The 133,571-nt window shown below is 42.1% G+C and overlaps 1 protein-coding gene and 1 non-coding gene across 2 annotated transcripts; one reads left to right on the top strand and one right to left on the bottom strand.

The window, feature by feature from the left end:
- The first annotated feature begins 4,502 nt into the window (after window positions 1–4,502).
- On the top strand, window positions 4,503–4,577 carry Trnas-cga (transfer RNA serine (anticodon CGA)). The gene has a single exon. It is a non-coding gene; the product is annotated as a tRNA-Ser (tRNA).
- Window positions 4,578–36,994: 32,417 nt separating this feature from the next.
- LOC126147147 (esterase FE4-like) lies at window positions 36,995–129,681 on the bottom strand. The gene is made up of 11 exons (XM_049915671.1): window positions 129,584–129,681; window positions 120,274–120,411; window positions 104,076–104,207; window positions 103,778–103,928; window positions 103,378–103,563; window positions 88,651–88,850; window positions 85,339–85,504; window positions 72,909–73,090; window positions 65,736–65,868; window positions 51,597–51,720; window positions 36,995–37,641 (listed from the first exon to the last, which is right to left on the bottom strand). Exons 1-11 carry the CDS (start codon window positions 129,650–129,652, stop codon window positions 37,485–37,487), a joined length of 1,638 nt encoding a protein of 545 aa, XP_049771628.1. The 5' UTR covers window positions 129,653–129,681; the 3' UTR covers window positions 36,995–37,484.
- Between the last annotated feature and the right edge of the window lie 3,890 nt (window positions 129,682–133,571).

Genomic DNA, 133,571 nt, shown 5'->3' with positions numbered 1-133,571 from the left:
AGTTTGAATCTAACGATTATTTATGTGAAAGCGGGATTCAGCATTGACAGTAGCGCATGACTTGGGTCTAAGTTACGACAAAACCGATTGGAGAACGTCGCAGTGCTTTGCTGAGAATGCTAAAGAAGTCGTTCTCGAAATTTTTAACTTAATTTGGGAAATTGTACCCTTATAGTCCACCATAAGGGAATTTGGATTGGCACAGGAGCTTTAGAAAGAGCCCTATTCCCGGGGTGTGGACCTAGGTTGGCAGGACACGTGTTCACGTCAGGAACTATTTAAGATGCGATAGACATAAAAATATATTCCATACCCGAGAATCCTGCATACCATGGTACTGGTTGCCCATGTGTTGCTTCATAGATGAGAAATGTTTCCATCTTCCAGTTACCTAACTCAATCTTATTTTCTGTGTAATTATATTCGTAAATAAACCGCTTCATTAACGGCAGACGGAAGAAATAGTGCAAAAAACCACCTATAGATGCAGTAGAAACTAGAACACCGGAATGAGGATCCCAGGGTATGAAGTTTCATTGTCCATTATTCAAAATAAGTTTATTTTTAAATGCATATTTATTAGTAATTTCATCTAAATTTGCAACTCACGTATTTCATACAAAATACTATGTAAAAGAGAAATGATCTATCTTAAGTACTGCTATGTATTCTTTATCAGTCGAGCATGTGAGTTGATCATTAAAGTCAGAAACAAACAAGCAAGATCATCAGTAGGACATTTTGGCGTGACATAGGAATATTAACAAGTGCTTTGCGTTTCCATTCCTGACGCCCACTGCTTACATCTTGTAAGAGGTCCATGAATAAGGAATTTGTTGCTAGCGCACACGAGAAGACGTAATTTCGATGGATTGCTCACTCGCTGCCTGCGATATGTAAGCTATAAGAGAATCTCAGACCAGAGAGCAGTGTTGACTGCAGTAGGAACTGTGTAGCAGTAGGAGTGAGTAGTAGCTGGCAGTCGTGTGTGGAGTTGGCTGGGCCGGTCGTGGGGAGCGATGGCAGAGCCTGAGCGTTGTAGTATAAGGTAAAAGCAGCCTCGCGCATATGTAGTATTGTTACGTCAAGGCCCATGTGAATGTTTTTAAAAATCTCTTAATAATAGTCGTTCTTATAAAAAATTAACTTTTGATAATCATTCATCTCAATTTAAAGAATTTACTAATTTCTCCAATCCATGGTCATCACGATTATTGTAAATAAAAATCAGTTGTTTCCTTTTATACGTTACAAATCTATCGGCCAGCATTGCACTGGGCTGTGCCAGAAAAATTTCTTATAGGAGCTGATACATATGCGTTATCCGGCGACCTTATTGAGGTAAGAATCTTCAATTTATTCAGTATGATCTTTCAGGGCCATGACGCAGCACTGCTGACGTCCAAAAAGTACCAGTTTAACTTCACAGTCAATTATTGAAAGGTTATAAGTGAACCACAACTTTATTGAGAGATTAGTCACATCGTATTATTGGTAGGCTACGGAATTTATCTGTTGGGCAGTTACACTAAATGTGAATTATATAATTATATTTTCTAATGTTGGGAGGTTATTATAAATGATATTTATCTGTGGGGAGGTTACTCTAAATGTGAATGTTGTATTTATTTTATTTAAATGTTGGAAGGTTACACTGAATGTGGTTATTATACTTATATATTTTATCTGTTGGGAGGTTACACTTGTCGACAACCGGCCAGGATCGTATTTTTTGTGAATTTCTGAGAAGTAATCAGTTACATATCTGCTCTTATTTACTTAATGTTAAATGTAGTTTGCATCTGGCGCAACGCATTTACTAGTTTGTCACTCTTTCCTTCACAGATCATCGGCAATTTATTGCTCTTTGTTGTTATTGTATTTGTTCCATTTTTGCTTTGTCTTTGTTTGATTTTTTGCTTACCTTTGGCTAGTGAAAATGCCGCGAAAAACTGCTAGCAGTACATCGCGATGCGCAATGAGTGAAAAAGCCGACTCGAATAATTTGACCGATAATACTAGCGACACTCAGTGTCACAGTGATAATCCTCTAATTACAGATAATTAGTGCGTGCTGATCACTAGTAATGATTTTATTCCAAATGATGAACAAACAAATTCAGTTATGTCGACATTAAATTTAACGACAATTGATGACGCGGCACATTCCATTACAATGAACGCTGCCCAGTTTGACACACCTGACTTGCAAAATTTACACAGTGAACAGATAATGTTTCTCACGAACATGAACAATGTAGTGAAAATATGTCAGATTTATTTAATTCCGATGTAGTGACCAACAGTGCACATCCAATTGGCAAACCTTTTCAAGAATCAGAGAATGGCCAAATGGTTACACAAAACGTGACAAATGCAGATACACCATCACACAGCACAGAGAATAGAGTAGCTAATTTTGTCATGGATCAAGTTATGGCAGTATTGTTACAACTTAATGAATCGTACAAACAACTTAATGAAAATCTCAAACAGTCGAATGAAAAACACAACAATTTCAAACAACTTAATGAAAAACAAGACAACAATTATAAACGACTTAGTGAAAGTTTCAATCAGTCGAATGAAAACCACGACAGGTCGTTCAAACAAATTAATGAAAAACTTGGCACCTCTGTTGAACGGCTTACTGAACAGATTACAGCCGTTGCCGTGCAATGTCATTATACTAAAGAACAATTACGTGAGGAAATTGAGGCTTGTACTAGGAACAGTAGTGAAGAAATTAGATCTGTTGCACAAGAATTAAGTAATACACATGCGGCCACAACGAAATTACTTAGAGATCAAATTAGTGCAGTCGCTAAACAATGTTCTGAAAACGCAACACAGTTACGCGACGAGTTTAAATTAATGTCAGCAGAACTTTATCACGCACACTGGATGCGAAAGTCGACAAGAAATTTGAACAACAAAACAGCCAAATTGACGAACGTTTTAATCACCACCTACAAAACAGTGAAACGCGTTACCGTAAATTTATACAGGAACAAAACAAAGTAAAGAAACAAGTCATAGAAACAATTACTGTACAGAGACAGGAAGATAAGCGTAAGTTATTTATGAAAGCAAAAACATACGAAGACAACAACGCTGCTACAGTATCAGACGAAATCAATACTATCAAACAACTGAACACTGAACTGCGTGGTGAAATATCCGATCTAAAAACAAAAACAGATACTAATAGTCAGACTTTGGAAAATAAATATACAGTAGATTTTCAGACAATGGCCAACAGACTTGAATAATTAGAATTAATACAGGATCCTGAAGGCCTTCAAAGCAGACGTTAAGAAATTGAACAAAACCACACGTAAAATGCAAAAACAAATTAATGCTTGTGACACTATGAACGACGATCGGGTAAAAGCACTGACTGAACAATTTGATGAATTGGCCAGTGTATTGACGTTATCGAAAATAACAATGACACCAAATCAAACGATGCGCCACCAGTTTCGTTTAATTAAACACCCGAATTACGAAATTTACAGAAGACAGTCAGTGAGATAGATTGGTCCAACAACACATTGCGTAGAAAATTGTCATCTTTACAGCTAGAACTGACAAAAATGAAAAATTTTCAGCCTCTAACACCGCACCGTATATGCCACATTCTGAACATTTGTCACACTTACAAAGCCAGTATAACTTAGGTAATTTACAGAGAGTACGTGACTTAGATTCCGAACAGTCACAGACAAACAGATTATCATACAATCCTGAACCTGTTCAGACATTCAGAGACGATAATTTTGATTACAAGCACTTTCTATCCGTTACAAAATTTAAGGTATTTAAAAATGACAGAACACAGATTCACCCTCTGGATCGGATACAACAATTTAGTTTTGAATTTCCACCAACTTGGCCTGTAGCACATAAACTTGAATTCATTTGCAGTTTTTTGGAAGGCGAACCGGCAACTCGTATAAGACCGATCGCGAGACAATGTTATTCGGCACAAGAATTTCAGAATGCTTTTCTGTCAGCGTGTTGGTCGAAGACGACACATCGCGGAATCAAGGATCAGTTAATTAGCTTACCGAATTATGAGAACTCAAATTTTCCCAGTGTGGCGCAATTTTTTGAACACATGGTACAACAAACCCAATATTTATGTGAGCCATACAGTGAGTCAGCACCTATTCAATTATGTATTTCAAAATTACCACGATTGTTAGAGTGTCACTTTTAACTGGACAGCAGAAAGAAAATATTTCGGCATTTAGAGATCTACTACAGCTTTTGGAAGTTCAGGAATCAGACTATTCCTTCGTAAACAAAAAATTTTCACGACATAACCAAGGCCAACAAACATACAGTAATTACGATCAGCCACGTTATTTCAATAGGAAAGGTGATAGACGCTCCAGGAATGACAACCACCAGAGTTTTAATAACAGACAAAATTTTAATTGAAACGTAGGAGACGAGGTACTGGCAGAAGTGAAGCTGTGAGAACGGGGCGTGAGTCGTGCTTGGGTAGCTCAGTTGGTAGAGCAGTTGCCCCCGAAAGGCAAAGGTCCTGAGTTCGAGTCTCGGTCCGGCACACAGTCTTAATCTGCCAGGAAGTTTCATATCAGCGCACACTCCGCTGTAGAGTAAAAACTTCATTCTAAAGATTTTAATTATCAGTATCATCAAAATTTTCAGCAACAGCATTTTGGTAACAATAGAAGCATTTCCCTACAACAGCAACAAAACCATCCGGTTAGCATACCAAACCAAAAATGTAGTCTGCAAGGTCAACCAAGCTTTAATGTTTCGATGCCTACACGTATAGCGTCGGCTCCACCAAACAGTAACGCACTGCAACAAGGAAATCACTACGTACAGAAAACACACCATTTCAACTCCTATCACAACGCGCCGTATAGTAACGACTATCATGACAAACGTAAAAGTAATGAGCACAGATTTCAGCGTACATTTAATAACAGTAGGTCTTACCAGCAACAGAATCATCCGCAACAACAGATTATCATGAATGAACCAGACAGTCGTATCATCCCGAACCTGATGCGTCAGGACGAAATAGCAGAACAGTGCAAATAGTTGAAATGACACAGCATCCTCCCGCAAATAACAGCACGTCAGAAAGAATTTGACTAGATACAGTACCGGTTGAATCTTCAAACAACGTAAGCACTACTTTTGACACGCAGAATGTTGTTCAGGAAAATGTTATTACTTTTGACGACATCCAAGACACACTTTTGCATGTAAAACCAGTTATTCAAAAAAACCATTTCCCACCCTGTCATTGAAGTAAAGATTGGATCATCCACATTTTCAGCAGTAATCGATTCTGGATCACCTGTGTCAGCTATAAATGAAGAAACTTTAAATGAATGTAACAAAGAGAACACCTATCCTACGTTACCATTAGGCAAAACTAAAGTAAATGGGCTAGTTTCTGGTAAAGGAGTAGATGTAAAATTACAGACACACTTATCATTTTGTATGGCAGATCATACGTTCCACTCAAATTTTTGGTTTCTTCCCTTATTGACAACAGACATTATTTTAGGTACGAGTTGTTTGGTGCAACAGGACGCAGTTATTGACTTTCCAAATTCGTATTTAATGTTAAAGGATGAAAATGTACAACTGGCATTAGAATTTCAGCACGCTTTATCTGCAGAAGAACAAGCAATTAATCGAACAGAGGTCATTCCGACATCGCGTAACAGGCTGTCATTCCACATTGTTCACAGATACGTAGGTACACAACTACAATACACCAGACGAAGCTGAGTAGGACGTTATGCAAACGATTTCTGATAAAGTAAAACAGACCAACGTAAATACACTCCTGGAAATTGAAATAAGAACACCGTGAATTCATTGTGCCAGGAAGGGGAAACTTTATTGACACATTCCTGGGGTCAGATACATCACATGATCACACTGACAGAACCACAGGCACATAGACACAGGCAACAGAGCATGCACAATGTCGGCACTAGTACAGTGTATATCCACCTTTCGCAGCAATGCAGGCTGCTATTCTCCCATGGAGACGATCGTAGAGATGCTGGATGTAGTCCTGTGGAACGGCTTGCCATGCCATTTCCACCTGGCGCCTCAGTTGGACCAGCGTTCGTGCTGGACGTGCAGACCGCGTGAGACGACGCTTCATCCAGTCCCAAATATGCTCAATGGGGGACAGATCCGGCGATCTTGCTGGCCAGGGTAGTTGACTTACACCTTCTAGAGCACGTTGGGTGGCACGGGATACATGCGGACGTGCATTGTCCTGTTGGAACAGCAAGTTCCCTTGCCGGTCTAGGAATGGTAGAACGATGGGTTCGATGACGGTTTGGATGTACCGTGCACTATTCAGTGTCCCCTCGACGATCACCAGTGGTGTACGGCCAGTGTAGGAGATCGCTCCCCACACCATGATGCCGGGTGTTGGCCCTGTGTGCCTCGGTCGTATGCAGTCCTGATTGTGGCGCTCACCTGCACGGCGCCAAACACGCATACGACCATCATTGGCACCAAGGCAGAAGCGACTCTCATCGCTGAAGACGACACGTCTCCATTCGTCCCTCCATTCACGCCTGTCGCGACACCACTGGAGGCGGGCTGCACGATGTTGGGGCGTGAGCGGAAGACGGCCTAACGGTGTGCGGGACCGTAGCCCAACTTCATGGAGACGGTTGCGAATGGTCCTCGCCGATAGCCCAGGAGCAACAGTGTCCCTAATTTGCTGGGAAGTGGCGGTGCGGTCCCCTACGGCACTGCGTAGGATCCTACGGTCTTGGCGTGCATCCGTGCGTCGCTGCGGTCCGGTCCCAGGTCGACGGGCACGTGCACCTTCCGCCGACCACTGGCGACAACATCTATGTACTGTGGAGACCTCACGCCCCACGTGTTGAGCAATTCGGCGGTACCTCCACCCGGCCTCCCGCATGCCCACTATACGCCCTCGCTCGAAGTCCGTCAACTGCACATACGGTTCACGTCCACGCTGTCGCGGCATGCTACCAGTGTTAAAGACTGCGATGGAGCTCCGTATGCCACGGCAAACTGGCTGACACTGACGGCGGCGGTGCACAAATGCTGCGCAGCTAGCGCCATTCGACGGCCAACACCGCGGTTCCTGGTGTGTCCGCTGTGCCGTGCGTGTGATCATTGCTTGTACAGCCCTCTCGCAGTGTCCGGAGCAAGTATGGTGGGTCTGACACACCGGTGTCAATGTGTTCTTTTTTCCATTTCCAGGAGTGTATGTATGACGAACGTACTGAACTACGCAAATTTCTTTTACAGCACGCTCCAGTTTTTGACAACTTCGTCGTTATTACGAGACATAGCACAAGAGCAGAGCAAAGACAACGTATGGAAAGAAATTAAACACCTTTGGCAATATAGGGGTAACGTTACCATTAGAAACCATTATATTGTACGCAAGAACAGTCTGTTTCGCCGCTCGCACCCTGACAGCAACAATTCGTTATTATGCATTCCAGACGAACTTGTTAACAAATTAATTTTGTATACTCATTTAAGTTACGCACATTATGGAGCCAGAAAATGTGTTCTTATACTGAGACAGAACTGTTATTTTGCCAACATGGAGAAACGTATTCGACGAGTTTTAGCGTCATGTAAAATCTGCCAGAAAGTTAAATCAGATGTGACTTCACATATTCCTCCGTTACATCCCATTGTACCCGTTAAATTGAGACATATGGCCGCTGTAGTCATTTTTGTCCGATTCCCAGATCTGATAGAGGTTTTTGTTACATCGTTGTCGCTGTTGAACTCACTTCGAAATTTGTTACCTTCACTCCGTTACGCAAAGCTACTGCTAAATATATTTCGAATGCATTTGTAAAACATTTTTTATTTCATGTAGGGCATGTGTTGAAATAATTTCCGACAATGGACCACAATTTCTATCTGCGATATGGACACGTATGTTACGTGCTAGAAACATTTCTCCGATCTATATATCCAGGTATCACGCTCCTTCGAACCCTTGTGAGCGCGTGATGAAAGAAATTGGTAAACTATGTAGAATATACTGCCATGAAAGACATATTGAATGGGATACACACACACTCTCATTCCAGAATGTAATTAACTCCATACCAAATGAATCTACTATGCTATATCCTACTGTTATAAGGAAAAATGTTGAACTACCCAACAAAATTAAAGAATTAGTATCTTTTCCTACATCTCGTCGACTACGCCACCATGAAATAATTGACATTGCGCTCAACAACATCAAACGCGCCGCAGAGCGCCGGAGAAGACAGCAAAAACACGCCGTGACTTTCACTTTGGACAGAAGATATTAATACACACACACTATTTATCCAACAGATGAAAAAGTAGATGCAGTAAATTTGAGCTCCTATACGTAGGTCCATATAGAATTCGCAGCATTCCTCACCTCAATGTAGTACATATCGAAACTTTGAGAACCAGAAAAAGCAAGGGCAGTCACCATATTTCCAATATTAAACCCGTTATTGAATGAACATACTTTATGATTTATGACACTGTAATGCCATTTACAGATATTTATATGACCACTTCCTGATGATGATTATATTTTTTCTTGGCAAGTGCCCGGCAAGGTAAGGTTAGCAGGCCGCTTTTGTTGTCGTTATATATCAGACCGTGCACATTTTCCATTTTTTTGTGTATGTATGATTGTTTTCCTATTGAAAGTAGAATTTTTCTCTGTAGGCACTATGATATCTTTAAGATGTAACAAACAAGATGACTTTGACATTTTTGCCTTATGATATCTCAATATCTTGACTATTCTACAGTTTTTGCTACTACATTATGATACTGTGTCTACATTTTTTGCACTGAAAACTGTCTATGTTTTTGACATAATACTTTTTCTGTCATGCTATGCTGTATGCCTAGTTATATCACTAGAAAAAAGTTTTTATTTAATGAGTATATGATTTAAATGCAAGATATTAATCCATATTCATCGTTTTCCGAAAGCAATACCGTGTAAAAGAAATAAATTAAACAGACCACAGTGGTTTACTATGAAATGGAAAATACTACCACCAGATAGAAAGAAAGAAAACGACATACATTGTCATGAAGAGTAAATGGATCAGAATTAACAAGCATTAACAAGAATATACTATACACACTGTATAGCAGCAGTCTTAACTAATTATTTTTCTTTCAGAATACGAGGCGATTGATGCAAGCTGTCAGACAGAACTACACATGTTAGTTTTAGTGATGACGTTTGTTAGAGGTAAGAAACTCTGTAATATATGAAGTAATGAATGATAATGAATAATTGTAAGAGGTAAATGGTAATATGAATATGAATAATGAAGTGCCTATTTTTTGCAGATGATAATAAATGATGATTAATAGTTATATGAAGAATATGGTAACATGAATAATGAAGTTTTCTTTGCAGATGATGATAATGATAAAGTTATGCTAATATGAATAATCAAGTTTTTCTTTGCAGATGAAGATAATGATGAGGTTTATATATTTTGTATTAGTTAGGAGATGCTATGTAGTTATTTAACTATTTGTTGCAGTTCCTTTTGACAGTATGTCTTATGTCACATAGTATAATGACTGAATGTTTTGGGAAAGACAGCTAGAGTACATACATACTGAGTACACGTTTCATTACCTGTTAATTCGAAGTTTACTACTTTTCAGCATAATATACATGTTTTTTCTTTCATATCAATAACCCATTTTGTATTTTTTCCAGAAGAAGCTTTTCATGATATTAATATGCTATAAGCAGTTAGTTATTAAACCTGTTCCAATACTTGCATTTTTTTACCCAGTTGTGTCTATCATTTATGAATGTGATCACATATACTCTACTGGTTTCATAACCTTGCTACAGCTGACTCATGACAAATGACATTATTAATCCTTATTTCCAGCAATAAGTCAAAAGCAAATATTTTCATGCCCCAGCAGTTGACTATCGATCCCAACACAATGCACTGCTAGCACAAAAAAAAAAAATTATTACCAGTCCCAGCTATTACCAGTATACAACTAAATAGTGCTACCAGTTTAAGATATTTCTAGTCTAAAATACAGTGCAAATTTATCTGATGTATTGAATCCATAATATCTATGTATTATTGGACTACAGACCTTGAGTAACAGTTACAATGTGTTACATTTTAAATTTGTCTTATGTCACTTGCATGATATCATACATAAACACTAACAGCTAGATGCTACACGCAATAACTCTTGTTTTGAATGATGACTTCTGAGTAATACTGAAAGACGTTTTGTAATAATGCATAAATGCTATGCCAATAATTACTGTAATTATATGACTTATGAATAATGTTCTGTAATAATTACTGTAATTAGATGACTTATGCATAAATGCTATGCCAATAATTTCTTTAAATAATATTTTGTTATACTCTATAAGTGGTATGCCAATGATTACTGTAATGAGATGACTTATGCATAAATGCTGTGCCAATAATTACTGTAATGAGATGACTTATAGATAACTGAATGCCAAAGTTTACTGTAATGAGATGACCTATGCATAAATGCTATGCCAATAATTACTACAATGAGATGAGTTATGAATAGTGTTTTGTGATACTCAATACTTACTACATATTTAGTAACTGGCCAATGAATGCCAATGATTACTATAATGAGATGACTTATGCATAAATGCTATACCAATAATTACTGCAATGAGATGACTTACTGATAATGTTCTGTTAAATTCCATAAATACTATGCCAATGATTACTGTAATGAGATGACTTATGCATAAATGCTATGACAATAATTTCTGTAAATAATATTTTGTTATACTCTATAAATGCTATGCCAATAATTACTGTAATCAGATGACTTATGAATAATGTTTTGTAATACTCCATACATAGCACATAAATGTTTAGTAACTAGCCAATGAGTGCCAATAATTATTCAAATCGCTTGATACAATAGTGTAATTCTGAATGATGACTAGCATAAGACTTAATGCCCTACACCTTCTGACCTAATTACCAGCAATTACTGCAATATATGTAAGTCCTGTCCATCCTCATGATCATGGAGCACTATATTTGGTTTTTGCACTAATTCTACGTTGATGTAAGAGTATGGATTCTACCAGAATATGGTGTTGACGTATCAAGCTGTTCACCACCTTGAACGATGGAGATGTCATTATGGAGCTACTGTTTGGTGTATCTAATGTACTACCAAAATGATAACATAGAATATTAATACAACATTTCAGTGTCTTGGGTACACTGACAAATACTTTAGGAAGAGAACTTCAGATTGTCTCACTTGGTGTTGTGCTTCTGTAGAAAGATATGGAGTTTCAGCACAGCTACGTGCAACTCACTCTGTTACAACCATGATGCTATCCTTCCCATTCCTTTCCTAGCTCTTGTAAAATGGTAAAGACTTATACAGTGCATTTAAATTCTTGTAAGATGATAAAGACATATACAGTGTGTATGCACTTTATTTCATTTCTCAATATGTTTAAATTCTTGTAAAATGGTAAAGACATATACAGTGCGTATGCACTATATTTCATTTCTCAATATGTTTCAATTCTTGTAAAATGGTAAAGACTTATACAGTGTGTGTGCACTTTATGTCATTTGTCAATTTATTTTGTACTCATTGTGTATACATTTTGTCCCTTCTTAATATGTTCTGAACTAGTGCATGTGCACTCTATTTCATTTTTCATTATATTCTGCACTTATCAGTAATGTTATATATATATATATATATATATATATATATATATATATATATATATATATATACTCTGTGACTGTAGTTTTAGTTGACTAAATAGATTATAGAAAAATTTGTTCTTCATGGCAAGTCCAATTGACTCACCAACGCTGCCAAATTTTAGCCCCCTCCAGTGGAAGGTTATGTAAGAGCTCCATGACTAAGGAATCTGTTGCTAACAGACTCGAGAAAATGTAATTTTGATGGATTGCTCACGCGCTGCCTGTGATATGTAAGCTATAAGAGAATTTCAGACCAGAGAGCAGTGTTGACTGCAGTAGGAACTGTGTAGCAGTAGGAGTGAGTAGTAGCTGGCAGTCGTGTGTGGAGTTGGCTGGGCCGGTCGTGGCAGAGCCTGAGCGTTGTAGTATAAGGTAAAAGCAGCCTCGCGCATATGTAGTATTGTTATGTCAAGCCCCATGTAAATGTTTTCAAAAATCACTTAATAATAATCTTTCTTATAAAAAATTAACTTTTGATAATCATTCATCTCAATTTAAGGAATTTACTAATTTCTCCAATCCATGGTCATCACGATTATTGTAAATACAAATCAGTTGTTTCCTTTTATACATGACAAATCTATCGGCCAGCATTGCACTGGGCTGTGCCAGAAAAATTTCTTATAGGAGCTGATACATATGCGTTATCGGGCGACCTTATTGAGGTAATAATCTTCAATTTATTCACTATGATCTTTCAGGGCCATGACGCAGCACTGCTGACGTCCAAAATGTACCAGTTTAACTTCACACTCAATTATTAAAGATTATAAGTGAGCCACAATTTTATTGAGAGATTAGTCACATTGTACACTCCTGGAAATGGAAAAAAGAACACATTGACACCGGTGTGTCAGACCCACCATACTTGCTCCGGACACTGCGAGAGGGCTGTACAAGCAATGATCACACGCACGGCACAGCGGACACACCAGGAACCGCGGTGTTGGCCGTCGAATGGCGCTAGCTGCGCAGCATTTGTGCACCGCCGCCGTCAGTGTCAGCCAGTTTGCCGTGGCATACGGAGCTCCATCGCAGTCTTTAACACTGGTAGCATGCCGCGACAGCGTGGACGTGAACCGTATGTGCAGTTGACGGACTTTGAGCGAGGGCGTATAGTGGGCATGCGGGAGGCCGGGTGGACGTACCGCCGAATTGCTCAACACGTGGGGCGTGAGGTCTCCACAGTACATAGATGTTGTCGCCAGTGGTCGGCGGAAGGTGCACGTGCCCGTCGACCTGGGACCGGACCGCAGCGACGCACGGATGCACGCCAAGACCGTAGGATCCTACGCAGTGCCGTAGGGGACCGCACCGCCACTTCCCAGCAAATTAGGGACACTGTTGCTCCTGGGCTATCGGCGAGGACCATTCGCAACCGTCTCCATGAAGCTGGGCTACGGTCCCGCACACCGTTAGGCCGTCTTCCGCTCACGCCCCAACATCGTGCAGCCCGCCTCCAGTGGTGTCGCGACAGGCGTGAATGGAGGGACGAATGGAGACGTGTCGTCTTCAGCGATGAGAGTCGCTTCTGCCTTGGTGCCAATGATGGTCGTATGCGTGTTTGGCGCCGTGCAGGTGAGCGCCACAATCAGGACTGCATACGACCGAGGCACACAGGGCCAACACCCGGCATCATGGTGTGGGGAGCGATCTCCTACACTGGCCGTACACCACTGGTGATCGTCGAGGGGACACTGAATAGTGCACGGTACATCCAAACCGTCATCGAACCCATCGTTCTACCATTCCTAGACCGGCAAGGGAACTTGCTGTTCCAACAGGACAATGCACGTCCGCATGTATCCCGTGCCACCCAACGTGCTCTAGAAGGTATAAGTCAACTACCCTGGCCAGCAAGATCGCCGGATCTGTTCCCCATTGAGCATGTTTGGGACTGGATGAAGCGTCGTCTCACGCGGTCTGCACGTCCAGCACGAACGCTGGTCCAACTGAGGCGCCAGGTGGAAATGGCATGGCAAGCCGTTCCACAGGACTACATCCAGCATCTCTACGATCGTCTCCATGGGAGAATAGCAGCCTGCATTGCTGCGAAAGGTGGATATACACTGTACTAGTGCCGACATTGTGCATGCTCTGTTGCCTGTGTCTATGTGCCTGTGGTTCTGTCTGTGTGATCATGTGATGTATCTGACCCCAGGAATGTGTCAATAAAGTTTCCCCTTCCTGGGACAATGAATTCACGGTGTTCTTATTTCAATTTCCAGGAGTGTATTATTGGTAGGTTACGGAATTTATCTGTTGGGCAATTACACTGAATGTGAATTATATAATTATATTCTTTTACTCTTGGGAGGTTATTATATATTTATCTGTTGGGGGGGTTACAATCTTACTGCTATTGTAGGTGCTGCCGTCCAACATACCATCCAGTATCTGAAATTTCTTCCTCTGTCGCATCCTCTTTCCTCTAAGGTTGTTTTTGTAGTTTTTGTAAGCTCCTCCTCCTTTCTTAACGTATTCCCAGTCCAGTTTCGTTTCCTTCTTTCCAACTTATTCTTTCCATCATTCACCAGGTCGATATTTCAAAAGCCTCCATCCTTGTTCTATCTTTCTTCCTCACTGTCCGCGTTTGAGCACCAGACAGGAGGACACGATACACAAAATATTTTACTAGCGTTTTCCTCAAATCTTTGTACACAATGCTGCAGGAAATTGTCCTTTTCTTATAAAATGCATCTTTCGCCATCAGCAGTCTGGTTTTAATTTCTATGTTAATCTCTTTGCATATGTTGTAGTACTGCTTCACACAGAATTATCTTTACCTTCTTGCTCCCTCCTAGTGCCATTACTTTTGTTTTCTTCGCATTGACTTTCATTCCACATATCTTTCCTTAGCATGAGTGGTATCTACTACATGCTGTAGTTCTTTTTCAGCAGTTGCTATGAGGTCCATATTGTCTGAAAACCTCAAACACCATATTATACTTTCTCCAATTTTTATTCCCCTTGTCAATTAGTTGACTATGGTCAGTCATGTTTTCTAAATATACAGGCTTAGTCACTAACTATTACCACCAAGAGTAACACCGAAATTATGATAGTAGCTGAACAAGGAACAGAATGTGTTATCAACACGATGGGCGTCCGGCACATTTTTCGCTGATGGCTATAAATAGGTTGCAGAGACAATTCCCAAATCGTTGGACTGGACGCGGAGAAGATGCGTCCTAGCCGGCCCGTTCGCCAGACTTGACCCCTCTCGGATTTTTCTTGTGGGGATTCGTAAAGACATTGGTTATAAAGACATTCCATCTACACCTGAAGATATGAGAGAGAGAATTGTCAGAGCATGTGCTTCGATAAATGCCGATGAGATAATCCATGATAAGAAGATTTCAGCACTGCATTGATACCAATGGTCATCACTTCGAACACCTTCCGTAAATAGACGTTCATGCCACCTTTTTGACCCTCGCTGACCTTCAAAGACCTTACTGTTAAACATCACTGGATTCGTCTCGATAGCCACTATCAGAAAATAAGTACGAAAGTATAGCATCCATTACGTTTTCCAGCCTTATATTAATGACTGTAATATAACTTTGACTGCATGAAAAATGAAGCTTATTGTCCAGTGTTCACATCATTTCTTCGTTCGTTGTTTCCTTGGTTCTGGAATCACTACTGCTGTCAGGAAGCCCTGTGATCACTCACCAATGTCATATATTTCGTTACATAACCTCAATATTTCTCTTACTCCTTCTCGTGTCAAACATTTTAGTATTTATCCTGGTGTTGTGTCTGTACCTATTGCTTTCTCATTCTCAGTTACTGCTCTTGTTCTCTTTACTTCTTCCATTATGACTGTTAGTCCTTTCCGTCCTTATTTACATTGACGTGGTTAGCTGTAAAAAAACTGTTCAGCAATGCGAAAGTACAAAAACTGTTGAGAGTGAACTCTCAATCAGTGTCTTATAATATGAACTACAATCAACACGAGATATGAATAAGTTCCGGATATTTATGCATCTGCTCATAACAGACGTGTGCATTAAAAGCAATAGTGCAATGTTTTTAGTACTGAGCCCTGACCCCTTGGCATCAGGATACTTGGAAAAACAAGCTAAAGGCAACTGAGGTTCCGTTGTCACCGTTAAGCCAGTGCCGCATTTAAAACTTTGTGCGATATGAAGGCTGCCCAAAGATATGTGGAAAAGAGCAGAGAGGGAAATATAATTCGTAAAAATTTAGTTGTTCAAATTTCTCGTGATGACAACCAAGAGCCACAAACTGGAGAATATACATTTATGTCCTACACTGTTAATGAGCGGGACAAATCATCGTAAAGGAAAGAGACTGATTGGAGGTTTCACTGAACTTCACCTCACATCTTTTTATAGCAAACAGAAAATCAAGCCACATTCGATCATCGACACTTGTCGAGTCACACCACCAGCTAACCACGTAGAAGGATGACTTCTCGAAACTACGACCCTCCTTAGGTTCACGGGTATTTTGCAACCAGCGAGTTTCATTTAGGCCACGCAGCTTCATCATTAAACATCTTATGAATGGTTAGTTTTGTGTTGTGTCGACCTGTATTTTGAGAGATACAGAAAATTAGAAATACACTCCTGGAAATGGAAAAAAGAACACATTGACACCGGTGTGTCAGACCCACCATACTTGCTCCGGACACTGCGAGAGGGCTGTACAAGCAATGATCACACGCACGGCACAGCGGACACACCAGGAACCGCGGTGTTGGCCGTCGAATGGCGCTAGCTGCGCAGCATTTGTGCACCGCCGCCGTCAGTGTCAGCCAGTTTGCCGTGGCATACGGAGCTCCATCGCAGTCTTTAACACTGGTAGCATGCCGCGACAGCGTGGACGTGAACCGTATGTGCAGTTGACGGACTTTGAGCGAGGGCGTATAGTGGGCATGCGGGAGGCCGGGTGGAGGTACCGCCGAATTGCTCAACACGTGGGGCGTGAGGTCTCCACAGTACATCGATGTTGTCGCCAGTGGTCGGCGGAAGGTGCACGTGCCCGTCGACCTGGGACCGGACCGCAGCGACGCACGGATGCACGCCAAGACCGTAGGATCCTACGCAGTGCCGTAGGGGACCGCACCGCCACTTCCCAGCAAATTAGGGACACTGTTGCTCCTGGGTTATCGGCGAGGACCATTCGCAACCGTCTCCATGAAGCTGGGCTACGGTCCTGCACACCGTTAGGCCGTCTTCCGCTCACGCCCCAACATCGTGCAGCCCGCCTCCAGTGGTGTCGCGACAGGCGTGAATGGAGGGACGAATGGAGACGTGTCGTCTTCAGCGATGAGAGTCGCTTCTGCCTTGGTGCCAATGATGGTCGTATGCGTGTTTGGCGCCGTGCAGGTGAGCGCCACAATCAGGACTGCATACGACCGAGGCACACAGGGCCAACACCCGGCATCATGGTGTGGGGAGCGATCTCCTACACTGGCCGTACACCACTGGTGATCGTCGAGGGGACACTGAATAGTGCACGGTACATCCAAACCGTCATCGAACCCATCGTTCTACCATTCCTAGACCGGCAAGGGAACTTGCTGTTCCAACAGGACAATCAATGCACGTCCGCATGTATCCCGTGCCACCCAACGTGCTCTAGAAGGTGTAAGTCAACTACCCTGGCCAGCAAGATCTCCGGATCTGTCCCCCATTGAGCATGTTTGGGACTGGATGAAGCGTCGTCTCACGCGGTCTGCACGTCCAGCACGAACGCTGGTTCACCTGAGGCGCCAGGTGGAAATGGCATGGCAAGCCGTTCCACAGGACTACATCCAGCATCTCTACGATCGTCTCCATGGGAGAATAGCAGCCTGCATTGCTGCGAAAGGTGGATATACACTGTACTAGTGCCGACATTGTGCATGCTCTGTTGCCTGTGTCTATGTGCCTGTGGTTCTGTCAGTGTGATCATGTGATGTATCTGACCCCAGGAATGTGTCAATAAAGTTTCCCCTTCCTGGGACAATGAATTCACGGTGTTCTTATTTCAATTTCCAGGAGTGTAGGTCTGTAATACTGGTTTCAAATAAAAATCGTATATCACTTTGACAATCGGTTCGGTGCAGTGTTTGATATTACTTGTATATTATGTATTCTCCGTTCGTTGTTTCATACGGACGTGCCCCCACACATATACAAGGTATCTCTCATGGGAGACGTCAGACGTATTTTCTTTGGGGTCTCAGCAAACATCTGCAGTTTCGTTTTAGCATTGTGTAGTTGGAGTCAGCCCAAACGGTTATGGTTCGTCAAGTTTTTCATGTGACGCCCTGTGTCCCGCTACAAACAAGACTGTTTTAAAATCAGAATTTAGCGTGACCATTCGAAAGAACGGTCCCAGATTACTGTAGTGCGACATTTGTTTTATCGATATGAATTACGAGTAACAGGGACAGCAAAACAGGAATAAACAGCTATCCAGTTGGGAATCAGTAGCGCAGCATTCTTTTGGATAGCGGTCAGTGTTGGCCAGGGTACTACAGTCGCTGCTGGAGTACTGGTTAGTCTTAGAGTTTTACTGTGCCTGTTAATACATATCGATGAAACAGGTATGTCATTAGAATAATATGGGACTACCCTATCGAATGGGTACGTTGAATTCCGATTTAAAAATAATTTTGTATCCAACGGGAAACAAATAGTCGCTTTCCATCGACAACGGGCGTTGTATGAAAGACGTGATGAATACTATTTGTTTGGGCTAACCCCAGCTACACGATGCAGAAATGAATTCGAGATATCTGCTGCAACCTCAAAGAAAATGAACCTGACGACTGTCGGGAGAGACATCCTGTCTATGTGGAATCTTCGCTACGGATTCTGTGGTGGCTCATGAGGTGACGCCTTTCCGGCGCCTCGAGTGTCTTTTGGGCATGCACGCAGCTCAGACTGAGGTCTGTCTGGGGATTAACTACGGTGGAAAGAGCCTTGCTGCACCGCGGGCGGTGCCTAATAGCCGTAGACGTCAGCTGGCCAGAACGTCGTGGCGAGCGTTTACTTTGGGTAGCGTGGTAGAGTCGGCACTTCCTTCATTCGGTGCGGCGCGCAGCCATACCCTGGAGTTCGACTGCCTCTGTTGCCTGCTGCAATAAGTGGTGGACGTGGCCACTTACACCGTCCTTTATTCTCTTGGGCCCGGCGCAGGAACAACGGTGAGCACCATGCAGTTATATGTCCGCGACACTTCGTCAAAACCCTTGTGCTTTGCTACCGAATTTCGTTTTAAGCTCTTGTCGTGAGTTGACATGGCTTACACTGCTTGCCCTTGTTTGGCCGAAGCCCAAAACGCGGATCAGCATCCCTGTAATAAGGGAGTGATCCGAATCAGCAATTACTCGATTGTAAGACAGTTTGCTTAAACCTTTTATGTTTAGCTGCACCACGGCTGTGTGGTTTTCTGGCTTTAATTTTTTAAATTTTTTCTGTTCGCTTGTAACCTTGATCTTTATCCACACTACACGTGCATACAATTTCCTGGTTTAAATTTTTCTTAATGTATTTGCTTCAGCCCGATTCCTGCACTGAATTTTGTTCCTTCTGTAAGTAAGTGGTGAAGCCTGACGATTTTTCAGTGATCCCTTTGGTAATTTTAGAAGTCACATATTCTATTACCTCGTGTCCATTGACACTTTACTTAATTTATATAACAGTTGTTTAATTTATTGTATGTCTTTGGGGCTATTTTCTAATATTTATAAGATAAAAACAGTTTTGTTTGGTTCTAGGAAATGAACTCTGTGCTATTATAGAAGCTGTTACTTAAAATTGAATAAATTAATTGGGACATTCCCCTGAGCTTAATGGTTCACAGTCGTTGTCTTTAACATGGCCTCTGTACTTTAAAATTCGACCTCAGTCGAAAAAATATGTAGAAGACAATGTCCCGACCGACTGTCTCACTCACTGACTCATCATCGCCCAGCCCAAACCGATAGCCGGCCGAGGTGGCCGAGCGGTTCTAGGCGCTGGAACCGCGCGACCACTTTGGTCGCAGGTTCGAATCCTGCCTAGGGCATGGATGTGTGTGATGTCCTTAGGTTAGTTAGGTTTAAGTAGTTCTAAGTTCTAGGGGACTGATCACCTCAGAAGTTAAGTCCCATAGTGCTCAGAGCCATTTGAACACAAACCGATAACGATAGAAACTTGAAATTTGCAGTGTGTGTTGATCTTATACTGTAGGCGTCGTTTAAGAAGCCATTATTGGAAAGTCCACTTCTAAGGGCTGAAATAGGGGATGAAAATGTTTGTGTTAGGGAATGAAAGTGTTTGTGGAAATATCACCACAGGAACTCAAAAGCCAGGATTCTCAAAGACCTCAGACTCCAGCTACCAGATTCTCGGAAGTATATTCCGAAATACCATGCTTCAATGGCCTTAATTACTGTGAAAAATGTAGACGACGTTGCAATCTGTGAACATAAAATTCGATAAAGGGAAAAAAAAACGAAAATCTATGCAGACCATACAGTTAGGCAAGCGAAGCAGCGGGCGCTAAACTAGTAAATAAATATGTTTAAAGACTATTTTCTTAATACACAGTACCTTACCACTCACATATTCTAGCTCGTTAACATTTCAGCCCCGTCCAAAATGTAAAGTTTGTTCTGCAGGCACTGTCAGTAAATATGTCACAACAACAGATTTCTCCATCCTAAACTGATTTTGCCTATTGATTGTGCATGAAACATTCCATAATTCAAAATAAAGCCACTTTTTTAGTATTCTTTCACATACATCATTTTAATTGTAGCTTAAAGTAACCCACAATTTACAGACACGCTAAAAAGACAGCAGAAGTCGATCCACACTTGCCTAATTCAATACTGGACACGGAACGAATTTATGAGCCAAAGCACGGTTTAATTAAAAAATAACAAAATGAACTTTGATTGTATCACTCTGCTGCCGCATACAAGTGGTACCGTACATAATAAACCACTCGAAACATTAAACAGCGTAGTTGCAGCAGATCCCAACCAACCGCTTATTCGATTACTTATTATCTCATGGACAGCTGCCTAATTGTCACATTGTGCTGCTAGCTCGTAATCTGGGTCATTTTCTTGCAAAAAAATGGTTGAAATGGCTCTGAGCACTATGCGGCTTAACTTCTGAGGTCATCAGTCGCCTAGAACTTAGAACTAATTAAACCTAACTAACCTAAGGACATCACACACATCAATGCCCGAGGCAGGATTCGAACCTGCGACCGTAGCGGTCGCTCGGTTCCAGGCTGTAGCGCCTGGAACCGCTCGGCCACTCCGACCGGCCCATTTTCTTGCAATGATTGTATTTTTTTTTTGTCAGCTGCCTCGTTATTTATTTTACATTACTGCTGCTGATTACGCTTCTGAGAGAAAAAGAAGTGTAAGTACGTTTAGGGGAACAAGGTATTACGGTACAAGTCCCAGTGGATTGCCTGAGATTGTTCATGGAACCAGAGATGAAAGTACAACCGAACGAAGAATTTTATCAGAACTAGCTACTGAAATTCAGACAAGAGGAGGCACAGATGCAGCATAAGATAGAGCAGCAGATTAATGAGATAGTGGCGAGAAAGCATGACGTGAAGGATCAACAAAAGCAAGAATTCTCTGGGATTTTGCATAGTAATGGGAATATTTGCTCACCCAGGACAGGTGCAGTACGAAATCTCCAACACAAACTTGAAGTCAGTGACCATAAGGCGTTTTGTGCAACAACCATATGCCATACCATTTGCACATAGAATGAAGGTTTGTGGAGAGCTGGGCAAGATGCTGAATGATGGAATAAGCGAGCACGCAATATCTCCTTCAGCAGCCCCCGCATGCAGTGGTAAAGAACGATCAATCTGTAGTTGTCACTGAGAAATGTAGATGTTGGCGTCCGGTGGAGGAATGTTGGACGTGGATGGGAACTGTCAGGATGCACCGTATTAAAACACGGCCGTGATCTTCAAGTGTTTATTATTCCCAGCTGCAGTGCTGCGTTCCTCTCTGTCTGCGTCACAGGGTCTCGCGATGCCGAGGACGTCACTTCGCTGCTTGCAAAACAACTTGGCGCGGAAGGCTACCTTAGCGACCCGTGCAATGTACTGCAGCGTGCCGGCCGTGTACAGTCGCGGTGTTTTGACGACGTCAGGATGCGCCGGCAGCCACTCAGCGGCCTTCGCCTCGGGATGCCTCTGGCGTGTGTTGGGAGCCAACAAGTCTGCCTGCAGTAGCGAGCCGTCGAGTGGCCCGCCGCTGGCTGGCTACGGGCCCCCGTTTGCCTCAGAGGGTCAAACCACTGACCCGCCGTGGACTGGAACGCTGGCGTGTGGCCAGTGGTGCGACAAATCCCGCCATCCAGGAAAGCTGCCACACTTGAATTACCTCGTTAGAAAATCGGCACCTAATTATACAAGGCTTTGTGCCTCCGTTTTGCTAATGTGCCACCCGTAACAACTAGGTAGGCCAGTGGATCCCTTCTGCCTGTAACTTGCGCCATGCAAACCGCTGCGTTTACTCTTTTCAGCGGTCCTATGGCCCTGTGGCCTCCATTCTACACTACTGGCCATTAAAATTGCTACACCACGAAGATGACGCAAAATTTAACCGACAGGAAGATAGATGCCGTGATATGCAAATGATTAGCTTTTCAGAGCATTTACACAGGGTTGGCGCCGGTGCCGACACCTACAACGTGCAGACTTGAGGAAAGTTTCTAACTGATTTCTCATAGACAAACAGCAGTTAACCGGCGTTGCCTGGTGAAACGTTGTTGTGATGCCTCGTGTAAGGAGGAGAAATGCGTACCATCAAGTTTCCGACTTTGATAAACGTCGGATTATAGCCTATCGCAACTGCAGTTTATTGTATCGTGACATTGCTGCCCGCGTTGGTCGAGATCCAATTACTGTTAGCAGAATATGGAATCGGTGAGTTCAGGAGGGTAATACGGAACGCCGTGCTGGATCCCAACGGCCTCGTATCACTAGCAGTCGAGATGACAGGCATCTTATCAGCATGGCTATAGCGGATCGTGCAGTCACGTCTCGATCCGTGAGTCGACAGATGGGGACGTCTGCAAGACAACAACCATCTGCACGAACAGTTCGACGACGTTTGCAGCAGCATGGACTATCAGCTCGGAGACCATGGCTGCGGTCACCCTTGGCGCTGCATCACCGACAGGAGCGCCTGCAATGGTGTACTCAACGACGAACCTGGGTGCACGAATGGCAAAACGTCATTTTTTCGGATGAATCCAGGTTCTGTTTACAGCATCATGATGGTCGCATCCGTGTTTGGCGACATCGCCGTGAACGCACATTGGAAGTGTGTATTCGTCATCGCGTGATGGTATGAGGTGCCATTGGTTACACGTCTCGGTCACCTCTTTTTCGCACGGCACTTTGAACAATGGACGTTACATTTCAGATGTGTTACGACCCGTGGCTCTACCCTTCATTCGATCCCTGCGAAACCCTACATTTTAGCAGGATAATGCATGACAGCATGTTGCAGGTCCTGTACGGACCTTTCTGGATACAGAAAATGTTCGACTGCTTCCCTGGCTAGCACATTCTCCAGATCTCTCACCAACTGAAAACGCCTGGTCAATGGTGGCCGAGCAACTGGCTCGTCACAATACGCCAGTCACTACTCTTGAGGAACTGTGGTATCGTGTTGAAGCTGCATGGGCAGCTGTACCTGTACACGCCAACCCAGCTCTGTTTGCCTCAATGCCCAGGCGTATCAAGGCCGTTGTTACGGTCAGAGGTGGTAATTCTCAGGATCTGTGCACCCAAATTGCGTGAAAATGTAATCACATGTCAGTTGTAGTATAATATATTTGTCCAATGAATACCCGTTTATCATCTGCATTTCTTTTTCGTGTAGCAATTTTAATGGCCAGTAGTTTACTCCGCAACCGCTGGTAAGCGTAAATTACTTCCTACAGGCCCGCGCCTGGCTGTAACTTGTGCGCTCAGAAATACTGCACTGAATCTAACATTTTCCTATCTTAAACGGTGGTGCCGCTACAAATCAATCCGACTTGTACTGGAATCTCGGCAGGGCAGCTTAATAACTTCGCCAGAGGCAGACAGGCCATAGACACTGGAGATCTTATTACAGAACTTTCATGGTATGTCGTCATTTACGATGATAACTTTACGAGCAAGTTTGTGGCTGATACAGCTCCATCCATACAGGCGCAAATATACTGCATTGCTTGCTCTCGGAAGATGCTACAGATTGAAACGTCTGCCATTTGGATGGAATGTATCATCAGCTGCTTTTATCCGTTACTTGTATAGCTTACTGGGTGACACCTTAAAGCAAGCTTTAAGGTGAGCTCTGATTAATGCACCGATTCTGCTCCATCTTATCTGTCGCAAGGTTTCTGCATGGTTACAGACTCAGGAATGACGGGTCTTGGTGTAGATATCATTCAAGAGTATGAAGTGGATGACAATATGGTTAGGAAAGGAGTAGCATTCGATAGGGGTGAGGGGGGGGGAGGGGTTACGTAAATGTGAACGGTATTACTCCGTGTCAGAATTGAAGGTACTGACAGCACTGTCGTCAACTTAAGTGGGCGTGAGTAACGAGTGAATGGGCAAAGTATCTATTAGGAGCATTACGTATTTAGATTGTGGACAGTTGGGAATGTGGGTCTCACGGGAAGCGTGCAAGGGGTAAGTCCCTGTAGTCGCGCTATTCATCTGTGTTCTCGGTGGGTCAGATGGGTAGAGCGTCTGCCATGTTAACAGGAGATCCCGGGTTCGAGTCCCGGTCGGGGCGCACATTTTCAGCTGTCCCCATTAAGGTATGTCAGCAACACCTGTCGGCAGCTGAGGGTTTCAAGTAATTATCAGTTATGAGAATTGTTCTTAACTTTTGGCTCAATGTAACAGCGTAAGCGTAGGGCGTTCCATATACCAAATAATGTACTTTTATATTATTAGGTAGGTAAGTACGATGCCGTTGGTATAAGACCAAAGAAAAGGAATAAGATGGGAAAGAAATACCCTTGAAGAATAAACCAGACGACGGAAGAGGAATTTTTTACGGAAGATAATGGTTTATAAAGAAAACATAAAGAGTATGCAGATATTTTCTCTATTTTTCGATTTATATTTTACGTCCATTATAACATTTGTTCCGCAGTTACATTAGAATGATTTGGAGTTGAGGATACGTATATTTGTGTTTCTGTTTTCTTTGTTGTGAGTTTGCTTAGGCCAAAATCTATATGCTGTGCAAGAGAACGACTAAGTCACGAGTAATAATGGGTAGATACTCTACTAAAAGTCGAGCGACAAGTAATTAGATGGAGTAGATAAATGGAAGAAGGTGAAAAAGTATAATGGATGGGAAATCATTTTGTTATAGCTTCTTGACAAAGGTGAAAGCAATTACACTAGGTTAAAATTACAAAGTGACATAAAAGCATCTGCAATTACATAAGCATGATGGTGATTAAGGATTAATGCATGTTAAGTTATTGCACACACCAGCATAGTACACGTGAGTAAAAGAAACTGAGGTAATCATAAAAGAATACACGTTCACGTTATAATTTATTCCTGATATTATACATAGTAATAAAGATAGATAAAACAATAGATTTTCTGTATATCTTGGAAATGTTTGAGGTTACTGAGCCAAGGAATTTAGTTAAAAAGAATTTGAAGCCATCGAGCCATTATATATAAAGTAATTTCGTGAATAATTTTTGTGAGAAATACTCTCAATTTAAAGTTTGATAAGATAGTTTCTGACTCACTATGTAATGTAAAGTGTTTGTAAAAGACTAATGTAGTTACAAGTAATGTTAAGATGGCCCACCAGTCAACGAAAGACTGCCGAGAGGATTTCACTCACACTGGTGCGACAGGAGGAGACCACGGCAAGGCTAACGGCCGCTGCTGTGAGTGAAAGCGAGAGCCTCCTGGACCAGTTCTTTTTGGTTCGAGGTGAGAGTCGAGACACAATACGTCAGGTCCATTGCCCTGTCTGGCCAGGTCCGCCAGGATGTCTCAAAGATCCTGTCCTCGCGGCTGGGTGACGGTGGGGCACCGGAAAGCTGACAGTAAGGAGCAGATGTTGATGGCGGATTAAAGACAACTCTGCAAATGGCAGCGGATTTCAAGCGACGACACGGGCTGGCAACACTTGAAATCGAGATAAGATAACCCACAACCCAAAAATTATGTCGGCCTGATCCCTTGTCCCATATCATGAAACATGGGATAAAAATGGTATATCTGGTTAACCTACCCAACACCACATACCAAAGCTATTGTGCATAGGAGAGGCAGCAACCTATCCAACATCTTGATGAATAGATTAAAAGCAATACCAGCGAATAGGCACAAAAATCTCAGAGTTGAGTCCTGTAGCCCAGTCGATGAAGAAGATGTATGAAGACGCTAATGCATTGTTATGCTAAGAACTTGACATCTAGCAACTGAACCAGCCGATTCCACGTGCGATCGATTCACCTTTGTACTGTAAACATCCCAATCACATGTAATCGAACAGTTTTATAACTTCACGTAGTAGGGAAAGGAATGTTTTTTAACTGCGAACTTAGCAATATTTAAAATCTGCCGGATACTTGGTGTTGGCAGTGCTATGGAAAGGGAATCCACCATTTGGCGGTTGTGTTTAGACATCCCGTGCGCATCTACAGGGAATGCGTAAAAAAAAAAAAAAAAAAACAACCTTTCATACCTTCATCCCTTCCATGCTGAATACATGTCGCTTCTCAGAAATCTCAGAAAAATACAGCTTCTAGTTCGCCCAATAGAGTATTTTCATTAAAACCCCACAACATTACACAGGTTTTACTAACATTAACAGAAATCTCTAATACAAATTTGGACATCCGTTGCCTAACAGAATAACATTATTATCAAGGCACCTATTTATGATTCAAACTTCCCTCCAAAGCGAGGCGTGAATAATGAGGCCTGATTTTCAGAACTGGTGCACCACACAAATTACAACACACAAAACACTTTATATGGCCTAAACGGATCTGGTCTTGGCAGCACCCCTGTAGCAAACAGCTTACAGCTAAGTAACTTTACCTTGTGATAGATCCAGTGAAAGAAAACTATACCTACGAAGATTAGTTTGCTCACCAGCTCTGAAAGAGCAATTTCTATAATTACTTTCAGTTTATGTTTTTAAAGGTGCCAGAAGTAAATTTTACATTAATGACATTTGTAGCAACAATTTTATTTGGAAACAAAATGGAGGAAGACTCAGACATTCTTATACAGCATAATGGCTGACAGCTTCATTTTGAATAATTGCATTAAGTTACTATTTTGGTAAAACAAATTTAAAAGTAGGAAATCTCATAAAATTGAAATTTACAGTGTCATACCAAAGTCGCCACAAGTTGTCTCTTCAAAATGAAATGATTATTCTTAGGAGGTTACTTTTATATGACGCTGAAAGATTGTCATAATACCAAAATTAGTTAACTATGACCAAAAGACAGGCAGTAGAAAACCTATGGTTAATTTCCTACCTTTATGATTTCAGTTTTTTAAAATGAGTTACATGTTCTAATACCAGTAGAATGTCAGTGCATTTATAACTTACATTCCTTTCTATATTTTATTTTCCAAAAAATTATTAATGTTTTCACATAATACCCTCTTTTTCCAACGAACGTTTATTACAGAAATAACACTTTTATATCTTGACGTAGTTATAGAGGTTTCCTGAAAACTAAATTTTAGTGTAATATCGATAATTTTAGTCAGTCGGTTTGATTTCAATACTATGTAAGTAAATAACTTTTTTAAAATTTCAGTCTGAATTTAAGTTTATCGTCACAACCTCCATGATGACCCTTCAGTATGCCCACACTAGTTTCATGAATGGAAGAGATACAACAGTGCACCACATCATTGGTGGTTCTTTTGTTCAGGTCAACAAGCAAGGACAATTTCACGTCTTTTCGCCAAGTAACTAGTGCTTTGCTCTCCACAGGTGAGCAGGAAATTATGTTCATCCCCATAATATGTGTGCTAACCCTGTCTGCAATGGCCCTGTGTGTTGCGTACAATCACTTATTCAGTGTTGAAAAAAGGGTGAAGGTCCTAATAATAAGTTCGACATTTAATTATTTTATTTCCTGTCAGCAAGGCTGTTACTGAATTTTGTAAAGTTGATATTTTATGCCTGTGTCATTTATATGTTAACACTATGTCATTTAATTGTTTTTAATTGTTGTTTATATGTTTCAATTGTTGTAGAGGTGGGAATCTTAACTTATTAAATTTTTAAATCTTTTATTTTTAAATACTAGTGTTTGAATTCAATTGCGATTTTACCTTCTTAAACAAAAAACAAAATTATTTTATGGTTTATAATGTATAGTTGTGCAGTTGATTACATCCCCCATTTTTTAAAATTTTTTTTCAAGTAGTAGTATTTAATTTAAATGGTAGGTTTGCATGTGTACCTTATGTCAAATCTTGCTTGCTTTGTAAAATAACACTAAGAGGGTACTACTATATTGACAGAGAGGAGTGAACATCTCGTGTCATAAATTTTATATTCTGTCCTGAATAAAGTGTGATTATGTTTTTTTTGTTTTTTATTTGTTTGAAAGAGCTGAAACGATTTTGTTTTTCTGATTGTTAGAATTTTTGTAGTTATAATTATTTGAAAACTGAATTATATGTTGCATCCATAAGTGCCATCTGCATGTCAGACAGCAGGTAAGTTTGAATGAGAATGGTGCCCATTAGTATGAGTGAGACAGAGAATATTATACATTCATTTATAGGTTGGCGGCGAACCCATTCCCAATAGTTGCAATCAATTTTCTTTGCTATTACCCAACTGTTGGGGACATTCAAATTTTCTTTCCGTCTATAACACACACAAGTTTGCCATAGACCTCACCAAACCTGAAACGTAAATGGGACAGTTTTGTCGAATTTAACACTATCCCCATTTAATATGCAAATTATGTACCAAGATATGTAAATCAAATTAATTTGATTCCCAAATAATGATTATGGGCTGGCAATTCATCCCTTCCCAGTAATCCGAATCAATTTCCTTTCCAGTTACTCAGTGGGTGGGGAAACTCAAATTTTCTTTCACTGTGTAACACACAGAAGTATGTCACATATCTCATTAAAATGGAAATGCAAGCCAGATGGTTTTATCGACTTTCATCTTATCCACATTTGATACGCAAATTACTGAGATATGTAAATCTAATGAAGTTGATTTGTAAGTAATATATTCCTTTATTTTATTATAGATTACTCACATGTTCACTTCATTTAATTGTTTTAACAACAGTGATTGCCAACACCTTAAGTACTACTAGCAATTCTATTTCTTCGCAAACTGCCTTTGGCTGTGCTTACAATTTCACGATCAGACAGAGAGCGAAGTGGATGGAAAGGCACTGTTAACATGGTATAGGTAGAACAGTATTCGCCAACGGCTACTGTGTGCAGTGGAGAGGTTAAGCGGGCACCTGTCGAGAGCCGAGATAATGTGAATGGCAGTAGCACAGCCCTCAGCACGATCCTACAGGAGATGGAGAGATTCTCGAAGGCCTGACCCTGGAACAGATCTCCAACGCTACTGTGGATGTGCTTATGCAAGGGCACTTAATGAGTCTATAGCAGTACCGGTGGACATTATCATTACTACGATGCAGTTAAAAATGGTAAGACCTGCAATAAACTTCAGCAAGTGTAGGTCACAATGTGGTCAGTGACCATTACAGCTTTCATGAGCAGGGGGAATATGACCTTCTGTTATGCATAGCGTTTGAATCTCACGCTGTTTAGCAGTCACTGTTGTCACATCACAGAAACAGATCAATCATGCTCAGAATATAATAATTTTACCTATGAGCTCCTTATCTTAAATGTCTCTACCAACCATCGTTCCTTGTAATTTTCACGTACTTGGCAAAAGATTTGTCAATGAATAGTATAATTAAATACCTTTATATTCTACTTCAGCGCAACTACTTCCGTGTTTATATCAGGTTTTGTAATAAACAATAGAGTTTATGGTATCAAAAAAATGGTTCGAATGGCTCTGAGCACTATGGGACTCAACTGCTGTGGTCATCAGTCCCCTAGAACTTAGAACTACTTAAACCTAACTAACCTAAGGACATCACACACACCGATGCCCGAGGCAGGATTCGAACCTGCGACCGTAGCAGCAGCGCGGCTCCGAACTGGAGCGCCTAGAACCGCACGGCCACCGCGGCCGGCGTTTATGGTATCTTTGACTTTCGTTCACATAAATATCTTTCCTGCTCACAAAACTAAATTTAGTGTTCGTCCATCGTCACTCATTCTTTTGAAGTCTGTAGGGGCATAATTTAGCGTTAATTAAACATCCATGAGTAACAAATAATAATTTACAGTTTTCACTGGGTATGTGCACACACATACAGGTACTCGTATAAAGGTGTAGGCGGCGAGGGTAGTACAGTTTTTTCAATCTTTTTGCATCTACAGAGCTGTTAGGCATATAAACAGGTAATATTTTTGTGGGTTTTGGCTTTACATTGATGTTAGTTACGATGATGTATTCACTATGTTGTTAATAGTAGCTTGCCACCATCTTTGTTTTCGTATACATAACTGTTCCTGTTCTTCCATTAGATCTATCGAATTCTGTACTTGGAATCCTGTACTCACCTGACCATAAGCCCTGCTCATGCAATTCACTGATTATCCCTGCACATACTTCAATCCAGGCAGCGTTCCTTTCAAATTCTCTAACGTGATTCCATGCTCCGGTCCATGGGGTGTTAGGTTTGTTTTTCCTGATGAGAACGTCTACATTTACATCTAAATAGATATTCCGGAAGCCACCGTTCGGTGGGTGGCGGAGGGCACCCTATACTACTACTAGTCATTTGCTTCCCTATTCCACTCGCAAATACAGCGAGGGAAAACGACTGCCTATATTGAGCAATTATGTAATGTGACGAAGGAGTGACGAAGTGAACAAAATTATACCACAAGATGCTGTACATCTTGCACTAGATGCCATTCTGAGGGGTCTGTCACCATATATGTCTAGTCTGATTCAGACAGGTTGGCTACGCAGTTGGAAAATTTTGGAATAGCAACAGGGGTATGTGAGAAGCGAGGGCTGCTTTCCACTAACATGAAATTTTACGGGTGATGGCGCTCGGGGAAGTGTAGGCACCCTTAGTGGGGTAGAACTAGTGTGGATGGATACCAATAATCAGGAGGTAGTAACAACGGCAGGACTAGGAAAGAGGGATGTGGACATGTGTTAAAAGCAGAAGAACATTCCAAGTCCTCCGACCGATGTTCCCATGAATTTTTGATGCTACAGATACGTATGGAGAAGCAGACTGTGAAATAATAGGAACTGTGAGAAGCAGGACACGTAAGCTTTGTAGGACACAGCGGCACATTTGTCAGCGGCAACCTGGGATTTTGGTGATTGGAAGTGATTGAACCAACCCCACTATTGGTTGTGTGGGTCCGAGACAATGAGGTGAAGTTATTAGGACAGAGATGTTAACTTCTCAGGTAGAATAGAACCGCTTAAGCAGGTTGTGGAAGTAGAGTCTCGTGTAAGCAAAGGTTACTGTATGACAGTGGGGTTAGACTTTCTGTAAGAACATCATGTCTTTTTACCTTTGGTGAGTAAAGTGGAAATTAGTGGGACGACATTCGAGCTAGTTCAAACTGTCGCCATTGAAGTAATGTCACAAGGCTTGTCCAGTTTAGGGATAAATCAATTAAATTGTGCACAAAAACAGTAAGGCTTGATTTGTATGGTATTGTGCCACGGCTCCCGTAAAGTTGCTTTGTGAGAGTGCAGAACCTGAGCTGCTTGTTGTATTGCATGTGATTTTGTCACATCTGAACTAAAGATAAAAAAGGTATATTAATAGCAATATCCTAGAACCGGATGACTGGGGATGTCAGACATGAACCATAGACAGTTGCTGGCCGCCAATAAAACTTTCTTACCTTATAGAGTAGAAATAGAAAAGTTAGAGATGGAGAAGCAGCTATTGGAACGGCAAGATTTCTTTTGTCGTCAAGGCCCATTACCAGCAAAGTCCATGAAACAACATCTACTTCCAACAAAAAATGAAACACTCGACATTTACAGTCAGTTATGAAGGATATCATTAACCAACAGACAGCCAATGAGACAATAGAGAAGAGCACTAATTTAGAGGGAGCCACCGTTATAGTCACGCCTACGAAGTCAGCAGATGGCTCCAAGAAATATAGATTCTGTTGTGACCATCGATGTCATAACTGATATCGGTCACAGATGCGTATCACAAGGCCATCTACAACCTGGGACAGTTCCAGGACTTCTCTGCCATGTATTTGAGAAATGGATACCTTCAGTTACATGTAGTCCCAGAGGATCAGCCAATGTCGGCATTTTCGTTCCGCTGAGGACACAGTTAACAGCAGACGACACCTTTTGGACACCAGTACTTGTTGGACGGATTGTACGGAAGGGGTTAAAACTTCACTAATGGTTGATATAAATCTATGACAGAACTGAGTTCTCGAGGGATATGAACGCGCATATACAATTGTATACACAGATTTTTAAAAGGTTACATGCAGCATACCGTATGTTAAGCCTGGGAAAGTGTCGATTTGCCTACGAGGAAGTTTGTTGCTTAGGCGGAGTAATCATTAAGGAGGGTGCAAAAGTATGGTCAGTGGCACAACTGCAACTGAAGAGCATATTTATTGATCAAAAATCTGCTAGCAACTTATGCATATTTTTATTCTATAAAAATTAAGGAAGGTGTAAAGACAGACCCAAGTTTAGTACAAGCAGTACAAGATTTTCCGGTAGTTGAGACGAGTGAGTGACAATCGTTTTTGAGACTGTCCAATTATTAAATTATTATTACTATTATTATTATTACGGGAAATTTGCCAAAGGGTTTGCAGCTAGTGCACGTCCACTCACGCAACTTTTGAAGAAAATCGTTCTAAATACGAGTGGACGAAGGAATGTAACACCACATTCGAGGTGTTGAAAAAGGCTTGACATCAAGCGAGGTCTCAGTTTTCCCAGACATACACGAGCTCGTGCGGTCAGGTGACGTTTCTAATCGGGCACTGCGGTGTATTTTAAGTAAATGGTGAAGATTATTCTTTAGCTACACTTCTTAGCGACTAAGTAAGGTTGAAAAGATCTATTCCACAACAGGAAGGAAAATACTCAGTAGTATATACAGAATGAAATATTTTTGGTACTATTTGTGTGGGAAAAAAATAAAAGTTGTGGCTTATCATGTAGGTCTAAAATGGGTATTAGGGTTGAACTACCCTTCTAGCAGGCTCGAAAGGTATGAGTTGAGGTAAACTGAATTTGGTTATGAAGTTGTGTATAAGCCAGGCGAGAAGCATGGAAACGCAGATGGATTGAGGAGGAAGGAAGCATTGACACATGTTCATGACCTTGCTGATTGGCAAGCAGTGCAAGCCACTGACACAGAATGCAAGGTTTACGTGAAGCAGTGACAGTGGAGCATGTGCCAGAGATTGTTGTGTAAGCTGTTTGGGATTGCACTTGATATGTCAACTGAGCTCAAGAAAGAAGTGATAAGAGAAACACAAGACCATATTCAATCTGGACATGGAGGGTGGAGGGCAACGAGCTGGAGAGTAGATGAATGGTATTGATGGAATGGGACGAAGGAAGACGAGAACCAATACGCACAGAACTATGTAGAGCGTGCAGTCAGCAGATATAAACCATAAACAAGGACTACTACAAAGTTACAGAGGCAACTGAATAATTTGAAATTATAGGTCCATTCAGCTGGCTTCAAGTGGGAAACATTTCGTTTCAACGATTATTAATCACTTCTCACTGTCTGTGGAACTAGCTTTAGTTCTGAATCAGCAAGCAACTACAGCAGCACAAACCATGGTCAACAGCTGATTGCTGAGGTTTGGTATACTCGAAACTGTAATCACACACTAAGGGATAAATTCATGTAGGAAAAGATGAAACACCTACACACAATCTAAAGATTGGATGATGCGTGTGTTTCATAGATGTTGAGTTACTATGAAAATTCTCAGCACAGTGACTGGAATATATACTTGTTATTTTCAATAGCAAATTACAACTTCAAAGTTCACGCTAGTAGTGGATTATCGCTTATGATGCCGAGTTCCGTAGGAATATGCCTTCACCATTCGTTAGATATGATTAGACTCAAATAGGTATAGTCAGAGAGCTAGTTAGCTGTTTTTCCATGACACTAAGGGAGATATAGAGCAAAAGCAAAGAGGAAATACCAAAGCCTTGGAATGGCAGAAGTTATTCGTAGGGAAAGCATCACAGTATATTGTAGGGCACTGGGTGATGTTGTAAAGCCCTTACACACCAAACCATAAAAAAGGTTTGTGACATGGTATCAGGGACCATACCAAGTGATGATCACTAATCAAACTCAGGCTTGAGTAGTTAGCTACAAAAATGATAGTTATCGATGTTAGGTGAGCCGTGCGTGCCTCGTGTTCCCGCCATCATGTATTTTACACTCTGTTTTTAACGTACTTCCATCTCACTACGGTAATTTAAATTACTACTGTCACTGAGTTGCTGCATTGCCTGACCGTGAGCGGTGTTAGCAGCATGTATCGATATATCCCCTCTCGTAGTATCTTCGATCTACTGCTATCACCTCCCGCTCGTTGTCTGTCGTAAGCCAGGTCGGACAGCGTGTTCCCGTCTTCCAGTCAGTTGGAACGCGTCTGGAGTGCAGTCCGGACCTGCCAGTCGGGGAGTTGCAATGCGGCACTAGTGCAGTCGGGTTGGAGCAGCAGTGAGGTCTGCGTCGACATGACCCGCCCGACCATTGCCGCCACGCATCACTTGAGCTGGGCCATGGTCTTGGTGGATCATCGGTCGGTCGTCCTACCAGACGACGCGTCTTGGCTCGCCGATCGTTCATGAGACGGCAGTATGTGTGTGCATCGACTCCCTATTTGTCTTCGTGCGTGTTTAGTTACTGTTGGGCATCGTTCAGGTCTTCGTGGAAGTGTTTCTCAGGTTGTGTGAGTAGTTGCTGTTAGTTCCACTGACGATTATTTTGAATGTTGTCGGCGTACTGCCTCTGAGAGGTCGGTCGTCTCATCGGGCGACATGTAACTGCTTCTCCGAGCGCTTCTGGGCCTCTTCAATTACCATCTTGTGGAACTTGGGTCGGTCCTTTCCTGATGCAGGGATGTCTTTTAGCCAGTGGGTGTGTTTCCTCTGCATGGTTGTGTCCGAGCCAGTATTTCCGCCGCATGTGTCTGGAACTGAGTGGGAGATGCACCAGCAGTGAAGTCGGGACGGAGCAGCAGTCGCGGCTGGACCAGCGGGCAACCGGTCGGTTGTTGCGGACGAGAGAAGTTATCTCCGCGCGGTGCAGTCGGACGGGACCGCTGGCAGCCCCTGCGAAGTGTGGGAGTATGTGGAGCTATCCGATCGTTACGAGCTTCGTGGTTCACCGACACAGGACGCCAAAGTTGAGTAGTGGTTTCAACTACCTAAGCCACGTCCATTCATGTTGTAGTGGTTCGTTTCAGTAGTTTGCAGTTGGGGAGGTTCTCCTGTGAGCTACACCGAGGGTCGCTACTGCTTAAATTTAGCCGCCATGCGGTGCAGTTAACTATTTTGGACGACTACAATTTGAGTGCACCAGTGGAATTTTCTGTCTTGTGGCCGTTAGTGTTCTAGTTACCTGCCCTGGGCACTGACGTAAATTCAGGCAGTATTCTTTTGAGTGAAGTTAACTATATTACCGTGTTTCAAATTCAAGTGTACCAGGGGAATTTTCTGCCTTGTGGCCGTTAGTGATCCAGTTACCTGCCCTGGCCACTAACGTAATTTCAGGCAGCGTCCTTTCCTCACCTGTTGTCGCTGTCCAACATGGTGTGTAATTTTGACAGCTAATACATACTTCATTGTGGATTAACACATTTGTAACCTTTCCGGTTTGAGTTCTCATGTACTGATTGACGGGAAGCAAGTCTTTGTGTCTGTCGGTCCGTGGCTATCCCCTGGTTGGGTTCCAAAGGATCAAGTATAATTGGGCTCACCACCTGTCTCGCCTAAGTGAACGAGGGCAGACCGATCTCCCTGGAGGCTTCTGAGTGCCACTGGTGTTTAATTATCTTTTGTCAGCTACTTTAAATTAAAGTCTTATGTTTTTTTTAATTTCCTAAATTTTTTTTTTGCAAAATTAATTTTTAAATTTATCTTTCAAGCTTAAACATAGCGGCCTTCTGCCTTTAAAAGATTATGGTAATACATTTTAAAATTTTGAAACTTAATTGTGGCCTTCAGCCATTGGTATTGCACCTTGCATATGTATATTCTATCTGCTTAGCCTTAAGGCTTTCCACGCAGCCGTGATACGTTTCTTTATTTATTTGATTTGCCTCTTTAATTGCATTTTAATCTTGTAAGTTTTTGAGATTTCTTGTTGTTAAACATTCTGGCCTTCTGCCTTTAAAAGTCTATGGTAATATATTCTAAAATTTTGAAATTTAATTGCGGCCCTCAGCCATTTGTATTGCATTTTGCATATGTTTACTAGTTTTTTTTAATTATTTTATTGCTATCTTAATTGGATTTATCTTGCTGATTTGTTAAGATTTCTTGTTTGGAGGCCTTCAGCTGTATGTTCACAGTACATTGTTAAGTCATGGTATTTCTCTTAGAGTAAACAGATGGCTGTAAGATCAGTGGTCAGCGTTATCAGAAATGTAGCTTTTCAAACTTCTCTCAGTAGTAAATTTAAGGCAAGGGGTCCTAATAAAAAAAAAACTTTTCACTAGTTTAGCGGTGCAAGGAGTTTATTCCAGTCCATCGATTACTCGTCCCTTTACCAGCAATGGTGCTGTAATGATCTTGTTTGTCACAAAGGGCTCAAGCATGAGGAGTGCTCCACAGACATTCCTTCGAGGTTTGGCACCCTAAGAAGAGAAAAGAAAGTCGATTTTATTAAATTGGTACTGTCTTTTTATCATTGCTACTATCTCATTGGACGCAGAAAATTTATTTTCTGAATGAATAATGGAAAATGTGAGAAATGAATGGAAATAGTGTTGAGATGCACATTTTTTTATTTTGTAAAAATTTTGTTTTTAACCGTTTTACTATTAAAAATGCATGTAGATTGTTACATGGAATACGATTAGACATGTTATTATATACATTACAGAAAAATAAGAAAACATAAAAATACATGACATACATCACACTGTAAAGTTGTGTATGTCGTCACATGTAGCTTCCTAGTACTCGCCATGTCCAGAGTATATTCTCAAAGTGTGGCAGATATTACGAACAGTAACAAATGCTCTTTACAAGAATTAGCAACAAGCATTTCTGCTGTCTGTTGTATCATCTACATGTACCAATAGTGGAAAGATGTAAGAAGAGAGAAACATTATTTTCTATACACTACAAACCTGATAATGGAGAAGCAGGATATATGTTTTTCATAATCAAAAGTATACCTTTAGAATACACATAGTTTGCTGTACTACATTTGTGGCAAGTTTGATAACTGAACATGGTAGAGTGGGATATAAAAAATACCATCAACACACGTCCAATCACCATGCTCTCATGCTAATGAACTGTATTTATGATGGCAGCAGGTTCTGCCAGAAGGTCATATCTGGCTCAAACAAGTTAGTTGCCAGTCGTAGAGGTCCCGTTATCTCCAAATAATATGGGGACGATTCGTCGTACTCCTTCCACGTTTCCGTCAGCAGGGAAGTCTGTTCTGGCGTGGGGTTACTGAAATTATAACAATGAGTCATATGTTATTATTTCACACATCATTAAGATCCATGTATATTACTTTTAAAATCAATTTAATTTCTACATCATAACATGACAATTATTTATGTACATCTCAGATTAATGGCAACAATTCATACTTGCATTATAGCATACATTATTTTACAACATTTCATTGCTTTTGTGTGATTTATTCACCTCGCATATAATATGATTTCAGAGTTATTCAAGTTATAACTAATTAACAAAAGGTCTTCTTTATTTTACCAGCATGAAATGGAAGTAGAAACGCAACTAGTCTGTCTATATCTGCTGCTTATTAGGTTGGGGTGGTTATCTATGAAAGTAAGTTAGAAAATTTTGGATTATCACAACAAGGTCTTATTATTTACAGATGTGTAAATCAATAACATATCTGTTTTATTTGCAGTGTGTTTACTTCAGAAATATTCGTCGTTAATAACTGAAAATAGTAACTGAGATCCTTGTTAAACAGTTAGGGATTTTTAATTGCACTATGTCCATACATTTACTAATCTGTTATGCAGTTCAAGAACATCAACAATTATATTTTCAAAAACAGTAGCATTCAGGATTGTGGAACAAGAGGCAAACTATACTTGACTTTATTGAGAATAAACAAACGTTTTCTATGGTGGACTATGATAGCACAATAAATTGCCTAAGCTGATTAAAGAAACTGTTGATATACAAGGTATAAGCCTCAAATAATATTTATACAATGTCAAGGATTATTTGAATAATGCAGAATAGGGAACGCCATTTCGCAGTAATCAGTCAAAGTTTAATAAATCCCGTGGTAAAATGCTTTCCCCATAATTGGTGATGGATATTTATTATATTTTTCGATGTCAAAATGGCGTTCATTTTGGTAAGGTGCTGATGCAGCTTTCTCAGGTAGCGAAATGGACGCCACAAAAAGCTCAACAGAATGGTGGAGGTATCGTCAGAGTCCTGATGCCAGTTGAAATTGTGTGTGTGTGTGTGTGTGTGTGTGTGTGTGTGTGTGTGTATGTGTGGGTGGATGCGTATGGGTGTGTGCATGTGTGTGTATGCAAGCTCGAAGTGAATTGTTGTGTAGTAGTAGTAATAGTTGTGTAGTGTGTGTATAACGTGGGCTTTTACCAGTGCTGTGGTGCAGGTGAATAGTGTACAAGCATTTGTGCACATTAATTATCAACCTGTTTCCCAATATGAAAAAAAAATTGCACACCACATATCAACGCAACAATACAACATGTTATTCTAGACATATTCAAGACAATATCACAGGTTGTATTAATCAGTTAACTTTTTTAAATCTGTTTACATCAGTTAACATGACCTACCTACTTTGTAAACGATCTGTGTATGAATAACCAGTAACTAATCGACCAATATTCCATTTATTATTACGTATTTAAAGACAGAAGAATGCTGAGAATAGCATCCTGTTCAAATGGAGATACTGTAATTAGATGCAAATCTTCATCTCAGATCGGCTAGCATATAGAAAGGACAACCTTTGTGTCCTGTTGATTGTTGGCATGATTCATAAGAACTGCTTCAGGAAACAGCAAACAGCAGTAACTTAAATTACATCTAGATACTTTTCCTACCAAACGGCAAGTAATCAGTCCTTTCAGAAACAGCACAACTCCATAATGCATGTTTTTCCAGAAACATAAACTATTTTTTTAAAGAAAGGTCAATACACATCAAAAGTAGCTTTGTCCTTTATAAAGAGTGTAGTTATGTGAATCACTTAATAGACAGTATAACCTCCAGATCCTAGCAGATCCAGCCAAAATGGTGATCAATGCAATTTTAGTTGTATTCTTTTTCGAAAATTAACTCAAATGCTTGTGAAACTATATCACCAAAACATGCTGTTGTAATCGACTTAACGATAACTTTACGTTCAAAATCTATAAAATGTCTAAATACTGACTTATATAGCAAACCTACACAAACATGTGACATCAGTAATATATTGCCTTTAACATTAACATTAATTTGAGGCATCTAGCTGTTTTTTAAATCACACAACAAAAATAATCTTATGTTATGGCTTGTCAATGCTAATGCGTGCATGAAATCAGTTATTTCAAATTATCAATGTTTGTGCAAAAATTTTGTCTATTGTATGCCATTGTTCGTGGTAAAAACACTTATCGCTTCCTGGTACCCCACAGCATGAATCTATTAAGACTGCTGTGTTGATGAATGGCGATGCAGCTCCTCTCCCTGGATGCCAAGATCAGTACTTGAACTGTGTTAATGTTGACATCGTTCGTCTCTTCAGCGATATTCGTTTTCCAGTGAGTTGACTATCTTCTTATGTAGAGAAAGCACCAAACCTTGAACTTAGTAAGATGTTCAACACCTCCTGTACTAACCATGAATTTCTCAGGGAGTCTTGAGTTTACTATTATGACCCATACTTCTTTTGCAAGATTAATTCGATCTGATTTGACAACATCCTATTCACAACAACAAAATCAGTCATTGGGAAGAAACGAATGTTCTCCCAGGAGTGAGATGTGCTGGGTTTTATCAGAACGCTCTGTTTCTACAAGAGCCACAAAAACATTACTGTGTTGAGATTTCTATTTCCACCACCACAGCTATCACTGAAGAGGTGCTGTTCCTTCATATCCTTAGGGTTTTATCACAGAAGCAAAAATGACATTCTCCTGCTTGTATATTAAGTATTTCAAAAATGTTGAGGGTTAACTTTCGAAGATAAAACAACTCCTGCACCGCAATATTAGGCAGTGAAATATTCCGCATGTAGTCAAATATTGTAACAACCTTTCTTTGCACAGACTGAATTAAACTAGAAGACTTGTGGTGTCACCGCCAGACACCACGCTTGCTAGGTGGTAGCCTTTAAATCGGCTGCGGTCCATTAGTGTACGTCGGACCCGCGTTTCGCCACTATCAGTGATTACAGACAGAGCGCCGCCACACGGCAGGTCTAGTCTAGAGAGACTCCCTAACACTCCCCCTAGTTGTACAGCCGACTTTGCTAGCGATGGTTCACTGACTACCTACGCTCTCATTTGCACAGACGCCTGTTTAGTATAGCCTTCAGCTACGTCATTTGCTACAGCCTAGCAAGGCGCCATATTCAGTTACTATAATTCTGAACATAATATTGGGAATCATGTACCGTCAAGAGAGACGTTCATCATTAATGGATTAAAGTTAAGTATCAAACTAATTACGTCCGCTTTCTGAATTCTCATTCCTTGTCATGTTCCAGACCTCATGTCAGTATAATTCTTCCCTCCTCACGCCAGCCTGCGTGAGCTAAAACGCGTGCATTTCGGCCTCCCCTCGTAACACGATGTTGGCTCTTCTGCCAACACAACAAGACTATTGTGACATTTTTATCTCATCTTTTGTGGATCATTAATTCTGCTTCAGCAACCTTCTTTACCTTCTCATTAATGCATGGAATCTTCAATTTTTGTTCTATAACTTTGCATGTATGGCAGATATCAACCTGGAGGTGATAATGGGTTGGTGTGTTGGGTTGTTTGGGGGAGGAGACCAGACAGCGAGGTCATTGGTTTCATCAGATTAGGGAAGGATGGGAAAGGAAGTCAGTCGTGACCTTTCAAAGGAACCATTCTAGCATTTGCCTGGAGCAATTTAGGGAAATCACAGAAAACCTAAATCAAGATGGCCCGACGTGGGATTGAACAATCGTCCTCCTGAACCTGAGCCCAGTGTGCTAGCCACTGCGTCACCTCAATCGGTGGTGAAAATAGTCGTTGAAGTATTTAACATAGTATTGATATGTAATGTCTACATTACAAACATGGTTTTCACATTTGACTTTCTATCAAGGTAATTTTGTACCATGGATGAATAGTGAATCTGTTTTCTTGCGAAAGTCTTATTATGTTTATGAATGAGCATCTCAATTTCAGCAGGCCTTGAATTTGCTATGGTCTTTTTTCCTCATAAATCAACTGAAGACTTACCATCTATCAACAATTCTCTTACATGCCAGGAGTCTACTGTCACCATTAAGACCATAAAAGCTATAAATGTCTACTGACAAACCTCCTTCCTCTCATCATTGATTGTGATGAAGTGTCTAATGAAATGTGTCAACGTTAGCAAAACATGCTTTCTTACAGTTTCATTACTCACCTGTTTTTCTTTCTAGAATTGTTTTTTCTGCATAGTTCGTATATTCACTTCCTTGAACATGTGCTCTTTTAATTACCTCACCCTTGTATTCAGCTTCAGTCGTCATACACTTGTTTCATTTTATGGACATTCCATTTTCAGAGAACTTTAAAATAAAACAACTATTAACCTGCACCTCTTAATCACATAAGAAAATAACGTTATGTTCTGTCTAAAAGGCAGCCAACTCTTCAAAAATGAAAAATTTTATCACACAAATGATCAGATCACAAAGCACTTTCAACAGACTCAATGGTACTGCCACATTGAGATTAGAAACACCAGAACTGCAGGACTTATGTTGTTTCTAAAACTAACACAAACTTACCAGACACAAAAAACGTACACAGGTTGACGGAAAATACATCATTTCTATACAGAAGGCTGCGGCTACCCTTAAAGAATGCCTGCATCTAGATATTCATTTTGCATAAAATTTGAAGTTACATTGTTTCTAAAATGACCGATTCAAGTTCTCCCAGTTAACGTTCGCTCAGATTTACGAGCGGATGACCTGGAGAGTAATCCTTGTTAGAGCTCAGAATAGGACTGCGTATCTGACTAACCAGGATTTACGATGAAATTATCGATTACACCTTAATCACCGATGTTTGGTTGCTAATAGGTCCAGTTATTGTTAAAACATTTTTATTTCCTCGTGTCGAGAATAGCCCATCATCACAATATCAGGGAAAAGAACTTAATACAGGATATTGTGTCACGTGACATGTATTATACCAGTGACCAGAGACAGATATCACACATATATTAAGTTATTTTCTCCAATGCTCCATTGATGCGGTACCTTTGAATGTGTTTGGAAAAACTTTTTAACCAGAAGAAGTTTGTTGTTGTTATTAACCAGAAAGCTGTCGTCAGACATGCTCAGTATTTATATAATACCGCAAGCCCCATGCGTTACTTTATGTAGCAAGTTGAACAGTAAAATTAGCCATGGAGTCAAGACTGAAATCCAGTAATATGGGAAGTAAAATTTTTATCTACAGATAGAGAATGCTCAGTTCTGTTCCTTGCATGGCATAGCGATATCCACCAAACTTAAGTTACAGCACCGTTGTGCTTGAACACTGAATTAAACGTGATCCACTCAGTTCCAAATTCCTCGAAGTGCCAAATTCATGCATCACGAGAACATCAAATGGTTTTCTCGTCTTCTTTCTGATGCACCATGAAACTTATTATATTTTACTCAAGCAATAGCAACAATTCTATTTAACCTAATTTGAATGCCACACAAGAGCTGCTGCACTCTTTTTGGGCCCACTTTTCCGTGGCCATATGGTATATTTCAGAACATATTCCCTGTAAATTTCTTAGTTGGAAAAAAAGTTTCAATACCTCCTGAAGGATGGTAAATAGATGTGACCAGATTCTGAGCCAAATACTGCGACATGTTTTTGATGTTCAGTTCATCCCAAAGATGTTTGCCGATATTGAACATGAGTGTTTGAAGAGGCCAATACTTCGGTGATCTTGTCCATGTTTTGTGATGTACAGATTTACAGCTCCAAATTAATGCATATCTATTAGTGGTGTGATTTGAAACTATCTTATAGTCATGTACCATTATTAGTACAAGTTAAAAGCAGGAAAAAGCCTTCCCAGAACGTCTCATTAACTCCATCAAACTTTATAGTTGGGTATGGGAAGTGTCTGTTGTGATATGGTGAAAACATCAACAATCGTATTCAGTCGACGGTCACTTGGTGTCTTCATTGCCCCTGAGCGAAAAAAAGGTCCATACTATTGCACTAAGATGCGACTGGACACAGAGTCTGTCACTATGCAGAGACATTTCACATGTCAGAGAGGTATGCGAAGACATTTGGCTGCAAAGTGTATTTCCTCAATACATGTCAAATAAGCACCAAATAAATGACTGAAAGAAAGTAATCGTTTCTTTCAGTAGAAACCTTTTTTTGAGCACTCTCTAGAAAACGTAATATAGTTAAATACAGTAATTTATGTAAATGAGAATCTCAGTAGAGTTCATTAGAGTGCACAGTGTATGCAATTGTTGACAGTACAATCTATTCATTCTGCTAAAATTCCCCGAGGGCTTACTTCAAGGTAGTTCAGTGCACATGAAATGGCGGCGTCACGGGAAATTGCCCACCAAGTTGATGTACACTGCAGTGAAGTCACTAAAAGCTGTTCTGAGAAACAAATAATTGAAGGTACCATATGTCTCAACCACAGCTGATGAACACTACCTAGAAATTAATGTTCTTAGCTATTCTGATACGATAAAGTTGAACACTGTGCAGCTTCTCAGGTCTATGATACTGCAGACTGTATGCAACTGTCTCTAAGCAAGGAGTCTGCAGCTCCATCAGATGTGTAATTTTAAACTAGGACACTGCAGTAATGCATATCGTTGTAGAAGGCAGCGCTCCACCATGGCGGTGGGAGTATGTATGTGTTACAGTTCATAACCCAATTTTGGATTTTTTTTAAAATTCATGGAAAACCACAAAAATCGAAAACTTTCATATGCAATTTATTAGAAATGATTCTGTCAGGAGTCAGACTTCAACAAACGGCAAAAGACATATCGATATGAACGTAAAACAATAGTAGTTTTCCAAACATTTTAACGTTTTTTCGAAAATTTTGAAGCATTTTCATCATTTTTCCGGCATTCTTACAATTTTTCAGGAATTTCTAATGTATGTTTCGTTTGTCCAAACATTTTCTAAACATATTTCAGATTTCAAGGGAAAATCGTAAAATTTGAAGCAAAACATAAAAATTATTATTAAATTTAAAATTCTCAAATCTCCTTGTTATCTCCACCATTATTTTTTTGAAAATGTGAATAAGAAAATGGAAAAAAATCAGTCAAATAACAAATATTTTTCCATTTCTTTTATTCATTTATGTCCTTAAAATTTTATATAAAATAATTTTGCAATATAAATAGGTCTTTTAAAATTTTTGGAAGATTTAGAAACTTTATCATTCGCTATTTTGAAAGGAAAAGTGTAAAGTTTTATTTGATAAATCGACAAAACTGTTAGTTATCATAAATGCATTCTACATTGAGAACTATGACACGAGAATTTTTTAGATTTCATTGATGTTATGAGTTTAAAGATGATGGTTGGGAATATAGGTTACAGAGAATTACATAAGTATGTTGGTCATTCAATGTTCTTACTAACCTTTCTCTCTGTCACAGGTACGATATTATTTTCATGTGGTAAGTTGTGATGTCTATCATACAATTTTTTTGGGTATTCTGAATCTACATCAAATATATATTACAATTGTTGTCTGTCATTACGGTGTACCTGGGGTTAGCTTATAAAAGTAGAAGTTTGTCAGAACAGAGCAGTAAATGAACGAGACAAGCGTTCTTTACAAGGGACAGAGCGAGCTGGGGACGCTGTTCTGAGGACTCCAGAGCAATAGGTTTACGACATGGCGCTTCCAACCGCCCAGAGGGGTGCTGCGTAACTAACAATTGTCTTCAGAGATCGAAAAATAGAAAAACATGCCTCCAATTTCCGTTTGGCTGCCTCCGTTGCGTTAGAAAAGGGCCCCCCGTTTTACCGCAGGGAAGATAACTCTGTCGACAGAGTGGAATCTCCAAAACACGGGCACGGGACGCAAAAATTCGGACCACCAATCACTTCTAAATAGTTTTTCTTTCTTAACTCCAAGTCTTAGCGTGGGAATGTTGTAGCATTCATAGAGCGTTGTTTCTACTGGCGAAAATGTTGTGAAATGGGAGAGATGCTGCGTTGTGCACTACCAGTACTGTAAGACTGAAAATCAACATTTAACTGGATAAAGCTCTTTTTATTTTTCTTGTATACAAACTGTTTCTATGCTAAGGCCCGTGATTGGTAAAGACAAGGGGAAAAGCTAGTAATATAGTGAGGGTACGAGGTTTCATAAGTCCCACTAGGAGACATTCGCGAGACTTCACTTCCTCACCCTCTATACTTTGACTCCAGATGGGTCATGTCACATGGTTTTCAGATTCGCCAGATCAAACAGTTGTCTGATTGACCCTATGTGATTGCAGGAAAACTTCTGAAATGGTGTGTGGTCATGGATCTTGTAATTGATACTATGCATTAGTGTTCAACCAAGTTCATAGATTTATGTTTAGCCTCTTGCTTTGTGAGATTAAAATTTTTCATTTTACCTGGTTCAGATTTCTGTAGGTGTTGAGTACCTAGCATTTTACGATCGAAGTAGGAGAGCTACATTCTATGTGTGTGTTCGATTTGAGCATCGCTCAGTATCGCTTTATTCACGCCGATAGAATATTTATTGGAATTGTGGCTTGATTGTTAGGTTGTTTAACATTGCACTGGTTTTGCACTGTTATGGACGCATACCATCGTCCTCATTAACGTTAAGTTTGAACAGGGATTTTTCAGTAATCATTTGAGTGTAGGCAAGGATTAGTCGCATTTTCGCCAACAGACACGTCTGCACAAACAGACCCGTCATGCAGCACATGGGCCGCACCAGCCAACGCTGCCACAACTACGCAGCACACATGTTCAATACAGTAAACTGTAGCTCAGATCCGGTAGTTTAGGGTATCTCAATTTTGACTCCTTGCTCAGCTATGGCCATGATTCAGCTGGCCCTTAGACTTTGTAACAACAACGACCCTGTACTATTGTACATATAAGTAATTTTTTTCATCTGATTTTTCGATAAACTTGTGTAATTGATGTTCTGATTTCAATTTTTTTGTTTCATGCCGTTGTGTTAAGAAAATTGTAAATAACTTTCAATGTCAATATTAATGTTTATGTCAAATGCCGAGTAATATTGTAATAGAATTGAAATGTAGCAAATGTTGAAACTATTGTGAGATGTTTAAAATTGTAACTGTGCGTCTGGTCCATACGTAGGCAACGTATTGGGATATGTAGAATGCAAAACCTCGGGTGAATACCCGGTCTGTCAGGGAGCGGTAAAAGTGGATGGCAGGCGAGCGCAGGGAAATGCACGCGGGCACTGCACGGCACAACGGGCACAGTTGGAGTTTGGCACTGGATTGAGCAACACTTTCTGGAGCGAGGAGGCTCTCCTGGAAGACATAGCTTCACTGAGCCTCGGGTATGCCGTTCCAACGCCCACACAGCATGGCAAAATTCCATAGGCACTAAATGGAAAAGTATTGCGACGCTAAGAAGAATTAAAGTGCCGATACGTCAAGAGCCATAGCTGTGGTTTGATGTGTGCTCTGTGCCTCGCCATCTCGCCGCCTGCCAACCGCCGCATGGATACTAGCAGGTTGAAACTTTTGGTACTGTATTCGTGTGGATCAGAGAGTGAACTGTGTTTGTTTGGTGCAATAATAACCTAAATTTTACCAGAACTTTCCCCTCATTTAATTATCCTCACAACTAACCTAGACAGGGTCGTTTCCAAATGTTGTGCAAACCGAGTGTCCCGAATTGAAAATTAAAATTTGTGTTAATAATAATTATTTGCAGAACTAGCTATGTTAGAATGGTGTTTAAAGAAATGTTTTTTGTTAATGAACCAGTAAATGAATAACAAAGGTGTAACGAAGTTGAAAGATAACGTTAGTATTGATATACACTCCTGGAAATGGAAAAAAGAACACATTGACACCGGTGTGTCAGACCCACCATACTTGCTCCGGACACTGCGAGAGGGCTGTACAAGCAATGATCACACGCACGGCACAGCGGACACACCAGGAACCGCGGTGTTGGCCGTCGAATGGCGCTAGCTGCGCAGCATTTGTGCACTGCCGCCGTCAGTGTCAGCCAGTTTGCCGTGGCATACGGAGCTCCATCGCAGTCTTTAACACTGGCAGCATGCCGCGACAGCGTGGACGTGAGCCGTATGTGCAGTTGACGGACTTTGAGCGAGGGCGTATAGTGGGCATGCGGGAGGCCGGGTGGACGTACCGCCGAAGTGCTCAACATGTGGGGCGTGAGGTCTCCACAGTACATCGATGTTGTCGCCAGTGGTCGGCGGAAGGTGCACGTGCCCGTCGACCTGGGACCTGACCGCAGCGACGCACGGATGCACGCCAAGACCGTAGGATCCTACGCAGTGCCGTAGGGGACCACACCGCCACTTCCCAGCAAATTAGGGACACTGTTGCTCCTGGGGTATCGGCGAGGACCATTCGCAACCGTCTCCATGAAGCTGGGCTACGGTCCCGCACACCGTTAGGTCGTCTTCCGCTCACGCCCCAACATCGTGCAGCCCGCCTCCAGTCGTGTCGCGACAGGCGTGAATGGAGGGACGAATGGAGACGTGTCGTCTTCAGCGATGAGAGTCGCTTCTGCCTTGGTGCCAATGATGGTCGTATGCGTGTTTGGCGCCGTGCAGGTGAGCGCCACAATCAGGACTGCATACGACCGAGGCACACAGGGCCAACACCCGGCATCATGGTGTGGGGAGCGATCTCCTACACTGGCCGTACACCACTGGTGATCGTCGAGGGGACACTGAATAGTGCACGGTACATCCAAACCGTCATCGAACCCATCGTTCTACCATTCCTAGACCGGCAAGGGAACTTGCTGTTCCAACAGGACAATGCGCATCCGCATGTATCCCGTGCCACCCAACGTGCTCTAGAAGGTGTAAGTCAACTACCCTGGCCAGCAAGATCTCCGGATCTGTCCCCAATTGAGCATGTTTGGGACTGGAAGAAGCGTCGTCTCACGCGGTCTGCACGTCCAGCACGAACGCTGGTCCAACTGAGGCGCCAGGTGGAAATGGCATGGCAAGCCGTTCCACAGGACTACATCCAGCATCTCTACGATCGTCTCCATGGGAGAATAGCAGCCTGCATTGCTGCGAAAGGTGGATATACACTGTACTAGTGCCGACATTGTGCATGCTCTGTTGCCTGTGTCTATGTGCCTGTGGTTCTGTCAGTGTGATCATGTGATGTATCTGACCCCAGGAATGTGTAAATAAAGTTTCCCCTTCCTGGGACAATGAATTCACGGTGTTCTTATTTCAATTTCCAGGAGTGTAGTAATGAAGTTAAACGTTTCGAGACATATTTGAAGGCATTTAAATGAGCAGTAAATAAGATGAAAAGAGTAGTAACTTATATACTAGAAATTTTGAACGCATGACAAACTCAGTAATCAATTTTTTAAATACAGCGATCATAACAGTTTCAGGTTCCCCCCTCATTCATTTGAATTCTGAAGTGTTCTAAATTGGTTTGACCAGCAAAAGTTAAAGTCAATATAAAAGTCAAAATTAATCAGTGTTTTATCTTTATCAAAATTGACATTTTGTGTGTGGCATGAAAGTGCAATTTCTAGGGTAACCTAAGCTCGATTTTAATCAGATTAATAGATAGTATAAAGTTTTGTAGTATACATTATAGTGTAGTGTTATGTATTCATTCATATCAGTACAGAACGTGAAACTATCAGTTCAATAGATTTTCTGGTTCTAAAATTCGACTATATTATGCAGTGTTACAACTTGTTGATTTGCATGAATATATACCAACTTGTATAGGGAAGAAACTCAGTTAATGCCTAATTATGCTGGCGACCGTATTATTATCTAATTGGTAGCATCTTCTGTGTTGCTTCGATCCATCCTGACGTGTAATTGCATTTCGAACTTACCTGAAGGATCATTGTTATTACTGAGTGGATGTAAGTCTGATTTGCCACCATTTAGGTACACGCGGTCGATATCTATTCGAAAATTCTTTCTCATAAGGTGAATCCTGCTCACTTACCATAGCACAGGCTTTAACAAGAACTGTGTCAGGGATTACAACTTCCATCCAAATTGCAATTTTATAATTAATAATTATTGCTGATTCGGCAGGGCATACTTTTTCGCGAGTGGGCAGTAAGAAAATTGTTTGGTCACTCCATTCCTTTTCCCAATCTTTAAAAACAGGTGTCAAACAATAATTTGAATTTTGTTGAAAATAGTACCAGTTCCTTCAAGTGACTAGTACCAGCAATTATTTATATCTGTATATGATTCTTAAGGATGGCAATGCCACTGATTGAATTTCATGCAATTACTTTGGTCTAGTGTGTAATCTTACAGTAAGTTTGTAGCGTTGACGGGGATAATACTTATGTGATCTTTCATAATTTTAATAAAATACAATCGTGAGGGTAATATACAGTTCTAAACCTTTCGAATAGTTTTTCTTTCACACTATTGCTAGCTTTAATTTGGGGCGTATTTCATTCTTCACGTAAGTCTTTCTTCCATTTATACAATTCAAGTTCAAATTTTACCAAACGAAGCTGGTTTTGCGTACTGCTTGTGTATAAGCATTTTCTTCCTTCTGCATTCAACTATAAAACTTACATCCTTTCCTTTCTCACTGAAAGCTGTTACAATATATGTTTTCTTTGGACTTGGAAGATACTCTGTTTTTGTTCTGGCTTGAATTAGCATGACAATCATTGTTCGAATCACAGTTCACAGAACAGTTCAAGTTATTTCTTATTAGCTCTAATTTTTCCAAAATTTCTAACGAAATGTCGACATCATTCGAATGAATGTCCAAAAATTAACTAATAAATAACACATATGTAGATCGTCAGGAGAAATAGGTGATTTCGTTTGCATACCACGTCCTTCATATTGCATCTTTACTAAGATGAAAACATTAATTGGATTCCACATTACTGTGAAACTCTGAAACCTGCACGAAGCAAGATGTTATTAGCAAGCATGTACGCAGATACCACATAAAAATTAATTCAGTTTCATCTCCATTGTTAACAGCCAGCAATACTGCAAAGGCAACTGCTAAATACTGAGTTGCAAATTCGAGTGAATAGAAACTGTAGAAAGCTGTCTAAGAGAAAATGTCAACGGAAACTGAAATTCGCTTTACTAATTACTATCGCGTTGTGACGTGTTATGTATTCATCGATGTGCCACCAACCAAGAATATGTGCCCGCCATGTTGCGCATGCACTATCTGCTACATGCTACACCTAGGCCAGGGACAAATTACTTTCAAAGTAGCTTAGCAGCTAAATCTTTGACGATGGTATTCTTTCAGTGTATTTGATTTGTGCTGTATAAGAAATATCAGGGTAGGTTGCAACATCTGGAACTGGACAGTTCCCTTGTAAGCTGCGTAGACGTTATTGTATAAATCTATAAATTAGGGTATCTTTTTTTAATGACCGATTTTGATAAAAATAAAAGCTGTACGTTGCCCCAAGCTATTCTCAAGCTATATGTGAGAGCCCAATGAAAATTCATTTATTTGGTTTGGAGATTACTGTGCTCAAACGGACAAACAGACAGATACTACAGCTTTAGATTTAAATTTAAATTACGATATATTTTTTCCTTGATCTGATGTTGGTACAGTAAAACCTATACGTTGTCCCAACCTACGCTCAAGTTAACTATGAAAATCCCTAAAAATTCGTGTTGTTATTTTGGGGATTAATGTGCTGAAACAGACAGACAAGATGGGTTTCTAGTTATAATGCTAATATAGATTTTGCGTCCTTAATTACTGAATACACTGCTTTTACAGCACTCTTCACTTTGTTATTGCTTGTATGAAAGGTAGCTCATTGAAAATTTCACCGCCTCACGGAAAATTTATGCCTTTCTTATAAAAGTTCTTGCATTAGCGATCACTATAATTTATGTGACATAGCGCCATACCACCTCAGTTTCCGATTTTACAAGTAAACTTCGTAGTCAGTTATTAATAGCAAATTGATAAGAAAACTACTTACTCATATTTGGCGAAATTGGCCCACATTTCTATCATCTGTGCTCTGATAATGCCTCCATCCGAATTAGGATCGAGATTAGTGGGCGACGTGAACATGTAATTTACATCGTCGGCGTGTGCCGCCCCTGAACATAACAGAAAGAGAACATATGTAGTCAGCCTGTTATAGGCTTCGTTGGAGTAAATCTCTAAATTTTTATTACTTATTTGTCTTAGAAAGGTTACACAAGGAGAAATATGTCGTTTCAGCTGTAGAAGATGTTTTAATAAGCCGAGCACTAATTTATTAAAACTAAAGTGTAACGCAACTTTTTTTCCAATACAAATCAAAATTTTGAACATTTTTCTGTCATTAAATCGAAGCTTGAACAGGTTCTGCAGGGATAACTGCAATTTTGAACGTTTTTCCTATGAAACTAAAGAGAAGGGCGCTGCTGGAGAACACTGAGGACAGAAATAATACATTTTGAAATGGAGTACAAATGAAGAATGTATGAACTCGTTTGCGCCTTAGCATCGTGAACGATAGCTATCTGCTGTCGATATCCTAACGTTTTTGAAAGCTGTAAAGTCAAGAAAAATTAAGCAGAATTAGTATAAAATACCAAATTATGTAGAATATGATTTTAGGACTTAGTTCCTAAGACTGCAAAGAGATAAAATGTGCGTAGATACAGCTGCACCATTTCTGGCATGATTTAAATGTTTTTTTATGTCAAAGTCGCCAAGAAAGGGCCATTAAACTAGGTAACGTGGGAAAGAAAGACTCTCTTAGTTTTCTCAACGGTAAAAACTTCAGCTGAAATGGCTCTAAGCACTATAGGACTTAAGATCTGAGATCATCAGGGGTAGACTTAGAACTACGTAAACCTAACTAATCTAATGACATCACACACATCCATGTCCGAGGCAGTATTCGAACCTGCGACCGTCGCAGCCGCGTGGTTCCGGACTGAAGCGCCTAGAACCGCTTGGCCACAAAGGTCGTCAAAAGCTTCAGTATAAGCGTGCGATATCGCAGGGCAGAATTATCTGACTCCAGGATATGAGTTTGTCATTTGTGGTATTTCGGACCACATAGGGCGTATGGGTACAACATATAAGAACGCGTGGAATGAGTGGTAGAAGACGGTCATAAACGGCGACTGTTGGCTGTTGGACCACATAATGTAGCACAGTCCGAAATGGCGACCATCTGGCCCATGTAGCCGTAAAACACCTTAGAACTTCTTCCACTTTTGTGTTGATGCTCGAGAATTGCAACCCGTGTGGATTGTCTGTGGTGACGTTCGACAGTGTCTCCTGCGTTCTGACTGGTGACAAGAATGCTGTTGCAGCAGATACGACTGAGAAAAATCGCAAACACCTCCGAGTGGGCACGTGAACTTTTTCGCCCTCGTGGTGTCAAAATTTTTGAGATTGTAAGAAACAGACGTCTTTGAACGCCATGCAGTTGCAAAAACATACAACCAATGATAATTATGGCAGTTCGATGTATGGATAGAATGCCGTAATTATAATATTGCAGCACTTCGGTGATACGGAGACGGTGTTATTTACACAGCTAATACGTAACCTTCGGCAGTCGCAAACCTAGGGTTTAATATTGACTATCTAGGAGTGGTATTGACAGTTTGCACCATATACTGAAGCACACCACAACTTCTTTTAAAATACTGATACTCGCTCAGTATATTGCGCAGTCGATTGTACTCTGTATGGGTGGTATTGCGCAACACATAGTAGTTCCTGTCGAGTTCAAAAGAAATTAGTTCACACCAAACGAATTTCCGCAAAGAACTTAAAAAAGCATATAACGAAAGCATAGCGCGGTACTTTGAGAAATGATGTTCCCGATTGTTAAAGAAACCCCAGATATCTTCTTGTCCGCAACAGAAGAGGAAACTGAAGGTTGACAGTGAGCAGAAATGTACATTTTACTTGTAGCTGTTTTCAGGCTTGGCAAATAAGATGTGGTCAGCTGTTCAGTGAGCATACATGTGCCTCACATCGTTCAAGTGCCGGCAGCTTTGGCCGAGCGGTTCTAGGTCCTTCAGTCCGGAACCGAGCTGGTGCTACTGTCGCAGGTTCGAATCCTGCCTCGGGCATGGATGTGTGTGATGTCGTTAGGTTAGTTAGGTTTAAGTAGTTCTAAGTTCTAGGGACTGATGACCTCAGATGTTAAGTCCCATAGTGCTCAGAGCCATGTGAACCATGGTTCAAGTGTGGGATGATCGAGATCAGGCTTTCTCAAATTGTGATCTGATGAACATTAGGTACCCGCGAGAAGTGAATAAGAGCGTTTTTCGACAATTTGACAACATTAATTATTTTCGAAAAATTGTGTTATGATTACTGTGTCATTAGTTATGGTTTAAAATTGAGTTAATCACTGAATACAATAAGTTTTTCTCGTTTTTTAATAAACAAGGCATTTCACCATAATTCCAGAATTCTCAGAGCGTTCCGTCGTAGGAAAAGTTTCGGAACCTCAGATCTATAGTAATGTGAAATATACGTAGAATGAAAACTTCAACTGCGAAGATTGCTAATTATAATTTTTCTGTTTTTTATGACTGCTTTCGGCAAATGGCTCTGAGCACTATGGGATTTAAGATCTGAGGTCATCAGTCCCCTAGAACTTACAACTACTTAAACCTAACTAACCTAAGGATGTCCATTATAATTATCCGGGCTGTTATGCCGTGGTCGGTTGATGAATTCTGTGGTGATTCCCAACGTTTCGTCTCCGACTGCGGGAGACATCTTCAAGGGGGTCCGTAGCTTGATGGAAGGTCCAACACACACACTGGCTCGCTACTGACTGCCGCTAAATTCCGTGTCCGCGCGCCCCTGCGCCGCGGCGTGACGTCACGTGTTTTGAAAACGTCAGTGCAATTGGCCGCTGTCCGTCGCCGTCGATCGCCGTTGCCATCACCCAGTAGTGGACGAGTGGTACACATCTTCTTTAACACCGGCATCCATATACCGTTTAATTTGACGCCCTCCTCCTTTCGGTTGAAATTATTTGGGTGTTTAGCGATTTCGATTGCCTCCCTGTAGAGCCTTTCGTAGTATCCGCTCGTGGCCGCTAGTACTTGCGTCTCCTCGAAACGAATATTGTGGTTCCCTGGCTGGAAAGCATGCTCCGCAACAGCTGATCGTTCCGGTTCTCCTCTTCTACAATTTCCCTTGTGCTCTTCCAAACGTGTAGAAACAGTTCTTTTGGTGGTACCGACATAAACATCGTTTTCAAAACACGTGACGTCACGCCGCGGCGCAGGGGCGCGCGGACACGGAATTTAGCGGCAGTCAGTAGCGAGCCAGTGTGTGTGTTGGACCTTCCATCAAGCTACGGACCCCCTTGAAGATGTCTCCCGCAGTCAGAGACGAAACGTTGGGAATCACCACAGAATTCATCAACCGACCACGGCATAACAGCCCGGATAATTATAATGGACATGATATTTCCGGCCGTGAAAGTTTACATTTTAGTAACCTAAGGATATCACACACATCCACGCCCGAGGCAGGATTCGAACCAGCGACCGTAGCGGTTGCTCGGTCCCAGACTGTAGCGTCTAGAACCGCTCGGCCACTCCAACCGGCTTTCGGCAAATCAATCTTGCCTTGATGATACATCTTGCAAATACATCACAATACTTATCCATCTGCCTTCACTATCACCAGGACTTGGCCTCTGCATCGGAAACGACCAGGAACTTGATATCGGGCTTTGATCTTCACTACATTATTTTGGCTCTGAACACTATGAGACTTAACTTCTAAGGTCATCAGTACCCTAGAACTTAGAACTACTTAAACCTAACTAACCTAAGGACATCACACACATCCATGCCCGAGGTAGGATTCGAACCTGCGACCGTAGCGGTCGTGCGATTCGAGGTAGCGCCTAGAACCGCTCGGTCACTCCGGCCGGCTACATTATTTTGTTCGTCTTCTGAGTGAATATGAAAATTAGATTGTTTCATCATTACTGCATTCAAACTAAGTTCGGACTTGTGTGAATCCAGTGCTAATCAAGAAGTTTCATAATTTATTGTAGTGACCTATTTATCTCCAGAGGAAGAGTACTTTCGTTTGCGTGCTTTTCAATAAAACTTTTCTAAATTGTTTACGTGGGCTGCATTCTCTTTGCGCCTCAATTGGCAAAAGAAGTAGCAAACGCATTAGTAGGAGGGCTAGCAACGTGGTGCAGTGGTGAAAGGAAAAGTGCGCCCACTGCCGGGAGGAGTGGGCTTCAAATCTCCGTCCAGCTATCTAGATTAATGTTTACCGTGGTTTCCGTAAGCAGTTTAGTGAAAAGACTAAGAGAAGGAATCGGTCGATCTTCTTCGTGTTACTTGTCGAATCCGAGCTTGTTTCCATCTTCAATGACTTCGTCGTCGACGGAACGATAAACGTAAATTTCCTTCCGTACATACACTCCTGGAAATGGAAAAAAGAACACATTGACACCGGTGTGTCAGACCCACCATACTTGCTCCGGATACTGCGAGAGGGCTGTACAAGCAATGATCACACGCACGGCACAGCGGACACACCAGGAACCGCGGTGTTGGCCGTCGAATGGCGCTAGCTGCGCAGCATTTGTGCACCGCCGCCGTCAGTGTCAGCCAGTTTGCCGTGGCATACGGAGCTCCATCGCAGTCTTTAACACTGGTAGCATGCCGCGACAGCGTGGACGTGAACCGTATGTGCAGTTGACGGACTTTGAGCGAGGGCGTATAGTGGGCATGCGGGAGGCCGGGTGGACGTACCGCCGAATTGCTCAACACGTGGGGCGTGAGGTCTCCACAGTACATCGATGTTGTCGCCAGTGGTCGGTGGAAGGTGCACGTGCCCGTCGACCTGGGACCGGACCGCAGCGACGCACGGATGCACGCCAAGACCGTAGGATCCTACGCAGTGCCGTAGGGGACCGCACCGCCACTTCCCAGCAAATTAGGGACACACTTGCTCCTGGGGTATCGGCGAGGACCATTCGCAACCGTCTGCACGAAGCTGGGCTACGGTCCCGCACACCGTTAGGCCGTCTTCCGCTCACGCCCCAACATCGTGCAGCCCGCCTCCAGTGGTGTCGCGACAGGCGTGAATGGAGGGACGAATGGATATGTGTCGTCTTCAGCGATGAGAGTCGCTTCTGCCTTGGTGCCAATGATGGTCGTATGCGTGTTTGGCGCCGTGCAGGTGAGCGCCACAATCAGGACTACATACGACCGAGGCACACAGGGCCAACACCCGGCATCATGGTGTGGGGAGCGATCTCCTACACTGGCCGTACACCACTGGTGATCGTCGAGGGGACACTGAATAGTGCACGGTACATCCAAACCGTCATCGAACCCATCGTTCTACTTCCTAGACCGGCAAGGGAACTTGCTGTTCCAACAGGACAATGCACGTCCGCATGTATCCCGTGCCACCCAACGTGCTCTAGAAGGTGTAAGTCAACTACCCTGGCCAGCAAGATCTCCGGATCTGTCCGCCATTGAGCATGTTTGGGACTGGATGAAGCGTCGTCTCACGCGGTCTGCACGTCCAGCACGAACGCTGGTCCAACTGAGGCGCCAGGTGGAAATGGCATGGCAAGCCGTTCCACAGGACTACATACAGCATCTCTACGATCGTCTCCATGGGAGAATAGCAGCCTGCATTGCTGCGAAAGGTGGATATACACGGTACTAGTGCCGACATTGTGCATGCTCTGTTGCCTGTGTCTATGTGCCTGTGGTTCTGTCAGTGTGATCATGTGATGTATCTGACCCCAGGAATGTGTCAATAAAGTTTCCCCTTCCTGGGACAATGAATTCACGGTGTTCTTATTTCAATTTCCAGGAGTGTATTTCATAAATGAGTTGTTGTTATCCAACAATCTCCCATAAACTTTAAAATATAGTTTGTGATGTCCTCAACTCTGCCAAATGATCCATTAACACGTTACTTTCAAGAACTGCTGCACGCAGTAAAAATTTTCTGACACAAGCCTGTGTCAGGGTTTCTTCACCACAGTACTAGGCGGGAGCAGGTGGCGAGCCCAGCGCACTGCTGCCCTTCTACCGCAGGTGCTCATCTGACACCAGGCTGAGTGGACCTGGGAACACGCTGGAAGGACTGGAACGAAAGAAAATCTCAGCCTCCATATTGAACTGAACTCGGAACCTACACACTCAACTCCAGTGCCTTACCTGTTGGAACACAACGGCCACGCACACGTTGCATTAAATGGCTGACTCATCGGCCTCGTACTCAGAATTGCGTTCAATAGCGACATAGATAAACTACACGCGTATTGAATCTAATGTGGACAAGAGTACTGATTCAGAAATGTACTTTCACATTTGTTACGCTTCCATGTTGTGTCTGGGATATGTTGACCTGGAATTAAATCAAAAACAGTTTCAAACGGATCGATTCTGGCCAAGGTTTTCCGAGGGTTGCATTGGCCGTAGGACAATCGCTGGACCTGGAAATTCATGGATCATCACTCGACCAATCTGCTGCACATATTAGTGACTTACACTAATTTACAGTTTTCAGCAAGTTGTCATTTACTTATCGTTACAAAAGAAAAATGCTTCGTGAATCTTTCGATGCTAGTACAATACACTACTTCTATACAGGGTGGTCCATTGATAGTGACCGGACCGAATATCTCACGAAATAAGCATCTCACGAAATAACTACAAAGAATGAAACTTGTCTAGCTTGAAGGGGGAAACCAGATGGCGCTATGGTTGGCCCGCTAGAAGGCGCTGCCGTAAGTCAAACGGGTACCAACTGCGTTTTTTTTAAATAGAAACCCCCATTTTTTATTACGAATTCGTGTAGTACGTAAGGAAATATGAATATTTTAGTTGGACTACTTTTTTCGATTTGTGACAGATGGCGCTGTAATAGTCACAAACGTATAAGTACGTGGTATCATGTAACATTCTCACAGTGCGGACGATATTTGCTTCGTGATACATTACCCGTGTTAAAAAGAACCGTTTACCAATTGCGGAAAATGTCGATATCGTGTTGGTGTATGGCTATTGTGATCAAAATGTGCTATGTGTGCTGCTCGGTATCCTGGACGACATCATCCAAGTGTGCGGACCGTTCGCCGGATAGTTACGTTATTTAAGCAAACAGAAAGTGTTCAGCCACATGTGAAACTTTAGCCACGACCTGCAACAAATGATGATGCGCAAGTAGGTGTTTTAGCTGCTGTCGCGGCTAATCCGCACATTAGTAGCAGACAAATTGCGCGAGAATCGGGAACATGAAAAACATCAGTGCTAAGAATGCTACATCAACATCGATTGCACCCGTACCATATTTCTATGCACCACGAACTGCATGGCGACGACTTTGAACGCCGTGTACAGTTCTGCCAATGGGCACAAGAGTAATTACGGGACAATGACAGATTTTTTGCACGCGTTCTATTTAGCGACGAGGCGTCATTCACCAACAGCGGTAACGTAAACCGGCATAATATGCACTATTGGGCAACGCAAAATCCACGATGGCTGCGACAAGTGGACCATCAGCGACCTTGGCGGGATAATGTATGGTGCGGCATCATGGGAGGAAGGATAATTGGCCCCCATTTTATCGATGGCAATCTAAATGGTGCAATGTATGCTGATTTCCTACGTAGTGTTCTACCGATGTTACTACAAGATGTTTCAGTGCATGACAGAATGGCGATGTACTTCCAAGATGATTGATGTTCGGCACATATCTCGCGTGCGCTTGAAGCGATATTGAATAGCATATTTCATGACAGGTCGATTGGTCGTCGAAGCACCATACCATGGCCCGCACGTTCACCGGATCTGACGTCCCCAGATTTCTTTCTGTTGGGAAAGTTGAAGGATATTTGCTATGGTCATCCACCGACAACGCCTGACAACATGCGTCAGCGCATTGTCGATGCATGTGTGAACATTACGGAAGGCGAACTACTCGCTGTTGAGAGGAATGTCGTTACACGTATTTCCAGATGCATTGAGGTTGACGGACGTCATTTTGAGCATTTATTGCATTAATGTGGTATTTACAGGCAATCAAGCTGTAACAGCATGCGTTCTCAGAGACTGGTATCATCCAGAGCAGCCTGAGCAACCGAACCGTGTACATTGCTGCTGTTGTGAGCTATGCTACTGAGGCTTTCTAAGAGCTGTGACGACATGTTTGTGCTGTGGCTAGAACTACAGAAATTTTCGTTATTACGACACAAAACAAATTTTTCGTAATTTTTCGCACCAGAGCATGGGCATAATAGGCAGCAAGAAGAAAGCTGCGAACATGAAGGGGCCATCGGTCGTAGAACTCATCGAAGTTTCAGATCGGAGGACTGAAGAAAATCGTGCAACTGTCTCTCCCTGGCACATCAGTTGTATAGGTAGAGGGTGGACAGAAATATACGATTAGATCGTAGTCTGTGCAATGTAGAAGTTGGCATTGAATCCTTTGACTCTGATGCCACAATCGTTCCCTACTGGGAACATGGACGACCGTAGTGCCCTGAAGAGAACTTTGGCCGACCTCGTCGTGAAAGTTTCAGGGACAATGAAGGCGCTGCCAACACTGCGTGGGGTGGCAACCAAGGTGCTCCTCCTTGGGCTCCCTTAGATCTGCGATGAAGCAGCAGTCTGGGAAGGGCTGCGATGTACCAGTTATCAGGACGTGGCAGTCAAACTCTACACCAGACGAATAGGAAGGAACCGCAAATGTTCATCGTTTCCGTGCAAACAGCAGCGGACACTGGCGACTTATTCCAGCTACGAAAGTTCCTTGGCTTCACAATGCAAGTGGAAATTTTCCTCCCCATCTGGATACCAAGCCCCAGTGATTTAAGTGCCAGAGAAAGGGGCACGTGGCTAGACACTGCCGCAACGCCCTTGGGTGCGTCAAGTGCGCCGCAGGGCACGACAGCCGCGCCTGTGAGAGGAGAAAGGAAGAGAAGCCGACATGCCTCCGCTACGGTGGGTCGCATGTCGCAGACTGGCGCTGCTGTCCGGCCTTCTTAGGGCACACGAGGGCCGCAGATGAGTAGAGGAAGGGCTGTCAGAGTACAGAAAGGCGCCGAGAGACGCCACAAAACAAAACGGCTGCACCAAACGGAAAGAAGACGACTGCCACCCGGCCGACACACGTGGATACTAGCTCGTCGCGAATGCCTCTCCTCCCTTTCCCGGTCCATTCATCCACGACCCAGTGAAAGTGGGAGTGGGGGGATGCCGGACGCGGTGCACTTCAGCACCGATCACAGTGAAGGTAACTTGGTTAGCCGGCACAACGACGGTAGAGGCCTAGTTGACCGCCACACCACCACCGAAGAAGAAGCTGCCACACTGGCCTCTACGCTGACAACGCAGCTGCGCATGGTGCAAACCGCGCCAACAACAGGCCAACACACATCGAGGCATCCCCATAGACTGAGCAGTCTGTCCCTGTCGCTGTCGCTCCTGAAACGCCGAGGATCACGTAAGAGATGAACCGACCGGAGAGTACGAAGTTCATGATGCAGCCACCCAGACAAGACATACAGTAGTCATCAGGATTATACAGGAGCTAGAAGACATCGATGAGACGATCAAAGAACTGGGCTCACTGTTCCAACCCATATCTACAGATGACTGGTGCCACGATACAGCCGTAATTGTGCACTTGTTGGGGCATTACGTCAAACTTTCGAAGACTATAGACATCCTAAACGACACTGAGCAGTAGATTTTCCCTATTTTGCCGACCAGTCCTGCCGCCATTAGTGACCATCCATCATCTAGCTATCAATCTCTCCATTTTCCGGTTCTGCCTAACAATTTTTGGAAAAAGTCAACTACAGTTTACCAGAGGAAAATAAAGATCCAAATCCTGACATCCTCAAAATTCATTTTGGTACTTACACAGGAAAGACCAGTTGTGCTTCCAAGATATGATTTATGGACAACAGTGGTAGTGGTAGGCCTCAGCAAGCCCAAAGGTACCGATTGACCCTTCCTCAGCCGACATGCGTCACTCGATGTGGACGTGGAGAGGCATTTGGTCAGCACACCGCTCTCCTGGCCCTCTGTCGCTTTTCGTGACCAGAGCCATTACTTATTTGGGGTAATCAAGGACATCGGAATTCACCTCATAAGGCCTGATTGGATCCCGCTTGCCAGCAGTGTTCGGCAGACTCAGATGGTCATCCATTCTAGAGTCATCCAAGCCCAACAGCGGTTGACTTCAGTGATCTGATGAGAAACTGCTACCACTGCGGCAAGGCCGTGGGCTCACCAAATTATATTAATGAAAATTTCTTCCATCATGTGTATTCAATCAGTAACCTTTAGGTCGGGCATTAAAGCGTTGGACTTGGACATATGGCACTCACGGTGTAATAGTGGTTCTTTCTATTTACGTAACTAGATAAGTCGATCGTAAGTTGAGTTTCGAGTACATAACGTTTTTGGAATCCATGTCACTTACCTTGGGGGAAACTATTGGGTTAAAGCAAATCATTAGTTTCGTAACAAGTATTCTTTGGTATTTTCCAGTAGCTTTATCGCCTACTTAAGCTACTTACTGTTGAGTAAGGTTTAAGTATAAAATTTTTGTTTCTTGGACAGAAATAAGGTGTTACTATAAACACATCACATAAGGTACTCTGAAACGTTTAGTAGATGAAGCTGTGTCCTAACGCCAGTATGCGCTACACAAGCATAGGTGCGCCAAGAGCTATGAGTGGATGTCCCATATGGCGTCGGTTATCATAAGCCGAAAAAATGTTTAAGAGCCAAAGTAATAACAAACAGTGGTGCAAGCGGCTCTGACCACGAAGCCATCCAGATGCAGTGGTTGTCGTAGCTCCACGGAATATCCTAGCAAGCCTCCCATGCGATCCGCCCTTGTTCCTCATTACTCATGGCATTTCAATGATTCCCGTAAGAGCTCGTGCCTGGTGAGCATCTGCCCTTAAGGGATCATTGCACGTCTCGCCTTCATTGGCTATATGGTATCACGCCTTTCGAACATGTCCGAATGAACGGATACCACATCTGTCGGACAGGAGATATGTTTATCTACCACGGCACGTGATAAGTAATGAGTGTGCAGCCACCTTAATATGACGCAATGCAGCAACACAAAGCTGTAGATAAAATTGTTGCAGAAACTGCTGTGACATTAATTCAGCCGTACGGGATACAAATGAAGAGTGGAAATCGTGTTCATACTGCTTAGAAGGGTTCTGGGATGAAAAGAAATTTTGATGGAACGTCATGCATGAATCGATCGTAAACAAGCGTACCAACAAATAACAAAGAAATTGTACTGAGGTTTATGTCACAAAGTCGTCGATTGAAGCTGATACTGAAATCTGAGAAACTGAGTCCAAGCAAAGACAGTGTAAGCGCTATAACTAACAAATTTTAGAATACGTGTAAGATTTGCACCTAATTCTACCACACTAATTAACTAATGAGTGGAGATTACTTTCGAGGCGAATAAAAATATTTTGGCCTCCTGTCTCTGTTAGTTTCGTGTTACTACTCGTACTTATCTAAAGTTTTAGGAGTACCATAAAATTGTATAGCAGGCAAAGAATTTCATTTATGAGATAAAATAAGTTAATGTATTATGTACTGGGTGACAATTATTGAAATACAAACATCAAAAAAAGTTTTCCATCAACCTCGGTTCCCAGAACTCCTGAAGACAGGTGTTGACTGTGGATATTGTATCACAGACACACCCCCTTTGACTGTTCAGAGATGTCACTAAACCCTCCCAAAGATATAATCAGCCATCCATGGGCAGCTCCTATTAGACAGAGGAGGTCCGACAGCCGATCAGTTCCAGTCATCTCACCAGGAAGGAGGTACATCAGCTCGTGATGTCTGTAGTTCATCCATGCCTAGACATTCAATCCTTTGTGCCAGGAAGCGCTCTCAACAACGGATGTCCAGGAGTCTCGGAGTGAACCAAAGCTCTGTTTTTCAGACATGGACGAGATACAGAGAGACAGGGACTGCAGATGACGTGCCTCGCTCAGGCCGTCCGAGGGCTACTGCTCCAGGGGATGACCGCTACCTAAGGATTATGGCTCGGAGGAACCCTGACAGCAACGCCACCATGTTGAATAATGCTTTTCGTGCAGTCACAGGACGTCGTGTTACGACCAAAACTGTGCACAATAGGCTGCCTGATGCGCAACCTCACTCCCCACGTCCACGGTGAGGTCCATCTTTACAACCACGACACCATGCAGCACATGCTGCATGTACCGCTCAGGATTGACATTACGCTGTCTTCACCGATGAGTGTCACATATGCCTTCAACCAGACAACCGCCAGAGACGTGTTTGGAGGCAACCTGGTTAGGCTGAATGCCTTAGACGCGCTGTCCAGCGAGTGCAGGAAGGTGGAAGCTCCCTGCTGTTTTGGGGTGGCGTTATGTGGGGCCGACGTATGCCGCTGGTGGTCATGGAAGGCGCCGTAACGTCTGTACGATACGTGAATGTCATCCTCCGACTGATAGTGAAACTATATCGGCAGCATATTGGCGAGGCATTCGTCTTCATGGACGACAATTCGCGCCCCCATCCTGTACATCTTGTGAATGACTTCAGGATAACGACATGGCTCGACTAGAGTGGCCAGCTTGTTCTCCAGGCATTAACCCTATCGAACACTCCTGGGATAGATTGAAAAGGCTGTATATGGACGACGTGACCCATCAACCACTCTGAAGGATCTATACCGAATAGCCGTTGAGGTGTGGGACAATCTCTACCAATAGTCCCTTGATGAACTTGTGGACAGTGTACCATGACGAACACAGGCATGCATCAATACAAGAGGACGTGCTACTGGGTATTAGAGGTACCGGTGCGCCGGCCGGTGTGGCCGTGCGGTTCTAGGCGCTTCAGTCTCGAACCGCATGACCGCTGCGGTCGCAGGTTCGAATTCTGCCTCGGGCATGGATGTGTGTGATGTCCTTAGGTTAGCTAGGTTTAAGTAGTTCTATGTTCTAGGGGACTGATGACCACAGATGTGAAGTCCGATAGTGCTCAGAGCCATTTGTACCATTTGATTTGGTACCGATGCCCCTAAAGCAGTCTGGATCACCACCTCTGAAGATCTCGCTGTATGGTGTTACAACATGCAATGTGTGGTTTTCATGAGCAATGAAAAGGACGGAAATGATGTTTATGTTGATCTCTGTTCCAATTTTCTGTACAGGTTCCGGTACTCTCGGAACCGAGGTGACGCAAAACATTTTTTGATGTGTGTATAAGAAATAAAATCAACTTATCTTCTGAACGGTTTGCGTTACAACGTTCGAATTGCATACTTGGCTGCGGGGCACGATGGCAAATAGTATGCGCTGTATGGTTTGGTTTAGCGACGAAGCCCACTTTCAATTGGATGGGTTCGTCAATAAGCAACATCGGTGCATTTGAGGGACTTAGAATTCACATTTCGTGATCGAGAGGTCTCTTCCCTCTCAACGGGTGACTGTGTGGTGACCAGTATCCAGTCACGGAATAATCGGTGGAATATTCCTTGATGGCACTGTGACTACCGAACGGTACAGGATGGTTTTGGAACATGATTTGTATCTCCATTGTCCAAAGTGCCCCTGATTTTGACAAGATGTGGTTCATGCAAGACGGATCTCGACCCCATAGAAGCAGGAGAATGATGCCCTGGAGGAGTACTTTGGGGACCACCTACTGGCTCTGTGGAACCAAGGGGACCCTGACATGGGCCTCGATTGGCCGCCATTTAGCCGGATCTAAACACATGAGTCTCCTTTTTGTGGGGCGCTGTTAAAGACAAGGTGTACACAAATAACCCCAAAATCATTGCTGAGCTGAAAACACCCATTCAGGAGGTCATTGTCAGCATCACACGATCGCCATTAATGGCAGGTATATAGAACGTGTCATAACCTAAATCCGAATATCTGTAGTGACACATACATGTTGAATAGAGTGTGTGCACGCCATAGTTTGTATCCAATTTAAGTTTGTTTCACATAGTTCAATAATTGTGACCCTGTAAATTATTGTCAATGAGCGGTTAAGGATGGATGGAGAGTTACTGATTATGCTGTTTTACTGATTATTTCTCGTACCTGGGCCACCAGGATACGCGCTGAGAGGACCGACGAACGAAAACTGGTAGTAGTAGACAGGCTGCGAGGAAAAGCGGGACATGCTCCTGATGGCGGCGTCCACTCCCTCCACGAAGCAGAGGTGCGAGTCAAACTGCAAAATGTAATTAAAGGTTGTAAAAAATTGCAAACTGCACAGAATACATATGAATATAATCTTAGTTGCCTTAAAGTTCGTTGAACGATCTAAAGGGCAAAGACGTGAATGAGATATGAATTTGGAATCAGTTCTTCAAGGAGGTAATACTTCTTGATGTTCTTGTTTGTCTTTAGTCCTGAGCCTGATTTGATGCAGCTCTCCATGCTACTCTGTCCTGTGCAAGCTCCTTCATCTCCCAGTACTTACTGCAACCTACATCCTTCTGAATATGCTTAGTGTATTCATCTCTTGGACTCCCTCTACGATTTTTACACTCCACGCTGACCTCCAATGCTATATTTGTGATCCCTTGATGCCTCAGAACATGTCCTAACAACCGGTCCCTTCTTCTTGTCAAGTTGTGCCACAAACTCCTCTTCTCCCCAATTCTATTCAATAGCTCCTCATTAGTTATGTGATCTACCCATCTAATCTTCAGCATTCTTCTGTGGCACCACATTTCGAAAGCTTCTATTCTCTTCTTGTCCAAACTATTTATCGTCCATGTTTCACTTCCATACATGGCTACACTCCATACAAATACTTTCAGAAACGACTTCCTGACACTTAAATCTATACTCGATGTTAACAAATTGCTCTTCTTCAGAAACGCATTCCTTGCCATTGCCAGTCTACATTTTATATCCTCCCTACTTCGACCATCATCAGTTATTTTGCTCCACAAATAGCAAAATTCCTTTAATACTTTAAGTGTCTCATTTCTTAATCTAATTCCCTCAGCGTCGCCCGACTTAATTCGACTACATTCCATTATCCTCGTTTTGCTTTTGTTGATGTTCATCTTATATCCTCCTTTCAAGACACTGTCCATTCCGTTCAACTGCTCTTCCAAGTCCTTTGCTGTCTCTGACAGAATTACAATGTCATCGGCGAACCTCAACTTTTTTATTTTTTCTCCATCGATTTTAGTACCTACTCCGAATTTTTCTTTTGTTTCCTTTACTGCTTGCTCAATATACAGATTGAATAACATCGGGGACACGTAATACTAAAGTAACGAATTTTGATGATTACTCAACAGCAGAAAATGCTTTGTTAAATGTTGAAACAACCGGAAATCCAGGATGGAATATAACAACAGTATGAGAAGGAAAGTTGCTACTCATCATATAGCAGAAATTCTGAGTCGCAGGTAGGCACAACAAAGAAACTCACAATTATAGCTTTCGGCTATAAGGACTTTCTCAACAATAGACACACATAAGCACATGCACACGCACTCACACAAAGACAACGTTTGAGTGACTGTGTGTGCGTGTGCATATGTGCGTATATTGTTGACGAAGGTCATAATGGACGAAAGCTGTGAGTCTTTTTGTTGTGCCTATCTACCACTCAGCATCTGCGTTATACTGTCAGTAGCAACTTCATTGAATGTTTTTTCGACGCCGGATAAAACAGGGTGAAGGATAAGAGATCGACAATGAATGTAAGCTGTTCATGGTGGTATATATGCTGACTCAAAAGAACTGATTCTTATAATCACACTTGGTGAATGAGTGTAGATCTTTTAAAGTAGGATTCGTTTACTTGCATGATACTTTTCCGCGACTGTGATATAATTTCTCATGTTAAGTGCCAAACAACGGCTCCTTCAGCCCTTTCAATTTAATACACTTTCCTCATTCTGCAAACCCGTGCAGAGAGTAGTGTCGATTTGTGTTACAGATGACAATGAGAGTGACAGGAGTTATGAAACCGATGCTGTTCGGTAGCCCATTAGTTTTGTAAAGCGCCAAGACGGGAAGCCGGCTCAAGAATCACCTCAAACAGTGTCAAATGTCTTTACTCAACGAGTTACTGCGAAGGTGTTCTGCAATAAACTCGTGACATTGTCGCAAGATCTGATGACCAGGAGTTCTAGGTTGTCGCCTGTTCTCCGCTGCCACCCAAATATTCGCGACAAAATGTTTATCTTCTATCAGAATTCGAAATATTACAACTAACAAAGGAACATTGCCAAGTACCTTTAAACGATCTTTATGAAACTCTGCGGGTGTCTAGGAGGAGCAAAATATTGCATTACGCATTTTTTGGTTTGTGCACAATTTCACTTTTACGAGTAATACACATCCAGTAAGATAATCTGGCGTATTAGGTTTGGAGGGAATATCATCGAACTGATGACACATAAAAAATGTTTCTCTAGTCAAAGTTGATATGTAATTAACATTCTTGAAAACTCTTCAATCGATTACTATTATAATTTGAAATTTAACAAAATACCCCACCACCATTAAATAATTATGAAAAATGGAAACTTTTATTAACACATAATTAAGAATGCTTTCAAGCTACATACATCCATGTGTATTAAGCCTTGTTTCTGAAATACCATTTTTGGAGAACAAGCTGTACAAAATGAGCTGTCAGAGTGACATACAATGGTCAACACGTATTTTTTTTTTTCAGAATGGCCAGTCGCCTTTTCATAGCTTTAAAAGACACTAATGGTGAGTTTGAACCGAGAATTCGAGAAGCTCTTTTTGAAGGCCCAAATGTCCTGGTGACGGAATTGAAATCTGATAAACAAACGTCTGACCAGGTCAAAAGGTATTTGAAAATGTTTTCTTTCCCACTGAAGGGGAAAAATCTCTATTATTTTGAGATTTATGGAGATGTCAATGACATGCCTGAGGGCGAGGAATTTGTTTAGTTGGTAGTCCCAAACGGCTTGATGGCACACGTGCAGTCGTGAGCTATATGTGGTTTCTGATACTGGAAGATCTTTCTGAGAAGATTTTCAGATATACTTCTGTTGAATGACTATGATATTAATCTCCGCTTGATAAACAATATAATCAAGGTGCAGTCACTAGTTCACAAACCGTTCTGTTAGTCAAGGCTTCCAATGTGCTGAAATATTCTTGATACAAATCAAGATACTTAGAGAGTCAATCTCGACAGTTTGAAAACGTGCTGAATTTTGTTATATATTGTGTTCTCTGTCGTGTATATTACGTGAAAAAATTTCGTAGAGTTTATGTACATGGTGTGAGATTTAAGCATTTACTTGCAGGTTATCATTATTATAATGATTTTGTATCATAATAATGAGTTACTTGTTATTTTAAATTAGCAAAATGCAAACAAACGAACTGGTAAACAGAAAAACAAAAAATATGTATCATGTAAAATAGCCGGCCGAAGGGGCCGAGCGGTTGTAGGGGCTACAGTCTGGAACCACGCCACCGCTACGATCGCAGGTTCGAATCCTGCCTCGGGCATGGATGTGTGTGATGTCCTTAGGTTAGTTAGGTTTACGTAGTTTTAAGTTCTAGGGGACTGATGACCACAGCAATTAAATCCCATAGTGCTCACAGCCATTTGAACCATTTTTTTGTATTTAAAATCTGAAACATATATGTTAAATAAATAACTATACTAATAATGAATGTTTAGATATTTTAATTAGGTATGTTGAAAATACTCAGTCAGTACAATGTGCACAGCTTATTTTCCAAAAATTTTATTGGAGAAACCATCTTCATTACACATGGATGTATGTAGCTTGAAAGTATCTCTGATTTATGTTATAAGAAACGATATCATTTTTCAAAAATATTTAAATGTGGTGGGCTATTCTGAAAAATTTCAAATTATTATAAAATTCGATTACCACATTTTCAAAGATATTCCTGTCAAAGCTAATACATCAAATTACCTTTTGGGTTTTTTCTGCTCCTTTAAAAGTGAAACTGGGCACAAACAAAAACATATGGAGGACATTTCATTTGTATTAGCCTTAACAATGTCACAGATTTTACGTCTTTCGGAAATATTTGAAACTTGCTTGGTCTACTGAAACAGAACAGCTCTGCCTGTGTAAGTCAGATGGTTCTGTTCGAGCCAACTTCGTAGGTGGCATATAGTGATTTTTTTCTAAAGGAATGCAGCAGCTGCTGTTGCTACATACAGTGGTGAAAATTAACTTCATAGTTCATCTGCGAAGGTTGTTCGTCAACACATATCTCGTGTCGTTGCTGAGACTAACGACACATATAGAAATGGATTAAAAAAATGATTCATCAAAATAAACGCGATGCGCAGCAATTTTTGAAGGATCGTGATATGGAGACAAAGATTGATAGCAGTTCTTGTGAGGGCTGTGTCTATGGTAATCCTCAACGGCTGGCGTTTGGTGAAAGAGTGTGTAAATCCACTAAACCCGGATGATAAGTTTATGTAGATTTTTGCGGACCTATGATAGAAAATGGTATGCAGGGTCATCGTTACTTCGCTGTTTTTAAGGACGATTTATCCTGTTTTAGAATAACGAAAACTTTACGATGCAAAGATGACATTTAAGTAAAATAACCACCATTCATTAAAATGATAAAAACTCATGTTGCTGTTGCTGTGAAAGAATTACGTTCAGAGGATGACACAGAGTTCCGTAATAGCCAGCCTCTGTGGCTGAGCGGTTCTAGGCGCTGCAGTTGGGAACCACGCGCCTGCTACGGTCGCAGGTTCGAATCCTGCCCCGGGCATGGATATGCGTGATGTCCTTAGATTAGTTATGTTTAAGTAGTTCTAAGTCTAGGGGACTGTTGACCTCAGATGTTAAGTCCCATATTGCTTAGAGCCATTTGAACCATTTGAAGTTCCGTAATAAAGATGTACATAAGTCTGGAGCGAAAAATTCGCTTATTGCCCCATATACTCCTCAGCAGAATGGGTTACTGAACGGCAAAACTGAATAGTTAATGAGACGAAAGTTCTTCACTGTGCTCTGCTGAATACCTACCAAAAACATCGTGCAATAAAGCTGTTGTGGCTGCAACAAACTCTGAATCGAACAGGTCCCACGAAAGTTTAACGAAAAACTACGTTTGAAGAAATAAGGTCGTTTTGAAAATTTGGTGTTGATTGGAATAGAATGGCATATTTAGATTACCAGGTGGATAAGTCTGATGCTAAATCTCCAAAAGATATGTGGTTGGTTCTGATGACTGCAGATATATCCTTTTGGAGATTTAGCATCAGACTTTTCCATTTTTGGGTACGCCTGGTAATCTAAGTATGCTACTCTATTCCAAATATCACCAAATTTTCTAAACGACCTCATTTCTTCAAACGTAGTTTTACGTTTAATTTTCGTGAGACTGAGCATGTATATATATATACAGAGATATAAAATTCAGCTGCAAAGAATTACAGAAACCATGTACTCAAGGAACTAAAGGGCTGTGGATGTAGCAGATGTAGATGAAAATGTTACAGGAAATGATTGTGAAAATGTTGATAGGAAAGTCGATAGTGCAATACGAACCAAGATTTGCAATAGTTCGCTGTGCTACTGTGGTGCCAGCTGGTGCTCGTATTGCAGGTGCAGATTCAGCCGATGCACCACAGCCATACACCGAACACCATGGTCTTCCCTTCCTGTAGTACCTAGTGGCCGAGCGGGCGTACATTCCCGTGACCACAGCTGCCACCAATCATCAACAGTGGCTAGCTACATTCCTGCCAAGTCGCTCCGCAACATCGCAGAAGGAACATCCAAATTCTCGTAGCCCTATTACACGTCCTCGTTCAAACTCAGTGAAGGCATTACTAACATCAGCTCACCACGTCCAATCTCAAAGTTAACTGACGCTAACGAGGATTACAGCGTGATTTTAAAGCAAACCTAATTTGCATCCCCATAGTGGAGGAGTGCGACTGACGCGAAATCTGAATAGACGTCATCTTTCAAATGTAGAAATACGCCTACGAACATCTTAGTGATGGGATTTATTATTCCGTCAGTGTATATTCAGAAAATGGCCCTACCAAGTGTAAAAGCATTACTTCAATGTCAGGAGGAAACTGAGTATGTCTCACGTTACTTAAGGTGATGTGCGTTTGAAAGGCGATTGGTACCATATTTACCTTCCACTGCATATCAGTAGGTGGCTTTCCGAGTACAGATGAAAACGTAGATGCAGATGTATATGCAGATAGTCATCAATTCCCACAGTCAGAAGGGTCATTAGATATATCTGCATGTAGCATTTATAGCAGATTAAGATTCAACAACTGTTTTACTCGTCATCACGAGCAAGATTCCTTAACGAAATGTGGCAACAGGTAGACATAGCGAGGAATATTAATTTTAAGACCAGATCTTTGATTATATCACAGTTTATCAGAGCTGCAGTCAACCGTCTTGCCGCAGTGGCAATACCGGTTCCCGTCAGATCACCTAAGTTAAGCGCTGTCGGACTTTGCTAGCACTAGGCTGGGGGACTGTCAGAGTCTGCAGAGGGCTATTGGCTAGGTGGGTGTACTCAGCACTTCAGAGAGCCACTAAACTGCTAGTTGACTGTGAAGTAGCGGCTCCGGTCACGAAAACTGAAAACGGCCGGGAGAGCGGCGTGCTGATCACTTGCTAACCATATACGCATCCAGTGACGTCTCTCTTTTGTGGATGATACGGCAGTCGGTCGGTACCGTTGGGCCTTCCGAGGCCTGTTCGGACGGGGCTTAGTTTATCATTGCTGCAAGGTAACATAGTATTTCCACATTATATCCCTGGAGGTGTTCATTTTCCGACTAATGTAGAGTTTACAACCCTATTATCTGAAAAGACAACTATTTAGTATACAGAAATTGTTATGAGTTGCAAAGCAGCCATTTTACAGAATGTGAAAACAGTGTGCATCGCACCCGGTAGAACCCTCAGCCCAAAGTTCAATATTCAACGGAATCGAATATGAAGCTCGACAGAGTGGAGAAAAAAATGGTTCAAATGGCTCTGAGCACTATGGGACTCAACATCTTAGGTCATAAGTCCCCTAGAACTTAGAACTACTTAAACCTAACTAACCTAAGGACATCACACACACCCATGCCCGAGGCAGGATTCGAACCTGCGACCGTAGCAGTCCCGCGGTTCCGGACTGCAGCGCCAGAACCGCTAGACCACCGCGGCCGGCAGAGTGGAGAAGTCAGAGCAGTTTTCTTTTCATATACACGTGCCTGTGACTCACCAGAGCAGTGGTGTAGTTGTCCTTCAGCGTGATGTCGTTGCCGTTGTAGTAGAATTGCTTGACAGACTCAGCGCCTTGTAGCCGTTCCTCCTTCGTCGGTAGACGTAAGTCACAGCCTACTATTTCGTCGAAATAATTATTCAGGTACTCTACTTTGTCCTCTGTTGAAAATCCACCGCCAGCTGTCGTCAGAAAATAGAGAATTTCTTACATTTATTATCCAAATACATTAGAAACAACTAAATGACATTCTCCAGTTCTACCTTCCAGAATGAATTTTCACTCTCTAGAGGAACGTGCACTGATATGAAACTTCCTGGCAGATTAAAACCGCGTGCTTGACGGGGACTCGATCCAGGAACCTTTGCCTTTCAAAGTCAAGTGCTACATACTGAACTACCCGAGATTGATTAACGATCCGTTCTCACAGATTTACTTGCACTAGTACCTTATCTCCTACCTTCTACACTTAACAGAAGTTCTCCTGTGTAGCGTGCGGTGGTAACACTCCTGGAAGAAAGGATATTGTGGAGATACGGCTAGCTACATTCGGGGTTGGTTTCGTCTACATCTACAAGATACTCCGCAAGTCACGCTATGGTGCTTGGCGAAGAGTACCCTGTACCACTATTTGTCATTTCTCCTCCTGTTCCAGTCGCAAATAGAACTAGAGAAAACAGTCTATCTGTACGCTTCTGTAAGAACTCTAATGTCTCGTATCTTACCTTCTTGGTCCTTACGAGCGGTGTATGTTGGCGGCAGTAGAATATTTCGGCAGTCACCTTTAAATGCCATTTCTCTAAATTTTCTCACTAGTATTACCCGAAAAGAGCGTCGCGTTCCCTCCAAGAGTTCCCATTTGAGTTCCGAAACATCCCCGTAACACTTACGTGTTGTTCGAATCTACCAGTAACAAATCTAGCAGCCTGCCTCTTAACTGCTTCGATGTCTTCCTTCAATCCGACCTGGTAGGGATCCCAAAAACTCGAGCAGTACTCAAGAATAGATAGCACCAGCATACTGTATGCGGTCTCCTTTACATGTTAACTATTCTTTCCTAAAATTCTCCCAATAAACTAGAATCCACCATCTGCCTTCCCTACCACAGTTTTCACATGCTCGTACCACGGCGTATCACTTTCCAACATTACGCCCACATATTTAAGCGTCTTGACTGTGTCAAGCAGGACACTAGTAATACTATATCCGAACATTACAGGTCTGTTATTCCTACTCATATATGTTAACAAACTGCCTATTGGCTTCTGTCTCGGGTTCTTCGGCCGACGTTCATCTGATGATTTTTCTGACGTTTCGCCAGCACGAGTGGCTGGCATTGTCAAAGCTTCACCCTCCATTGCCGGTGTGAACTGGAGCCGAGCTCGCGGGCGCAGACTGTATGTACCTGGCGCGCCAACGTCGGAGGGCTTCTCCGTGGTCATTTCCGGTGCGGTTCTCCTCTTGCTACTTGCGGCGGTCTTTTGCTGCAGTACGGGAAGCCAGGATCCGTTTACCTTAAGGCTTTCCTCTTTCTTGTTGAAACTGTTCGCGTGTTTTTGTATTTCTACAGCTTTTCTGAACAAGCGCGTGTGATAGTGCCTCTCTACAGCCAGAACTTCCGTGTTGGCGAATTTTATTACGTGGTCGGTCTCATTCAGTGCGTGCTCTGCCACGGCCGATTTCTCCACCTGCCCCATCCTGCAATGTCGCTTATGCTCTTTGATCCTGGTGTTGATGGATCGTCCAGTAATTCCGACATAAACTTTTCCGCATGTGCATGGTATACGGTATATTCCCAACATTGCAAGTGGGTCTCTTTTCTCCTTCGCCGATCTAAGACACTCTTTGATCTTCCTTGTCGGTTTGAAAATCGTCTTTTCGCCATGTTTGCGCAATATACGGCCGATTCTGTCCTTCACTCTGGGAATGTATGGCAGAAAGGCCGTACCCGACATTTCTTTTTCTGGTTCCTTACTTCGCCGAGTGTTTGGCTCTGTTACTCTTCTAATATAGGACAGTTTCCAGGTGTTGCATTTCTCGTTTGAGGTGTTGCGGCTCACATATTCGTCCTGCTCTCGTTACGAGCGTACTAATCATGCCTCTTTTCTGGCTCGGGTGGTGGTTTGACAGTTTGTGCAGGTATCGGTCTGTGTGTGTCGGTTTTCGATACACGCTGTGTCCCAGGCTTTCGCTGTCCCTTGTGACCAGCACATCTAGAAATGGCAGTGTCTTGTCCTTTTCTACTTCCATGGTAAATGTTATGTTGGCATGGAGGCTGTTCAAGTGTGTTAGGAAGTCACCGAGCTATTCTTCACCATGGCTCCACACCACGAAAGTATCATCGACGTACCTGTACCACACCTTAGGTTTGCAAGTCGCCGAGTCCAGTGCCTGTGCTTCGAATTGTTGCATGAAGAAGTTGGCCGCCACTGGACTCCACAAATTATATTAGAAGTGTAACAGAGCCAAACACTCGACGAAGTAAGGAACCAGAAAATGAAATGTCGGGTACGGCCTTTCTGCCATACATTCCCAGAGTGACGGACAGAATCGGCCGTATATTGCGCAAACATGGCGTAAAGACGATTTTCAAACCGACAAGGAAGATCAAAGAGTGTCTTAGATCGGCGAAGGAGAAAAGAGACCCACTTGCAATGTCGGGAATATACCGTATACCATACACATGCGGAAAAGTTTATGTCGGAATTACTGGAAGATCAATTAACACCAGGATCAAAGAGCATAAGCGACATTGCAGGTTGGGGCAGGTGGAGAAATCGGCCGTGGCAGAGCACGCACTGAGTGAGACCGACCACGTAATAAAATTCGCCGACACGGAAGTTCTGGCTGTAGAGAAGCACTATCACACGCGCTTCTTCAGAGAAGCTGTAGAAATACAAAAACACGCGAACAGTTTCAACAAGAAAGAGGAAAGCCTTAAGGTAAACGGATCCTGGCTTCCCGTACTGCAGCGAACGACCGTCGCAGGTAGCAAGAGGAGAACCGCACCGGAAATGACCGCGGAGAAGCCCTCGGACGTTGGCGCGCCAGGTACATACAGTCTGCGCCCGCGAGCTCGGCTCCAGTTCACCACCGGCAATGGAGGGTGAAGCTTTGACAATACCAGCCACTCGTGCTGGCGAAACGTCAGAAAAATCATCAGATGAACGTCGGCCGAAGAACCCGAGACAGAAGCCAATAGGCAGTTTGTCAACAAGTGGCAACGAAAGCCTTAACAATTTCATATATGTTAATTTACATTTTTCTACATTTAGGGCTAGCTGCCATTCATCACACCAACTGCAAATTTTGTCTAAGTCGTGTTGTATCTTCCTACAGTCACTCTACATCGACACCACGGCATCATGAGCAAATAACTGTGGATTACAGCCCACCCCGTCCGCTACGGTTATGTATATAGAAAACAACAGCGGTCCCACCACACTTCGCTGGGACACTTCTAAGGATACCCTTGTCTCTGATGAACACTCGCCGTCGAGGACAACATACTGGGTTGTATTATTTAAGGAGTCTTCGAGCCACTCACATATCTGAACGTATTCCGTATGCTCGTACCTTCGTTAACACCCTGCAATGGAGAACCGTGTCAAATCCTTTCCGGAATTTTAGAAATATGAATCTGTCTGTTGCCGTTCATTCGTAGTTCTCTCTGTGTCACGTGAGACAAGGGCAAGCTGAGTTTCACAAGAGCGTTGATTTCTAAAAGCATGCTGATTCTTGCACATAAGCTTTGTGGTGTCACCGCCAGACACCACACTTGCTAGGTGGTAGCTTTTAAATCGGTCCGCTAGTATACGACGGACCCGCGTGTCGCCACTGTCAGTAATTGCAGACCAAGCGCCACCACACGGCAGGTCTAGAGACTCGTACTAGCACTCTCCCCAGTTGTACAGCCGACGTTGCTAGCCATGGTTCACTGAGAATTACGCTCTCATTTGCCGAGACGATAGTTAACATAGCCTTCAGCTACAGTTGCTACGACCTAGCAAGGCGCCGTATACAATTGCTATAATACTTCTGTATCATCAAGAGCAATGTTCTTCAAATGTGGATTACAGTTAAGTATTACAGAAGCTACGTATTTTCCTTTATAGCATTCATTACGTATCCTGTTTCAGACCTCACGCCAGACTGCTTGAGTTTAACGCGTGCATTTCGGCCTTCTCTAGCTATACAACAAGCTTCTTATCCCCAAGAAAGTTTATTATATTCCAAATGAGAATATGTTCGAGGATTCTGCAGGAAACGGACGTTAGGGATATTGGTCTCTAATTTTGCGGGCCCATTCTTTTACCTCTCTTGCATACTGGAGTCACCTGCGCTTTTGCCGATGTCGTGGTGTTAAAATTGGGTCGTTGGCAGGGAAGGCCCACAGTTAGGAGTGCTCCGTGCACTGTGCGTTCAGACGCACCTGTACCATCAAAGTGTGATGTCATCTCCGCCACAGTTCGCCGCCTATCGTGTTTTACCAGTCTGCCCAGCCCACGACGTCCGACATCTGTAACGAGGGGCGGCCACCCAACCCTACGACTTCTGGTCATGATTTCACCTTGATTTCGCCACACGGTGAGGACACTCGCCACAGCATTCCTCAAATAGCATACAACTCGTGCTCCAACGGAGCCTGCGGGCCCTCACAACGTGCCCTCCGTCAAGCTAAGATACTTCACGCGCCTTCCCCACTCGAGACACGGACAGCACGCTCACTGGTATGCACCGTGCGTGTGTCTGACTAGCAGTCGTTCCTCGCCAGGTGACTCCGCTATCGCCTTGGCCGGTTTGTATCGATAGTAGGTAGGTGCTCATAATGTTCTGGCTGATCAGTGTATGTTGAATATTTCCAGCGTTGTAACGATGAGTGTTACCACCTTGCACTCCGCTACTCCGTGCTACACCAATGACAGACCAAACAGAACTGTTTGTCTGACACATACCAACTGATGCTCCAGCTGAAGTAACCGCATGTCTATTTAGAAATAAGATATGATCATCCAAAGTAGTATAAGACCTCCATCTTGCTTCATAATTAGAGAAATGCACTGCCACCGTCATAAACATACTGACGGCACAGGGCACCTGCTGAAAGTTGTGGTACTAGAGGAAAACAAAATTTTAGTGGATGTACAGTTGAGTTTTATAGGATACTTCGATAACAAATTGCTAATAACAGGTTTTTCACATTATTTGACCAATCCTAGTGTAAGAAAAAAGACATTAAAACCCACTGAAAGCGTCATAACTTTATTATAACTATTATTAACAAGACTTATCAATATATTTTTTTAATTTCCATATTACTTGTATGGTGGAATTACAAAATCATTGTAAGTAGCGGAATATGGGGTAAGGTGGTCACGACTGGAAAAGTGGCCAATACATAATTTTTCCCCTGGACAATGCTGCTGCCAGTCAGTTTTCCAGAGGAGGCCTAGTCCGTTGTTTTTTAATAAAAGCTTTTCTTAATAGCAACTTTCAGCTGCCTAATGTAAGGTATGTTATATATATTTTCCATATTACCTCACTTAAACGTAGGGTAATACACTTTTACAATATAAATGTCTAAATAGCATCTTTTTGCTTATGAATGTGGTTGCGTGTTGGTTCTTTCGGTTTGATAATTTCACTGTGAAATAGCGTCCAATCGGGAAAAGTAGTGGCACTAATTATCGGAAAAAGCAGCCGAGCTAACTGTTTTTTTTTGGTCATTTATGATCTGTTTTCACCACAGACAGTTAGTTACTTCCATATACCTGGTGTAAAGGAATGAAGCCGGAATTTCCCTGTACATGGTGCTAGCCGTCAGTGTAGGGCCCGCGAGACTGCGTCCGCAGCTCCATGCGCCTTATGCAACGGCTGACGAAGAATGTAGGCACACGTTAACCCAAGTTCCATTCGCTGATATTTGTTTGAAACCTGTAAACATGTTGAGTTTTGTGCCTACGAACTACGATTTGCGGACAGCATTGGCTTTCTGTGATCATTTGAAGAAAACTGCTGCAGAACCACATCGAATGTTTGTCGAAACTTTCGGCGAACATCCTCTTGCGGAAACAGTGTTTCGAGTGATTCAAAAAAATTAAAATGTGGTGATTTTGACCTGAGAAATGACGAGCGCGGGACACCACAGAAGAAGTTCGCAGGCAACGAATTACAGGCCTTATTGGATGAAGATTATACTCAAACTCAACATGAACTCGAGGGACAACTGAATGTGAAGTAGAAATCCGTTTGTCTTCGGTTGAAAGCTATGGGAAAGGCGCAAAAGTGGGAAAATGAGTTCCGCATGTACTGAATGAAAGGCAGCAAGCAACTCGAAAGGCCACTCGAGAAATGCTGCTCGCCAGATACAAAAGAAAGTCATTTCTCCATCGAATACTGACAGGTGATGAAAAAAGGATCTTAAGCATCGTAAATCATATGTGAGTCTAGGCAAACCGTCGACGTCAATTGCAAGACCAAATCGCTTTGGAGAGAAGACAACGCTCTGTGTGTGGTGTGATCAGTAGGGTGTCATCTGTTATGAGCTGCTAGAACCTCGTAAAACCGTTAACACTGATCAGTACCAACAGAAAATGATCAATTTAAATCGATCATTACGCAAAAAATGACCGGAACATGGAAAAGGCAGCACAAAGTGATATTTCTCTATGATAACGCCCCATTAGAAACAGCAACACGGGTCAGGGAAACGATCGAGACGTTCAGTTGGGAAATGGTAGGGTATGCGGCTTTTTCTCTAGACTTGGTTCCTTTCGATTATCATCTGTTTACAACAATGGGACACGCTCTAGCTGAAAAACGCTTTATTCGTATGAAAGTGTACCAAAATGGTTCGCTGACGGGTTCGCTTCAAAAGAAGTGTTTTTGGCATGACATTCGTAGCCTGCCGGAGAGGTGGAAGAAATGTATAAATAGCAATGGAGATAATTTTGGATAAAATATTTTTTATGAGTTTCAGACAACAGGCGTGTAATTATTGGGACCAAATTCCTGTTTCATACTTAAACACCTGGTATCACACATAATACTACAGATGGACTTGTAAATCCATTTAAATACAAAGCTGTCATCCACCATCTATGCATTTGTGATGCTTCGGAATTAATTAACCAATGAAATGTAACCCCATCTCTTCTTTTAGATACTGGGTCATCAAGGTGCCTAGAAAGTTAGAGAATATGTTCATAAATTAGAGCAACAAACAATGGGTCCTGATGCCATGGAAAATGCGATTGAAGCGATAAAGAATAACACAGTTCGTTATTCTACTGCACTAAGGTTGCAGGTTAAATTGAAAAAAATTATCCAACACAGCCTGGCAGAAAGATTTGGTTAGCTGAACGCAAACGTAATAAAAAAACTTAGTAAAGACTAATAATAGCCCGCCCAGCTAGCCGTGCGGCCTAACGCGCTGCTTCCCGAGCGATTCCTGGCACGAATCCGCCCGACGGATCTTTGTCGGGTCCGGTGTGCCGGTCAGCCTGTGGACTGTCTTGAAGGCGGTTTTCCATCTACCTCGGCGAATGCGGGGAGGTTTTCGTTATTCCGACTCAGCTACACTATGTCGGCGATTGCTGCGCAAACACTGTCTCCACGTACGTCTACACCACAATTACTCTACCAGGCAATCATTTGGGGTTACACTCGTCAGGTATGAGACGTTCCCGGGAGAGAGGAGGAGGGGGGGTCCACTGGGGCCGAACTGCACAATAACCCTAGATTCGGTGTGGGGTGGCGGTGGGTTGGGGGTCATGAAAGAGCTTTGTGATGTCTTGCGGGAAGGTGAAACCGACGTGCTCCAGGGAGTCCCTGAGTGGCACTTTTGTTCCATCTTCCCGCAATACAGCACAAAGATCTTTCATGTATATTTCACCAGGAGCTATTTCACGTGGAATGGCATCATCTACAAACAGCTGGGAGGCGTCATCATGGATAGTTCTCTTATTCCAGTGGTGACCTACTTCTTCATGGAGCACTTCGAAACACAGGCACTGGACTTGGCATCTTGTAAACGTAAAGTGTGGTACAGACAAGTCGATGGTACCTTCCTTTTGTGGAGCCATGGTGAAGAACAGCTCGGTGACTTCCTAAGACACCTGAACAGTCTCCATGCCTACATAAAATTTACTACGGATATAGAGAAGGACAAAACACTACCATTTCTAGATGTGCTGGTCACAAGGGATGGCAAAAACCTGGGACACACCGTGTATCGAAAACCGACACTCGCGGACCGATACCTGCACAAACTATCAAATCACCACCCGAGCCAGGAAAGAGGAATGATTAAGGCGCTCGTAACGCGGGCAAGACCAATAAGCGAGCCGCAGCACTTCAGACGCAAAATACAACACTTGGAGAGTGTTCTGAGGAGCAATGGGCACTCCACAAGTGTTATCACAAGCATAACAGAGCAAAACACTCGGCGAAGTGAGAAATGAGAAAAAGAAATGTCGGGTACTGCCTTTCTGCCATACATTCCCGGACATAATCGGCCGTATATTGTGTAAACACGGCGTAAAGTCTACTTACAAATCGACAAAGAAAATCAAAGAGCGTCTCAGATCGGCAAAGGAGAAAAGGAACCCACTTGCAATGCCAAGAATATACCGCATACCATGGATATGCGTAAAAGTTTATGTTTGAATGACTGGACGATCGATCAGCACGAGGATTACAGAACATAAACGACATTGCAGTTTGGGGCAGGTGGAGAAATCGGCTATGGCAGAGCAATCGCTGTGTGAGACCGACCACGTAGTAAATAAAAATCGCCGACACGGAAGTTCTGGCTGTAGAAAAGAACAGCAAACGTGCAGTTTGTCACAGGTGGCCACGAAAGCCTTAACAATTTTGTACTGAAAACGGTCCTGAAATCTCGAACCATGCTGCCCTTGGAAGTCAATAGGCTGTAGGCCACCACATTTTAGCATAGTGGTAAAATTTTCCATGGCTGTCACCGTACAGAATTAATTTTATTTTAGATGAAGTGTCGGTAAGCATATTAATAGTGCTCAGTTTCTCCTTCCCTAGCAATAATCACTCATCTCTTTACCAATACTATGAACTACTGTCTCTGTTATACAAAAATTTGTAAACCTCGAAAGCACTGTTAGCTGTCAATATAGATCCACGATATACTTTTTGTTCCTCGAATTACCAAGCAGCCTTTTCTCTGTTTTAAGAAAAAAATATCTTGCTTATATGTTAGCGTAACGAGAGTAAGTTCTCCAAATTTTGTAACAAAAGTTGTACTTATGTTTGATTAGCCTATCAAACACTTTTCTTCCAAGCATTTTCTAGGTACCAAATGAAAACAAATACGCTACAGTAGAAGTTATTCGTTCATAGCGTGACCTTACTTTGCAATTAAACAATTGTAAAATTATAACACTAAAATTGACCAAACTGATCATGAAACGATTACGGTACCGTTGATTTGTTTGTGTCGAACTGGCTACATAAGAAGATGGACTGGTAACTGAGCCTTGGTTGCCATTCAATTAGCACTGCCTCAGGCTCTTGCGGCCCCATTGCCAATATCTAAGAGGAAGAGTTGGTATCTGTGGGTTGTATCCTTAAAAGATCCTTCCTTTGCCGATGCATATACGGGGTTCGCTGGCGCGAGAGAAGGCACGAAGTTTGGGGATTGGCGGTAGCGTCGCAACAAGAGATGGTCACGAGGTCCGAGCGGCCGAAACCAGGAGCTGCACAGAGAGGGCCTGCGCAGAGCGAAGACACTGGAGTACTTCACCGGCGTCAGCATCGCCTACAAGCAGCAGGCCGACCGTCCGTCGGTTGGTTGGCAACATTCTTGTCGGACGACCATTCGTGGCCTGGCTGCCCTCTTCTACCTGCCTTTATCGGCACCACTCAGAAACTGCTGCGACGCACCGTGGATCCATAGAACTGCTTGGTGATAAAGGGGAGTAACATTTTGTAATCCTCGTGGTGATTTGTTTCATTGGCTACCTACCCTCCTTATTATTTTCTAGTTTGTACCCGACCCTCAAAGTTTTATTCGGTCAGTTCTTTGGTCCTAGATATAGGCAGCAGTATTTTACTAAGACACTAGTTGTCGTTTGAAAATTCATCCTGCTGTTATATGGACTTTCATTTCTGGTTTGTACCTGATCATTAATGTTCTAATTAATCATCTCTTTGTCGTAAATACAACCGGAACAATTGTACTAAGACACAGGTTGTCGTTAAACAATTGAGGGACCTTGTGGTTAGATTTAGCTGTTAACCGGTTCAGTTCTTTGATTGTAATTGCATTTCTAAGTCATTAGTTATAATCTGAATAACCTGTTGTACTACGCTGTTCGTTTCCTTGTTTGAAAGACCTGGTCTTTATTGGTGTATTTTAGCTTGATCTTGTGATTCCGTCGAGTGAGTTCTCTTCTAGTAAGTGTTCACAAGTGATGTTTTAAGACGATCCTTCAGAGCGGTGTTAATAACTGACAATCAGTTTAACCTTGAAAATATTAACAGCCAATTGTCACCAGGTTCAAATGGTTCAAATGGCTCTGAGCACTATGGGACTCAACATCTTAGGTCATAAGTCCCCTAGAACTTAGAACTACTGAAACCTAACTAACCTAAGGACATCACACACACCCATGCCCGAGGCAGGATTCGAACCTGCGACCGTAGCAGTCCCGCGGTTCCGGACTGCAGCGCCAGAACCGCTAGACCACCGCGGCCGGCAATTGTCACCAGGGCTTTAGTCAATTGTCAGTAGGACGGGTTGGGAAAAAGTCGCACCTTGGTTGCCGATTGGAATTAAGTGGTTGGTTGCTTTGAAGTAAGCCTTACCATTGTCATATTGTTTGCTAATCTGTTTAACCTTTAAGCACAGGTGCGCACATTAACCCCAAACCTTTCGACATACAGATTTCAAATTAAAAACTTAATCATTTGTTTTGAGTAATTGCCTATTCATATCATCAATGGTGCTTATATCGTTTTCATGTGTTGCAGAAGGGAATTTAATAAGACAGACTGTGTCCAGCGCGGTAGAAAACACTGCGTTTCACCCGATAACGGGCGGGCTGCAGGTCCAGCTGTCTTGTAATCATTGTCATATTTTGCTATACAGCACTTCAGATTTTTTTTGCAAGATAAAACCTTTTGCAACTTAAAGTTTAATATCAAAAGAATTTTGCAAATTTGTTCATTTTGTTAAAGAAAATTTTATCGTCAAATGCTTCGATTATCTGATAACACAGTTTCTATGTTGTTAAATAAACAGGTCCTGTGGAAAGACAGTTATATTGGTGGGACCTCCGTTCCACGTTTTCTGTAATTCCAGTAAGTACCACGTTTGAGTAACAATATTAATATGATAATTACAGAGCTAAGATCGGATGCAAATACTACTTTCATTGTTGGTTAGTGGGAAGGAGACATACAGCCCGTACTGATAGTGAACTAAAATTTCACATTAATCACTCTAACAGTCTCTGAGGGAACTATCATACAACGTTCAAATTCCTTGAATGCTCTCCATAGTCTCATTCTGAGACACATCGCGACCGTGTTGTCCACAGGTGTGGCTGTACGTACACAGCATAAATACATAACCTTGTAAGGTCTGTAGAGTGAAATGTTCAGAAAATTTTGGAGACGATATGTACAAGGGCAAAATGTTTGTGAACTTAATAGAATGCATAATGTGCAGTAGGACATTAATGGTGATTAGCAAGGATATAATAAATGGTTGTTTCCACTTAATTTTTATCGCAAATGGAGGTATATATAAGTGAATCAAATTTACTGAAAATTCATAATTACTCGCTTCTCTAATTTGGAGGCCTCGCAGATAGGAAATACCTTGTCACTACTGAAAACTCAGCCCAGATCCTATATGTGGCAATGGGACAGTTGCTCGTTGACCCGCTCAGGCTTAATGTTCTTCACTATATGTAAACTAGATACCTCATTTTCTCGTGTATTAGGTATAGTAAAAGAAACTAGTAGCACCCGTTATTACAACAATAAAATTAATGTCGCACTGTTTATCATGATCTTGTTGACGTGATGTTAAACCCTACGAAGGCGTAATTTTCTCTCGTCTTTAGAATTTGTCAGCTTTGCGGTATATAACGAGTCCTCGCAATAACAATAATCCACGTAATACTTACACATTCAGTTAGATCCACGTAATTATTGCGTCTCCATATGTGTTGTTAAATGCTTTCAAAGTTACTATACCAACATACAAGGTACATACTGAACCACAGTTAACATGCAAATAAATTTTTGTGATATTATCTGTATATTAATAAAACGTCCAGTTATTGAATTCTTAGAGACCAGAGAAACAATTGTTAGCGCAAACGATTACTTTAGATATGTTAGTACACCATAATTGCTAAACAATAGTGAAAACATTTATTTTACGTACGCTGTGTGTAGCTAACTAATTCGAGGTCAGTATTGCCAGCCATGAAAGGAACCAGATTGAAGCGGCCTTCAGACAAAAGCGTCCACGGTTCTTCTGCCAAGAATGCTCCGTCGAGCGCCGGTTCAGCGCTGGGCACCCAGACACACGTGAACGACGTCATGCTGTCCTGTTACAGAAGATTTTTGTACATACTTACTACAGTCTATTTCTAGCAAGGACAGCTTATTCAGTGTCGAAGTTCCCTTCAACTACAGAGCGTATAAAGGAAGGTTAACTGCTTTTTTTAAAAATTGTATTGAACGCTTTTCCTTCGTACAGTAAAATCATCAGCAGCTGACAAGCTCTTACAGTTATCCAACCAATAATGAAGCTTACTAAGTTACATAGCACTACTTTATTTCGTTTGAATTCTATGGTTGTAGCTCTTGATGAACAACATATAGCGTTTATGCTAATAATGATAGCGAAATCATTGCATAATCCTTTTTGTGTTGAGTTTACCGTGTATTGCGTAAGTTTATTTTTATGTTAGTGATACATGCAGCACTACTTACATTAGACCCTATTACCCTATACTTATCTTCCATTGTCATCGAAAAAGAGAAGTGTTTCTTTAAACCGTAAGATAGTTCTGCTGAGTTGGAAATGCTTTTCATCATTTTCAGCTTGGTATCTGTTAGGCAGCCACTGTTGCTTGGTTTCAGTGCTTCTCCGAAGTTTCCTTTTCACAGCATATCGCCAATACTACACTACTGGCCATTAAAATTGCTACTCCACGAAGATGACGTGCTACAGACACGAAATTTAACCGACAGGAAGAAGATGCTGTGATATGCAAATGAATAGCTTTTCAGAGAATTCACACAAGGTTGGCGCCGGTGGCGACACCTACAACGTGCTGACATGAGGAAAGTTTTCAACCGATTTCTCATACACAAACAGCAGTTGACCGGCGTTGCCTGGTGAAACGTTGTTGTGATGCCTCGTGTAAGGAGGAGAAATTTGTACCATCAAGTTTCCGACTTTGATAAAGGTCGGATTGTAGCCTATCGCGATTGCGGTTTATCGTATCGCGACACTGCTGCTCGCGTTGGTCTAGATCCAATGGCTGTTAGCAGAATATGGAATCGGTGGGTTCAGGAGGGTAACGCCGTGCTGGATCCCAACGGACTCGTAGCACTAGCAGTCGAGATGACAGGCATCTTATCCGCATGACTGTAACGCATAGTGCAGCCACGTCTCGATCCCTGAACCAACAGATGGGGACGTTTGTAAGACAACAACCATCTGCACGAACAGTTCGACGACGTTTGCAGCAGCGTGGACTATCAGCTCGGAGATCATGGCTGCGGTTACCCTTGACGCCGCATCACAGACAGGACGGCCTGCGGTGGTGTACTCAACGACGAACCTGGGTGCACGAATGGCAAAACTCATTTTTTCGGATGAATCCAGATTCTGTTTACATCATCATAATGGTCGCATCCGTGTTTGGCGGCAACGCGGTGTACGCACACTGTAAGCGTTTATTCGTCATCGCCATACTGGCGTATCACCGGGAGTGATGGTATGGGGTGCCATTGGTTACACGTCTCGTTCACCTCTTTTTCGCACTGACGGCACTTTGAACGGTGGACGTTACATTTCAGATGTGTTACGACCCGTGGCTCTACCCTTCATTCGATCCCTGCGAAACCCTACATTTCAGCAGAATAATGCACGACCGCATGTTGCAGGTCCTGTACGGGCCTTTCTGGATACAGAAAATGTTCGACTGCTGCCCTGGCCAGCACATTCTCCAGATCTTTCACCAATTGAAAACGTCTGGTCAATGGTGGCCGAGCAACTGGATCGTCACAATACGCCAGTCACTACTCTTGATGAACTGTGGTATCTTGTTGAAGCTGCATGGGCAGCTGTACCTGTACACGCTATCCAAGCTCTGTTTGACTCAATGCCCAGGCGTATCAAGGCCGTTATTACAGCCAGAAGTGGTTGTTATGGGTACTGATTTCTCAGGATCTATGCACCCAAATTGCATGAAAATGTAATCACATATCAGTTATAGTATAATATATTTGTCCAATGAATACCCGTTTATCATCTGCATTTCTTCTTGGTGTAGCAATTTTAATGGCCAGTAGTGTACTAGTGCATATGTAAACTCACGTGAAAACACTCAGGCAGCGAGCTAGACACTTTGAGTTCCTTCATTTGTGCCAAGTCTCTCATTTCTCTCGGTTGATTCATTATGAGAGCAAGCACAGTATGAAGTTGTGTCAGCACAAGTATGGTCTGGGATACATGGCATGACACTGGGTACAGGGCACTCAGTGGACAGTATGGTTACGTTTACCCATGTTGTGTGCCATGGTCTCCCATCTCAACGCATCATGAGTGTGTGATCTGTACACACCCAATATTATCTCCCTTCTCAATATCACCAATACCAAAAATCACATTAGCGACATAATACCTAGTTTTTCGAAGTTATGACTGTATGGTTTTCGCCATTTCTGCGTCCCACCAGCGCCAGAGGTAGCTAACGTCGTGACAATTGGAAATACAACCTGGCAACTGCTGTTTTCACGTCAAATGCTGGGTTTGTTAATTAAATCGCAGAGGGAAGTAACTCTGCGGGCAGCGCTTTTGTCACTCGCAGAGGAAACTTGGGATGACTCAGCCAGATGATTGTGTGTTATGAAGTTTATGAAAATTGCACTATATGAACCGAGAAACTTATATGCCATTCCGACAACAACATAACGGATGAAAGTTTTCTCCTCTGAAACATAACGTAAGTGCTAAGGAACATGTAAGCCTGTTGATTAAAAAAACCTGCGGGATGCAATGGATAAAGAAGCGTTGGGTTCAAAAATTAAATCACTACTTCTCTAGGAATGTACATATCATTGACATAAATGTTAACACCCCTGCAAAACCCAGTGTCTATTAAAGTCTATTTACTAGTGTATTCAGAATGTTCTTTCTATTTTAATCTGTAGAACTCTTGGTTCATTAACAAAAAAAGCTTTTTATTGGATATGCGATGTAAGACAATTAGGCGAGAGTATGACAGTAAGGTAGACAACTATATCTAAGGGGTACATCACAGATAACTGACGTGAAAGTACGTTGCAGCATTATATTTTCCTTGAAAATTATTAAATGGATATTATGGCATTCTGTGTCTTACAATTATTGTTATTTGCTTTTGGTTTGTCAAGACATTTTTCATGTGTTGTAAAACGCAGCGATATAACTAAAAGTTTTTCATTGACTCAAAGAAAATAATGTGTGACATATACATACCTCTTCCGATAGAGCAACATACGGGTCCATCACTAGCGTAGACGGATCTATATTTTTCAGAAAACTTACGAGATCGTTTGAAGTTTTCCCTGTGTATCCCAAGTGTTGGGCAAACCTTATCGCCCTGTCGGTTGCATTTCTAGAGAATGCCCAAGGGTTTAATGTCGATCCGCTCATTGCTATGGCGTTCTTGAATAGACCTGACGAGGAACGAAGTTCTCTGATAAGTAGATGCAGTTATGTAGTAGACAGACATGAAAACAACACTTTTGCATTTAATGAAGTTTGTATATAAACTATTTCAAACCGCATTTCTATTTTTATAACGTACGTGCATAGCTAATGTGAGCTGCAAGACGCCAGAGTCAATATTTAATACTGTTTGGCGCATAATAACAATGCTAGTAGGATACAGACATAGACATAATATTATGTGTATAAAATAAATACTAGTTTAATACACGCTTTCCAGGTATTGTCTAGAACAGACTCCTCTCTCTGAGAAGTAATGCTGTCAGAGCAGGTAAAAGAACAGCTATCACCTTTAAATGTCGATGTCTCACTGCCATAAGCCGAAACTGATAATACACACTGAGTATGAGCTTCCTTTTTCAGACGAATCGGAAGTTTGCTTCAGTTTAACCAGCAATGCACTCGACATTTTAAGTTCTGTATTTATTCATTTCACTTTCCATTGCGTTATCGTCGTCACCTTCGCTACACAGAAAAGCGCATCAACAGTTTGTATGACTTCACTGTTAATTTGTAGTTCTCGCTTTTCAGTTTTGATTCCATTGTTACCGGTTTATTGTAAAAGCCTACTTTCAAAACTGCTCCAATTAATGCTTCTATTTCTGGTAGCATTTTTATCTGTATTAGAAGTAAAAATACATTCTCATCAGCAAAATAAGGTTGGTGGAGATTAGATTTTCCTCCTTTGTTTCCCTGGTTGCGTGATAAAAAGAGGCCTCGAGGACGGTTGCAAGGTTTTCGAAGACACAGAAAGTTCTTTCTGACTCCTGTTTCAGTCCTTCATTTCTCGTAATCCTGATGAGGTCTGACTTGTGTTGTAAAAGAGACTTTCATATTCTCTAGTATAATATCACAGACTACTTCTTAAAGCTCGTCTGGATGTGCGAGTATCTATTTTAATTTCACACTAGATGTACGAAGGGCGAATAAGAGGCTTCAACTGATGAGGCAATACGGAGGTGATGGAGTTCACCTGAAAAGATAATTACTTACACTACTGTTTTTTTTTACTATTTTTCTGCAGGAGCGAGTCTTATGCCTGTAGGATAGTGTACCTACGAACACAGGAAATCTTTTGGTCCGTACTTCAGACGGGAGACTGATTTTAGAATCACATACAATGCGCACTAGATACCGACATAAACAGTTTACTCCTTTTTCAACCGTTTTTGTTCTTGTTAGACCCGAGGTTTTATTTTGCGCAGTATTTGTAAATATTTCGCGTTCTCCAAATTTAAGTGCTGTATAATACACACATCAAAAAAAGTTTTGCATCACTCGGTTCCGAGAGTTCCGGAACTTGTACAGAAAATTGGAATAGAGATCAACATAAACATCGTTTACGCCCTTTTTATTGCTCACGAAAACCACACAAACTGAGATGTAATAAATGGCAGTGTTATGGCAAGACTGTTTATCTGGAACGAAAATTTTATGACCATCCTGTAACATTAAAAGAAACCATATTCATTAATTGTTCTAGAATTATATTAACCACATACATTTTAAAGAGGTGCTGAAGTGTAATTAGGTCCACTACCTGAAACTAACTTTTACTACACTCCTAGAAGTGTCAATGCTTGTCCAATAACGCGTACAACCGTCTTTATGAAAACCACAAATAAATTTAAAAACGCAAATTTGATTCATTGTTTTTCAAATTTGTTCGCAACATATTTCTGAAGAAGTTCGTTATGCATAAGGACGGCCATGAACCAGCTAATATTGAATAAAAAATTCATTGGGGAACTATGAATGTCCATCATTTTAGAGATGGTTGCGGGACTCGGCTGTTCGATAGAGGATGTCAAATTAAACACCTTTAAACCGTCAAATTTCCAACCTTATTTTATTTGTGCAACAAGTTTCAGCGTTTTACTAAGCCATCTTCAGCCGAAGTAGAGGAAGACTCTTCCTCGGTTGTGATCAAGTCGGCGGTGATGGTTGAAGTGATAACCGTAGTAAAAATCTACTAATACCAGTATTTATGGCTCCTGTTTTGATCACAACCGAGGTAGAGTCTTCCTACCCATCGGCCAGGGGCCTGAAGATGGAGTAGTAAAACGCTGAAACTGGTTACCAAATAAAATAAGGGTGGAAATTTGACAGATGAAAGGTATTTAATTTGATATCCTTCATTCACCGAGGAAAGTGATAACTCCAAGGTTACATTTTACTTAGAAATTAAAAACATACATGGAACCTACTAGAAGAATTCATTAAAAATTTATATTTATATATTAAATTATAAAATAACTGAGTAGATTACAATACTTTCAGATGTGGGCATAAAGTACCATCCCCCACTTGCCATTGGTGTTGCAGGGGTTAAAGGAAATAAGAAATTTAAATGCTTTCGATTTTTTGTCGTAAAACATGCAGAACGTGAAAGACATAGAACAAAGGAGACCCAACAAAATTCTCCGTTAATTCCGAGGTGCAGAAGAAATATTTATATGGAACTCACTATGGAGAGTGGACAATACTGAAAAAAATCCCTACAAGCACTAGAAATATGCTAGACGAGATCATAAGGTGTCAAAATAAGAAATAAATGAAGAAGTAAGAAATATTATAGAAGTCAAAGAAAATGCAGCTAAAAGATTAGAACAAAACCAGTTACTTTTGTACAGACATGTCGCAAGAATAAACGAAGGTTGTTGATCAAATTAAAATCAAATGTATGTCCCAACATGAATAAATATAAAAAAGATCAGTGCCAATTTGATAAAGTGGAATAAATACTGCCATACAGAAAAAAAGTGTAAAGGATGTTGAAATGCAGGAAACATGATAGAATCCTCACTATACGTTCAGTACCACGGAGCGTGTATCTGATATATCTCTTTCCTGGCTGTTAAAGCCACCTTTCAGAATTTGGTGCCACCACGCCACCAAGTAGGTCCCTGTATTGTTTGTCTCATGAGCCTGTGCTTTCCTAGTTCTCTTCTTAGAGTACATGTCTTGATCATTTCATGGATTGGCCTTAAACCTTCCACGTGGCGGAAAAATATACTAACCTACAGAAGTGCATTATATAAAAAAAGTAAATTCCTGTTAGTCACCTTGTTTCATTAGTTATTGTTGCTCACCATTTCCTTATTCTCATTGTTGTCTGAAGACACATAATAATTATCTTTTAAACCACAAAGGAAACGATGTTATGTTGTTGTTGGTGATGCAAAGATAAGTTAGGAAACAAAAGCGAGGAAACCGGTCAAAACGGATAGAATACATTGACGGAATAGTGAAGAAAGATTGATTCACTAAAATATAAACCTGAAGAGGACAAAAGTCAAAGAAGCCTGTGGAATAATTGATATCGTGAAAAGAAAATACCTATAGTTTGATTGTGGAAGTTCTTTGTAAATGCTCCGAAGTTTTAAAAGACAAGGATTCAATGATAGAAAAATGAATTTTACTGCGTATATGCATACGAATGTTACTTATAGTAAAATGTCTTAGTCTAAATTCATGTAGAACTATCTTGTTCGTTTGTTCTGCTGCTGCAGTGGCTACTAGAGCGTTTGAGGGGACTAGAAGGGCAGTGGGTGACCGAAATCTTTGGCCAATCTTCTGCTGGTGTGAAGCTATGCCTCTTTGTTGTAATCTATGCTATAGCGGTTAGCTCCGCCAGTCCACCAACGATGGAGATGAAGCCTTGGGTTCTCAGAATCGCTGTGGTATCTATCACAACAACGAGCCACAGCTCCATTCTAGCAGAACACAAAAGTAGACATTGATGTCTTGCCATACGCTGTCCCCTTCCCTGAAATGCCGCGCCAAGTTATTTTAGGCTATTTGCATCACCACCTAAACGCAAAATACGTCAGTGTTACAATATGCTATAACTCTTGTAATATGTGTTTATTGTTAGTGTTGTTTTTCCAAAGTAAGATCATTTTAAAAGTGCTCAGTGACATTATAACTAAGAAAGTAATGTTTGGAACATATAAGGTGTCAAAAAATTTACAAGTTCATGTAGTTCTCTATTTTTCTCTGGTAGAAAGTACAACAAAGAACAGTGCTCAAAACTTGGCCAATGATAGTTCGTATAAACTAGAAACAATAAAGTCGTACTTGAATTTGCAGGCTATCCAAAATGTCTTTTCACTCTTTGATCTAAGAACTGAATAATACTTTTTTGTCCTTTAAGAAAATCTTGAGGTTTTGTACAGGTAGGTTATGATAGGCTGAGAACTTTTAAGAAACACGCTTTTGTTCGAGAGCATAGCGTCATTTCTGGATGACATTTACCTCTGGTACATAAAATGACAGATTCTGAATGACTCTTACATAGATGGAGACAAACTCGAAATCCGGAGGAGTTTGAGTATTTGAATAAACAAGTGGAGATAGAACATAAAAGTAATAAAGAATCAGAAACATGTTTACTTGAAAAAACGCCGTTCTGAATGGATTGCTGAAGTTACTGCACGCCAAGGTTGCGAAGGAAATGTGGACACAATCTGAATTATATATGAAGATGGTATCTGTTCTTTCGGACATATTCGAAAGAACAGATACCATCTTCATATATATAAGGCTTACCGGCCAATGATCTTCTTCAGTGCGGTTGCACTTACATTACTCAAACTCTTACGAGAATTGGTAGAATGACTGCTGCGAGTGATGAGTATAGTGGGCAGTGGCACTACAAATGTAGTGTGTGGACAGTAAGTAGGAAGTGTGCGTCGCACGAGGAGCGTACCAGACATAAGTCCCTGCAATCGCATTATCTTCTGTGTCCGCCATGCTCAGTCGAATAGAGTGTCTGCCACGTAAGTAGAAGATCCTGGGTTCGAGTCCCGGTCAGGCCACATATTTTCAAGTGTTCCTGTTGATATTTATCAGCTCCTGTAAGCAGCTAATGGTCTGGATTTCACTGTAACTTCATCTGAATTATGGTTACGAGTAGTACCAGCCAAGGGTAAATTTTTTTTTCCCGGTTCTAAAACTTTAACCATATAAATGTCCAGTATAGCACAAGCTGAAAGACAAATACAAGAAGGCCCGTAAATTTAGAATACTTGGTATGATTTTCGAAGAAGTGTATGGTCAATTTTTCCGGTGTTTGGCATTTCTAAGGTTAATTTAAACTAGGGTTCATTTAAACCCAGACATTTTATCTTTAAGAACATTTGTATGTATAAACGCGTGATGATGACCAAACATGCTCGAAATGCTTTGTAGTTATGTTAAGATTAACATTAAATAAATACGTGTGACTGGTAGTCGGAAAACACAAATAATTAGTGGAGAAGAGTTTTTGGAAAGAAAACTAAGTTCAGGGAGAAGAAACAGAAACTTGTTTGCCGACGACATTGTAATTCAGTCAGGGACCACAAAGGAAATGGAAGAGCAGTTGAACGAAATGGACAGTTCTTTGAAAAGAGATTATAAGATGAAAATCAACAAAAGTAATGGAATTATAATAGAATGTAGCCGAATTAAATCAAGTATGCTGAAGGAATCAGATTAGTAAATGAGACACTAAAAATAGTAGATGAGTGTCGCTGTTGGGGCAGCAAAATAACTCAAAATACCCAAAGCAAAGAGGATGCAAATTGCAGACTCGCTATAGAAAGGAAAGCTTTTCTGAAGAAGAGGGATTTGTTAACATATAACATAAATGCGTTACGAATTCTCTTCTGAAGATTAACAATGAATCCATAGTACCAATTGAGGTACGTTTATATTTACAGCAGTTGAAGACCCAGGTGTGGATCAGGATACGAGCTATAACGTTTCTTCAAGTAAACAGAATGGCAGTAATGGTGATGAAACGAATACAGGGTGATTGCTTCTTGTAGAGGCACCTCGGTCTATGAATGATGAGGAGAAAAGGAAAACAGTGTTGGGTATTGGAACCCTGATGAAGATCATGTGATACAAGTGAAAAGGGAGGTGTGATATAGGTTTCATAGAAGTTGGTTTTAAAAGACGTGGATAACGGCGCATTGAATAACATAAGTAATAGGAAAGGAAACAAGTACATTTGATAAGAAAAGTATAGATTCTCGCAATAATTGTTGACGGTGAACGGAAGTCCGTCAAAACTATCATACGACAAGATGTGGTGTGAGTTGATGTGAAAAAAAGAAATAATACTGTATATACTGTATAGTTCATGTACTGTATAGTGTATACTGAGGTGACAAAATTCATGGATTAGCGGCAGGTACATACACAGATGGCAGTGTATCGCATAGACAAGGTATAAAAGCGGAGTGCATTGGCGGAACTGTCATTTGTGTTCAGGTGATTCATGTAAAAAGGTTTCCAGCCTGATTATGGCCGCACGACGGGAATTATCAGACTTTGAACGCGAAATGGTTGTTGGAGCTAGACACATGGGACATTCCTTTTCGAAAATCGTTAGGGAATTCAGTTTTCCGAGATCCACAATGTCAAGAGTGTGCCGAGAATAGCAAATTTCAGGCATTACCTCTCACCATGGCCAACGCAGTGCGCGACGGCCCAGAATTAATGACTAAAAGTAGAGGCATTTACGCAGAGTCCTCAGTGCTAACAGACAAGAAACGCTGCGTGAAATCCCCGCAGAAATCAACGTAAAACGTATGATGAACGTATCTATTAGGACAGTACGGCGAAATATGGCGTAATAGGGCTATAGACAACCGGTGCGAGTGGCTTTGCTAACAGAATATCGCCTGCAGCGCCTCTCCTTTGCTCGTGACCATATCGGTTGGATCCTAGACGACTGCAACACCGTAGCCTGGTCATATGAGTCCAGAATTTAGTTTGTAAGAGCTGATGGTAGTGTTAGTGTGTGGGGTAGATCGCACGAAGCTATGGACGCAGGCTGTCAACAAAGCAATCTGCAGGCTCGTGGTGGCTCCGCAATAGTGTAGGATGTGTTCACTTGGAATGGACTGGGTCCCCCAGTCCATCATCTGAACCGATCATTGACTGCAAATGGTTATGTTGTGCTACTTGGAGACCATTCACAGCCATTCGCTGATTTCATGTTCCCAAACAACAATGCAATTTATGGATGAAAATGCACCATGTCACCGGGTCACCGCTGTTTGCTATTGATTTCAAGAACCTTCTGGTAAATTCGAGCGAATAATTTGTCCACCGAGCTCATCCGACATAAATCCCACCGAAAATATATGGGATATAGTCATAAGGTCAGTTCGTGCACAAAATCCTGCAATGGCAGTGGTTTCGCAGTTACGGACGACTACAGAGGCAGCATGGCTCAATATTTCTGCAGGGGACTTTCAGCGACTGGTTGATTCCATGACACGTCGAGTTGTTGCATTATGTCGGGCAAAAGGAGGTCCGACACGATATTGGGGGGTATCACATGACTTTTGGCACTTCCGGGTATGTTGGTAGAGATGTCGTAGTGGTTCAGGTTCAGTGAGGATTAGGGTTCTCTAAAGTAAGTTTCGTGAATGCTAATTGTTTCAGGCGGTGCGCTAGCAAGTTGAAAAGAATGGAGGAGGGGTAGGTGAGGAGTAGGCAACGACGTTCGAAACCTTGAAGGGGTTGGGAACTAATGAAATTAATGCTTTATTAGTGAAGGGGATTTTAGGCAGTTAGTAATCAAAGTATAATAACACATACAGGATTCTTCTCTTGAGCACTCTGCAGCGGACAGAATTTACTACCATGTGCATGGTCGACTACAGCATTAAAGGTGTTGAGCTAAACAAAAAGAAGCTCGGAAGTGGCTGGAAGTGATTCGAAGTGCTTAGGTTTGCAGTTCAAACAACTGACCAGAACTCCGACGGCGATTGTAAGCGTCAGCTATGTCTACTGAAACCAAACTGGTAGAGCTCAGATTTTTCAGTTGCTGACGTAAGTGGAGAATTTGTAATCACACTGAAATGTAGTTATGTATGAATTACATTACTACCATATACGGTCGTAATGTTTTGGCTCATCAGTGAATGTATGCATTTGTAGACGGTTATTACACTAAACGTACAGGAACGGGATTCACCAACAATGTGATGTGTAGGTCTGTGCGCTTCACTTAAACAAACTCTAGTTAACTGTTGCAAACCACGTTAATGAAAGGGGACGTATATAGGAATCATTGCTATTACACATACCATTCGGCGTACTCAACTGAAATCGTTTAAATTACATATCTTGGAGTTCTCTAAAATATTAAGCCAACTCAAACTACAAAATTAATTATACTACTCACAGAATTTAAAAAATCAATTCCAAGAAAACATTCTGAATTTCATCAGGAGTTTCTCATACCAATATCACACAGTTGAACCAGATTAGAATCTGAATGTAATTAATAAACACATTTCCCGTTCCTGCATATCTCATGTAAATTACAAAAATGATAAAACTTCATGAAAGATAATGAATCTGTTGGTAGCTACATAAGTTCCATGCGATACAGTGTCGTAAGTATTGTGTGAAAATTGTTATTGTTGTGGCCTTCAGTCCAGAGACTGGTTTGACGCAGCTCTCCATGCTACTCTATCCTGTGGAAGCTTCTTTATTTCCAAGTAATTACTGCAGCCAACATCCTTATGAATCTGCATAGTGTATTCATCTCTTGGTATCCCTCTACGATTTTTACCCTCCACGCTGCCCTCCAATACTAAATTGGTGCCGGCCGGAGTGGCCGAGCGGTTAAAGGCGCTGCAGTCTGGAACCGCACGACCGCTACGGTCGCAGGTTCGAATCCTGCCTCGGGCATGGATGTGTGTGATGTCCTTAGGTTAGTTAGGTTTAAGTAGTTCTAAGTTCTAGGGGACTTATGACCACAGCAGTTGAGTCCCATAGTGCTCAGAGCCATTTGAACCATTTGAACTAAATTGGTGATCCCTTGATGCCTCAGAATATGTCCTACCAACCAATTTCTTCTTCTAGTCAAGTTGTGCCACAAATTCCTCTTCTCCCAAATTCTGTTCAGCACCTCGTCATTAGTCACATGATCTATCCATCTAACCCTCAGCATTCTTCTGTAGCACCACGATTAGACAGCTTCTATTATCTTCTTGTCTAAACTATCTATCGTCCATGTTACACTTCCACACTTGGCTACACTCCATACAAATACCTTCAGAAAAGACTTTCTGACACTTAAATCTATACTCGATGTTAACAAATTTCCCTTCTTCAGAAACGCTTTCCTTGCCATTGCCAGTCCACATCTTATGTCCCTTCTACTTCGACCATCATCAGTTATTTTGCTCTCCAAATAGCAAAACTCATTTACTAATTAAAGTGTCTCATTTTCTAATCTAATGTCCTCAGAATCACCTGATTTAATTCCACTACATTCCACTATCCTGGTTTTGCTTTTGTTGATGTTCATCTTATATTCTCCTTTCAAGACACTGTCCATTTCGTTCAACTGATCTTCCAGGTCCTTTGCTGTCTCTGACAGAATTACAATGTCAACGACCAACCTCAAAGTTTTTATTTCTTCACCATTTTAATTCCTATTCCAAATTTTTCTTTTGTTTCCTTTACTGCTTGCTTAATATACAGATTGAATAACATCGGGGATAGGCCACAACCCTGTATCACTCCATTTCCAACCACTGCTTCCCTTTCATGCCCCTCGACTCTTATAACTGCCATCTGGTTTCTGCCAAAATTGTAAATAGCCTTTCGCCCCCTGTGTTTTTCCCCTGCCACCTTCAGAATTTGAAATAGAGTATTCCAGTCAACAGTGTCAAAAGCTTTCACTAAGTCTACAAATGCTAGAAACGTAGGTTTGCCTTTCCTTAATCTATCTTCTAGTCGTAGGGTAAGTATTGCCTCACGTGTTCCAACATTTCTATAGAATCTAAACTGATTCTGATCGTGGTCGGCCTCTACCAGTTTTCCCATTCTACTGTAAAGAATTTGTGTTAGAATTTTTCAACCGTAACTTATTAAACTGATAGTTCGCTAATTATCACATCTTTCAACATCTGCTTTCTTTGGGATTCGAATTACTATATTCTTCTGGATGTCTGAGGGTATTTCGCCTGTCTTATACATCTTGCTTACCAGATGGTAGAGTTTTGTCAGGGATGGCTCTCCCATGGCTACAGTAGTTCTAATGGAATGTTGTCTACTCCCAGCGCATTGTTTCGACTTAGGCCCTTCAGTGCTCTATCAAATTTTTCACTCAGTATCGTATCTCACATTTCATATTCGTCTACGTCCTCATCGATTTCCATAATATTCCCCTCAAGTGCATCGCCCTTGTATAGACCCTCTATACAGGGTGTTACAAAAAGGTACGGCCGGCCAAACTTTCAGGAAACATTCCTCACACACAAACAAAGAAAAGATGTTATATGGACATGTGTCCGGAAACGCTTAATTTCCATGTTACAGTATGTACTGTACTTCCTCGATTCACCGCCAGTTGGCCCAATTGAAGGAAGGTAATGTTGACTTCGGCGCTTGTGTTGACATGCGACTCATTGCTCTACAGTACTAGATCAAGCACTTCAGTACGTAGCATCAACAGGTTAGTGTTCATCACGAATGTGGTTTTGCAGTCAGTGCAATGTTTGCAAATGCAGAGTTGGCAGATGCCCATTTGATGTATGGTTTAGCACGGGGCAATAGCTGTAGCGCGGTGCGTTTGTATCGAGACAGATTTCCAGAACGAAGGTGTCCCGACAGGAAGACGTTCGAAGCAATTGATCGGCGTCTTAGGGAGCACGGAACATTCCAGCCTATGATTCGCGACTGGGGAAGACCTAGAACGACGAGGACACCAGCAATGGACGAGGCAATTCTTCGTGCAGTTGACGAGAACCCCAATGTCAGCGTCAGAGAAGTTGCTACTGTACAAGGTAAAGTTGACCACGTCACTGTATGGAGAGTGCTACGGGAGAACCAGTTGTTTCCGTACTATGTACAGCGTGTGCAGGGACTATCAGCAGCTGATTGCCCCCCATGGGTACACTTCTGCGAACGGTTCATCAAACAATGTGTCAATCCTCATTTCAGTGCAAATGTTCTCTTTACGGATGAGGCTTCATTCCAACGTGATCAAATTGTAATTTTTCACAATCAACATGTGTGGGCTGACGAGAATCCGTACGCAATTGTGCAATCACCTCATCAACACAGATTTTCTGTGAACGTTTGGGCTGTCATTGTTGATGACATGATTGGGCCCCATGTTCTTCCACCTACGCTCAATGCAGCACGTTGTTATGATTTCATTCGGGATACTCTACCTGTGCTGCTAGAACATGTGCCTTTACAAGTACGACTCAACTTGTGGTTCATACACGATGGAGCTCCTGCACATTTCAGTCGAAGTGTTCGTACGCTTCTCAACAACAGATTCGGTGACCGATGGAGTGGTAGAGGCGGACTAATTCAATGGCCTCCACACTCTCCTGACCTCAACCCTATTGACTTTCATTTATGGGGGCATTTGAAAGCTCTTGTCTACGCAACCCCAGTACCAAATGTAGAGACTCTTCGTGCTCGTATTGTGGACGGCTATGATACAATACGCCATTCTCCAGGGCTGCATCAGCGCATCAGGCATTCCATGCGACGGAGGGTGGATGCATGTATCCTCGCTAACGGAGGACATTTTGAACATTTGCTGTAACAAAGTGTTACAGCTGGTACGTTCTGTTGGTGTGTGTTTCCATTCCATGATTAATGTGATATGAAGAGAAGTAATAAAATGAGCTCTAACATGGAAAGTAAGCGTTTCCGGACTCATGTCTACATAACATATTTTCTTTCTTTGTGTGTGAGGAATGTTTCCTGAAAGTTTGGCCGTACCTTTTTGTAACATCCTGTATACTCCTTCCACCTTTCTGCTGTCCCTTCTTTGCTTAGAACTGGGTTTCCATCTGAGCTCTTGATATTCATACAAGTGGTTCTCTTTTCTCCAATGTGCTCTTTGATTTTCCTGTAGGTGGTATCTATCTTGCCCATAGTGATACATGCCTCTACATCCATACATTTGTCCTTTATCCATGTCTGCTTAGCCATTTTGCACTTCCTGTCGATCTCATTTTTGAGACGTTTATATTCCTTTTTGCCTGCTTCATTTACTGCATTCTTATATTTTCTCCTTTCATCAATTAAATTCAATACCTCTTCTGTTACCTAAGGATTTCTACTACCCCTCGTCTTTTTACCCTCCTTTATCCTCTGCTGTCTTCACTGTTTTATTTCTTAAAGCTACCCATTCTTCTTCTACTGTATTTCTTTTCCCCGTTCGTGTCAGTCGTTCCCTAATGCTCTTTCAGAAACTCTCTACAACCTCTGGTTCTTCAGTTCATCCAGGTCCCATCTCCTAAAATCCTCACCTTTTTGCCGTTTCTTCATAACCAATAGATTGTGGTAGGAGTCCTCATCTGCCCTTGGAAATGTCTTACAATTTAAAAACTAGTTCCTAAATATCTATCTTACCATTATATTATCGATCTGAAACCTGCTAGTGTCTCCAGGCCTCTTCCACGTATACAACTTTCTTTCATGATTGTTAAACCAAGTGTTATTTATGGTTAAGTTATGCTCTGTGGAAAATTCTACCAGGCGGCTTCCTCTTTCATTCCTTACCTCGAGTCCGTATTCACCTATTACTTTTCCTTCTCTTCCTTTTCCTGCTATTGAATTCCACTCCCCCAGGACTATTAAATTTTCGTCTCCCTTCACTATCTCAATAATTTCTATTATCTCATCATACATTTCTTCAATATCTTCGTCATCTGCGGAGCTAGTTGGCATAGAAACTTGTACTGCTGTGGTAGGTGTGGGCTTCGTGTCTGTCTTGGCTACAGTAATGCGTTCACTATGCTGTTCGTAGTAGCTTAGCTCCGCTCCTATTTTTTATTCATTATTAAACCTACTCCTGCATTACCCCTATTTGATTCTGTATTTACTACCCTGTATTCAACTGACCAGAAGTCTTGTTCCCACTATATCTAACTTTAACCTATCCATTTCCGTTTGTAAATTTTCCAACCTACCTCCCCGAAAAAGGGGTCTGACATTCCACACTGCTATCTGTAGAACGCCAGTTTTCATTCACTGATAACGACGTCCTCTTGATTAGTCACCGCTCGGAGATCCAAATGGGGGACTATAATAGCTCCGGAATATTTGACGCAAGAGGACGCCATCTTCATTTCACCATGCAGTAAAACTGCCCTCGGGAAAAATTATGGCTGTAGTTTCCCCTTGCTTTCAGCCATTCGCAGTACCAGCACAGCAAAGCCGTTTTGGTTAATGTTACAAGGCCAGATCAGTCAGTCATCTGGACTGTTGCTCTTGCAACTACAGAAACGTCTAGAGCCCTTCTTCAGCAACCTGTCGACCCCCTCTGTTGTGGTTGCACTTACGGTACAGCTATCTGTATCTCTGAGGCATGCAAGCCCCCTGTCCCCCCCCCCCCCTCCTCCTGTAACGGCAAGGTCAATGCTTAAGGGGGGGGGGGGGAACTTGTGTGTTGTTAATTTCCTGCTGTAGATTCTTTTTCTTATAATATGGTAAACATCATCTGAGGTCTGTTCTAGTTTCACTATATGTTACATTCTAAAACAATGTTAAATTTGGCACTATTAATTGTGTGTTGATAGGGCTATGATTCAAATGCAGAGGTAAGATGCAGAGATAATATACAGCTTAAATGGAACAAATCAGCACACATGTATGCTATTATACCTCAAATGTTACAAATTTCTATGAGAGGTAAATGTTACTCAAAACTTACATATTAGGGACGGTATAACCACCATTGTTGTACCCCTCTTATCTCTTTCTTTCTCCTCTCCATCATAGCTTCGAATTTTACCATTCTATTTCTCTTCCTCTAACCTATCTACCTCTTCTATATCTCTTTCACCCCATTCTATCGTCTTATGTCTCTGCTCGATGAGATTAACTCACAAGTAAGAACATAACAAGAAAATTCCCAACTAGCAATAGGACTGACATTCATAAAAGAAAACTATGTTTACTTTCATATACGTAGTCATTACTACTATTATTATTATTATTCTTGATTGTTATAATTATTTTTTATTGTTATAATTATCATTGTACTACTGTTATAATATCTATTTTTTTCTTGAACATTAATACTCTATAACACGTTATATGTCCTTAATGTTCTCTACAAAGTGAAATTCGTTCAATCTGAGTATGCCTGGTTAGGTGTAAGAGAGGGCCTGAAGGCCCTAATCTTACCAGGTAAAATAAATGCATAAATAAATAAATAAATATTCTATGCCACTACACGAGAATTTTCACACTTTTTGAACATCGAACTGTGTTCTGCTCCTGAGAACTATTTTGAAAAGTTTATGTTCAAGTTTGTCGCCTAGGGATGAGCGTGAGACTCAGAAACATGCTGTGACTAATAAATACAAATTGTACAGGTTAATTACCAAGTCTTCTTAATTATTGCAAAATGCTTAATAGTGCGTTCTATGACACCGCGGTTAACAGGTTTTATCTCCTCATAGTACTTGAAAATACTTCACTTGCCTGTGCTCAGTGGCGATATGACGTGATAATGAATGGATGCACCGCCAGCACTTTGTCCAAAGATGGTCACTTTTTGTGGATCACCCCCAAATGCTGCAATGTTCCTCTGCACCCAGCGAAGAGCCTCTGTTTGGTCTTTGAGGCCCATATTTCCGGGGACGACTTCATCACCAGTGCTTAGGAAACCTAAGAGGTGTTCATTTCTTTTGTATTAGTTGAATCGAGTCTCAAGAACAAGAGTACGTACCACAATTATACTAGAGCAACATTTACATGCATACTATGTAAAGGTAATTATTGCATTTTCAATTTATGACGCAGCCACAGATTTCAGCACATGATTATTGTATATAGGATACGTTGTACAACGAGTATCTTCGTTGATAACCCCATTTGTTACCTAGGAGTCCTAGACGATAGTTTATGCTGACGAGTATGACATCTTCGTCCACGAAGTAGTTTGGTGTCGCGCCCTGACCATAGCCTGCTGTGAAACATCCACCATGGATATAGACCATAACAGCTTTCTGTGCTCCCTGCTGTAAGGCCGTCTGTAAAACCACATAAACTCACTTCAGTGTGTCACACGAAAAGGCAAATAGAATATTACAAATATTTATTCAGTCCCATTTAGAGACTGTTTTTAAAGCTTCAATTTGTTTCTGAGGAGATTTGTTATTTGTGCTGAGTTTGCCTACCTGTGGGCCAAAAACATTGAGGAAGAGACAGTCCTCATTCCCAGCCATTCCACTGCCGCTGATCTGAGGACACTGCGAGCCGACCGCCAGGGCGTCTCTAACACCGGACCAAGCTGCTTTGGTTGCTGGAGGCTGAGAAACAACTAAGTTTTCACAAGGCGCCAAAATTATAAGCCGTACAAACAGCTTCTAAATAAGAACAGTGAAAATGAAAATAAGTGAACAGAACACAAAATCTTGGAATGAAATTTTGGAATGCAGAAGAGTACGTTTACATCGTCACTTGGAAGATCGAGTCAGCAAAGTCCTTGAGAGACGATCGTATGTATGACCATTCAGGACACTGAAGCGGTGTTCATCTTTATAATTTAATCCACAAAAAGTGACAATGTGGCAAGATTTTTTTGTTGGTCTGAAGTACGAAAGTATAGGGGAAGCTCTCTAAAAAATGTTCTTTGAACTGCTACACATTTACTCCTTACGAAACGGCAGTCAGAGTTTTGGTTTGGAATAATAGTTACTCTGTGCTAAATCGCTATAAGGTTAACCTATATGATCTTTTTGAATAAATGGAAGCGTGCAGTGAGATTTCGACTCTTGGACTCTACACTCTAGCATCTGGTGCGTGCGGAACACTCCTTATCAAGGCGAAAGGTGTTACATTTGCCCAGTTATTAGACTGGTGCGTAAGTTCGTGGACTTTATGTTTTTTATGTCGGTATTCCGGTTACTTTGGGTTACTTATAGATCGTAATTTTTTATTTGTAGTTCACTGTTGCTACTTGAGTTTATATGATGTCATTTTGTCATTTGGAGATAATGAGTGGAGCTGTGGACGCTAGAAAATAGAGTGGCAAATGGAGAAATCTGAATATTCCTGACATATTCTTCTGCTCAGGTTCAGCAGAGGCGTGAAAGCACAGCGAGAAACATTTGCGCCATGTATGGGAATAATAGTAATGGATAGCCCACGGAAGACTATACTTTCCTCGTTTTAAGAAGGATTGTTATGGCGTTAGCACCTCTGTACGTGCAGCAGGAAGACCTTCGCATTTTGATGATGATCTTTTAAGCTCATTAATCCACAACGACCCTCGCCATTGTATTCTAGAAGTGGCAAATGTGATGATCTGTGATAGTTCCACCATCATGTGACATTTACGTGCAACGAGGAAGGTTCAAAACTTGGGAGTGTGGGTAACGCATCCTTTAAGACAAAATCACAAAAATCAGCGGCGGGTCATATGAGCGCTTTCTCGTCATCAATTGGCTCGTGAACAAAAACCGACCATTCCTTATCGTCATCGGTGCGAGAAATGATGTTTTTATGCTAACGTAAGGAAAAGAAAGGAATGGCTGAGCCCAAATAAAACAGAATCTTCCCGTACAAAAACCTGCGCGCATTACAAAAGGTAATGTTATGCATCTGGCGGAACAGCGACGGTTGTGGTGTGCTACGAATTGCTTCCCCGAGGTGTAACTATGATTGGTGATATTTATTGTCAATAATGGAGACTTCTTGTAGACGCAGTCTATGAACAAAGAACAGGAAGATTGCATGAAGTGATGCTACTCCAGGATAACGCTTCCAGAGATTCTGCTAGACTGACAAAAAACACTGTACTGGGGTTGCGTTGGGAAGCGACTGCGCAACCACGTTTATCAACTGATCTTGCGGCCTGTATTGAACAACGGTCAAGGAACTTCCTTTCTAGATAAAAATGCGCTCGAAACGTGACTCACGAGTACTTCGCATGAAAATCACATGATTTCTACTGTCACAAAATCTAACTGTTACGCCAGCGTTGATATAATGTTCTAAGTAGTGAAGAAGAATATATTATTGATTATTAAAGTTCTGTTATGTGTATTTGTCACGTTAGTTAAATTTATGAAAAAACGCTGCAAACTCATGCACCAACCTAATATTAGGTATAAAGTAAGTACACGGAAAGCGTTCACGGTTATTTAAACCAGATAATACGAGTTTTAGGGCAAATATTTAAAAAATAATATCCCCCATGAACCATGGACCTTGCCGTTGGTGGGGAGGCTTGCGTGCCTCAGCGATACAGATAGCCGTACCGTAGGTGCAACCACAACGGAGGGGTATCTGTTGAGAGGCCAGACAAACGTGTGGTTCCTGAAGAGGGGCAGCAGCCTTTTCAGTAGTTGCAGGGGCAGCAGTCTGGATGATTGACTGATCTGGCCTTGTAACAATAACCAAAACAGCCTGGCTGTGCTGGTACTGCGAACGGTTGAAAGCAAGGGGAAACTACGGACGTAATTTTTCCCGAGGGCATGCAGCTTTACTGTATGATTAAATGATGATGGCGTCCTCTTGGGTAAAATATTCCGGAGGTAAAATAGTCCCCCATTCGGATCTCCGGGCGGGGACTACTCAAGAGGATGTCATTATCAGGAGAAAGAAAACTGGTGTTCTACGGATCGGAGCGTGGAATGTCAGATCCCTTAATCGGGCAGGTAGGTTAGAAAATTTAAAAAGGGAAATCGATAGGTTACAGTTAGATATAGTGGGAATTAGTGAAGTTCGGTGGCAGGAGGAACAAGACTTCTGGTCAGGTGACTACAGGGTTATAAACACAAAATCAAATAGGGGTAACGCAGGAGTAGGTTTAATAATGAATAGGAAAATAGGAATGCGGGTAAGCTACTCCAAACAGCATAGTGAACGCATTATTGTGGCCAAGATAGATACGAAGCCCACACCTACTACAGTAGTACAAGTTTATATGCCAACTAGCTCTGCAGATGACGAAGAAATTGAAGAAATGTATGATGAAATAAAAGAAATTATTCAGGTAATGAAGGGTGACGAAAATTTAATAGTCATGGGTGACTGGAATTCGGTAGTAGGGAAAGGGAGAGGAGGAGCAGGAGATTAGTGTTTAGCGTCCCGTCGACAACGAGGTCATTAGAGACGGAGCGCAAGCTTGGGTGAGGGAAGGATGGGGAAGGAAATCGGCCGTGCCCTTTCAAAGGAACCATCCCGGCATTTGCCTGAAGCGATTTAGGGAAATCACAGAAAACCTAAATCAGGATTGCCGGAGACGGGATTGAACCGTCGTCCTCCAGAATGCGAGTCCCGTGTGCTAACCACTGCGCTACCTCGCTCGGTGGAAAGGGAGAGAAGGAAACGTAGTAGGTGAATCTCGATTGGGGCTAAGAAATGACAGAGAAAAGCGCGGGGTAGAATTATGCACAGAGCACAACTTAATCATAGCTAACACTTGGTTCAAGAACCATAAAAGAAGGCTGTATACATGGAAGAAGCCTGGAGATACTGACAGGTTTCAGATAGATTATATAATGGTAAGACAGAGATTTAGGAACCATATTTTAAATTGTAAGATATTTCCAGGGGTATATGTGGACTCTGACCACAATCTATTGGCTATGACCTGTAGATTAAAACTGAAGAAACTGCAAAAAGGTGGGAATTTAAGGAGATGGGACCTGGATAAACTGAAAGAACCAGAGGTTGTACAGAGTTTCAGGGAGAGCATAAGGGAACAATTGACAGGGGTTGGGGAAAGAAATACAGAAGAAGAAGAAAGGGTAGCTTTGAGGGATGAAGTAGTGAAGGCAGCAGTGGATCAAGTAGGTAAAACAACGAGGGCTAGTAGAAATCCTTGGGTAACAGAAGAAATATTGAATATAAGTGATGAAAGGAGAAAATATAAAAATGCAGTAAATGAAGCAGGCAAAAAGGAATACAAACGTCTCAAAAATGAGATCGATAGGAAGTGCAAAATGGCTAAGCAGGGATGGCTAGAGGACAAATGTAAGGATGTAGAGGCTTATCTCACTAGTGGTAAGATAGACACTGCCTACAGGAAAATTAAAGAGACCTTTGGAGATAAGAGAACCACTTGTATGAACATCAAGAGCTCAGATGGAAACCCAGTTCTAAGCAAAGAAGGGAAAGCAGAAAGGTGGAAGGAGTATATAGAGGGTCTATACAAGGGCGATGTACTTGAGGACAATATTATGGAAATGAAAGAGTATGTAGATGAAGATGAAGATGAAATGGGAAATACGATACTGCGTGAAGAGTTTGACAGAGCGCTGAAAGACCTGAGTCAAAACAAGGCCCCCGGAGTAGACAACATTCCATTGGAACTACTGACGGCCTTGGGAGAGCGTCCTGACAAAACTATACCATCTGGTGAGCAAGATGTATGAAACAGGCGAAATACCCTCAGACTTCAAGAAGAATACAGTAATTCCAATCCCAAAGAAAGCAGATGTTGACAGACGTGAAAATTACCGAACTATCAGTTTAATAAGTCACAGCTGCAAAATGCTAACGCGAATTCTTTACAGACGAATGGAAAACCTAGTAGAAGCCGACCTCGGGGAAGATCAGTTTTTATTCCGTAGAAAAGTTGGAACACGTGAGGCAATACTGACCTTACGACATATCTGGCAGGGGTAAAATATAGGGAGGAAAGGCTATTTACAATTTGTACAGAAAGCAGATGGCAGTTATAAGAGTCGAGGGGCATGAAAGGGAAGCAGTGGTTGGGAAGGGAGTGAGACAGGGTTGTAGCCTCTCCCCGATGTTATTCAATCTGTATATTGAGCAAGCAGTGAAGGAAACAAAAGAAAAATTCGGAGTAGGTATTAAAATCCATGGAGAAGAAATAAAAACTTTGCGGTTCGTCGATGACATTGTAATTCTGTCAGAGACAGCAAAGCACTTGGAAGAGCAGTTGAACGGAATGGATAGCGTCTTGAAAGGAGGATATAAGATGAACAACAAAAGCAAAACGAGGATAATGGAATGTAGTCTAATTAAGTCGGGCGTCGCTGAGGGAATTAGATTAGGAAATGAGACACTTAAAGTAGTAAAGGAATTTTGCTATTTGGGGAGCAAAATAACTGATGATGGTCGAAGTAGAGAAGATATAAAATGTAGACTGGCAATGGCAAGGAAAGCGTTTCTGAAGAAGAGAAATTTGCTAACATCGAGTATAGATTTAAGTGTCAGGAAGTCATTTCTGAAAGTATTTATATGGCGTGTAGTCATGAATGGAAGTGAAACATGGACGATAAATAGTTTAGACAAGAAGAGAATAGAAGCTTTTGAAATGTGGTGCTACACAAGAATGCTGAAGATTAGATGGGTAGATCACATAACTAATGAGGAAGTATTGAATAGGATTGGGGAGAAGAGAAGTTTGTGGCACAACTTGAGAAGAAGAAGGGATCGGTTGGTAGGACATGTTCTGAGGCATCAAGGGATCACCAATTTAGTATTGGAGGTCAGCGTGGAGGGTAAAAATCGTAGAGGGAGACCAAGAGATGAATACACTAAACAGATTCAGAAGGATGTAGGTTGCAGTAGGTACTGGGAGACGAAGAAGCTTGCACAGGATAGAGCAGCATGGAGAGCTGCATCAAACCAGTCTCAGGACTGAAGACCACAACAACAACAACAACAACATTAAAAAAATGATCTCTGAATTACAAATACGAAACTCCCAGCTCAGTCATTAGCATTCTAATACGTATGGGTGCTAGAACTAACATTTATGTGAATCTCGCAAGAAGCAGTATGTATTTCCTAATATGTGGCAGGATATCTGAAGGAAAAGCGACTGCTAATGCTCACAACATGATGAGCTTCTCAGTGATTACTCACATCAGTGATTTTCCACATAACTCATAGCGCCAGAGAAACTGCGAATTACAGTTGGGTGAATTAGTATCTAGTCGTGCAACAGTTTCTCCGCACAAGGCATTATAGAGAGTACGCATAATCCAAAAGAGAAGACAGACCCCTATGTGGAGTCAGTTCATAATATACAACGGGGTCAGGATCACAACACTATGTTTCAGCAAAATTAATACAGCTGAAGGAGTCAACACCCCAGTGAGGCATGTCGAACCTGGACCACCAGTGGAAACACGTTAGGCAGGACGGGCAGCGAGAGAAGGGACGAAGTCAGTGCCTCGTCGAGTGCGAAGCTGTGTCAGGCCTACAGACATCAGGCACGCACTAACAGCGATCTCTGGTGCAGGCCGGCCACACTGTCAGGTGCAAATGCAGCTACCGGCTAGCCGTGCAGCACGCCGCCAACTGCGAACTGGGGACCAAGGACACATGGACAGTACTCTGGAGACGGCTGATGGTAACCAGCATTAGGCCCGCAGCTGGAAGGCACCAGTTCAGCTCCTGGCAGCATCAACGCCAGGTGCGATCCGTAGACCCGCGGCTAGCAGAGGCACTGAAGTTGCAGTTGAGAGAGGACGCCCGCCTGCGTGTCGACCGCTGTAGTGGTAAACTTCTCGGTAAAGGCTGCAGTCGGGGACAGATACTGCATGGCTGGGGTTGGCGGTGTTTATGGCCCCTTGACCAGCTCTCTTCTGGCAAGAGATCACTTTTGGTCACACTGACCACGGAAACAGCGCAGCGCCAGACCATGGCAATGTGTAATCCAAGTCATCACTGCGGAAACCCCTCCCTCGCAACATGCTGCGTGGACAATATTCCAGCCATTGTAGAAGGCAGTAGGCCTGTTTCATACATCTTGCTCACCAGATGGTAGAGTTTTGTCACGACTGGCTCTCCCAAGGCCGTCAGTAGTTCCAATGGATTGTTGTCTACTCCGGGGGCCTTGTTTTGACTCAGGTCTTTCAGTGCTCTGTCAAACTCTTCACGCAGTATCGTATCTCCCATTTCATCTTCATCTACATCCTCTTCCATATCCATAATATTGTCCTCAAGTACATCGCCCTTGTACAGACCCTCTATATACTCCTTCCACCTTTCTGCTTTCCCTTCTTTGCTTAGAACTGGGTTTCCATCTGAGCTCTTGATGTTCATACAAGTGGTTCTCTTATCTCCAAAGGTCTCTTTAATTTTCCTGTAGGCAGTGTCTATCTTACCACTAGTGAGATAAGCCTCTACATCCTTACATTTGTCCTCTAGCCATCCCTGCTTAGCCATTTAGCACTTCCTGTCGATCCCATTTTTGAGACGTTTGTATTCCTTTTTGCCTGCTTCATTTACTGCATTTTTATATTTCCTCCTTTCATCAGTTAAATTCAATATTTCTTCTGTTACCCAAGGATTTCTACTAGCCCTCGTTGTTTTACCTACTTGATCCACTGCTGCCTTCACTACTTCATCCCTCAAAGCTACCCATTCTTCTTCTACTGTATTTGTTTCCCCAGTCCCTGTCAATTGTTCCCTTATGCTCTCCCTGAAACTCTGTACAACCTCTGGTTCTTTCAGTTTATCCAGGTCCCATCTCCTTAAATTCCCACCTTTTTGCAGTTTCTTCAGTTTTAATCTACAGGTCATAACCGATATACAGTCTGACTTTTGGAAAAACGTCATCCACACAATTCCGTAAATTGCAAAAGTCTCCAAGCGCGGGGTTTATCGCAGAATCAGCTTAACAGCTCTTGCATCCAAGTTGGTGACAGGAATAATTTGCGGAAGACGGGAAAGTAAACTTGAGGACGCCGTAGATGACGACTAGCTTGGTTTTAGGAAAGGTAAAGACACCGGAGGAGGTAGCTTTTACGTTTCGGTTGATAATGGTACTAAGACTAAAGGAAATTCAAGACAAGTTCATAGGATCTGTCGACCTGGAATAACCGTTCGGCAATGTCAAATGGAGTGATATTTTAGAAATACTGAGAAAAACGCGAATAAGTTACGGAAAATGCGGGTAGTATTCTATATGTACAAGAATGAAGACGGATCAATAAGAGTGGAGGATCAAGAACGAAGTGCTCGAATTAGAGAGGGTGCAAGAGTGGGATGTAGTCTTTCGCCCCTTCCATTCTATCTGCATATAGAAGAAGCAATCACGGAAATAAAATAAAAGTTCGAGAGTGAAACTGAGATTCAGGGCGAAAGATATCGATGATACGATTCCCTGATGACATATCAATTCTCAGGGAAAACGAAGAAGAATAGCAGTATCTTCTGAACGTAGTGGAAAATCTAATAAGTACAGAAAATGGACGGAGCAAGGAGGACATAAAAAGCAGACTAGCATTGGCAAAAAGGGCGTTCTTGCCAAGAGAATTATACTGGTATCTAACATAGGCGTTAATTTGAGGAAGAAATTAATGAGAATGTAGTTTGGTGCACACCATTTTATGGTGGTGAAACACTGACTGTTGAAAAATCGGAAAGAAGAGAACAGAATCATCTGTGGTGTTGTGCTACAGAAGAATATTCAAAATTAGGTGGACTGATAAGGTAAGGAATCAGGAGGTTCTCCAGAGAATCGGCGAGGGAAAGAATACATGGATAACAGCGACAAGAGGAAGGGGAACGATGGTAGGACAACTGTTAAGACATCGCAGAGTAGCTACTAGAGGGCGTTGTGGAAGTTAGAAATATAGAGGAAAACAGAGATTGGAATACATCCAGCAAATAAATGAGGACTATGTTCCAAGTGCTACTCTGAAATGTTGGCATAGAAGAGGAGTTCGTGGCGGACCGCATCAAACCAGTCAGAAGACTGATAAGTAAAAAAACAAATAAATAATAAAATAAAATGAAGACCGTACAGTTTCGTCTAGTCAGGTGTATGACTGGCAGCAGTATTCAGTGTCATTCTTCGGAGTAGCACTCTGGATAAATGATAAGTCGAATATTCTTTGTAATGAAATAATGTCGATTTATTTCAGGTTCTGATATAATCTACATTAAGGTGTAAGGTTCTCTTTACAAGTCGTTCCAAACTAGTGTGTTGTATTTTCACACACTTTATTTGCCTGGGATGCTAGGTACTTTCTGTTGATTGATCAGCACGACGCCAGTAACAGGCAGATTGCCGTTTCCGATACCTTCCAATATGATAGTCTACAAGATTTAACTGAAATATATGATAACCTGTTGCAGATAACGCTCTCTGAAATCTCACGGAACTTGTGCTTTCGCTGTCTTCGCATGAGATGATGCGATGTGAATGCGAATAGGGAGGTGTAGCTTGAGAGGTTTAGAGACGTCCGTCGTAATGTGGAATTTCACATGAACGGCCGAAAAAAGCACGTGTAGATTTCTCAACAAGCTGATAAATGAGAACCAATGAGATGCAAGACCCCGAAGCCATCAGAGGCCCCTTTAAAATACAAATTTCGGAAGCCAAAGTACAGTATTCAGTGATTTTTGTATTAGAACGGGCATTTAATAAAAATATGCTAGTTGTATATGTTAATTGACGTCTTTAGCAACTCTGACAGAAGTCTTATCAAGAACAGACGTGTTCCGCTTTATTTTAAAGCACCTGCAAGATGGTTTGTTCTCGTACAATTCTGTTCATTATGATCATTATCTCTTCGCATCCTTTACTTACTGCTATAAACAGTTTTTATTCCCTATGTTTGTTGTTGTTTATTGAATTCTTCTTCGTCTTCCACGTGTATATGTTGAGTTTTCACGCGCAGCACTTTCCCTGCTCTTACCACATTCAAATTTATGTGTTGAGAATTATCACTATCCTCTCACCATTTCGAGTGTTTTGTTTTGCTATTGCGGGATGTGTTCGTCTTTTATGTTCTGATAGTGGTGGAAGCATCTCCTATTGTTCTGCGGGTGTTTATATTTTCCGACTGGGGGAGAGAGAGAGAGAGAGAGGGAGAGAGAGAGAGAGAGAGAGAGAGAGAGAGAGAGAGAGAGAGATGTCTGTCGTCTCTTTTTCACGAAGACCTTACTGGCCGAAAGCTATTTTGTGACAGTCTTTTTGTTGTGCCTATCTGCGACTCAGTATCTCCGCTATAAGGTGAGTAGCAACTTTTCTTTTCATAAATTTAATACAGTGTATTGTATTTTGCTGGTACTATTTTCTAGAAGTTCTTTCTTGTATTTTGTTCATGAAGGTATTTCACAACTTTCCCAACATTAGGGATCCAACTGGCAATCCTTCTTTTGGAAATAATTCTTTGTTGAATTCAAAGTAATTCAAAGTAATTTTGATCAATAATGAGGTTTAGGGGTTCTCTTCTCACTGTTATGTGTTCTTGCGGTAACTAATTGCAATTATCTAGTTCTTGTTATATAATATTGATTGTTTCGTTGACGGGGATCATGGAGTACACATTTTCTACATAAAATAAGACCAACATAGCTCTATCTGGAATGTCTAAGTCTTTTCTGAGGTTTATTAGTTCCTCTGTGTTTTTAACTGCTCTATTATATTTTGTTGTGTACTGTTGTGTGAGCCTATTATGGGTGCTTTCCTCACTGGCGTATTTGCTGTATGAACCTTTGGCTGGCCTCGGAGTTTTGGGGCATTGGGGTTCACGACTGTCATATAAGCCTTTTGCTGTATCACAGTGTGTGTTTAACTGTCTTTAGTGGATTTTTGTGTGGGATCTGTTTGTTGGGTCTGACTTAAATTTTGTGAATTTATTCTGTAAAATGAATTCTTGTGTCATCTTACTGTATTCTTGTGTATTCATTAGGACAACTGTATTCGCTTTGTCTGACTTCCTTATGATTAGGCTGTCTCTGCGTAATTTTTCCTTAGGAGTTATCATATTTTAGCTTCTGCCGTTATCTATCTGGTTATATTGTGTTCATCTCTGTATCTATGATGTTTTTAATTTCCTTACCTAATAATTCTCTTGTTAGACTTACGTTCACGGTGCTTGTTTTTTTCTTCTGTTCTTGAGACAATATGTTCTTAGATTCTGTGATCAGATTTTCTACGAAATTTTCATTTACTTTTGTGTTTACATGTGTTTTAAGCCTTTCTGAATAGCTGTGTTTCTTCATGTTTAAGCTTGATGTCTAACAAAGGAGGATCAAATGGACATTCACCAAAAATCTGGCGTTTACCATCTCCAGCTTAACAGCTGTTATGCTCCACAACTAGGACAGACAGGCAGAACTTTCGAAATAATGTTTAGCGAACACAATAAAGCATGGAAATATGGCATCAGCCATTCAACATGTGTAGGACACTTCTGGCAATCAAATTACCACTCTAGCACAAGAGAAAAGACAAGAAAAAAGGCACATTCAGCAACAAGGAACATTTCCTACATCTACAATAAAACTTCCAAATTCAAAAACCAATAATGCAAAAGAAACTCATAATAAACGAGCAAACATTAGCAGCCATTCGCTATTTAAACTATTAAAATATTGTTGAGAAAGAAGAACACCCATAGACACCACAAAATAATATCACAAAGTAGGCAATATCCCAACCGTGGATCATCCATAACTATGAAATGACCGTATGGAATTGTTGGCCGGGAGGCCCCATGCGTGGAAGTTCGGCCACCGTAATGCAAGTCCTTTTTAGTTGGCGCCACTTCGGCGACTTGCGAGTCAATTATGATGTTGAAATGATGATGAAGAACACACAACACCCAGTCATCACGAGGCAGAGAATGTACCATAGTAAAGCAGTAACTTACACACAGTAGCAAGGACATGTTAGCTCCCTTCACACACACACACACACACACACACACACACACAAATAATCACCCCCCTTGCTAAAATGCTAAGTACTTCTCTCTCTGTATCTCTCTTTTCTCTCTCTCCCTCCCTAAAACACACACACACAGGCCAGAGAATATGAACACTTACAGGGAGATAAAAGACGCTTCCGTCACTATCAAAACAACCAAAAGACAAGCATCCCACAATAACAAAAAAAAAAGAAAACACACGAATTCTGTGAGGATAGTGGTAACAGTGATATTCCCCAACACAGAAGAGACAATTTTTTAAGTGCAGTAAAAGTGCTATGTGGGAAACTAAACACATACTCGTGGAAGACGTAGAAGAATGCAATTAAAAAAATCAAACCGTGATTAATGAAAAGAATAAAATCTGGTTGTAGTAATAAGTAAATCATGTGAACTGTGAATGAACAAAACAAACAAAATTGTAAGAGAAAAAAAAACATATTGTTACAGTGGCCACTGAAGATGCTTTAAAATAAAGCGAAATGGGTCCGGCCTTTATAAGACTTTTATTATAGTTGCTGAAGACGGCGGATAACTTACAAAACCTGTATATGCACCAACACGAAAACGGAGGCCGAGGAACAAAGAAGACAACATTTAAAAACATGATGTTTCATGGCATCGGCGCATTAAAGATGTGTTAAAAATGTGTCGGTTTGTTATGAATTCCTTTTATTTAGAGATGGGCAAGTATTGCACTCACAGAGTTAAAATCAAAAGTCGCCGCCGAGATTTTGCTTAGTGATTCCATGAGATTGTCCCTTTTCTATATTACGATCTTGTTGAGGAGAACATTGACAGTGAAAGTGAGAATATTTAAGGTTATTGTAACGTAAATCTGAATTTCCAGTGCTTGTTTTATGTGTGGTTTCGAAATGAAAGCATTGGGGCAGTATGTACTACGTATATAAATTTGTTAAATTTTAGACCAAATCCGCATGTTATTTGACGTTACAATTTGTTTTCGGCATTATGAGTTCCTTGAAGTTTCAAGATGTGGGGTTGTATCTAAGTAATACAAAATTACCTACAGGAAAAGTGTACATCCCAGTGGTTCCAAAGTGAAAGCACCTCCTTTAAACAACTGATTGTTTCCTTTCTGTCAACTTTTTCTCGTATTCATTGCTTACAGTGATAAACGTCAACTTTTTGAAAAATTTTAACATTATATTCCAAAGTGAAACAACCACCTTAAAACAACTGATAGCTTACTTTTTGCTAGTTGCTTGCTCTAATGATAAAGGTCAATTTCGTGAAATATTTTAAAATTAATTTTTTACATACTGTATTGTTGGGGCTCAAGAGGTTTTAAATGTTATTATATCTTAAGGTTAAAAGGTCTAGAAAAGAAATATGCATCTTCTAAAATTTCACTTTGATTACACAGAAATGAATTTGGAGTCAAAGAAGTTGTAAATAATAACTTTGACGATATCTACGGAGGAAGATAAGCACATGATCGGTATCAGTGTGTTTCTTTTCAAATTTCACTATCTGTCTTAGACATTTGGTCATGCATATAGTTCTAGTCGTCAAAATTATAGTTAACTTTGTTTGCTTGCTTAGATCTATAGTCAATGAGATTTGCTATGAGCAAAAATGGAATATTTTAATGATCTGTTTTAAGATATTAAATACATTTGAATCAACTGATACACCTACAGTGCTCTCTATACACCTACGACAACAGCTAATACATTTAACGCACCTATTTCGGGCCCTTCGATACCAATATGTGTTTATGGTTCAAACGTCATTTGTAGTCGACAATAGCCGCTCGGGGGTACTGCGGTGGCAGATCACGTTCATATGATCGTTCATGTGATTCTGGGTGAGTGTAGAGCACCCTACTGCGTACAAGCCAATAGCGTGACCGATGATACAGTACTGTAGTCCTTATCAAGTAGACACGATAACAGATGCTAAGTGAATCGAAAGGTGCACTCCTAGGATCGTTTTAGGTAGGTGTAGTCCATACGAAAGCGTAGCAGAAGTGTTCACAGAACATAAATAGGAAATCTTGGAAGATAACAATATTCTTCAGATACTTTGTTGGACAAATAAAGAGCACATCGACTGCAAGAAAGATTATAGGAAGATTCAGCCACCATCGACTATCCCGCTTAAGGATCATGAGAACAATATTGGAAAAATAAGAGTGCGTACGAGACGCATACAAATAGTCATTTTTATATCGGTGTATACTCAAATAGAATACGAGAAAAAACCATAATTTTCATACCAGTAGCTCCGCGTGCACTGTGCACTGGCTTCCGGGGTAGGGATGTAAATGTAGCAGTCTGCTCGTCACTATCCACGTCCGCATACGGATTCACATCTTGTTGACGGCGGTTTGATGACAAGATACACTACTCCCTACATTGCTGAGATACTGGCTTTACGGAACCATTGTGGCGTGTCCAGTAGACCATATACCAGAGGTGGACAAAAATATGGACACGTCGCAAGAAATGTGTGCTTTAACATAGCTGCAGATGCTTGCCATGCCTGCAGGTTGCACCGTTGTACAACACCACGCACGGCACCTGTGCTGTGTTGTGAATCCTTCACAAACGTCAGTAGTTAACAGAACAGTGATCTGTCTAACTGTGAGGGCATATTGTCGGAAGTAAGTGCATTCGATCGTGGAGAAATTGTTGGTGCACGTATGCTATGTGCTTCCACATGCAAGGTAGCCGAAGTCTATCTGGTTCTAAAGAACGGGACTCGGATTTACTGTTAGTGTCGATCAGACTAGAGCTTCTTTAATTACTTGATCAGACTAGTGCCTGTTTATTTCTAAGGGGGTTAAGTCCCCGTCCTAAACTGAAAGCCTAGTTTAAGCTACGACTACTGCCGATTACCTCAGTCACAGTTTACCATAAGTGGCTACCGGCATGGTTTCTAGTCACATTAAGCTCAGTAAAGGTAATAAGTGAGCGATATAGCCTAGGAGGTGTGGGTGTAGTTTACAGAGCGGCCGCTGCTATGTCTATCATGTCTAGTAACTTTTATTACTTAGTGGTCACATGGAAAAATCTTAAACACATAACTTATTGAGCGTCACTGTTAGCTTTTGAACCATTATGCACGTTGCTATCACCTTTAATGTTAGTTGAGAAGAGAACTTTTATTTAATGGTGTTCTGATTAAGCTTTAGGACAACTTTCAACTGAGTGTACTGATGTGATTTCAAGTGTCGCCGGTCAGTGGTGTTGTTGCTTGAAGTGAGACCACGTTGTTTACTCAGATCTCTGTTTCAGAGCAAGTGTGCTCCCGTTTCGCATACCTCCTGTAAACTCAGGGGTTCCTCACGTATGGCAGCCATCTCACGCCGAGGACATGTGGATTTTCTTTTTAATGAAATTTGAGCTGGAAAAAATAAATAAATGCTGGAAAAATGGATGTGTGTCACTCTAGCCGCCCTCAGTCGTAAACAACGCAGCGTTCCACTCCCCATCCACGTTTCTGGCCGCTTCACACATAATTCGTTTTTCAAGAGGCACCGTATCGAAGATTCATATCGCCTGCAGGGAAAGGGGGTAAAACATTATCTGCTAAGTCACAACGTGGACGAAATAGGGTGCGGAATGGTCGTGACGTACAGTGATGAAAAATACCAAGACGTCTGCTGCAAAAGTCACTGCAGAACTGAATGTTGCACACGCGAGCCGTTGCAACACCAAAACAACATGAATAGAGTTCCATAAGCAAGAAATTGCAGGGTGAGCTGGAGTTTCAAAAGCTCTCATTAGTGATGAAAATACCCATAACAGAAGACACTGCTGCTGAAGACACAATACTTGCACTACGGAGCAGTGGAAGACTGTAATTTGGTCAGATGAGTCTCGCTTCGCACTGTTTCCAACTTCTGGCAGAGTTCACGGCCGAAGAGTGAAAAAAGGCGAGGGTTTGGTGATGATTTGGGCAGCCATATCGTGGTATTCCAGAGACTCCATGGTTACTCCGCAAGATCGCATTTCTGCCGAGGATTATATGGCCATTTTGCTGATCACATCCATCCCACGGTACAATGTTTACTCTCCAGCGGTGATGTCGTGCTCCCCTGTTCATACAGCCTGCATCGTCCACATTTGGTTTTGTGAGTACAAGAATCGCACAGTCACTGGATCACAGTATCATTGAGCCTTTATGGTATACTTTGGAGAGAACAGTGCGCGACCACTGTTCATCTCCATCATCTTTACCTGCATATGAAAATATTTTGTAGGAAGAATGATACAACATTACTTTGAAAACAATACAGGACTTGTGTATTTATCCATTGGGAGACGACTGAAAGCGGTTTTGAACGCCAGAGGCTTTTTTACACCGTGACAGGCATGCTAATGTGTTTTTGACTCTTAAAGATTGTATACATTAAAATCCATCCTTCTGTATACTGTGTCTTGTAGTGGTTAACCACAAATATTCAACAGCCTCGTTTACAAACCAAAGATTTTCATACAGGCCAAAATAATCACTTAGTGAGGGGTGCGGTTAAATAACATTAGCTAGTGAAATGTGGTATCTCACTTATTTAAAAACTATGTGACAACATTCTGCAATAGACACACGCAGACTTGAAAAATTTATCTTTCAAGAAAAACAACTAATAAAATATGGTATCTCATTTCTTTAAACGTCAAGTGAATACATTCCGCAAGAGAGATGCAGACTTTTACTTCTATCTTGGAGATGAAAGAACAGATAATTAACTTGCCTGAAAACGGAGATCTCCAACTGGCGGCTCCGCATATGGAATGCCTTGGAACATATACATGGGAATATTTCTGTACGTTTTAGATATCTGGCCCCTCAGGGTGCCTTCTTGCGTTTCCACAGTTACATACTCTTGGGCCTGCAACAAAAGAACATAAGAAATGCGCTCCAAGGAAGATTGAACGTGGGAAAAACTGAAACTAATATATATATACATATATATATTTGAAGACATCAATGTATCGTGTTAATATTACACTTGCAGATAAAACGTATTGTGCAACACAATTAAAATACTGCTCTTTTGAAACTCCATAATTGCTTTCCATTACGACTCATAAGTCTGAAATTTGGCTTATAGGCTCCTATAACCCTTCCCTGTAATTGTGCACACGTGTGGCGCTCTTCTACGTCACATCCGGGTTCGACGGCCCTTGGAATAGCAAAGTGTCGACACAGAGAAAAAATGGCCAGAGATAAGTTTAGGTGATGTATAAGGTTAATAAATGACGTCGCATACCCATCAAATTTCAACACAATTCGGCCCAGCACCACGGTTGCCCTGTTACACAATAGGAATGTTCCAAATTTCAACCCTTTCTTGACGCTTCTGTCACGGGGGCCAGAGCCGTGACATGTAACATTGAAATCACGCCGTTTTCTTATGAATGGCTGAGGAAAACATTTCATACTCACCGCCGCTCAGAATCGACACGTAAAGGCCTCATGGACTGGCAGAAAGGGCGTAAATGGAACCATTCTCTTCCCCTGGGCGATGGAAAACGACAGTTCATATTCCGAATAGCAGCTGGACGACTTTCTCGACAACCTTTGACACTTCTAGCCCTCCGGACGTTTAAAAAACCATTCGTCGAATTTTGGCTTGATTCAGAGCAGCAAAAAGGTGCTTATGTATTTTCAGCCCTCCTATTTTGCCCCCTCCCATGGGTGTATCACAGGAGCAGGGCAGGGGTGTGGTGGAGTATGTTTCCTTAAGACTCCTTTCCGCCCCTACGCCCCCCCCCCGTGCCCCCCCCCCCCCCCCGCCCAAATTCGGCAACACCTTCGGTGGCACCTGCCCACGTTTACCGATAATTTTAAAAATGTGCTTTTAGAGAGAAAACATGAGAAATAGCCCTAGCCACCTGCGGGCAGACAACCACTGAACTGCCTTCCCATTCCGCTTGCCAGGCTGCAGGCGCCGAGGGCTGTTTCACCGTTTTTATCTGTAAGGTTACATCATTTTTAAAATTCTCAGTAAACTTGGGCGGGTGCCAAGACAGTGTTGCCGAACTGGGGTGGTCGATTGCCTGGCTTTAGAGAAACTAAGAGACACTCTTTGCTGTTGTATTCATGCATGTGTCAGTATTGCAGCCCCCCGTAATCACGCCACAAGAGGGCGCGAAACTGGAAGGCTGAAAAATTGTAAGCCCACTTTGCTGCTTTCGACCACGTTCAAATTTGGGCGAAAAGTTCTGAACAGTGTATAGTGTTACCAACATGTGCAATAGAGCAAATTTTGCGATCGCTCCACTCCATAGGGGTGTGATGACGCTGGGTGGCGATACAGCCCCAAAGTGTCCTTAGAGAAAGAGCTGAAACATTCAGGGGTGTTAGCAGTGATAAAGTTTGCCTGGAACGTCGTCCTGTCGCACATCGCAATTCCAACTGTCGCTTCCGAGTGCGAAATGTGTGGGAATCAACGCCCCAGGGATGGGGGTGGTTTGATTGACAAACTTTGTGCCACCCCCTGGGACCTTTTTGTGTCAATTCTGAGCGGCGGTGTGCATGAAATGTTTTCCTCGGCCACCCGTAAGGAAACTGAGTTACACTCCTGGAAATGGAAAAAAGAACACATTGACACCGGTGTGTCAGACCCACCATACTTGCTCCGGACACTGCGAGAGGGCTGTACAAGCAATGATCACACGCACGGCACAGCGGACACACCAGGAACCGCGGTGTTGGCCGTCGAATGGCGCTAGCTGCGCAGCATTTGTGCACCGCCGCCGTCAGTGTCAGCCAGTTTGCCGAAGCATACGGAGCTCCATCGCAGTCTTTAACACTGGTAGCATGCCGCGTCAGCGTGGACGTGAACCGTATGTGCAGTTGACGGACTTTGAGCGAGGGCGTATAGTGGGCATGCGGGAGGCCGGGTGGACGTACCGCCGAATTGCTCAACACGTGGGGCGTGAGGTCTCCACAGTACATCGATGTTGTCGCCAGTGGTCGGCGGAAGGTGCACGTGCCCGTCGACCTGGGACCGGACCGCAGCGACGCACGGATGCACGCCAAGACCGTAGGATCCTACGCAGTGCCGTAGGGGACCGCACCGCCACTTCCCAGCAAATTAGGGACACTGTTGCTCCTGGGGTATCGGCGAGGACCACTCGCAACAGTCTCCATGAAGCTGGGCTACGGTCCCGCACACCGTTAGGCCGTCTTCCGCTCACGCCCCAACATCGTGCAGCCCGCCTCCAGTGGTGTCGCAACAGGCGTGAATGGAGGGACGAATGGAGACGTGTCGTCTTCGGCGATGAGATTCGCTTCTGCCTTGGTGCCAATGATGGTCGTATGCGTGTTTGGCGCCGTGCAGGTGAGCGCCACAATCAGGACTGCATACGACCGAGGCACACAGGGCCAACACCCGGCATCATGGTGTGGGGAGCGATCTCCTACACTGGCCGTACACCACTGGTGATCGTCGAGGGGACACTGAATAGTGCACGGTACATCCAAACCGTCATCGAACCCATCGTTCTACCATTCCTAGACCGGCAAGGGAACTTGCTGTTCCAACAGGACAATGCACGTCCGCATGTATCCCGTGCCACCCAACGTGCTCTAGAAGGTGTAAGTCAACTACCCTGGCCAGCAAGATCTCCGGATCTGTCCCCCATTGAGCATGTTTGGGACTGGATGAAGCGTCGTCTCACGCGGTCTGCACGTCCAGCACGAACGCTGGTCCAACTGAGGCGCCAGGTGGAAATGGCATGGCAAGCCGTTCCACAGGACTACATCCAGCATCTCTACGATCGTCTCCATGGGAGAATAGCAGCCTGCATTGCTGCGAAAGGTGGATATACACTGTACTAGTGCCGACATTGTGCATGCTCTGTTGCCTGTGTCTATGTGCCTGTGGTTCTGTCAGTGTGATCATGTGATGTATCTGACCGCAGGAATGTGTCAATAAAGTTTCCCCTTCCTGGGACAATGAATTCACGGTGTTCTTATTTCAATTTCCAGGAGTGTATTTCAACGCTGGGCGTCGCGGGTCTGACCTTGGTGTCAGAAGTCAAAAAAAGGGATGAAATGTGAGCAAGACGAAATGTGACACCTTCCCATTGCGAGACAGATCCACGGTGGCAGGGGCAGAAAGGCGATGAACTTTGGTGCCAATTTAACATCATTAACCCGCATTATACCTCACCGGGACTTCTGAGCTCTGCCCGTTTCTTCGCTTGTGTCGACACCCTGCTGTTTGAGGCATCATCGAGACCGGCTATGACGTCACAAGGCGTCGCGCTTCTGCACAGTTATCGAGGAAGGTTGTAGACAGCTTTGACGCAAGTTTCTAACTTTTGCGTCACAGTGGCGGACAATTGCGCGGTTTCAAAAAGTGAGCCTTTAATTGTGTAGCACAGCATATTGAGGCGTGTCATAAAGCAAAATAATAAGTTAAACATCCAATGCGTCACAAAAATTGATAGGTCACGCACTGTACATTCAATACCTATGTACACCGAAAGCTGTGACCTTGAGACCAATGCCTTGAGCGAATAAAATAGAGAAGTATTTACAATAATGTTCAACAGTCTTATACAGATTAGACAATATTTTCAAGCACTATATACCTAGTGACTTGATGCTGAGCGTACATGAGTCCCTGAGTATAATAAAAACAATTACGAAGGCTGACGAGTCTGAAGAAAAAGAGTTATTTTTTCATTTAAAAATGTTAATACTTTCATTTGACTGAATGTACAACATGCTGCCTTGGCTTGTAATTATATTTGGCAACATAAATTTCCAGTCAATTAGTGAAATACTGAAAGATAAGGAGTATCTCTGGGAAAGAGTCGATTTTATTTAGAAACATTTGACGAACACAAGAACAAAACTGTCAATGAGCAGGCTGCAGTAATTATCAAATTAAATTAACTGTTACCCAAAATTATGAATATGTCAACACAAAACAAATGGTAGGCTGTAGTATACAGAGAGGTTGCAGCATTAGAGGATTGTAGCGAAATGCAGGAGGAGCTGCGGCGGATAGGCACTTGGTGCAGGGAGTGGCAACTGACTCTTAACATAGACAAATGTAATGTATTGCGAATACATAGAAAGAAGGATCCTTTATTGTATGATTATATGATAGCGGAACAAACACTGGTAGCAGTTACTTCTGTAAAATATCTGGGAGTATGCGTGCGGAACGATTTGAAGTGGAATGATCATATAAAATTAATTGTTGGTAAGGCGGGTACCAGGTTGAGATTCATTGGGAGAGTCCTTAGAAAATGTAGTCCATCAACAAAGGAGGTGGCTTACAAAATACTCGTTCGACCTATACTTGAGTATTGCTCATCAGTGTGGGATCCGTACCAGATCGGGTTGACGGAGGAGATAGAGAAGATCCAAAGAAGAGCGGCGCGTTTCGTCACAGGGTTATTTGGTAACCGTGATAGCGTTACGGAGATGTTTAACAAACTCAAGTGGTAGACTCTGCAAGAGAGGCGCTCTGCATCGCGGTGTAGCTTGCTCGCCAGGTTTCGAGAGGGTGCGTTTCTGGATGAGGTATCGAATATATTGCTTCCCCCTACTTATACCTCCCGAGGAGATCACGAATGTAAAATTAGAGAGATTAGAGCGCGCACAGAGGCTTTCAGACAGTCGTTCTTCCCGCGAACCATACGCGACTGGAACAGGAAAGGGAGATAATGACAGTGGCACGTAAAGTGCCCTCCGCCACACACCTTTGGGTGGCTTGCGGAGTATAAATGTAGATGTAGATGTAGATGTAGGCTTGTAAGAAGCGTCCCACTTGGCCTGGACGGAACCCCGGTATCCAGTGCAGCAGACAGGAAGATCGCCTTGAGAACAGTTCATATAATTAGAAACAATGATGCCACTGATAATTTTTTTTAATTAGAAAGTTAGCCTTGGTAATGATGGTACAGATAAGATGTTGTCAATAATAGGGTACTGAGGAAGGTAGCAGAGACATGTCGGCGTACCTCTTTAACTTTATGTCGTGCCATGAAATAATTTAGAAGGTAAATTCAGCGATGAATGTACATAATTTGTATGGAAAATTTCGCGAACATCGTCAGAGTAATGAAACAATAAGTGCAAACGTAGTTTTACTATGTGAAGAGCGAAAATTTAGTAACCGATAAACATTTTTCCATCCATCATTTTGTGGAGGTAGTCAGCGAGAAAAATTACGTAAAGGTTTGTAATTCTGTGTAAAGTTTGGTGGAGGTCGCTAAGTGCTCTCATTTTTAAATACTGGACGAATAAAGAGCAGTAATATGTGTGTCACGCTCCAAGACGAAAACACAATTTCTGCGTCTATTACGAGTATTATTGTGTTAAACTTTTAAGAGAAGATTAAATCTCATAATGAGAAAATTGGGACACCATTTAAGTTATTAAATTCGATCAGGAGTTAGGTGAAGTATTGAAAATACCTTTTTTGTTGGCCCTGCAACCGTTTGATAGGAAACCTGCAGGTGGTTCTTGCTTCTGTGTTCTGCAACAGTCGATTCGTTAATAACGCAGATGCTTTACACATGTTGGAATTTAATGCATCTCTCCTATGCATTTGAGCAATGGCCTTGCCGCAGTGGATACACCGGTTCCCGCGAGATCACCGAAGCTAAGCGCTGTCGGGCGTGGCTGGTAGTTGGATGGTGACCATCCAGCTGCCATGCGCTGTTGCCATATTGCGTGGTGCACTCAGCCTCGTGATGCCAATTGAGGAGCTACTCGACCGAATAGTAGCGGCACGGTCAAAGAAAGCCATCATAACGACTGGGAGAGCGGTGTGCTGACCACACGCCCCTCCTATCCGCTCCCTCAACTGAGGAGAGACGGCGGTCGGATGGTCCCGATGGGCGCCTTGTGGCCTAAAGACGGAGTGCTTTTTTTCCTATGCATTTGCATTTTGGTGACTGTCAGGGGGTGAACCAAACTGGAGATAAGCTCCCATACACCCACTTATTTATTGCGTAACATTCCATTTAAGCACAAAGAATACGGACAAAGGCTGATGAAAGAGCACTGGAGAAGTCAAAGATCATTTAGTCAGTTGGTACCATGATGGCCGTTGGTTCTTGGGATTCCCAAGAAATAATCCACATAGATTATTTGGAAAAAGCAGAACCACAAAAGGACCCTATTATGTTCCATCATTGGATCGTTTGAAACTTGCGTGGGCTGTAAAAAGACCAGGGGTTTGCAGGTAAAAAACTTCTCGTTAACCAGGCTAATGCGCCACTCCCACAGATCAGGGATCACAATGACAAAAGTGCATGGGCTGGGTTTGGAATTTGTTCCTCATCCGACCTATGCATCTGACTAGCCCCAAGCGACTTTTTCCTGCCCGTAACTTGATACTTTGGTATGCTGGGAAGAAATTTACGCCAAATAAGGAAGTGACAGTTCCACTCAACGAGTATTTTGTAGAGTCTGAAGGAATCTATTTTTCCGATGGGACGAAAAAGCTGAAATACAGCTGGACCAAATGTATATCCTTCAAGTAGATTATATCGAGAAGAAAGGTCGTTTATTTACGAAACAAACATTTTTAATTACATTTTAACCAGACTTGTCACATTACCCTCGTAATTACTTGAAAGTGACAAGAAATAATTTCCGAACTATTGACTGATAATACCGATTGTCCTCCGTGAGCTCTTCGAGCCACACGCCGTGTTCACAAGTCTCAATCCTACGCCTCCAAATGTCGCTCCAGTCGCTCGTCATGCGCGAACAGTCTGTGAACGCAGTAACAATGGAGACGTGTGGAACGTGTTGCTCGTGGTACCAAGAAAGCATCACCAGTTATTGTAAGAAGAGGTTTCAGAACGGAGTACCACATAGCTCTCCGTCGGGCAAAGACTATAAAAGCATGGTACGGAAATAGGTTATGTGGCATATCGAGGGAAAGGTCAAGGTCCCTCACGGCTACAAGGACTGAAGACTGACATCTGATGGGATACGTACAGTGTGACAAGAGAAAGCTACAGGGAAAATTGCAGAAAGGAACATTATGTTCTTTGAGGTTAAGAAATAAGAATAAATTATTACAGGTAAGTAAATGTATTGCGTTATTTCATATTACTTTCAGGTAACTAAATTAGAATCACCATGTACTATGGTCCCTTAAAACACCGAAAAGACATTTATTAAACTGATGCAATGGATCAGCAAGACCACCTCTCGGAAGAAACGTGGGATAAGGTGTTCGAAATTGATGAAGAATGTGTACCAGTAGATTGTCCCACAACCGATCACACAGATCTTATCGCAAGATAGCGTGATATGGCTGCATGGATAGATACTACTGAACATAACAGAACAAAACCTCAATTTATACATGAATCTGTTGGTGTCCTGCCGCGCGGGATTAGCCGAGCGGTCTAGGGCGCTGCAGTCATGGACTGTGCGGCTGGTCCCGGCGGAGGTTCGAGTCCTCCCTCGGGCATGGGTAAACGCGAATATTATCCAAAAAGCATCGTTATTCATTAACTGATTATGAAAGTACTAATACGTTTTATCACATATGTAATGAAACCCTAATTGAAACAAAGCAACCTGACTTATACGAAAACCGCGTACCAAGGGAACAGTCATACTGATACATCTGAGCCTGCAGGAAACGTGAGCTTAAAAACTAGCCTCTGGGCGTCCTAGTCCTCGTTTTCTGTAACGGGGTGGTGGGAGGGGTGGGGTGGTGGTAGTGGCGGGGGTGGGGGTGGGGGGAGTCACAGCTCGGCTAGCCATTCGAGTCACACAGAAAACCGGGATGGCTCAGTATATGAGACATGCTGTTTTATTGGCCAACTATGGACAGCAAACTGGGATGTTTGAGTGTAAATAGGGAAGTTGGTAATGCTACGTTCTGACGGAAATGAACTGTTCTGATTTACCCGCAGGCATTCGAAAATATACAACAACGCTTCCGTATCATACAACCAGAGTACCAAGACGTGGTAATGGGAAAGGAAGATGCTCCTGCTATTAAGAGCAGTAAAAGAAAAGCATCGACCCAGGCTCCCAAGCATCGCCATGTGTTCAAATTTTGACACCCAGACCACGAAAACTATGACATAAGCAGTTCATAAAAACAATTATGAAATAGGAACCAATGATGTACCCCTCCTGAAAAGAGTAGCCCTTGGACAAAGACTCCGAACTATGTATTGCGGAATATGGCATAGTCTGTACAGAAGACTCACTTTCAGATGTCAAAGAAGCGGTAAATTAAAAGTCTTAGACACGACTGAGGACTGATCATTGAACCTTTAGATCTGTAGTCTGGTACCTGCCCGCCGAGCCACCGAGCCACCCACACATTTCTCCATGCAGTAAGATGTCAGTCAGTTTGGTCAGTCTCCTGTAGTAGAAACCGAATCGACTGCAGCCTTCAATCCTTTGTCTCAATGCTGTATTGTTTTGAGTGCGTGTGGACTGCACCAGCCAATACTCATATCAATATACGGCGATGCGTGATCTTCAGGACTTAAACAAGGGATTTCCATTTTTATCTGACTTGTATTACAACAATAAACATAACGATTTTCTCTAAAAAGATCAATAGTGATCCTGATGCGTTTGTATAGAGGTTCCTAAAATCCATAAAAAGTCTGGTATCATCAACCAGAAAAGAAACGTTACAAACATCACAAAATTGAAACGCGAACTAAATAATATGATGACCGCGTGATCCACGGCAGAGCGATGATACAACGCTTTAATCACTGGCCAACTGGCAATATGTTCCTGATGTAGGCTGAAATGCTGAGAGAAGGTACACTTGTTCACTCTCTTGCAAAAGTTTAAGTGATGAGGCTATTTTCAGAGTCTGTTGTACAAACGTTAACTTCTCAGTACATACAGAAATAAAATTCCTCAAATATAATTTATTCCCTAACAGCATTTTACCTCATACTATTAGCTAACATCACAGCTATTTCTGTGGCACTTAAACTGCGGTGCAAGACACATAGGTTTCCTAAATTAACACACAAAATGTATCACAAAACAAAATATGCGCCATGCTTTGCGTGACATTATTGACTTACAAATATGAAGACCGGTAACAAAGATAGTTGAACTATGGTTGGTAAGTGAAGAGCGGTGAGAACACCCATGTCGTTCAAGAGTTGCTGTCGCTCTACGCTAACTGTGGACAGCTGTGCTTAACATAAGCGCTTGCAGATAAATACTCTTATCATGAATCAAATACTCAGCAGCGCAATCAACAATATCTTCAGCCTTATCGAACTGCTGTACAAAGTAACAAGAATTGTGAATTACTGATTTATTTCGCATTATGTAGAACCTGAAGAAGCTAAGACTTTCATTCACATGGGAGAAACTATCACCCATTATGTAACAAAGAGGAACTGAGTAAATATCATAAAAAAATACATAGAAACAATCATCAAAGTTATTCATATGTAACAAATTTTCGTTCTATTTATAGGCTGAAGTAAAATGAGTGTGGGAGGTACGTTCAAATGAATAGTGACTAAACACAAGTTTAAGAAATTAAGGATATTACTGTTCCTCATCAGTCAGTTTTTCCCATTCAAAATGCCATTTGTTATATTTCAGTTTTATTTTGTAGTGTGCCTGACGGTTTCTCTCTACACGAAGTCTAGCAACTCAGAGGAATCAAAATATTCGTGCAACTGAACAAACTTCTGCTCACCTAATTTAGTGGAGTATGTTAGCGAACGTAAAGGCAACGCTTTCGAGAAGAAACGCTAGTAGAAGTTGTTGTGATTGTTCTTTTCCAACTTAGCTTGACATTCGAGGTATATAATTGTGTCCTGTGTATACAAGTGTTGATATCTCGTTTCATGTAACCCTATACATTTGTTGTTATCGGGAGTATGAAAGTGAGACGTTTCTAGTCGTCTGAGTACACTGACGGATAACCTAGCAGCCAAACGTAGACTGTCGGCACTCCGCCTTTCGTTTCATTACCAAATCCGTGAAATAAAAGTTATTTCCACCACAGTGTAACCCGATGATTTAGGAAACGATTTCTCCGCCTGGAAAACGTGAAAGACTGTAAACTGCGAGCAGCTATTATAAAACGAGCTTACTGAAATTTTATGGTGCGTATTAAAATGAATACAGTTGATTTAAGTTTTAAAAAATTAACTCTGAGTGGAATAAATATTTACTGCAATAACCATGTGTGGAATGATCCCGTCCTTTGAGCGATCGTGGAAACAAGGAATGTTGCATGGTCATGAATTGTGGGTGGCAGAAACATAGGCACATAAACTTTGTCAGACTAATTAACAGGTGCTGTTTATCACCAACTTTTGTGCGATAAATTGACCCCGCTCTCGAAAAATGTTTCGCTCCCACAAAGGCAAAAAAGTTTAATGATGGTTCACTGCCCCATTTTCTGCCGCGACTCCATACACAAACTTTCAAGCAGCGCTGGATTTGTTGCTGAATACAGGAGGATGGCCTTTACTTTCTCCTGACATAAATCCATTAGATTTATGTCCCACTTACAACGGGTACACTTTATAGGAGCGTTTGTCCCATTCATGAGGCCAAATCGGAGGTTCAGCACCTCTTCTATTCCTCAAGACAGAAGGCTATCGTAGAATAGAATAGCCCACGGGTCAATTAGAATTTGTTTCCCGACACGTTTATCGAATTTTTTATGGTTTTCAGAATTACTACCTCATGTATCAATATGAGCAACGTTTTATAAAACATGCTGTGTATATAAAATGAAAAACAACTCCGTTAAAAGACACAGAGCACATTTTGTGTCTCTTGTTAAACTCGGCTACTGCTTCCTATGTACTGCCTCATAATAAACATTTACACTATTGAGCATTAAAATTGCTACACCACGAAGATGAGGTGCTACAGATGCGAAATTTAACAGACAAGAAGAGGATGCTGTGATATTCAAATGATTAGCTTTTCAGAGCATTCACACAAGGTTGGCGCCGGTGGCGATACCTACAACGTGCTGACATGAGGAAAGTTTCCAACCGATTTCTCATACACAAACAGCAGTTGACCGGCGTTGCCTGGTGAAACGTTATTGTGATGCCTCGTGTAAAGAGGAGAACTGCGTACCATCACGTTTCCGACTTTGATAAAGATCTGATTGTAGCCTATCGCGATTGCGGTTTATCGTATCGCGACACTGCTGCTCGCGTTGGTCTAGATCCAATGGCTGTTAGCAGAATATAGAACCGGTGGGTTCAGGAGGGTCATACGGGACGCCGTGCTGGATCCTAACGGCTTCGTATCACTAGCAGTCGAGATGACAGGCATCTTAACCGCATGGCTGTAACGGATCGTGCAGCCACGTCTCGATCCCCGAGTCAACAGATGTGGACGTTTGGAAGACAACAACCATCTGCACGAACAGTTCGATGACGTTTGCAGCAGCATGGACTATCAGCTCGTAGACCATGGTTGCGGTTATCCTTGACGCTGCATCACAGACAGGAGCGCCTGCTATAGTATACTCAACGACGAACCTGGGTGCACGAATGGCAAAACGTCATTTTTCGGATGAATCCAGGTTCTGTTAACAGCATCATGATGGTCGCATCCGTGTTTGGCGACATCGCGGTGAACGCACATTGGAAGCGTGTATTCGTCATCGGCATAATGGCGTATCACCCGGCGTGACGGTATTGGGTGCCATTGGTTACACGTCTCGGTCGCCTCTTGTTCGCATTGTCGGCACTTTGAACAGTGGACGTTACATTTCCGATGTGTTACGACCCGTGATTCTACCCTTCATTCGATCCCTGCGAAACCCTACATTTCAGCAGGATAATGCACGACCGCATGTTGCAGGTCCTGTACGGGCCAGTCTGGATACAGAAAATGTTCGACTGCTGAACTGGCCAGCACATTCTCCAGATCTCTCACCGACTGAAAACGTCTGGTCAATGGTGGCCGAGCAAATGGCTCGTCACAATACCCCAGTCACTACTCTTGATGAACTGTGGTATCGTGTTGAAGTTGCATGGGCAGCTGTACCTGTACACGCCATCCAATCTCTGTTTGACTCAATGCCCAGGCGTATCAAGGCCGTTATTACGGCCAGAGGTGGTTGTTCTGGGTACTGATTTCTCAGGATCTATGCACCCAAATTGCGTGAATTGTCCAATGAATACCCGTTTATCATCAGCATTTCTTCTTGGTGTAGCAATTTTAATACTGTATTTAACTTCACTGATTTCACATAACGCTATCAGCTATCTAGATACTGGAAAAGATAAAAATCTAATGTAATGAAAGTGGCTAATTACTTTTTGTTGTAATATACAGTTACATTTACTGGTATTTTGTCTTTTCGGTAAGGTGAAGTTGAACTCGTGATTAGAGAAACAGTTAAGCTCTTATTTAAGTTCATGAAAAATCTCATAAGTCTTAAAAAGTGGCCAGCAGTGCAAAAGTTAATCAGAAATGCATCATTAAACTGTGTACTGCAACGCTCGTGGTCGGAGTACTGTCTGTTCTTGAAAAGTGATCAGCAATGCTAAAGTTAATCGGAAATGCAACATTAAACTGTTTACTGCAACGCACCTTTTCGGTAAGGTGAAGTTGAACTCGTGATTAGAGAAACAGTTAAGCTCTTATTTAAGTTCATGAAAAATCTCATAAGTCTTTAAAAGTGGCCAGCAGTGCAAAAGTTAATCAGAAATGCATCATTAAACTGTGTACTGCAACGCTCGTGGTCGGAGTACTGTCTGTTCTTGAAAAGTGATCAGCAATGCTAAAGTTAATCGGAAATGCAACATTAAACTGTTTACTGCAACGCACGTGCCTAGAGTACAGTCTGTTCTTCCAAATGTAAGAGAACTGTCATGTTAGCAATTATACAAGCAATGTGACTGCGAGAAAAATGTGAAATATAAATAACTACCAAAAATGCCCTGCCTGAAAAGTATTTCAGTGTTAAAATGTTAATTTTGTCACAGGTAAATTACACATTGCCTACCTGTTTGCGCAATGAATAAATGCTGTGCTCATGCTATCTCCAAACTACTGCGGCTGCTGCTGCTA

The sequence above is a fragment of the Schistocerca cancellata genome, chromosome 2 (genome assembly GCF_023864275.1).
Source record: "Schistocerca cancellata isolate TAMUIC-IGC-003103 chromosome 2, iqSchCanc2.1, whole genome shotgun sequence".
Lineage (NCBI taxonomy): Eukaryota > Metazoa > Arthropoda > Insecta > Orthoptera > Acrididae > Schistocerca > Schistocerca cancellata.
The sequence above is the reverse complement of the archived record's forward strand: the minus strand, read 5'-3'. Positions and strand labels throughout refer to the sequence as shown.

Excerpts from the sequence above, each read along its gene's own strand:
- LOC126147147 (XM_049915671.1), bottom strand. The coding sequence starts at position 129,652 with ATGGGTGTTCTCACCGCTCTTCACTTACCAACCATAGTTCAACTATCT. Across the intron at positions 103,929-104,075 it reads TCAATGTTTTTGGCCCACAG|ACGGCCTTACAGCAGGGAGC; the intron begins GTAGGCAAACTC and ends GTGGTTTTACAG. Across the intron at positions 103,564-103,777 it reads CTATCGTCTAGGACTCCTAG|GTTTCCTAAGCACTGGTGAT; the intron begins GTAACAAATGGG and ends AACACCTCTTAG.